Source organism: Oncorhynchus masou, chromosome 30, assembly GCF_036934945.1.
Source record: "Oncorhynchus masou masou isolate Uvic2021 chromosome 30, UVic_Omas_1.1, whole genome shotgun sequence".
In the NCBI taxonomy this organism is placed as follows: Eukaryota; Metazoa; Chordata; class Actinopteri; order Salmoniformes; family Salmonidae; genus Oncorhynchus; species Oncorhynchus masou.
Genome location: NC_088241.1, coordinates 28,367,752 through 28,494,641, shown reverse-complemented (window position 1 = coordinate 28,494,641; position 126,890 = coordinate 28,367,752). Strand labels below are relative to the sequence as shown.

The 126,890-nt window shown below is 42.6% G+C and overlaps 4 protein-coding genes across 5 annotated transcripts; 2 read left to right on the top strand and 2 right to left on the bottom strand.

Annotated features, from left to right (window-relative positions):
* Window positions 1–5,204: 5,204 nt before the first annotated feature.
* On the bottom strand, window positions 5,205–20,190 carry LOC135522477 (dual specificity protein kinase Ttk-like). Of its 2 annotated transcripts, none has more exons than XM_064948771.1 (24): window positions 19,496–20,190; window positions 17,861–18,083; window positions 17,228–17,334; window positions 16,584–16,727; window positions 16,146–16,218; window positions 15,935–16,019; window positions 15,271–15,374; window positions 15,102–15,183; window positions 14,792–14,900; window positions 14,375–14,597; window positions 14,132–14,238; window positions 13,871–14,014; window positions 13,480–13,646; window positions 13,111–13,250; window positions 12,521–12,653; window positions 12,230–12,322; window positions 11,846–12,003; window positions 10,972–11,123; window positions 10,705–10,829; window positions 10,521–10,595; window positions 10,202–10,378; window positions 9,988–10,087; window positions 9,777–9,862; window positions 5,205–9,690 (listed from the first exon to the last, which is right to left on the bottom strand). In XM_064948771.1, exons 1-24 carry the CDS (start codon window positions 19,581–19,583, stop codon window positions 9,604–9,606), a joined length of 2,982 nt encoding a protein of 993 aa, XP_064804843.1. In that variant the 5' UTR covers window positions 19,584–20,190; the 3' UTR covers window positions 5,205–9,603. The 2 variants fall into 2 exon arrangements, with proteins under 2 accessions (XP_064804843.1, XP_064804844.1); XM_064948772.1 differs by having other exon boundaries at window positions 13,504–13,646.
* Window positions 20,191–20,485: 295 nt separating this feature from the next.
* On the top strand, window positions 20,486–35,358 carry LOC135522476 (receptor-binding cancer antigen expressed on SiSo cells-like). The gene is made up of 7 exons (XM_064948770.1): window positions 20,486–20,763; window positions 24,486–24,580; window positions 24,895–24,973; window positions 25,212–25,364; window positions 25,960–26,067; window positions 28,008–28,102; window positions 33,297–35,358. The coding sequence occupies exons 2-7, from the start codon at window positions 24,498–24,500 to the stop codon at window positions 33,412–33,414; spliced, it is 636 nt and encodes a 211-aa protein (XP_064804842.1). The 5' UTR covers window positions 20,486–20,763; window positions 24,486–24,497; the 3' UTR covers window positions 33,415–35,358.
* A 2,517-nt stretch (window positions 35,359–37,875) lies between these two features.
* Window positions 37,876–53,932, bottom strand: LOC135522475 (syntabulin-like). Its single transcript, XM_064948769.1, has 8 exons — window positions 53,801–53,932; window positions 49,765–49,819; window positions 49,282–49,459; window positions 48,744–48,938; window positions 42,030–42,126; window positions 41,524–41,670; window positions 39,742–39,894; window positions 37,876–39,602 (listed from the first exon to the last, which is right to left on the bottom strand). The coding sequence occupies exons 2-8, from the start codon at window positions 49,786–49,788 to the stop codon at window positions 38,480–38,482; spliced, it is 1,917 nt and encodes a 638-aa protein (XP_064804841.1). The 5' UTR covers window positions 49,789–49,819; window positions 53,801–53,932; the 3' UTR covers window positions 37,876–38,479.
* An 11,902-nt stretch (window positions 53,933–65,834) lies between these two features.
* Window positions 65,835–73,728, top strand: LOC135522474 (growth/differentiation factor 6-A-like). The gene is made up of 2 exons (XM_064948768.1): window positions 65,835–66,465; window positions 70,659–73,728. The coding sequence occupies exons 1-2, from the start codon at window positions 66,114–66,116 to the stop codon at window positions 71,549–71,551; spliced, it is 1,245 nt and encodes a 414-aa protein (XP_064804840.1). The 5' UTR covers window positions 65,835–66,113; the 3' UTR covers window positions 71,552–73,728.
* The last annotated feature ends 53,162 nt before the right edge of the window (window positions 73,729–126,890 follow it).

Genomic DNA, 126,890 nt, shown 5'->3' with positions numbered 1-126,890 from the left:
ATATTGATTGCAATTGTTCCCGAATGAGTGAGTGTTCATGTGTAACTTTTGTCTAAAAAGCTGCCATGCCGGTTTAGCCCACTAGGGCTTCTGTGAATTACTGAGTTGGTAATAAATAAATTATTTAAGACAATTGATGTATGGATGACTCATAGTGAAGACTGGGTTTGTGCAGATAACCAACAACTTACAACGTTTGGAATGAGACTAACGTGAGGTAAAGTAAATTATTCATTAATTCGAAGACTAATTGATCAGATAAAATATCTGAAAAGTTATTTTAGGAAATGATAACTTTAATCTGAATATTTTTCCTTGGTGCCCCGACTTCCTAGTAATTACGGTTACATGATTAATCAGTCTACTCGTGTAATACTAATTACAGAGAATATTTGATAAAAACTATAAGTCTTCAGTTATGATAGTAAAAACGACACCACTTACATACATACATATGTACTGTACATACCTACATATCTTCACATACGTGTGGGTGTGCAAGTTTTATGTTATTATTATTTTTCTATTCTTCATCAGATCATCATAATAACAAATTATACAAATATTATGTTACTTTATCTCCAGTAACCCATTATGCATTTGTACTACATCACAAATTCCTCCTCTACACCAGTGTTCTTTTCATTCAGGGGTTTAAATATTTACTAGTTTTCTATTTAAAGCATATTTGGAAATATTACTTTCTCCTTTCATATCTCCAAACAGAATACCTTTATAACGTTATAAATCTTTAGGTTTTCACCTCAACACCGCAGCAACAATCATAGCACAGCAGCCCTAGGGGTACACATATCTTTCAATGGCTTCTTCTGTTAGTGCTCACTACCTGTAGATCGATGGGCAGTGGTGGACAGACCCCTAGATAAGGTTATAGATCTCAAAACAGCTCACACAGAACTGATTGGTGTATCCATTCTTTCACAGAGTCAGTAATCCTCTTTCACACCGGAGCTAGTCCCCTGACAGCTCTCATTCACTCTGTACAGTCAGCTTAATATCCACATTTCAATCTCTTAACGTCTAAGTTTCAATCAATCATTTTATTATCCAAATTTCAATGAGATTGACACCCACATTTAAATCAATCAACTTATTATCCAAATGTCAATCAGCTTAACACGTCCTTTCCACACTCACACAACCATACACAACTTTCACATCCACGTAATACTATTCCAAAACACACTCCGTAATCTCCCTTATTACCATGTGTAATTTCAACGATTCTCTGTTACCTCCTATGCACCATATGTATCTTCACTATATATATATAATAGCACAGAGGGCACCTTATGCTGTTCTATACCAGTGGCTGCGGACCACGTAGACATCTCTCTTATAAATGCCTAAAGACAGCTGTCAGTGTGGTACCGTTACTTGTCCTCGCTCTAGTCTTCTCTCTAAGACTAGCTCAAGCCTTCTTCCACGTCATATGTATCTTCAACGGTTCCTTCAACGGTTCCTGGGAGTCCCATAGGGTGGTGCACAATTGGCCAAGTATCATCTGGGTTTGGCTGTTATTGTAACTAAGAATTTGCCTTGTTAAAAAATAATGGTCCCTACAGCATTCTACAGTCCCACAGCATCAATAGTTTATATAGTCATACATTCTGTAGTCTTGCCGTTTACCATACATGTAAATAACACCCCTATTCAAAAACTCCTTGTGTTATTTTGTAGGCTAGTGGTACCCTCCTTCTACATCTTTGTTTAATTTGATTGGTTATATATAACTTCTTTTTATACAGATTCATTTAAATTGAATCATGGGCAGTTCACAGTAAGGGACTGTTCTGGGCGGATCTCGTCGTCTTTTGGTCAGACGAGAATTTCCCTCACGCTTCCCAAAATGTGCCACCAGTTTTCCATACAGACCGCCACTGGAAAGTTCCCCGGGCAGAATCAATAATGCAGTTTGTGATGTCAAATTGTCATGGAAATTCTTACACATGGACACTCTTAAATTAATCATCCTTTATTTGTCAGCGAGCTGGAGAGGTTCCAACCAACTCAATGCACCATAGTACATATGTCAATCAGGAGCTCTGCCTGGGCAGTCCCAGCTGTTGTCTTATATATGGCTCTACACAGATGTTATGTTTGCATAATTCATTAATAAATTACCATTTTGTTTCATTCAAGTGACCGTCCAATACTGGTTCATAACATGTGACAGACCAATACCTCACGAGGCTTCTTCTCTATAGACAATATAAACAGGCTGAAACGGAGATATCTGTAACGAATGTCATCGGGATAAGGAGAAGAGGACCAAGGTGCAGCGTGGTCAGTATTCATAATACGTTTAATAAATACGAACACTAGCACAAAAACAACAAACGAACAGTTCCGCAAGGTGCAATACACAAAACTACCCACAAACACAGGTGGGAACAGGCTACCGAAGTATGGTTCTCAATCAGAGAACAGCTGCCTCTGATTGGGAACCATACCAGACCAAACACATAGAAATACAACACACAGAACAAAACAGAGAATGAAAAACATAGAATGCCCACCCCAACTCACGCCCTGACCAAACCAAAATAGAGACATAAAAAAGGAACAATATCTTAGGCCCCCATAATTCACACCCTGACCGTAGGTCTATTATGAATAGACTGAGACTAGAACATAGTGCCCTATTTATCAATGATCTTTAAACAGCAATAATCCCAATGAGTTTGGTAACCTCTCACTGGCTCAGGGGCCACAAATGCAACCATTTAACACTAGGAAAGCTTTATATTGATTCAAAGCTAATTACATTTTTGAATTACTCTGCCAATTTAAAGTTATTTGCCCCCATCCTTGGCTTTTCCTAAATAAGTCTATATAACACACTATCATTGTTAAAATATTCATATCTCAAACATAATTTGTGTTATAAGCAGTTTTAAGGGGATATGTGCAGCTGATGATGGCCTATCATAATTACACCTAAACTACATCAAAAGTAATTTCAAACATATAACAATAGTTAGCTGAAAGACAAGATTACATTTACAATAGCCTGATGAGTGAGAATTGTATCAGTTGTTTATATTGTATATGAAGACGTAGCTAGGAATTGACACAGAGGCAGGGGAATGAAACAGAGTGCCAAAAAGTGACTTTTGAAAATTCTCCTACAAAAGCAGTGCCTTCAGAAAGTATTCACACATCTTTACTGTTTTTCACATTTTGTTGTGTTACAGCCTGAATTTAAAATGGATTAATTTGAGATTGTGTGTCACTGGCCTACACAAAATATCCCATAATGTTAAGTTGAAATATGTTTTTAGAAAGCTTTACAAATTAATAAAAAAATTAAAAGCTGAAATGTATTGAGTCAATAAGTATTCAACTCTTTTGCTATGGCAAGCCTAAATAAATTCAGGAGTAAAAACATTCGTAACAAGTCACGTTTCATGGACTCTGTGTGCAATAATATTCTCTGCACTCCATATGTAAGGCCAATCAGTCGAGCAGTGAATTTCAAACACAGATTTAACCCCAAAGTTCAGGGAGTTTTTCCAATGTCTCGCAAAGAAGGGAACCTATTGGTTGATGGATAGAAATAAAAAAATCTGACATTAAATATCCCTTTCAGCATATCTCAGACTGGCCAATAAAAAGAAAAGATTAAGTGCACAGGGGCCTCCCACTCCTCTTTCTATTCTGGTTAGAGACAGTTTGCGCTGTTCTGTGAAGGGAGTAGTACACAGTGTTGTATGAGATCTTCAGATTCTTGGCAATTTCTCTCATGGAATAGCCTTTATTTCTCAGAACAAGAATAGCCTGATGAGTTTCAGAAGAAAGCTATTTGTTTCTGGCCATTTTGAGTCTGTAATCGAACCCAGAAATTCTGATGTTCCAGATACTCAACTACTCTAAAAAGGCCTGTTTTATTGTTTTTTAAATCAGAACAACAGTTGTCAGCTGTGCTAACATAATTGCAATAATATTGAAAGGAGACATTCTGGATGGGTGGGGTTGGGGAAATGGGGTAGCAGGTTGGGGTGAGGCTCTCTTTTCCCCCTCTCTTTACATACTAAAAGTGTGGTTAATGCTTCTGCAGCATTGAAGGTCCCCAAGAACACAGTGGCCTCCATCATTCTGAAATGGAAGAAGTTTGGATCCAGCAAGACTCTTCATAGAGCTGGCCGCCCGGCCAAACTGAGCAATCAGGGGAGAAGGGCCATGGTTAGGGAGGAGACCAAGAACCCAACGTTCACTCTGACAGAGCTCCAGAGTTCCTCTGGGGAGATGGCAGAACCTTCCAGAAGGACCACCATATCTGCAGCACTCCACCAATCAGGCAATTATGGTAGAGTGGCCAGACAGAAGCCACTCCTCAGTAAAAGGCACATGACAGCCCACTTGGGGTTTGCCAAAAGGCACCTAAAGGACTCTCAGACCATGAAAACCTATTTTCTCTGGTCTGATGAAATCAAGATTGAACTCTTTGGCCTGAATGCCAAGTGTCACGTCTGGTGGAAACCTGGCATCATCCCTACGGTGAAGCATGTTGGTGGCAGCATTATGCTGTGGGGATGTTTTTCAGCGGCAGGGACTGGGAGACTAGTCAAGATCAAGGGAAAGATGAACGGAGCGAAGTGCAGAGAGATCCTTGATGAAAACCTGCTCCAGAGTGTTCAGGACCTCAGGCTGGGGTGAAGGTTCACCTTCCAACAGGACAACAACCCTAAGCACACAGCCAAGACAAAGCATGTGTGGCTTGAATGCCCTTGAGTGGCCCAGTCAGAGCCGGGACTTGAACCTGTTCGAACATCTCTGGAGAGACCTGAAAATAGCTGTGCAGCGACGCTCCCAATCAAACCTGACAGAGCTTGAGAGGATCTGCAGAGAAGAATGGGAGAAACTCCCTAAATACAGGTGTGCCAAGCTTGTAGCGTCATACCCAAGAAACTCAAGGTTGTAATTGCTGCCAAAGGTTCTTCAACAAAGTACTGAGTTAAGGGTCTGAATACTTATGTAAATGTTATATAAATACATATATATATATATATATATATATATATATATTTTTTTTTTTTCAAAAATGTCTAAAAACCTGTTTTTGCTTTGTCATTATGGAGTATTGTGTGTAGATTGATGAGGGGGAAAAATATTTAATACACTTTAGAATAAGGCTGTAACATAACAACATTTTTGAAAAAGTCAAGGGGTCTGAATACATCCCGAATGCACTGTGTTTATTAGACTGCTAGCATGTTGAAAAGACACATCATTAGCCCGAAAGGTGGGTCCAGAGAGGGCAGGCTTTTCTAGTGTTAATCACTGGCAAGAAGGCCAATCAAATTAGATCAGCTTTGTGTTAGGTTACATGCTGCATATTAAAACACCATTAAAGGAAACTTAGATAATAACCTAAGAGTATGCTAATACACTTAAGCAATAAGGCACGAGGGGGTGTGGTATATTGCCAATATACCACGGCTAAGGACTGTTCTTGGCATGACACAACGCAGAGTACCTGGATACCGACTTTAGCCATGGTATATTGGCCATATACCACAAAGCCCCGAGATGCCTTATTGCTATTATAATCTGGCTACCAACCTAAGTAGAGCAGTAAAAATAAATGCTTTGTCATACCCGTGGTATACGGTCTGATATACCACGGCTGTCAGCCAGTCAGCATTCAGGGCTCAAACCACCCAGCTTATAAATAATAATAGGCCATAGCCTTTATAGACTAGAACAGTGGTCCACGACCTTTTCTTAGTCGAGATCACCTTATGAATCAAAATGCAAGCCGAGTGCAATTGTCTGCTGGGCGCAAGAGATCAAGTGCACCGACGATGTATTGTGTGATATCAATTAAATTATCAATAGCCTATAGGGCCTAACTATAGTGCATCGGTGGAAAAGCACAGGGCAAAGATATTTCCAATTAAATTACATTACAAATGAGCTATTTACACTGACTGGAAATATTGTTTCATGCACTTTCCTATTTTCAATTGCAATAAGAGGTCTGACTTTCTTAATGTAGGCCTTCCCCTTAATATAATGTAGAGTCCCTCATATTTCGAAACTTGAGTCTCAAACTAGGCAATATGAAAACACTGGTAATAGGCCAGTTGTTGTAGCCTATTACCTGTGAGGCAAATCAGAGTAATTTTTCTGCCGAGGGAGGGAGTGCAAGTCGAAGTGGAGAAGAGTGTTTCATGATTTCTAAAAGTGCTGAAGAAAAACAGCATTGTAGTGCTGATCATTGCCTCTGAATGTACTGAAACTGTCTTTAAGGCCCTCGATTAGATCAATGCAATCAGTGATTGATATAGAGGGACTGGAGGTCCTTCATGGCAAAATCACTGATATCAAATGACTTGACACATGCTCCAACATCATCTTCTATACACTGCCTCTTGAAAACATTGAACAGTGAGCTTTGTTTGGCCACTTGTTTTTGCTAGCCTTGTGAGTCTAGCTAACGATGTGTAGCCTACACAGCAATAGCTACTGTTCACTGCACATGGTACAAGTGTGAAGTGACACGTGTCAGAACCTGGCCATTATTCTAAAAATAAGCTGATAATTTTAAAAACTATGTTTTTGTATTTTCCCTGTAAATAATAAAGCAAAATTCTAAGTCATTACATAGACCTAAATTAAATAGATTTAATGTACAGTACCAGATTTTTATGTAAGATGTCCTTGAGTGTCCTGAAAGGCATCTGCCAAATAAAATTTATTATTGTCAATATATACCATATATCCCTTTTGTTTTCCTACCCCCTCCCCACTGCTTGCTATGAAATTTACCTGACTATAAAGGCCAGTGCTTGACTTGGCCTGAAATACTGTACGTGCCGGTACTCATTTATATTTAGGTGCAGGAACTCAATAATTTTGAGATAATATTCTATAGGAGGCTCAGGGACTCTAGCAGAATAAAATCCTTTACTCATTTCCAGTGAGCTCCTGCCCAAGTTAAGGACTGTGCTTAGGTAAAAAGTCTACTAATTAAATACACTGCTGACCTTAAAGTCCAAAAAGCACATTTTTGTTTTTCATGAATTTTTACAAAAGCTAATTTTGACTTTGTTGCTGTGCTATCTAGTGAAAACCATTCCTGGGTGCAAAAGGTGGAAAAAAAGAGAGTAATATGTCTGGTGTCATGAAGAGCATGGAACAGTCATGCTGGTGGAGGTATTAGAAAATGGTGCATGCAGTATTCAAAGCTCTCGCTGATCTGGTGCTGAAATCCTTTGGCTGGTTTTGATATCAATTTGAGACAGCATTATTACCATACACTGAAATCAGCCCATCTTATATTGTCAGAGCAGGTTATCACCCCCACATAACATTCCTCCTCTCAGCAGCTTCACTTATAATTCATTCAAGACTTCCAGTTATTTGTATCCTACCAGTGCAAGTATTATATATATATATATATATATATATATACATACATACATACACACATACACAGTTGAAGTCAGAAGTTTACATTCAATTTGGTTGGAGTCATTAAAACTCATTTTTCAACCACTCCACAATTTTTTTGTTAACAAACTAGTTTTGGCAAGTCAGTTCGGACATCTACTTTGTGCATGACAAGTTATTTTTCCAACAACTGTTTACAGACTGTATCACAATTGCAGTGGGTCAGAAGTTTACACACACTAAGTTGACTGTGCCTTTAAACAGCTTGGAAAATTCCAGAAAATTAATTTAGAAGCTTCTGATAGGCTAATTGACATCATTTGAGTCAATTGGAGGTGTACCTGTGGATGTATTTCAAGGCCTACCTTCAAACTCAGTGCTTCTTTGCTTGACATTATGGGAAAATCAAAAGAAAAAAGCCAAACAAAAATTGTAGACATCCACCAGTCTTGTTCATCCTTGGGAGCAATTTCCAAATGCCTGAAGGTACCACAGTCATATGTACAAACAATAGTATGCAAGTATAAACACCATGGGACCATGCAGCCGTCATACCGCTCAGGAAGGAGACATGCTCTGTCGTACTTTGGTGCAAAAAGTGCAAATCAATCCCAGAACAGCAAAGGACCTTGTGAAGATGGAGGAAACGGGTACAAAAGTATCTATATCCAATGTGAGAAACGAGTCCTATATCAACATAACCTGAAAGGCCACTCAGCAAGGAAAAAGCCACTGCTCCAAAACCGCCATAAAAAAGCCAGACTACGGTTTGCAACTGCACATGGGGACAAAGATTGTACTTCTTGGAGAAATGTCCTCTGGTCGGTCTGATGAAACAAAAATATAACTGTTTGGCCATAATGACCATCCTTATGTTTGGAAGAAAAAGAGGGAAGCATGCAAGTCGAAGAACACCATCCCAACCGTGAAGCACGGTTGCATCATGTTGTAGTGGTGCTTTGCTGCAGGAGGGACTGGTGCACTTCACAAAATAGATGGCAAGGAAAATGATGTGGATATATTGAAGCAACATCTCAAGACATCAGTCAGGAAGTTAAAGTTTGGTCACAAATGGGTCTTCCAAATGGACAATGACCACAAGCATACTTCCAAAGTTGTGGCAAAATGGCTTAAGGACAACAAAGTCAAGGTATTGGAGTGGCCACCACAAAGCTCTGACTGCAATCCTACAGAAAATTTGTGGGCAGAACTGAAAAAGCATGTGTGATTAAGGAGGCCTACAAACCTGACTCAGTTACACCAGCTCTGTCAGGAGGAATGGGCCAAAATTCACCCAACTTATTGTGGGAAGCTTGTGGAAGGCTACCCAAAACATTTGACCCAAGTTAAACAATTTAAAGGCAATGCTACCAAATACTAATTGTGTGTATGTAAACTTCTGTGTGATGAAAAATAAAAGCTGAAATAAAAGCTGAAATAAATAAATCGCTCTTTTTGACATTTCACATTCTTAAAATAAAGTGGTGATCCTAACTGACCTAAGACAGGGAATTTTTACTAGGATTAAACGTCAGGAATTGTGAAAAACTGAGTGTAAATGTATTTGGCTAACATGTTTGTAAACTTCCGACTTCAACTGTATATACACACAGCTATAAATAACTACAGATGAAATTGACAGCTGAAAGAAATAAACATTAATAATACAGTTAGCTAGTTCATTTGTTGAGCATTTGTTTTGTAGTTACATATTTGAGAGTACAGTAAAATGTGCAAAGTAAAGAAACACAAAAAAAGTGTCCATCTTAAAAAGAAAAGTATAGATCCGTATCCTTCAAGATGCGAGCAAGGGGAAGTCATGAAGACATGAGAGAATAAAACATGGAGATGGTAGAGCTCTTTAGGGCATTTATGGACCCTGCTTGAAAACAGTTCAAATGCTTCCTTCTTTCCTCCCATCCTCTGTGTTATCACTGATCTAACATACTTGGATAGAATAAAAGCAAAGGTTCCACATCATAGCTTTCACCATTCCAGACATGACAGATCAGTGATGACTTTAAAAGGGGGAAGGAAACATTTTCAAAGTATTCAAACAGGGCCAGTGTACTGCCAAACAGCATGTCTTTTTCAGGTTGTGCTGAAGTTGTGCTCGACTTAGGCTAGGAATTAAGTCCCATCTGCTGACCCCTTTGGATTTTTTTAGGCCATCAGTGGAGCCATCTACATCTTCCAGTTGAGATGGCTGGATGACTTTACACACCCTGCAGCGTCCAGTTTCCGACCACTGTTGCACATTTTCGCCAAATTCTGTCGATTGCAGAGAAGACGCCAGTCAGTTAAAGCAAACGACGATAAGACAATTATTATTGGAAATTCCACATTGTCATGCTTACATTAGCAGCCCTGGCAATGCTGTTGGGAGACTGTAAGGCAGCGAGCTCGTTGAGGATCCTCTTCAGATCATTATTGTCAGGAGGTGCTGAAAGGAGGCAGACAAAATGAAAGTTGGTGCAATCATTTTTCTTATTTAAAAATACATAAAAACACTTGGTATTATGGCAGGTATGAGGTATAAATATGCATAATGTGTGCGCGTTTATGTACCTGGCACAGGTGACTGTTGCTGAGACTGAAGCTTTAGGTATGGATGCTCCAGCAGCTCCGCGATGGAAATCCGCTCTCTTGGGTTTCGTACCAAGCACCTCTGGTGGTAGGAAAAAAAACATAACCCACCAGATCCCATTTATCCATGTAATTCACACTAAATCAAAACTCAACCAAAAAGCCAATACATTGCAGAATGAATGGAATCGCTCACCTTCAACACATCCAGCAGATCCTTCTCTGCAATGTCAGGGAACTCCATCTCATGGGTCGGGTCAATGATGGCGTGTAGCTTGGTGATCTGGTTGGTGATGGTCTGGAATGGAGTCTTCCCATAGGTCATGCAATACATGATGCAACCAAGGGACCACACATCACCTTTAGTACTAATCTATGAATCAAATCAACAGAGATTCATTATACATCATTAAACATGCATAATCTTCCAACATTGATATACTTGAGTCCATATGGAATATGCATGTATTAAAAATACATTGTTTTGGATAAGAAGGAAGGGACATCAGCGCAACCTTAGAGCTTGCCTTCCCTGGCTGGGATGAAGTGTCTTTGATGGCTTCAGGGGGCATGTAGTTCAAGGTCCCAACCTGTGTTTAGGATTTTTTTCTTGAAGATCAATATCCTTATTCTGGAAAGCTTCTGGTTATGTATACATACATTATTAACTACAGTTGAAGATGGGGGTTGTGCTCTTACCTGAGAATCTTTCATAATGCTTGTCACATCAGGCTGGATGCGGCTTGCAATGCCAAAGTCGATCAATTTCAGCGAGGCATTCACAATCACAAAATTGGCTGGCTTCAAGTCACTATGGACAATACCTACACACAAAAAAAAAATTACAGAAAAAAGTTAAAAGGCTTGTCATAGAGACTGCAATGCTTGGGTATGAGGAACTTAGAAAACATAAGGGATACTGATGAAGAGAGATACAGAGTTCAAGATAGATGGAGAGATAATAACCCTGTTTGTGGATGGTCTGGACTGCCTCCAGCATATTCTTCCAGTATAACTTCCTCTCCAGCGGGTTGACAGTTTTACGGTTGCGTAGCCAAGTGCTGAGGTCCAGGTTACCACATTCCATCAGCATGTAGATGTAGCTGTTGGTTATTTCACTGGAATAAAAGAGATAAAAGGCACTGCTCACTGGGAATCACATGACATGTATAGTGGGATGGAACAGAGGACCACAATCAAAATACGTTGTGTCGGGGCCTCCCGAGTGGCACAGTGGTCTAAGGCACTGCATCGCAGTGTTCAGGCGTTACTACAGCCTGGGGATCGATCCCAGGCTGTGTCACAGCCAGACGTGACCGGGAGTCCCATAGGGCGGCGCACAATTGGCCCAGCGTCTTCCGGGTTAGGGGAGGGTTTTTGCCGGGGGGCTTTCCTTGGCTCATCGCGCTCTAGCGACTCCTTGTGGTGGGCGCCTGCAAGCTGACTTCACTCGTCAGTAGAACTGTTTCCTCTGACACATTGGTGCAGCTGGCTTCAAGGTTAAACGAGCAGGTGTTAAGAAGCAGTGCAGCTTTGCGGGTCATGTTTCGGGGTCGCATGACTCAACCTTCGCCTCTCCCGTTGGGGAGTTGATACAAGATTGATGAGACAAGATCTTAACTACCAATTGGACATCACGAAAATGGGGTAAAAAAACAAACACATTTGAAATACGTTGTGTTATTCTTAATTTTATTTAGGCCATGTGTATTTTATTTTTATGTACGTACCAATACCACAAGTTTTTCTTATGTTTTGGATGTATACGTATGTGTATCCATTTATCAAAAAATATAATAAATGTACCCTAGCTGAATAAGTCAGAGTAGTGAACACTCACTAATCATACAGCTTGATGATCTGATCACTGTACTGCTGCAGGCGATTGAGATGCTCTATCTCGTTCTTGTAGCTCTCCACTGTCTGGGCATCGGCCTCCTCCAGGTTCACATACTTCACAGCAAACAGCTGATTACGTTGGTCCAGAACCTGGTACACCTGAAAAGACAGAGACCCTACCATCAAACCAGCTGAAAAAACATCCAATTAGCCCACAAAACACCTGTAGTACTTCCCTGGTATCTTCAGTTTTCAAACCAATTGAAACAGGGAAGTACCATCTTAAATTGTCCAGCAAGTAAGTCTGTTTTTTGTTTTCCGTTGCACAATGTTATGAGAGCTTTTGTTACATTGTGCCCTAATGAAGAAGACAACTAACCCCTACCTTACTGGATCCACCTCGGCCAATCATCTTCAGGACGAGGAACCGTTTGCCCTTTATCACAATGGACTCGTTTGAGAGAGCAGCGGCAGAACTCTGAAGTAACAGACAAGTGCAGAGTCATTCAACCATAAAGTCCACATTTCATTTGACAATAGGCCTATAATTTAAACAGAAAACTCACAAAAAGAGAACATAACTAGGGCCATGACTTAGTTCCTCCTGACCTGACTGCGTTTTGCCTGTTCAGGTCAAGTGATCAGGGAAATCCCATGGATGGCATTTGTGGTTTACCTGGTGGGTCTGTTGGGCATAGGACACCTGGCTGAGGGGGGTGCACGGCTGCTGCTGGGCAGGGCCGGCTTTATGGGCTGCTGAAAGAGGACCCGCATTTGGGGAGTTCCTCTTGACCCCGGGGGTAAAGTAACTGTGAGGAGAGGGGAATTCAAATGCAAAAAAAGAGGACTTTCTTTGACATCACTGCTTCCCATCTTTCCTCTGGATTCCAAGACTAAATGCACTCACAGATCTCACTACACTGTCTGCCGCGAATGTTACTTACGCCATGTCACAGTATGGATGACAGTCTTAAATTTGCATTATGACAGTTCAGATTTAAATATGATAATTTTTCCACAAGGTAGTTCTCAAAGTAACTTTAGTTCAACTATATTTTTCTTGAGGGCAGCTTTAATGTAGCTCAACTTCTTGCAATGGGAAGTAATTGGTAGCGTGATAAACCATCTTTTCAGATTAGCTTCCCCAACACTGACAATACCATTTCCTAATATCTCAAGAGCTGAAATAGAATCATTCGATTATGGTGATTAGGATCATTGTACAAGAGCTGTTATGTTATATACATGTCCTATCCAGCCCCTCACCTGTTGGCCCTGGTGTCTTTGTAGTTGGGCATCTGGCAGGCGACGGGTGGGTTGAGTCTGGACGGGAGAGGAAGTGACAGGGTGGGTAGAGAGTCCACCAGACGTGGAATGGGCGTGCAATCAGGAGGGGTGATCTTCTCCTGATGACGACCAAACACACACACACACACAACGTTAAACTCAGGAGGTTAAAATAGAAGAACCCAAAAGAAAACAAAAATATAAGTGTTAAGAGTGTCAAAACAGAGGCAAAAAGAGAGAGGTTTTAACTCAGTCATAAGAATGAACAAACTAAAATGGAATTTGATGCCAGCAACTTCCATGTTGATAAAATAGTTGTTACCCCAAAAATAAAATGGAAAGCCAAACCTCTGGAGACACGACTCTGCTTACATGGGCTGGTATTTTCCACCCTGAAGACAACTCCATGCTAGAGGGTTTGGGCTGGGTCTGGCTCAGAGGTAAACGGGTGGGAATCTCCGGCTCCCTCTCTCTACCATAGTTTGACAGACTCAATGACCCATGAGACAGTGGCTCTAAAAAAAGAAACACACATAAGGAATCTATTCAACTAAAACTTACATCAGGTTTGCAAGCTTTAAGCTTGAATCCGTTATCCCTTTGTAGTCAGGATGAACAGGGTCATGTTCATTAGGTACCAAACAGGAAAAAACAGAGAGGGACTCCGTTTTCCATTCCATGCCCTAATGAACACCACCAAGACATACAGCATAATTGACTAAATTTAAATGAAACCTACCTGGGAGACTCTCTCTGTCTTCTGCGGGGAGAAACTGGTAATTCCCAGCTTTTAGTTTCTGCATTGCAGTCTCAATTAGTTCAGTGGGCTTTGCGTTCACCTGGAGGGCTTTCTGTAGTATTGACGTGCCTTTCGTGACCTGACCTTTTGGAAGAATATGAACAAAAATCTCTTTAGCACTAAAATATAAATGTTCAGTGTCTAAACCATATATTATGCACAATCATTTATGTAAAATAAAAATAAAAAAGAGCAATCTACCTTGAGCAACCTCAAACTGAGCATGTGCTATGTGCACAAAGGCAAAGCTTTTGCAGTTGGATCTCGCAACGATGAAGTTGTCCCGAGCATCATCTGGATCATCAATGCTACGGAGGACATTTAAAAAAAAAAAAAAAAAAAATTTTTTATACAGTCATAAAACCAATTCTAGAACACTGGATAACGTATGTGAATATATGCAGGGTTTTTTTTATACCCCAAAACATCCTGAAGTACACTCACCCTTTGAGTTCAGCATATCGGACCAGCATCTTGGCATAGCTCTCACTGTTGCTGTACATTCCCAATGGCAGTCTGGAAAAGACTCTGGAATAGCTGTCCTTCAGCTTCAGGAGAAGGTTGGTGTCTGTCTGAGGATTGCCCCTCTTCTCCAGCTTGGTCAGATACATCCGGCAAGCCTCAGGGGAGTTGGAACCAATTATCTGGTTTATATTGTCAGTGGTATCTACAATTGAAACAGCAGAGAACATAAACTCGATATGCGTGAGAATAAATTTTTTCCCCAAGTTTACCATTTCGTTAGTGCGCACCTCTATGAATATGTTGGTGTGCGCCAACTAATGCTTCTCACTAAACAAGCTTTTTTGCACCGTCAACAACTAGGCCAAAATGGTTTCACTTCAATGTAAAGGTACATACCTTCCATCCTGGTGTCATCTCTCCTATCTTGCCTGTGCAGCAGTGTAGTGGTGGAGTCCACAGTTCCCATGTCCTTCCATGGGCGTGGCTCAGGGGTAATGATAGGTGTCTGAGAGAGCAAATCAACAATGATATATATGACTGTCCCAATCAACTCCAGTCTTTAAAATAAGATTATGTAAGATGTCACTTTACTATGCTCTGCTCTTCATGTTATTGTATATAATTGTAAACAGTTGGACCAGGCATTAGAAAATTCTTAAACAATCTATAATTACAACTGAAAAGGTGGGGATTTTCATTCACAAACCTTTAGATTGAGGAAATCCCCATCTTCAACACGCTTTTTGGCCGAGGACAAGGATAACATCGCACTTGAACCAGAAGTTTGCCTAAAACAAAGTTCCATTCATCAGTTTAGGCTTTGTAATCCTGTGTGTTCTGATAGTGTTCCCTTGACATTGGTAAAGAATGCTTACCTGGACAAGCTACTTGAGATGAGAGCCTCCATCTTCACTTGTCTTCCATCACTGTCATCATCCATTTCTGAGATTGCCTGTAGTCTACTGCTCTCTCTCCCTGCCTAGAGGCAGGATAATAAGGAACAGAATATTATTTAAAACCAGAGAAGTGATAGACAAACTACTTTATTTAAAACTAGGGGTGGTAATTGCCAAGCACCTCACAATATGATATTATGATATTATGATATTCTCACGATACTTAGGTACCGATACGGTATGTATTGCGATTCTCACAATTCTATATGCATTCTGATTCGATACTGTGATTTAATTGCGATTTGATGTTCCAAACATAACCCTCACTATATGTCTGCTGCAGAGACAAGAGAGAGCCATAATAAAAAAATACTAGTTTTGATCAGTCATGAAAAAAAGGGCTGACAAGATGAGACAAGATGTTGGCTCACTATTAAAAAATAATATGGAGAACAAGCTATAGGATGAAAAGTATCCGTAGGTACAGCCAACTAGCACTAGCAAATGCTACCTAACAAAAAACAATCGATACTTGTCAAAGTATTGATACAATATTGTGCCAAAAAATATTGCGATATGTAACTGTATCAATTACCACCACCCCCACCCCCCCACCCCAACACTACTACTAATAAAAACTAACCATGCCAACGGCTCTCTTTCGTTGAGAACCAGACCTCCAAGCTGGAACCTTGTCCTCTTGGGGTCCATTCCGTGGTTCCATTGTTCTAAGAGAATGAGAAGACATGTGTCAATTGTTTTTCATGAGAAAGAATAGAAGAATGTAAAGCAAAACAAAAAGAGAAGCTTGGTGTGAGAACTTGGAACTGTAAAAAACAAAACACTTCTTTTACCCCGAAGAAAAAATACTGGAAAGCTGCAAGTCGCCGAACCATGTCGCAGAACCATGTGTATTATAAGTTGAGACTGAAGAAACAATAGTTTTGACAAAACATTAAGACAATTAATATACAGTACTAGTACACTAAAGTAGCATAAAAGCTGTGATTGCATTTAAAAAAATCTCGGCTGAAGAAACATGGTCATGTATTTATTTATTATATAAATCAAGATTTTTTTACCTTTATTTAACTAGGCAAATCAGTTAAGAACATATTTTCAATGACAGCCTAGGAACTGTGGGTTAACTGCCTTGTTCAAGGGCAGAACGACAGATTTTTACCTTGTCAGCTCAGGGATTCAATCTTGCAACCTTTTGGTTACTAGTCCAATGCTCTAACCACTAGGCTACCTGCCGCTCCAATGGTCTTCAGGTTAATAAAAAAACAAACCTGGTACATTTTCCTTATCCTCAGAGAAAAGAAGTTCTGCTTTGCCCAAAGTCAAGTTCTGCATAGCAGCCTCCAGCAGGTCGTTGGGTTTGGCACTCAGTTCAATGGCCCTCTGAAGTATCCAAGTACTTTTCTTTGTGTTGCCTTTTGAGATGGGGGAGTAAAAATATATACATAATAAAAAATAAACTTACTGACTAGACGTTTTAATTTATTTAACTAGGCAAGTAATTTAAGAACAAATTCTTATTTACAATGACAGCTCACCGGGAAAGAGTGGGTTAACTGCCTTGTTCAGGGGCAGAATGACAGATGTTTACCTTGTCAGCTCAGGTATTCAATCTAGCAACCTTTCGGTTACTGGCCCAACGCTCTAACCACTAGGCTACCTACCAATAGTACTTTACTGCAGCATTATGGAGTTTCTGAATGTGAGCTTCACAGATTGGACTGATGCATGTATCGTCAGTAAATAAATAAGATGTTAGAGATACAATAGTTGCTATGGGTGTCTGAGTATTTATCAATATGAGAAAGCTGGTAAATCCATGCAGCGAAAGTTGAGTAAATAACCCAAATTGTGTCATCTGTGTGTAGAAATCATCTACGACAGTCAAACCTAAGATTGTTGTGCATCTCTCTACCTTGAGACAGTTCAAACTGAGCGTGTGCAATGTGGACAAAAGCAAAATCCTGGCAGTGTGTAGTCGCAACATTGAAGTTGTCCTCTGCCCCATTGGTGTCTTGGATTCTGAAAGATATTAAAGGACTCATTTGACAGACCTAAACTAAATACTAAAAAGAGCTCTTTTCAAATGGGCAATCTGGGATTGGTACATTCATTTTTTGGATTTAAACTAGGAAATTAGCCATTGATTTTTGGAAGAAAATACATTTACTATGAGCTTAGTTCAACTGTCGTAATCCATCAGAACCCAACATCTAAACTTATTTGTAAACCATGTAATTGTAAACAAAGACTGAATAGCTTCAAAACATGGATAAAACTATCATTTTGAACTCATGGATGGTCAGTCCTTGCATCCATGAATTTGAGTGGTTAAATTTCTCTAACCTTATCCCTCAGCTGCTAACCAAAGAGTGTCAGGGCGCCAACTTTGTTGTTTTCCCGAATCCCAGATTGCCACTTTAAATATTATTAATACACCATACACATTGTATTTTTAACTTATGTAGCTAAAGTACAATCACAGAGGAAGATGTTGCAAAACAAGGCTCAACCCTCTCATGGAAAAGTATGATCACGGATCACTCACACATTCAGCTCTGCAAATCTGACCAGCATTCTGGCATAGCTCTCATTTTTGCAGTGTTTTCCCAGTGGCATAGTTGAGAATACACGGGTATAGAAGTCTGTAAGCTTTGTGAGATGACTAGGATCCAAGTGAGGGTCTCCTTTCTTCTCCAAGTCCATCAGATATGCGAGACACGTTTCAGGGGAATTTGAGCCAATGGCCTGGTTGATATTATCAGTTTCATCTGCATGAAAATGCAAGGAAAAAGACAGTGGGTGACCATTTACAGTACCAATCAAAAGTTGACACACCTAGTCATTCACTGGTTTCTCTTTATTGTTTACTATATTGTAGAATAATAGTCAAGACATCAAAACTATGAATTAACACATACGGAATCATGTAGTAACCAAATGTTTTAGCAATAAAAATACTTAATATTCTTCAAAGTAGCCACCCTTTGCCTTGTTGACAGCTTTGCACACTCTTGGCATTCTCTCAACCGGCTTCATGAGTAATGCTTTTCTAACAGTCTTGAAGGAGTTGCCACATATGCTGAGCACTTGTTGGCTGCTTTTCCTTCACTCAGCGGTCCAACTCATCCCAAACCATTGAATTGGGTTGAGGTCAGGTGATTGTGGATGCAGCACTCCATCACTCTCCTTCTTGGTCAAATAGCCCTCACACAGCCTGTAGGTGTGTTGGGTCATTGTCCTGTTGAAAAACAAATGATAGTCCCACTAAGCGCAAACCAGATGGGATTGCATATCGAAATTCACGCAATTCATGTGTGGTTCCCACACATGCAAAGAAAATTTGTTCACCTACTCTGTCGCACAAAGACACAGCAGCTGGAACCAAAAATCTCAAATTTGGACTCATCAGACCAAAGGACAGATTTCCAGCACTCGTGTTTCTTGGCCCTAGCAAGTCTCTTCTTCTTATTGGTGTCCTTTAGTAGTGGTTTCTATGCAGCAATTCGACCATGAAGGCCTGATTCACGCAGTCTCCTCTGAACAGTTGATGTTGAGATGTGTCTGTTACTTGAACGCTGTAAAGTATTTATTTGGGCTGCAATCTGAGGTGCAGTTAACTCTAATGAACTTATCCTTTGCAGCAGAGGTAACTCGGGGTCTTCCTTTCCTGTGGTGGTCCTCATGAGAGACAGTTTCATCATAGAGCTTGATGTTTTTTGCTACTACACTTGAAGAAACTTTTAGTTCTTGAAATGTTCCGTATTGACTTGTCACAACACAACTGATTGGCTCAAATGCATTAAGGAATGAAATTCAATAAATTAACTTAACAATGAACACCTGAATTGAATTCCAGGTGACTCCCTCATAAAGCTGGTTGAGATAATGCCAAAAATGTACAAAGCTGTCATCAAGGCAAAGGGTGGCTACTTCAAAGAATCTCACATTTTACAGTTTTGGTTACTACATGATTCCATGTGTGATGTCATAGTTTGTCTTCACTATTATTCTACAATGTAGAAAATAGTGATACAAAGACAACGCTGGAATGAGTAGGTGTTCAAACTTTTGACTGATACTGTATTTGCAAACGTAGTGGTCTGATATACGGGCATATCATTATTTACAATATATGACGCATTTTGTCTTCGCCATGGAACGTATGAAAACGTGTTATTACCTTCGATTAGATATCTTGTTTTAATTCGGTCGAGCTTCTGACATAACATGGCAAGTTGGTGCTGTCTGTCTGTATGCTCCTCCAACATCTCTGCAGAATGTAGCTAATATGTTGAGGCAGCTAACGTTACTGACTGTGAGCCTAGCTATCTATACACACAAATATGACATCTAAGCTATAGTGCGATATATACTTCTGATGTGTGAATTAACACGCAGAAAACGGACCCTGGTGTAAATAACCAGCTGGTTGGGATATGTGTAGCTAAGTTAACGCCCTTAGGTATCTAACCATCTGCATATTGTCTGGCCAAAGCAAAGCTAGCTTAGCTAATAAAGTTAGCTCTATCAAGTTAGCTACGGGTCGTTGCGGAGCACAAAGAAGTGCAAAGCTAAAAAGCAATCCAAATCACTTTTTGTTTTACACCGTACATTAGATTAAAACGAATCTCACATTTTCTACAAATGTACTTTCACGTGAAAGAATTATACTTCATTACAAAAAAACGTCTGTCTGTTCATAACACACTGAGTTTAAAAATCACCACTTCCAATTACTTCGTCAGTTTGTATGGTTGACTACGCCCCCAAATATTCGAAAAACTCTTCCCATTTCGATGAAAATTATTTGAAATTATGCTCCGGGACTCCGGCCATCTGACCATCCGTTCCAAGGGTTCAATTAGAAATCGTGCGGACCTGAATATAGTTGATGATCCCTGCAATATTGCAATGTGTTAGTGGGCTACGGGGTGCCCTAATTAGTTGGCCTTAATAAATCCAGTTTGCCTGGATGACATTTATGCTTTTATTAACCAAATACTGTTTTGTTTTAGCTTATTACATTTCACATAACAGCTCGTTCAGGGAAGACAAATAAAGCCAAAGTCCTATGATGTGTTCTACCATTGGGGGGCAGAAGACAAATGCATACCAAAGCACAGCAATGCTGAGGGTGTCTCTTGCCCCGGCTTTAGTTCCACATCATCTCCTCTGTTTCAAGATGGCAGCCATGAGGCTATGAAGAAGCGATAAATGTTTCTGGAATAAATTATGAAAACAGATACTAGGTAGCAGCTTTAGACACATACGCCTATGATATGACTGGTATCATTATTGCAAGTGTGTTGTTTCTAGAGTGAGATTTATAAGGAAAAATACGTTGCATACCGGTATGCTCATTTGCTAAGCTAGCCAAATAAATGAATTCTGGGGACGGCCACATCTGATTCGCCAGCTGTCAGCTAAACAAGCATATTGATCTGTGCGGTGAGTGTCTGTATTTTAGCTATGAAGACAATGAACTGTGGCGACCTTCCAATATCCGTTTCAGACAAAAATCTAGCTACCTGGACTTGATAAGAATGTCCCGTTCAAGACAACTCGGAACTCAGGGGAAAAAACGATATACTAAAGAAAAAATAGATCTGAACGGTCATCTAACTCGGGAACTCGGACCTCTTTCCAGAGCACCGAGCTGAAGATCACTGACCTAGTATATTTTTGAGTTCACAGTTGTTTTGAATGGGGCATAAGACGATAGAGCACCACAGTGGTGGTGTCACAATACCCATAAAACCCAGAGGTCAAACAGGGAAATGGTTCCAATCGTTTTTCAAACATACATTTTTCCCATATGGGACTTTAGAAACACAAAATAAGGGCTGTGTTTTGTGTATGCTTACCCTGGCGTGATATTTTGATAACCATGGATATCTCTGACAATGTGACTTACCAATACATTAAACTATTTACTCTCAGATTCAAATGCTAAGTAGCATCAAAGAAGACAAAACTACAAATAAAAATTTAAATGCCACATGTGCAAAATACAACAAGTGTAGACTTTACTGTGAAATGCTTACTTACAATCCCTAAACCAACAGTGCAGTTTGAGAAGAAGAAAATATTTAAAAAGGAAGCTAAAATAAAAAGTAACACAATAAGAATAACAATAACGAGGCTATATACAGGGGGCACCGGTACTGAGTTAGTGTGCAGGGGTACAGGCCAGTTGAGGTAATCTGTACATGTAGGTGGGGGCGAAGTGACTATGCATAGGTAACAAACAGTGAGTAGCAGTAGTGTACAAGAGAGGGGGTAGAAGGTGAATTGTTAAGCAGTCTAATGGCTTGCGGGTAGAAGCTGTTGAGGAGCCTTTTGGTTCTAGACGTGGCACTCCGGTACTTCTTGCCATGCGGTAGCAGAGAAAACAGTCTATAACTTGGGTGACTGGACCCTATGACAAATTTCTGGGCTTTCCTCTGACACTGCCTATTATATAGGTCCTGGATGGCAGGAAGCTTGGCCCCTGTGATGTACTGGGCCGTTTGCACTACCCTCTGTAGCGCCTTACGGTCAGATGCCGAGCAGTTGCCATACCAGGTGGTGATGGAACCGATCAGGATGCTCTCGATGGTGCAGCTGTAGAACCTTTTGAGGATCTGGGGAAACATGCCCAATCTTTTCAGTCTCCTGAGGGGGAAAAGGATTTGTCGTGCCCTCTTCACGGCTGTCTTGGTATGTTTTGACCATGATATTTTGTTGGTGATGTGGACACCAAGGCACTTGAAACTCTCGACCCGCTCCACTTCAGCCCCATCAATGTTGGAGGTCTGTTCAGACCGCCTTTTCCTGTAGTCCACGATCAGCTCCTTTGTCTTGCTCACATTGAGGGAGAGGTTGTTGTCGGTGATCAGGCTCACCACTGTTGCGTCCTCACCAAACTTAAGGATGGTGTTGGAGTCGTGTTTGGCCACACAGTCATGGGGTGAACAGGGAATACAGGAGGGGACTAAGGGCACGCCCCTGAGGGGCCCCTGTGTTAAGGATCAGCATGGCAGAGGTGCTGTTGCCTACTCTTACCACCTGGGGTCGGCCCGTCAGGAAGTCCAGGATCCAGTTGCAGGGGGAGGTGTTTAGTCCCCGTCCTTAGCTTAGTCTAGTCATGAGCTTCGTGGGCATTATGGTGTTGAACACTGAGCTGTAGTTAACATTTGCAACATAGGTGTTCCTTTTGTCCAGGTGATAAATGGCAGTGTGGTGTGTGATTGAGATTGCGTCATCTGTGAATCTGTTGATGCAGTATGCACATTGGTTTCCAGGATGCTGTTGATGTGAGCCATGACCAGCCTTTCAAAGCACTTCATGGCTACCGACGTGAGTGCCACGGGGCGGTAATCATTTAGGCAGGTTACCTTCGCTTCCTTGGGCACAGAGACTATGGTGGTCTGCTTGAAAAATGTAGGTATTACAGGCTCGGTCAGGGAGAGGTTGAAAATGTCAGTTGGGTGAAGACACTTGATAGTTGGCCCGCTCATGCTTTGTTTACACATCCGAGGATTTCCGAATGTTGTGAATGTTGACCTGTTTAAAGGTTTTGTTCACATCGGCTACCGAGAGCGTTATCACACAGTCATCCAAAACAGCTGGTGCTCTTGTGCATGCTTCAGTGTTGCGAGCATAAAAGGCATTTCCCTCGTCTGGTAGGCTTGCGTCACTGGGCATCTCACATCTAGGTTTCCCTTTGTAGTCCGTAATAATTTAAGCCCTGCCACATCCGACGAGCGTCAGAGCCGGTGTAGTAAGATTCAATCTTAATCCTGTATTGATGCTATGTTTGTTTGATGGTTCGTCTGAGTGCATAGCGGGATTTCTTATGAGCATTCAGATTAGTTACCCTCTCCTTGAAAGCGGCAGCTCTAACCTTTTAGCTCGATGAGGATGTTGCATGTAATACATGGCTTCTGGTTGGGATATGTACGTACAGTCACTGAGGGGACGACGTCCGCGATGCACTTATTGATGAAGCCGTATTCCTCAATGCCATTGGATGAAACCCGGAACATATTCCAGGCTGTGCTAGCAAAACAGTCCTGTAGTGTAGCATCTGCGTCATCTGACCACTTCCGTATTGAGCGAGACACTGGTACTTCCTGCTTTAGTTTTTGCTTGTTAGCAGGAATCAGGAGGAAACAATTATGGTCAGATTTGCCAAATGGAGAGCTTTGAATGCATCTCTGTGTGTGGAGTAAAGATGGTATTGGATACCCCCCTGGTTGAACATGTGACATGCTGGTAAAACTGATTTAAGTTTGCCTGCATTAACGTCCCCGGTCACTAGGAACGCTGCTTCTGGGTGAGAATTTTCTTGTTTGCTTATAGCCTTGTAGAGTTGGTTGAGAGCGGTCTTAGTGCCAGCTTTATTTTGTGGTTGGTAAATAGACTGCTACGACTAATACAGATAGTGCGGTCGACAGCTTATCATAAGGTACTCTTCCTCAGGAGAGCAATACCTCGAGACTTCTTTAATCCCTGCAAGCTCCTGCATGTCATCTCCAGCTGACACATTTGCTGACAGGCATGGTCAATTTTTTAAACTTGCACAAGACCGTTGACAAAATTTCTCATTTAAAGAAATGTAGCCAATTTGTTCATTAATACATTTAGCTAACATTAGATAGTTAATCCAGAGATTGCTTACCTTTGCCCCGATTTAACAGTCATCCAGATCATCATGACACTTGTAGTTCTTTATGATAGCGACATTGGCAGCTATTTAGCGTTTCATTTTTTGGTGGGTAAATACAGGCGGATATATTGATAAAAGTCACCTTGTCCTAGAGAGATTTACATGGTTATGAAAACATCATACCAGGGTAAGTCTACACTAAATACAGTCCTTATTTTAAGTGTTTCTAAAATCCTCTATAGCAAAAATGTATTAATGGTGGAAGAACAATTGGAACCGTTTCCCTATTGGACCACTAGGTTTTATGGGTATTATGACACACACTGTGTATTCTTTAACTTGCCAGGTAGAAGAAGTAACCTGGAAGAAAATATCTAGCTAACTTTCTAGCTATGCTAATGACAAAAGCTATAACAGCTAGCAAGCTTACTCATTATTAGATAGACTGGTGACAGTCTTGCTGGAAAATTCTGATTGTAAATGCAATGGATTTGCTAACAATGGTATGTCCTCCTTTTAGCTCAACTTCACCATGGCCATCTCTCAGTTTCGCCTTTTCAAGATTTGCACATGGCTTGCAACCTTCCTTTCATTCTTCAGAAGGTTAATGTGCAGGTAAGGAACAACCATTATGTTGAATTGAAAGAAGCAAAACTTATCTAGAACCCTTTGCGTTGTCAGACTATGTCTGCATAGATTTTGCCACATCATAAAGCCACAGTGAGTAAGATTTCCAGTCATTTTACCTGGTTGAAATGGATGTTAATCTCCTGGAACGTTATTCATTGAGGACAACAAACACATTAGCATAGAAATGAAATCCTATTTGCATTTGAAAATTGCATCCCATGGAATGCCTTTGCTCTAAAATGTATGTTTTTGTGGTGGCCCACAGTTTGATGGTAAGCACATTGTGTTTTTCAACATAGATCTGGGAGGTTGCGTAAGCTAAGCGGCGATCAGATATCTCTTCCAATTACGGTTGATTTTTCATCGGTGCCCAAACAGGTCAGTGATATACAAGTTTATAAGCTACAGCCCATTATTGCTAACATGAGGCAAGTGCTTCGTCGATTCCCTTTACATCCCTAACAAACCTGTTGTCATTAATTACATCATCAAACATTTATTGTGCAACCAACAGTCAGTGTTTATATTGTGGCACACTTAAATGCTTTCTCTTTATTTTTGTCATATTATTTTTGACAATAAACTTAATTTACACCTTTGACCAAACCCTGTGCAGCCAGAGGTTGAAGAATGGAGCTCGTGGGATGAAGAAGGTCCCACGAGTATCAAGATCGAGGGCGGTAACGGCAACGTGCCACCTCAGCCCGGCGAGGAAGAGGAACCAGACTACTTCAAAGACATGGCTCCCACCATCAGGAAAACACAGAAAGTAGGCTGGGTCTTCATTTAAAGCTGAAATCTGTGTAAAGTGCCACTGTTCGCCCCAGCATCTTTTGTTGTTGTGTTTGTTTTGTTTAGTTGAAACTCAGGAGAGGAGTGTCCTGCAGCGTGGTGTTATGAGCATGCAATGATGTCTCAGGGGGGGAAAACGTGTTTGTTGTTTGACTTAACTTTTTTGTTGTTGAAGTATCCCAAATGGAAGAGGCATTTTCACTAAGTACAGATTCCAGCTTTAAGTGCACTTCTCAACACTAATTGAAGGTAGACTTAGCAATATACATTTACCAAAAGGGAGGAGCAGGGTAATTCCCAACACAAACAAAAATAGTCCAATGGGCGAGGCTGCACTGTTCAACATTTTGTTTTCACCCAGCTATCACATGGTATGAGAGAGTGAAGAAAACTCCCGTGCACATGCGCTGATGCTTAACAGTATCTGTATTGGTGATGATGAGTGCAGCCTCTTGCCTCACACTCTGTCGACAATATCGCTGGCCACGCTGCTGCTTGTAGTCATGCCATATCATATGGTTGATTCTTAGTAGTTTTAACTTGTCTCCTTTCTCGCTCTGTCCCCACCCCAGATTGTGCTGAAGAAGAGGGAGCCACTCAACTACTTGGTACCCGATGGCAGTGCGGGCTTCTCCAGCAGACTGGCAGCCACTCAGGACACCTCCTTCATCCAGCCATCTGTGAGTTCGTGTACCACCGACCAATGTACAGTGTCTAGACAGTTTACAATCCCTTGAACTTTGTTTCACATTTTGCTCCCATAAAATTAAATCTAAAAAGAGATTTAGATTTTGTTCTTCCTACAGAGCTACACAACCCACACCTCATTTTCAAAGTGAAAGAAAGTTATAGAAAATGTTCTAAATTAAGAAATATCATAAGTCTCCACTCCCCTGTGTTAATACTTGGTGGAAGCACCTTTGGCAGCCATTGCAGCTGTTAATAATTTGGAATAAGATTATACCAATTTTGCACAACTCTTAGGGCAACATATCCATTGTTTTTGTCAAAGTTGCTCAAACTCATAACATTTAGCTGGGGATCATTGAGAGACAGCGATATTTAAACTTTGTCTTAGATTCTTTTGTAGCAGGTTAAAGTCAGGACTGAGACTAGACCACACTGGAACACTCAACACCTCTTGGAAAGCCATTCTGGCATGTCTTTGGCGTTAAAATGTGTGTAATTGTCTCCCTGATAAAGGTTAAGTATATCTCCGGTTTAGGGTTACAGAAGACTGAGTCAGGTTTTCCTCTAACTTTTTGATCCTGACAAAATTCGCAGTCCCTGCCGATGACAAGCATACCCATAACATGATGCTGCCACCACAATACTTGGAAATAGAGAGGGTTTCACTTTGTGTTGTATTGGATTTGACCCAACCCTGTCATTTTTAATATTACTTAACAGCCTTGTTACAAACAGCGTGGATCATTTGCAGTGATTTTTTTTTTTTTGAAAACCTAACTCTGGGATAGACACACTAGAACGGCTTTCCAAGAGGTGTTGAGTGTTACTGAGTGGTCTAGTCTCAGTCCTGACTTAAATCTGCTTAAAAAAAATCAGAGACAAGGTTTGAATATGGCTGTCCATAAAATATTTCCAACCAAATGTAAAGAGCTTGAGCAATTTTGACAAAAACAATGGATATATGTTGCCCTAAGAGTTGTGCGAAGTTGGAAGAATCTTATTCCAAGTTATTCACAGCTGTAATGGCTGCCAAAGGTGCTTCCACTAAGTATTGACACATGGGGGTGGAGACTTATCCAATTATGATACTTCAGTTTAGCTATTTTTTCTTAATTTGGAAAATGTTCTATAACTTTCACTTTAAAACTGTGGAGTAGGTTGTGTCTAATTGAATCCTGTCTTACATTTAAGGCAGCAAACTGGAAAAAAGTTCAAGGGGGTGTTGACTTTCTATAGGCACTGTACCACTAGTCTCTTGTGATAGACTGTTAACATTTATATTATCATCTGTTGGCCTCTGCTGATTCTAAGATGGGGGTGAGGTGAGCTCCTTGTACGGTGGATTACTGTCACTAATTATTTTTTGATGAATACTGATTTTGCAGAGGTGGTATTTGAAGTTGGGTGGGTTTTAAAAAAAATACTTGAATGGTCACTGATAACATCCTAAATTTGTTGTACAGCCTGGATTGTAAACATAGGTGGACTTTTGAAAGGGGACGTGCTGGGGAGGGGCTTTGGCAGAGGCTTGGAGAGGGGTTGCACTGCTCCATCCACTGTTTCCAGATTTCAAAACCTTAGCCACCAAAAGATGAGAAGCTAGCCAGCGCCTGTCCATTTTCTTGTTCCAAGGATTACAGACCAGCTCACAACTGCACTATGATGAAGTCTGGGTTTCTTTTTAGTTCACCATCTCAAAAGTAGTTTGCTTTAGTTGGACTAGTGCTGTGACATTTGTTCATTCCCAGAAGTGCACATTTCCAGGAGTGCACAAATCCTCCAGGGCCACAGTTCTCTGTATTCAGGTTGAATTAAGGTTTATAGCAGTGTGAAGAATAGTTTCTAATGGAGATTAGATCACCACTGCCATCCTATACTGTGTCAGTGAGTGTGTCCTGACTGCATTCCTGTCCTCCTCTCTGTGCCACAGTCTGAGCTTGGAGACATGGATACCTGGCACGAGGATACCAACGCCTGGGAGGATGAGTCGTCAGATGCTGCCTGGGAGGCCGATTTAGTGCTCAGGTGATAGCACTTTCTATTATTATTATCATTAATATATTGTCTAAAGCAGGGGTATTCAAATATTACCCTACAATGTCCGAAGCCTGCTGGTTTTTTGTTTTGCCTGATAATGAATTGCATCTACCCTGGTGTCCCAGTCCCTGATTGGAGGGGAAGAATGTGGGGAGGGAAAGCAGTGTTGGAGAGACTTGCACTTTCTCTTGAGCTCTTGAGCTATTTTTATAGCTTAATCTTCCCACTCATAAAAAAGTTTTCAGACTAAGACAAATATTGGTTATAAATATTTATTTCTAGGCAATGTAGTAAACTATAGCTTCATATTCAGGTCGTACATTTCCTTGGAAAGATAACTGCCAGTGATTCTTCACCCATGCGTTTGCAGCCTACTCTATTTCAATGAGACCAAACATATACACTATATGACCAAAAGTATATGGACACCTGCTCATCGAACATCTCATTCCAATCTCATGGGCATTAATATGGAGTTGTTCCCCCTTTTTCGGCTATAACAGCCTCTACTCTTCTTGGGAGGCTTTCCACTAGATGTTGGAACATTGCTGAGGGGACTTGCTTCCATTCAGCCACAAGCATTAGTGTGGTTGGGCATTGATGTTGGGCGATTAGGCTTGGCTCACAGTCGGCGTTCCAATTCATCCCAAAGGTGTTCAATGGGATTGAGGTCAGGGTTCTGTGCAGACAGTCAAGTTCTTCCACACCGATCTCGACAAACCATTTCTGTATGGACCTCGCTTTGTGCATGGAGGCATCCTCTCTAGGTTTCTTCCTAGGTTTTGGCCTTTCTAGGGAGTTCTTCATAGCCACCGTGCTTCTGCACCTGCATTGGTTGCTGTTTGGGGTTTTAGGCTGGGTTTCTGTACAGCACTTTGATATATCGCGTGATGTAAGAAGGGCTATATAAATAAATTGGATTTGATTGTCATGCTGAAACAGGAAAGGGCCTTCCCCAAACTGTTGAAACAAAGTTGGAACCACAAAATCACCTAGAATTAAAATATATATGGTTATATTACGTAAGAACAATGGTGCAACATTAATAAAAATTATATTATTTTCTAACAAATGTGCTTTCTCCCGTTGGACAGCAATCACTCTCTGCGGTTTTGGAACACATATGTGCAATGTTGAATTGGTGCCTTTTCCTAGACCTTGTTGCTATGTGAGTAATATCAAAGTTAACCAGCATATTGCCGTTGAGAATAGAGGTCGACCCGATTAATCGGAATGGCCGATTTTAATTTGGGCCGATTTCAAGTTTTCATAACAATTGGTAATCGGCATTTTTGGACACCGATCATGGCCGATTACATTGCACTCCACGAGGAGACTGCGTGGCAGGCTTGACTACCTGTTATGCGAGTGCAGCAAGGAGCCAAGGCAAGGTGCTAGCTAGCATTAAACGTATCTTTATGAAAAACAATCATAACATAATCACTAGTTAACTACACATAGTTGATGATATTACTAGTTTATCTGGCTTGTCCTGTGTTGCATACAATCAATGCGGTGCCTGTTAATTTATCATTGAATCACAGCCTACTTTGCCAAACGGGTGATTTAACCAGCGCATTCGTGAAAAAAAGCACTGTCGTTGTACCAATGTGTACCAAACCATAAACAATGCCTTTCTTAAAATCAATACACAAGTATATATTTTTTAACCTGCATATTTAGTTAATATTGCCTGCTAACATGAATTTCTTTTAACAAGGGAAATTGTCACTTCTCTTAGCGTTCTGTGCTACAGAGTCAGGGTATATGCATCAGTTTGGGCCGCCTGGCTCGTTGCAAACTGCGTGAAGACTATTTATTCCTAACAAAGACAACCAACTTCGCCGAACGGGTGATGATTTAACAAAAGCGCATTTGCACGAATGTACCTAACCATTAACATCAATGCCCTTCTTAAAATCAATACACAGAAGTATTTTTTATTAAACCTGCATATTTCGTTAAAATAAATCCAGGTTAGCAGGCAATATTAAACTAGGGAAATTGTGTCACTTCTCTTGTGTTCATTGCACGCAGAGTCAGGGTATATGCAACAGTTTAGGCTGCCTGGCTCGTTGCGAACTAATTTGCCAGAATTTTACGTAATTATGACATAACATTGAAGGTTGTGCAATGTAACAGGAATATTTAGACTTATGGATGCCACCCGTTAGATAAAATACGGAACGGTTCCGTATTTCACTGAAAGAGTAAACGTTTTGTTTTCTACATTATAGTTTCCGGATTTGACCATATTAATGACCTAAGGCTCGTATTTCTGTGTGTTATTATGTTATAATTAAGTATATGATTTGATAGAGCAGTCTGACTGAGCGGTGTTAGGCAGCAGCAGCCTTGTAAGCATTCATTCAAACAGCACTTCGCATTTCAATCGGTGACGTCACTCCCTCCGTGACCTTGAAGTAGTTGTTCCCCTTGCTCTGCAAGGGCCGCAGCTTTTATGGCGCCATGGGTAACGATGCTTCGTGGGTAACTTTTGTCGATGTGTTCCTGGTTCGAGCCCAGGTAGGGGCGAGGAGAAGGACGGAAGCTTTACTGTTACACTGTCAATGCTAAAGTGCCTATAAGAACATCCAATAGTCAAAGGTATATGAAATACAAATGGTATAGAGAGAAATAGTCCTATAATAACTACAATCTAAAACTTCTTACCTGGGAATATTGAAGACTCATGTGAAAAGGAACCACCAGCTTTCATATGTTCTTATGTTCTGAGCAAGGAACTTTTTTACATGGCACATATTGCATTTTTACTTTCTTCTCCAACACTTTGTTTTTGCATTATTTAAACCAAATTGAACACGTTTCATTATATATTTGAGGCTAAATTGATTGAAATGATATATTATATTAAGTTAAACTAAAAGTGTTCATTCAGTATTGTTGTAATTGTCATTATTACAAATAAATACATTTTAAAAATCGACCGATTTTAATTGGTATCGGCTTTTTTTTTGGTTCTCCAATAATCGGCATCTGCATTGAAAAATCGTAATCGGTCGACCTCTAGTTGAGAACCAATGGTGAAAAAGGTAACCAATTGTAAAATATACCTTTAATGGCACCGTTTTTGTTGTATTTGTTTTATAAATGTTTTAAAAAATGTAGGATAGCCAGGGCACACTCAGACATAATTTACAAACATAGCGTGTGTTTAGTGAGTCCGCCAGATCAGAGGCAGTGGGATGACCAGGGATGTTCTCTTAAATAAGTGCGTGAATTGCTCTATTTCCTGTCCTGCAAGCATTCAAAACGTAGCAAGTACTTTTGGGTGTCAGGGAAGTTGTATGGAGTAAAAAGTACATCTATTTTCTTTACGAAGGTGGTGAATTTAAAGTTGTCAAAAATATAAATAGTAAAGTACAGATACCCCCCAAAAACGACTTAAGTTGTACTTTAAAGTATTTTTACTTAAGTACTTTACACTGCTGTTGAGAACAATGGGCGGAGGCAGCAACGGCATTAGGAGATGAGAAAACAGCCCTTGTCTTAATTTTCAAAGAAATGTGAGGAGATGGGAATCCCCAACTTAATTAGATCTATAATCAATAGCCTAACTGTTAAGTGCACCAAAGCCTCGTCCAACCAAAACATGTCGGATTTTTAATATTTGCTATGCTGTAATAAAAGCTTTTCACTTTTTTTCTGTTAGAACGGTGCTTCTGGTATGTATTATTTATTTAGTGTTTGTTTACACTGTTCCAAATTGTCAGGAAAAATAATATTTATAATAATGACCCTCCTTTTTCTTGATCTCCGTATTGTTTTTATTATGATCGTCATTATAATAATAAGTAAAGTCATTGTCATTAGGAAACTTGTATAACAGCCTTGAATAACCACCATCGAGCTGTAGGCCTAAGAGCTCATCCTGTTTAGGCTTTATACCGTAACTTACTTAGGCCTGTATTTCAATACTTTATATAGGCTACTGTATCAATCATTAATTTGTTCATGTCATCACACAGCATACGAATCATTCATGATTTGAAATGCAATCAAGCATTTTCGTTTTTAATTTATTGCTGTAAACAATAAATAAACCGTTCCATTTCGGAAATTGCATTCACAAATGAATGCGACTGTTTTTAGTCTTTGCTGTGATAAAGGCTTTACAAATCAAACATTTTTGTTGATCTCCAATATTTTCCACAAAAAGTAACATTTATTCCACACGTCTGACTTCCCCTTTACCTCCTGAGCAACCATTAAAACATTCCCCTCGTTTCGAGTTTACTTGTCCCGTCCTCTGCATCCATTTTGCTGTCACGTGTTCAGAGTTTGTTATAACCAATTTGTTTGATGTGATTATGATATGCTATAGGTCAGGCCCCATTGGTCACGTGCATGTGATGCATACATTTGTCACGTAACTAGAGCAAGGGTTGAGGGAATAGGGCATGTTTCTCCTAAACAAGTTAGGGATGTCAGTAACAGAACTTTTCAGTCAGAAATGGCTGTAATTATGTTGCAGCTTCATCAGCAACATGGACAGCGCAATAAACACTTGCTGTTCTGTGGTGTTCACTGCAGCAGGGAGGAGAGGGAGACAATGGTTGCAAGTCACACAGTCACTCGCTGTCATTTTTTTTTTTTACCAAGTCTGAGCTCAGCAAGTCTGAGCCCTGTCCTACACAATCAAATCAAATGCGGTCGTACTCCCTCTAGTCATTTGTATCTTTTAATTATTTCATCAAACGGTGCGCTTAAAGCATCAGACAAGCTCAGTGCGTATAGTTGATTTGGTTAAAACACATAGGATGTGTCATTTTATGGAAGAATACACGTTTAGAACTAGACTAGACAACTCAAGTTCGACCAATATTTGTTTTAGTTGGGGACAGCCCTCGTTCAATGTGAAACTCCTGTCATGTTCAGTGTCATATTGCTGTCATATAGTTGATCTAAAAGTTTAATTGTTATCCAGCAGATGGCAGTATATTAAGAATGTTCAACAAAGCTTCAACACGAAAGAACGGCATTATTTTCACAAAGAAAATTCTGGCTTTAGGGAAACTTGTCTGGCAGTACTTTTTGTGAGGTTTTTTGCTCTCTCTCCCTCTGTGAACCATCACCTTTGCTCTCTCAAAAAGCTTAGTAATGAGGTTTGTTGCAATCCTTTTAAACTCATACCTTTTTCTGTCGTTTCAATGTCTTCCAGACAACAGAAGATGGCAGAGAGAGAAAAGCGTTCCATGGAACAGCAGAGGAAGAAGATGGAGAAGGAGGTTCAGAGGATGATGAAGAAGGACCAGAAGATTGCTGTCAAGCTCTCGTAACATTTTTTAGGACACTCATCCCTTGAGCCAGAAGGCAAAAAAAGAAACACTGAGACAAACTTCATCATGCCATCCTCTAGTCATCTACACACAAAGATCATCTCTACTCCACAAAGCGGTCATTTAAAAGAAATCTCTGTCCACCAGCCATCATTCGAGGCATGGCTTGGCCAGTGTGATGTTTGTTCAGTGACTGTTGCATTCAGCTATCGGAAGGCACTTCATTCCTGGGATGTGTTCATTAGGGCACGCAACGGAAAACGGAAATGAGCATTTCTTATCTGACAAGTCCAGGAAGTCACTCCCTGTATCAGTCCATTTTTTTCTGTTTTGCGCTGAATGAACACTACCCTGACTTAATTGCAGTTCGCGCGACCATACTCTGCGCAATGCCCTTTGGTATTGCCCTATGTCAGAGACTTGGTATCAAATGTCACTCTGGCTAAGTATGACACTGGGTTCAGGTAGATAGTTTTGAGTTGTCCATTTGTATTTCCCAGGAATATGTGTAAATATACTGGTACCTATAGTACAAGTGGAGTCTCAAAAGAGACATATTTCTATGACATTGTCTTATTTATAACATGAAGGACAAAGGTGTGTAATTAAATGCAAGTCTCACTGTGTATCAGTTACATACATCCCTTTGTTGGCTTGGTTATTGTGCTTTTTAATTACGTTTCTCGTCGTCATTGTTCGAAAACACATTCTCTCATTGACGTTGCTTGATATTCCTGATGTACTTTTGCTGTACAGCCTTCAATATGCTGAATTGCACATTTTGAATTGAAGGCTTTAAAAGAAGAGTTTCAAACTGAGGGTGTGGACACTGTCAAGGGGATTTGGGAATTTAATTGAGCCTTACTCAAGAGTTGGCTGTGGATTCCTATGGTAATCCTATGGTTACTGATCGGCCAGGCTCAACCTTTTTGACGTCTTGAATAATCTAAACATTTTCCTGTTTGTTCTTATCCCTGCTTTTTAATACACCAACATAGAAGCGGCGACTCTAACGACTTTTGTCTTTATCATTATGTTGAATGTGTTTTTATTTTTTTTATTTTACACGTTCAATGTAGCATAACGCATACAAACTCTGTCTCTGTGTTATCTGAGAAAGTTTGGTTATCAGACATGGCCAACTCACATCCTTGATCAGTGATCATAGCAAGTAAAAAGATGCAAAGCTCTGTGCTCCCCTCCTCAGTAATTTGCGGATGGTTAATAACAGAATCAGTCAAAAGATTTCATAAGTTAAAGCCTTTTCCATTGCCTGCACCAATAACCTGTTACGTATCAATATGATTTTGGTACGGTCAATCGGTGTCGAATCAAGTGGATCTTTTTGTGATGGAAGTGTGTGTTGTGTGCGAGTGCCCAGCAACTGGTGTATGAGACTGGAATGTCAAGCAGAAGGGTCTAGTTGCCATGGAAACATATTTGCAGAGATGGCCCTGTAGAACTGACATAAGGCATTTGCAATTAAACAGACCTGTTGGATTAGAATAACAATTGATAGTCCCTTTTCCACATTTGTGTTTTCCTTATACCATCAGTGGGGTATCCTGTATATAATATGGGGATTCTGGCAAAAGTAGTTTTTATATTGAATGTCTAAGTGAACGATGCCCTTTAAACATTGTGGTGTTTTCATGGTTATTTTAGGTGAGGCTTTGTGGTAAATGAGGGATTCATTTATTTTTTTCAGAGAATATTGATATCGATGATATTGATAATAAAGAATATTGATAGTATTATATTGCCCATTGCATGGAACATTGGATCAGGAAGAAAGAGGTTAGCCACAGACAATTATGAAAATACTGCTGACCTTTGTCCTTTTGCTTTCTTTGCAAATTCTTCTTCCAATTGTTATCAAAGTCAGCATGATGGGGATACATGAAAATGTTCTTCTTTGTCAATAAAGATCTCTTTTTTTCCATATTCCTTATTTTTCTATTGTAAATCTCTGGATCCCTTTTCAATTGTGTCTAAATGTTAACCAATATTAGAGTCATGACAGAAACAAAGATACAAAACCAATGAAGCAAGTGAATTTCAAGATTAAATCACTTTTGCTCTTTTCGTGCTTGTGTGAATTTTTAGTATTGAAATCAAATGTCCTCCCAAGATTCACTCAAGCCATATTATTTCTCTGAACCACCCATGATTTATTGCATTAGGAAAAACTCCCATTATGAATAAACCTTTTACGTGCCTGTAGCCCAGTGTCATTAGATATGCTTGTTCTCTAAGTAGATTAATAGGGCATTTTAATCTCGTGCAAGGCAAATTCCTTTCAAATCCAAGGTCAGACATGAAACAACATCATCACAAATTCAATGTCTCTCAAAAACACCCCTGCTTGACCAAACCACTCAAAGACTGATCATGACCTACTTTTAGGAACGAAATGTCTCACTCATCAGTTTTTCGGGAAGAGTTGGGGTAGACATCACTGAGGGATAATCTGCTCGGTTCCTGCAGAATTATAATTATTTTTCCATTGTAAAAATGAAATTGTCTCATCTGTGTCAGTAATAGCCATTCTAAGTAAACTATCCATATTTTATCCTGCTGGTATGTAAACCACTACAAGCTCTCTCTGGCACTATTTCAATCTATCTTTCCTGGATTCCTCACATCCGATCACCTCCCCCCCTCAAAATGCATTGGACAAGGTCAGAGAGGAAGGACCTTGGTCCTTGTCTCCAATACAATTGAGAAGCATGCAGGGAGATAGGATGCATGGATTTGAAGAAAGACAAATTGAGACAGCCCTGAACTCAGCTAATGCTGCATTCGTAACCAAGTGGGAGGTGGGAATTTACCAGTTGTGAAGTCCTAAATAACAGTTGAATGCATTCACATGCTATGAACTCGTTGAGAAACGCTAATTCGCTAATGGCCAACAAGCTGAGTAAACCATAAACTAAAAGTTCGGCTATCATGCCTGTAAACAAATTATGTTCAAAAACCATGTTAATAGATTGCATTTTATAAATAAAGTTTTATTGCATTTAACTGCCGAAAATGCTGGTAGTAGTTTATGTCAGAGGTCAACAGGTGAGAGAAATGAGAGCTCAGGATGATAAATGAGTTCCCCACTAGTAATTACCTGTTGGAGGGCCATTCGTATGTGGTAAATTCCCACTGGTAATGAACGCAGCATGACTCCACCCTCCCCATATGGATTATTCCTTCTCTTTGCTACCAGGCCTGGTTGCAGAGAGAGATAACAGCAGATGGAATGATTCATCAGTCTGCTTGCACTCTAATGAACAGAGGGTCATGGTTATGTAACGGAACATCCCCATATGGCAGTAGGGGAAATGGGTTATTTAGCATCGCATGGGACTTCTCATTCCAACTCCAGTCTCAATGCATCAGTCTGCCGGGTGATTAGATTTACTTTAATCCTCACACACATAGATGTATTGTGACATGTGAAAACATAGTCTGTGTGTGTAAACAGTCTCTGCTGATCTGTGGCATGACCTTTCTTCAAAGATTGTCGGACTCAGAACCACCATCTTGAAGTTCCACTCTGGAAAGTCTAATGCACTTCCATTGTAAACTGCCCAGAGGACATTCAACACAGCCTGAGAAAGCCATTGCATTTGTTTGATAAACACTGAAAATGTACATGCAACACCTTCAAAGATTCTGAGTTACAGTTCATATTAGGAAATCAGTCAATTGAATAACTAAATTAGTCCCTATTCTATGGATTTCAGCATGACAATTGCACGATCCCTCAAAACATTACACATTTGAGTGGCCTTTTGTCCCCAGCACAAGGTGCACCTGCATAATGATCATGCCGTTTAATCAGTTTGATATGCCACACCGGTCAGGTGGATTGATTATTTTGGCAATGGAGAAATGCTCACTAACAGGGATGCAAACTCATTTGTGCTCAAAAATAAGCTTGTGCACATGGAAAATATCTGGGATCTTATTTCAGCTCATGAAACCAACACTTTACATAGTGTTTATTTTTGGTTCAGCATAATATGCATTGGCTCAGACAGAGCTCTGTTTAATTCATGTGAACTTGTTCCGTAGTTAAGAGCTGTTGTGCGGATGCAGAAACATGTGCCCTCGTGTTCAGGACCGAGAACATTGGTCTGCTGTTTTCAGAGCTGGCCTCAGACATGTGGCTTTGCAAGTAAGGATCCCCTTCTAAACCGGAGATTAAACAGTACATCCAAGAAGTCTTTCATTTAATTTGCTCACTCAAATATCCTTCTGGTTGGCATTTAAAGAGAAACTGAAAATCACCAATTGAAATTGGCACCCATGAGAACACCACATCTCAATTGGTTGTAGAACAATGAAACAGAACATAACAGTTGTGGATATATGCCATTTAGAATGTATGTTCACTATAGAATGCTTGAAATTAAAATCTGCTAAACCCTTGGCACCAGAACATGCCCAAGAGGAATCAAACATGGATGGGATTATCATGCTTTAATAGTAAATATATTAGGACATTTGATGTTAAGAGTATTACACACAGTAGCTCAGGCACAAACAAGTATGAGTTGTTTTGAAGCGTTGGTCTCAGACACCTATCAACAATTTGTTACACATGTACACTCTACTCCCAGGTAGAAAAATAAAGAGTGAACGTCCATTAAAGCTTTGGCTGCAGGTTTAAGATTATTCTGGAACATAAACCACTACAAACACTCAATTTCATCCCCACCCTCAGAAATCCTAATACTTTCAGAAAAAAAACATGGTTGCTTTAAGTAGGGGTAACTAGTGCCAGCCCAGGACATCAATGATGCATAACCACCTACTCAGATTACACACAAGAGAACAGAGGGAAAATAAATAAATACAATTAACAAAATCCCTTCACCATAAACAATGACTTAACTCACCGCAACAACTGTACACAGTGCAAAGTAACCGCGTGGGAACCTAAAGTAATAACTGTAGCATTAATATTCACAAGTGTAGAAAAACTAAATATTCAAATACTCTTTGATTAACAGATGTTGAAGTGCTTTAAGTTGAGGGGACTGGCTGTGCACGCAGGGGTCGTAGACCGTTACACATCTGCCCCATGATGAGTGACGTGACGGAGAGAGTGCAATCCCATGATGCAACAGCCGCGGATCAATGCTGCGATGTTGTAGACTGGCGCCGCCCCATCCACGCCATGCCGGGAATACAGCCAGGCCACTGTGGGCAACACTGGTACGGCCACAGCAACAAGATCAACAAGGAAGCTGCTGCTCCAATAGCTTTTGTTGACCACAGCCATCCCGAGGGCCTTGCAGGGCTCCTCACTGCTCACCTCAAAATCCAGCTCCTCCATGAAGCGTATGGAGACCACCTCAGGGTCTGAGCAACACAGCCCTGAATTACTTAACATATAAGGGCTCACTGGCAGAACTGGAATGGGCTGACAGGAGCTAGGCAGGCTTAAGGTAGACGGGATAGGGGCCAAGTCTGGGCCCTGCTGTGCTGGGATTTCTAGGAGGCTGGTAGAAGCTGGAAGGAGAGCATCTCCAACTGCACCACCATGGAACTTCAGCAGCTGCAACAGGAGGGCGTGCAGGTCAGGAGGGAAGGACACCATCTCGGTCTGAACGGCCTTCTCCTCTGGAGCAGGGAAGGGTAGTGTGCTGCAGCAGAACGTGTTGGAGGGTGGTGGAGGCAGTGGTGCGATCTTCTCCTCCAGACTGTGGAGTAGAGTGGACACCCCAGGACCAGCCTCTGGGTGGCAGCGTAGCTTACCGCTAGAGTCCACTTCTGTGGACATGAGCATGTGTGCCAGGTTGTCGTTGACCAACAGCCCACAGTCTGCCATCTCCTCCACCGCCTGGTCACCCACCTCCCCCTGCTTATCATTGACAGGGGAGTCACCACAGATGAAGTCCATGGTTGGCTCATCTTGCAGCGTGGAACCGCTCTGGGCCATCTCCATGCTGTGCAGCAGGCTCTCCAGCTTGCGGTTCTGGATGTTGATGTCGACAAAGTACTTCTGGATGCCCTTGTCCTTCTCCATCAGACTGCTCTTCATGGTCTCCACAACCTGCCGGAGCTGCTTGATCTCCTTACGTGCCTCCTTCAGGGCCAGCTGCGCTTCTACACGGTGGCACTCCTCCTCAATCCAGTCCTCCCTCATCCTGCCCAGCTGGGACTTGAGCTCCTCGATCTCAGACTCCCTGAGGGAGAAAATAGTGTTAAGCTAGTAGTTACAGCTGTACAGAATTGCAATGTTTTTTTTACACTGTAGGTGGAATGTATTCTATGGGATGCATTTAGGAAACAAGCTAAACATGAGCTGTTTACTGAGAAGGTAACCTGTCATGGACGGTGTTCTCAGCTTCCCTCAGCTTGCTTCTCAGATGGCGAATGGCCACCTCCTTCTGCTGCAGGGGGGTGAGATACTGCTCTGGATTGGGGGGTCTGAGCCCATGGTTGTCCCCACAGGAGTGGTAACGTCTGGGGGTCATCCTTATGGAGAGAGGAGACAGGAAATTACACTTTTTCCCTGAATCACATACTGTATGTTCTGCTGGTGAGACACCATCTTTTTCTCAACATGGATACTGAGGAAGAGGACACCCCATGTATTGTACACACCATCCTGTACGGTGTTCAGTACAACGAGCAGTGCTGAGCCCCATCTACAGGAGGCTCCATCAGTGATTTGGGGAAGGAACTAGGCCATGGATAAAAAAATAAAGGGATTGGTGCAACGTGCATGATGCAAAACAGCTCGTTTTAGGGAGGAAAAAAAGAGCTGCTGGGCAATGTTATTACTTAGTCGATTGTGTCTGACTGGGGATAGCACTGTCAGGACATAAGCTAACCAGCCAGCCGAGTTCATGCTGCAAAAAGCTAAAATGGCAGGTTGGTCAAAAGTGGTCAGGGATGGATAGGGAAGCAATGAGGGAAAGCCCAATTTACATTTGCTTGGCTGTAGTCTACAAGTTAACCGTGTTTTCGCTTGAGAATTCTCTGAAATACCTTAAACTGTTTAAATTGACTACATGTACATTGAACTACAATTATACATGAGCAGTTCTGAAATATCCTTGTGATCAGGCCTATAGGAGGAATGATGAAACGTGTCAGCGGATGGATTTGGCTAATATGCAGAGCAGCCCCTCTTACAAACAGGCTTAAAAGCTAGCACTATATCCTAGCAACAACCTGGGACTTGTGCTTTGATGGAGTCTCTGCATCCCCGACAGAAATAGAACAGGCTAGCAGAAAGTAGCAAAAGAACAAGCACATCACACAAAACCCAGCCAGGCAGAAGAGAGCTGAGGGGAACAAACTACCTGTAGCAACAGAAATGCAGTCATGGACGTTCTCACGCCCGCATAAGATACATAAGTAGGGATTGTGTTGCATAGGGACTGACTCACATTAAGCCTGTGGGCTGAATTCAAGAGGGCTCTGGTCAGTCATTTTACAGTCCGAGCAGAAAGGCAAGCTTGAGCTTGTTCGTGCAGTGCTGCCATCACCCTCGATTGAACATTCTGCCACATAGCAACACAAGATCCCAGAAGCACTACCACCAAATGTGAGACAGTTAGTGGGGAAAAAAAGGCAGGATGCAGCTAGGCAAGCCAGTCTGGCTATTGACTGAGTAATGAAATATTCATGACCTCTTCCACTCCTATAAACCCAAGGTTGACACCCATGCACACAGACACAATAACAAAATCCAGACTGTTTATAAAATTATATAATCTTGGCATGCCCAATCCTGACCGATATAATCCCTGTCTCAGAAAAGGAGATGACAGTCCCGGCATTGAGCCTAATCTACCCACCATTTCCCCACCTAGTGAACGCCCACCCCTCCCAGAGCAGATGCACAATTACAAAATGGACCCCTAGCCCCCCTTCTTCCTAGGGCATTTCATGTTGAAATAATAGGAACATGGTAGTTGCTCTTGTACTTTGATAGGCTAGGCGGAATTATTGCCATACCGCTTTGAGCTATACAATCATTTCAGATCTAGGCCCTGTCCACATAAGCAATATGGCAACAACAAAAATACCAGAAGGGGTAACACTGGAGGTTGTCTCTGGAACTGGCCAGTGTATGGGTGTGACATGGCTGTTTACCTGGGGGGTATTTTGGGGCTGGAGTTGCTGCTGCTGTTGGTGGATGAGGGGACTGTCCTGTATGGGGTATAGAGCTCTGCATCATGGGATGCTGAGGGGCTCCCTGCCAGCTTGAACATTGGGAGGCTCCTGATGTGGGCACCACGACTGTGGGAAAATACATGCAGTAGTTAGGCAAAGCTAAGGAGATTACATTTTCCACAACAGTCTTGTAATGTTGTCCATTTATCATTGGGGAAGGATTTATTATTTTTCATAAATAAAACATACCAGCAGGAAAAGATACAGCAATAAAGAAATAGTAGAGCTATACATTTTGAAACAGTTTCCCAGAACCAATTACATTTTTTGTTGAAAGTGCATTTTAGTTTAGGATAAGGCTGAATATGGGTCTGGGAAACTGGCCCTTTAAATGTAAACACCCACTGGTGGGGTAAGATATTGGTAATGGAGCTTCTGCTTTTAGAATGGAGGCAGTAGAGAAACAGAGCCACCCCATATATCACCTGCGTGAGGAGATCTTCCCTGTGGAGTTGTGGGCCAGGCTCTCCCCTTTCTTTGGGCTGCCCGTGCTGCTGGAGGAGCTGAAGTCTGCTTCGCTACCTGCAGTCAGACACACTGAATTGCACCTCTTTCCATTCGATAGAACCATAGTAAAGTGCTCACTGTGAATTTGTGATGAACTAACAACAAAACGGAACCTTCAACGCTGAGTGAGTCAATTGCAGGTACAATGTGCTGCCAACCAATACGTGAAGTCTGACTGTTAACTACTACTAATCAGCCAAATTGAAAAACCCCAGGTCCAACATTAATTATCCAATCAGCAGCCTCTCTGGATTGGAACCTTGTTCAAGCCGTTGGGCGGATTCAATTATGCTGAGCCTCGGGGCACCAGTACATGGCCCGTGACCTGGACGGGCAAAAGGAGTGAGGAGTGCCTTCTTAAATCAAACTAATATGCGCTGCTCGGTCATGTCGTCAACAAGGCAGCATGGCGCATTGTCCAGAAACAATCTCCTTTCCATATAGTATATGTTTGAATTTTCAAACTATTTTTAATTTGGAAGGCAGATAAAGTATTTCTATCAATAGCAATAACTTTTGCATGTGAAAACACAGAATCCTACTCATTACTCCACGTGCTTATTTACGTCACTTTTGTTTTGAGCCAACATCAATGTGGGTTCAAACGGGGTGCCCGGGCCAGATTAATCGAATCCCCTCAATGTTGGCGTTCCCCTGCACAGACGTTGCTGACTCATGCCAGATTTTTACAAGGCCTGGATAACTATTTTACATATCAGCTAACCACATCATATGACATATGTTATAGCAATCTGGTGCCCAAAGGCACAGTTGATGAAGTGTCATGCAACAATTGATTAATGCATACAATGTCTGAGCAGGGGAACACAACCATTGAATGCGTCCCAATAATATCTCCTTCTTCCTGCACTCGTTCAGTATTCCCCAGAAATGTAAAAGCATTGGATTGGTGTAGGCACGGGCTAGAGGAAGTTTCTACCATATTTCTTATACCAGTCAGTTCCTTTCAAATCCATGAAGGGAAGTGAACAAGTGTACACTGTGAGAGATATTTAGGATGTTGTCATAGGTGGGCACCAGATTGCTATAACATATGTCATATGATGTGGTTAGCTGATATGTAAAATAGTTATCCAGGCCTTGTAAAAATCTGGCATGAGTCAGCAACGTCTGTGCAGGGGAACGCCAACATTGAGGGGATTCGATTAATCTCAATTGCATTCTCATAAAAAAACAAAATGGTTTTAGCGTCTCGCCTCCTTCACAAACACCATTGGATGAGAAAGCAAGAGGTCCTGCCACTCTGACTGTCTCCTCCAATCGGTGTTGTGCAATTGAGATTCTCCCATTCTCTCACCAAGCAAATCATTGTTGCTTACTTTCTACTGCTCAAATGACATGAAAACAATACTTTGCAGATTGTGTATACACACAAAGCATGTAGAAATCAGGGTTGGGCTCAATTTGAATTAAAGGCAGTCAATCAATACATTATTTTAATTTATAATGCAGACATTTAAAAAACTTTTGAAATAAATAGCTTCTACTTTTGAGTTTATTGAGAAGTAATTGAAAATAAATGCCCTTTTTTCTATTATTGGATTGTGATTTTAGTTTACTTCCTGAATTGACTGCCTTCAATTTGAATTGAGCCCAACCCTGGTCTACAAGAAACCATTTCACATGGTTATTTCCTATATATTTTAATCTGACGTAGATCTATTTTCTAGATCTATTTCAATTGATAGTTAGACAAGTTCTTCAATCAAACAAATAAATATAAACAGAATCAGAATTGAGAGGAAAGCCTAAGATCTACTAGGACAACATATGTGTCACGCCCTGATCTGTTTCACCTGTCTTTGTGATGGTATCCATCCACCTCCAGGTGTCACTCGTTTCCCCATTAGTCCCTGGGTATTTATTCCTGTGTTCCCTGTTTGTCTTGTCAAGTCAACCAGTGTGGTTTTCAATGTGCCTGCTTTTTCTTATCTCGCTTTTGCTAGTCCCCTGCATGCCTTAACGCTGAACTCACCTGCCTGACCATACTGCCTGCCTGCCACTTGTTTATGATCTTTTACCTGTCCACAACCATTCTTTTGCCTGCCCCTTGGATTATAGTAAATATCAGAGACTCGAACCATCTGCCTCCCGTGTCTCCCCCCCACCACCACCCAGTAACCTTTTTACTATTAGTCGTGGGTTTGTACAGCCTACCCCGGCTCCCAGAGAACCTTGCTTACCACCTCCGGGGCGGTATTCTGGGGATTGTGGAACCTGTCAGGGTTTTCTTTCTCAGTGAGTTGCAGCCATGTTTGGCTCGGTCGACAATGGTGTATATTAATACGCTAATGTCGGGAAGGGCGCTCTCCTGGGCTACGGCAGTTTGGGAGCAACAATCCGCTATTTGTCATGATCTGGAAGACTTCGTGGCAGAGGTTGTTATGGGTAATCCCGTCATTTAACATTCAAACAGAGGTGAGGAAGTTTTTTTGATTCTTCGGTATCTGGGAGAGAGGTGGCCCAAAAACATCTTGAATTATTTATTTTTTAAATGTAACCTTTATTTAACTAGGAAATTCAGTTAAGAACAAATTCTTATTTTCAATGATGGCCTAGGGTTAACTGCCTGTTCAGGGGTAGAACGACAGATTTGTACCTTGTCAGCTCAGGGATTTGAACTTGCAACCTTCCGGTTACTAGTCCAACGCTCTAACCACTAGGCTACCCTGCCGACTCCTGTAGTTTGGCAGGCTACACTGTTGACTTTCGTAAATTGGCCGCTGAGAGTGCCTGGAATCCGGAGTCCCTATTTGATACCTACCTTCACGGATTATCAGAGGTGATAAAAGATTAACTAGCTGCTTGGGTGTTAACAGGGGATCTCGATGCCCTCATCATTAGGATTGATGGACATCTACAGGAACGCAGGTGTGAGAGGTCTGACCTATGTCACACTCGTCCAGCCGCAGCGGCTCGTTCACTTCTGAAGGAATCCGGAAGTCCCAGAAGGCTGATTTTCCGAGATGATTTGAGGCCACCCGAGCTCCCTCACGAATCATCGACGACGGGTGAGTTGGATACACCGGAACCTATGCAACTGGGAATAGCTAGATTATCGCCTAGGGAACGTTCACGCAGGCTGCACTCTAATAGTTGTCTATATTGTGCTGCTGTAGGACATTACATAGCCACCTGCCCAGTGAAGAGACCTGAATCCTTAGTAGGTACAAGTACATTGGTGAGGCTGACTGGGAACCCTCTAATTCCCATTACCCAAACTTTTTATGTGATCTTGCTGTGCGGAGGCCAGTCTAAGTCTCTCCGGATGCTCATTGACTCTGGGGCAGATGAGAGTTCCATGGTTGCTACCCTGGTATCGGAACTAAGTATCCCTACTCAAATCTTTTCCATTCACATGGATGCCAGGGCACTGAACGGCCGGTACATTGGAAGCGTCATGCACAATTCCCATTAATATGCAGGTATCTGTAAACTGCAGTGAGTCAATACAGCTTTTCCTCATTGAGTCTCCCCACATCCGTATTGTTTTGGTATTTTCTTGGCTCCAGAAGCACAACCCTGACATTGACTGGACCACGGGTTCAGTCCTGGGTTGGGGCATGTTCTGCCATTCACATTGCCTGAAGGTGGCGCAGCCTTCCCCGGAATGTCTGCCTCCAGGGTTGAGTACAGCCTTGGATCTCTCTGCCATTCCCGCAGAGTACCATGACCTCCTGGAAGTTTTCAGCAAGGCTCGTGCTACCTCTCTTCCTCCACATCGTCTTTACGAATGTGCTATTGACCTCCTCCTGGGCACCACACCGCCTCGAGGCTGGCTATATTCCCTGTCTGGTCCTGAGACCAAGGCAATGGAGGAGTACATCGAGAACTCTGTTGGGAGCATTCCCTGCATCCATGCATTGATTACCGGGGCCTCAATGACATTACGATCAAAAATCGGTACACTCTATCACTCCTCTCCTCAGCTTTCAAACCTCTCCAGGGGGCTACCATTTTTTTCCAAACTAGCCCTTCGGAATGCCAACCACCTTGTGCGGATACGTGAAGGAGATGAGTGGAAGATGGCTTTCAACACTGTTGGTTGACACTGAGTACCTGGTCATGCCGTTTGGACTCAGCAACGTGGCCGCTGTCTTCCAGGCCCTGGTCAACGATGTGCTCCGGGACATGTTGAATCGTGTTTTTTCTACCCCTACGACATCCTGGTTCTCTCGTTCTGCCCAGGGAGCAGCTACAACGGTTTCTGGGGTTTGCTCATTTCTACCGCAGTTTCATTCAGGGCTACAGCAACCTGGCTGCCCCCCTCTCTGCACTCACCTCTCCCAAAGTACCGTTCACATGGTCTCTAGCAGAGCACAAGGCTTTTGGGGATCTAAAGCAGCGATTCACTACTGCCCCATCTTCATCCATCCAGACCCGACTCGTCAGTTTGTGGTTGAGGTTGACGCTGCCGATGTGGGAGTAGGGGCTGTCCTTTCCCAGCGATCTGTCCAGGACCATAAGCTTCATCCCTGTGCCTTCATGTCTCAACCCTGCGGAGAGGAACTATGACGTTGGGAACTGGGAACTCCTAGTGGTTAAGATGGCCTTGGAGGAGTGGAGGCACTGGCTGACAGGGGTGGAACATCCATTTTTGGTATGGATGGACCTTTAGAATTTATAATGCCAAGCGCTTCAACCCAAGGCAAGCTCGTTGGGCCCTGTTATTTACCAGGTTCAATTTCACCATCTCCTACCACCCAGGGTCCAAAAACATGAAGCTGGACACTCTCTCCCATCTGTACAATTCCACTGCCATGCCCTCTGAATCTGAGACATCCTCTCTGCCTAATATTTGGTGGCTTCGGTTATTTGGGGTATTGAGGCTCTGGTCCGCCAGGCACAATGTTCCCATTGGGGGGGCCTGGCTAACCGGATGTTTGTTCTTGATTCAACATGGCCTCAAGTTCTGGAATGGGCTCACTCCTCAGGGCTTACCTGTCATCCTGGGGCTCGTCGTACCCTGGCTTTCCTCTGACAACCGTTCTGGTGGCCCACCATGGCTCCTGATGTCTCAGCCTTCATTGTCGCATGCATGGTGTGCGCTCAAAGCAAGACTCCGCGACAAGCGCAGTCTGGCCTCCTTCAGCCACTCCCTGTCCCTCATTGCTCCTGGTCCCATTATTCCCCTGGATTTTGTCACTGCCCCCCCCCCAATCAGATGGTAACCCCACCCTGACAGTGATGGATAGGTTTTCCAAAGCCGCCCATTTCATCCCTCTTCACAAGTTACGAGGAGATGTGCTGCACCATGAGCTGGGCCATCTTTTGAATCCATGGTCGCCCGGTCGACATGATCTCGGATCGGGGTCCTCAGTTCTCATCCCGATTCTTGAAGGCGCTTTGCATCCTTATCAGGTCATCGGCCAGTCTGTCCTCTGGATTTCATCCCCAATCCAATGGCTAATCGCCGCAAGCCAATCAAGACATGGAGACAACACTTTGGCGTCTCGCTGCTAGTAACCCCACCACCTGGAGCCAGTAACTGGTCTGGGTGGAACATGCTATGAACACTGTTCCCTGCTCGGCTACTGGACTCTCCCCATGGAGCATTCGAAGGGTGAATCAGTCCCCGCTCTTCCCAAAGCAAGAAGGTCAACACCCTCAGCCCAGATGTTCGTTCGCCGCTGTTGACGTACCTGGAGAAGAGCCGCCCAAGCTCTTTTTCAAGACCACCTTCAGGTATCGTCGACAAGCGGACCACCTCCGGATTCTTGCTCCCCGCTATCGGGTCAGGCAGAGGGTATGGTTGTCCACACGGGACCTGCCCCTCTGGATGGAATCCCGCAAACTTTCCCCATCTACTAGAGTCCTTAGTCCCACTGCTGTTACCCAGTACCCTCCGTGTTCACCCTACTTTTCATGTGTTCAAGATTTAAACCCTTGTCTCACAGCCCTTCTGCTTCTAGGCCCATCCCTCCCCCTGTGTGTCATCGAAGGTCAGCCAGTGTATACGGTGAGACACCTCTTGAGGGTTCAACCACGGGGCAGGCGTTTCCAGTACCTGGTTGAGGGAGGGTTATGGCCCAGGGCAGAGGTGCTGGGTTCCCCTAAAGACATCCTGGACCCGGCCCTCCTCACCGACTTTCACCGCCGTCAGCCAGGTATGTGCCCAGGTAGCACACCAGGTGGCACCCCTGGGGGGGTAGTGTTTCACCTGCCTTTGTGATTTGTCTCCACCCACCTCTGGGTATCACCTGTCTTCCCCATTAGTGCCTGGGTATTTATTCTGGTGTTCCCTGTTTGTCTGTTGCTAGTTCGTCTTGTCAAGTCAACCAGCATAGTTTTCCGTGCTCCTGCTTTTCTAGTCCTCCCGATTTTGACCCTTGCCTGCCTTGACTCTGAACCTGCCTGCCTGACCATGCTGCCTGCCCTGACCTCGAGCCTGCCTGCCACTTTGTACCTCCTGAACTCTGATCTGATTTTGACTTTTTTGCCTGTACACGACAATTCTCTTGCCTGCCCCTTGGATTATAATAAATATCAGAGACTCAAACAATCTTCCTCCCGTGTCTACATCTGGGTCTCGCCCTGTGTCCTTATAGTATGTACGTGCCTCCTAACCCCAACTACAAAAAAAAACGAAGCCAATCCCTGCAGTGGCCTACCTCTGGGCAATGTGGACAATCGCTGCTCCCTCTTGTGCCTCGGCGGTGGTGCGTGCCACTCTGCCATCACCCTCACCCTCTTCACCTTGGTCTTGCACCCGGTAGTGGGCATGGGGGAGCCATATGGACTGTTGTCTGACCCTGACAGGGTTTTGGAGGGGGACACAGACTGACTACTGGGGCAGCCAGTGTCATCTATGTAGACAGATATAGCCAAGAATATGCATGGAACACACAGCAGTCAATCATTAAGAGGGACTGAACCTTGTGATCAGAAATCGTCCTGGGCATTTCTAGCACACTGGCGGCCATTAATTCTGCACACACAAATTAGATTTAGGAAGGCCACCTGGGTTAAAGATAGACCAGCCCATTTGCCATCGCCAGTACTGCCCTGGCTGCTAGTGACAATACTGACAAGTGAAAGCAAATTCCTATTCATTTTATGTTTTCAGATAAATTTAGTGAGATTAGAATAACTATTTTTAGACTTTTATGATGCACCCTAACCTTGATCTGAAACATGGGAACAACGTACCTGAGCAAAAGCTGATGGTCCGTTTGGAGTTGTCCGAGCTAATGTCACAGTCCTTACCCTCGTCCTCTGAAATGGGTGATTCGGACAAGGGTGACCCTTTCTCTTTAGGGTGGAAAGGATGAAGGATCAAGCGTGGGATGCGGCTGCGGGGGCTTTCCTTCCCTGCTGACTTCTTTTCCTGAGAACCATACAGGTATCACAACTATCACAACTCACCACTTGAATTTTTGCCACAAGAACAAATCAAAATCATACGAGATTCGGTGTGCGTTATTACAACTTTGCGCATTTTGTTTTGGTCTTGCTACATTAGCTCTGTCACAGCAGCACAATCATTAAATAATTATGGGCTATGTATGTGACAGTCTAGATTAGATTATCATGCTATCACTATTATCAATCTCATGAAATTTGAACAAAAATATTAGTGGAATTGTTAAGATTACAAAAGATCAACTTTCAAAGTGTTGCAATGACACCCACCTCATATTCCTGGAATGGTCCCATTGTGCTTAACGCTGCGATTTCCCCTTTGGATCTGCGAGAAAAGTAACGGTGAGGTGTATTTCTGTCCAAGGCATCCTGATGTGGCACACTGGCACTGAACCATTTACGAACAAGGCCGACTCTCCGAAATAGGTTATGTAAATAATGTCACCTCCGCCTACGTCCACCCCTGCCTGGCACAGACACTGACCGGACCATGGTCATTAAACCAGTGAGCCCCACATCAAATATAGGCTACCAGATTTGAAAACATTTTTGTTTTACTTGAAAATATTTTGCATGTATTTCCTCAAACATGGAACAAAGGCATGAGACCGTTTTTTAAATCCAATAAAACCCAGGCTTACAGTCCCTTCACATGCAAGTGCCAGAGAAAATACAACCTAAAATCTATTATCTGTTTATGAATCGATATAATGGAATGATGATTGAAATCTAGTCGCGAATGATGCTGCAGAGAGGATCTGGGTGTGTTTCTAACTCTTCATTTAGAAATGAATGAATAAATGATGTCCCACTAGGTGGAAAGCACACAGCAGCATATTCAAACATCTCAAATCAAATTGTATTTGTCACATGTGCCGAATACAACTGGTTTAGACATTTACAGTGAAATGCTTACTTGCAAGCCCTTAACCAGCAATGCAGTTTTAAGAAAAATAAGTGTTAAGTAAAAAAAAGAGGCTATGTACAGAGTCAAAGTCCGGGGGCACATCTATTAGAGAGGGGCTGACTAAGGTTTTCCTCAGCGCCATGATTCATTCTGCCAAAAAACATAATAGAATTATGACATTTCTTCCATCTGGGATCCTGTGCCAAATAGCCTTTTTGCTGTCAACAAGATGACACCATAGAGTAGCACCGGCAAACCGCTCACTGAATATTGAGATAAGAATGACAGAATAATAGTGTACGGTGTTTTGTGTTTATATTGATTTTCACAGACCCTATACACGTAGTTGAATTCACCCTCTCCATTTTGACATAGGCATCCAGGCTCCAGTACCTGCACCAAATTGTATGTTTTATTAACGTTTGATCGCTGAATAAATCATGGTTCACATAATGCCTGACTGCACATTATGACATCACTCAATTCCTTATCCATTCCCCCTCTCCTGTTGACTGTTGTGCCTCTCTTAGCACCATCGCTTTAAGGAGTTGGTTATGTAAGTGTGTACGTGATCTTCTCTTTTTTTTATATAAAAAAATGACGGAATTGACCCCTAAGCTCTGATTCGTTATCTCTTTACTGAATCCGGACTTTTTCCCCCTTAGCATCTGGACTGTATCTCTTTATTTTGACTGCATGGTACCTAGGATGTTGGTAAATGTAGCTCAGGACATCTGCTGTCCCTGTCCCCAAGCAAACACCCATCTTGAAAAACACTGTGTACCCTGACTATCATGTCTTACACTACAGGTATGTTTTCAGTACGTAAGAGTGAAGAAATAAGGTCAACAGCTAAACCACAAAGAAATCATACTTGAAGGCAGGTTTTTATATCAGATTGTATGCACTTTTAGTCTTCTAGGTCCTACAGCCCTGATATGAGAACACCCCAAAAGTTCACCTGAAATGAGCTCAGCTTTTTGTACCTCTTAAGGCAACTGAGAAGTGTGTCATGAGCATCACAATAAAACAGCAGTATGTCAGGATTTTATGCCTCGATATGTTTTCCTTTTGTTTCTACCCGCCTTTGGATAGCTGGCACACAGCTTCAAAGTGGAATCAGATTAGGCAGCAGGCACAGTCTCAGAGCTACCAACCAAACCATGCCCTAGCAACATACTTAGCAACAGAGGAAAATTACTGCAAGAAAGACCGGCTAAATGGGGCCAATGAAATTTGCAGACAGTTCTGCATCTAACAAGCGCGCAATAAGAGGGTTTTCCTCCTGCAACATAACAAAGGTCAATGGGGTTTACTTCGGGTGTGGCCTAGGGCAGTGTGGGGGGAGTATTACAACAAGGTCAGGTGTGCTCCCATATGAGCCAGCGCACGTGAGCCATTGTCTCTGTGCACATCAGCAGCAATTAATGTCAGGAAAATGGAATCAGGTTTGTGCATTACTATACTCAATAGTTGTTATCATATAATGTCCATACAGTGTCTCAATGCTGATTGAATCTCAGCTGGGCTTGTAAATATCCTTCTCCTGGAAAATGAGGAATGACACAGGTAGAAGAAAAGATCAAAGAAAACAGACTGAAACGGTGAGAGACTACCTGGACTTGTCAAATAAGAAGCGCATATTTTCACTCCGTTTCAAAATATTTTAAAACATTTAATTTCCCTTGCAGATAAAGGTGGTCCCTTAGCAGATAGAATCCTGGGTGGAGGGTTGACAGCCTCAGATTCACAGAGAGATGTTTTCATCTAAGCCTGCCCATGCATGCTCTCAGTAGATAAGATGCAAAACAACGTGACCCTCTGCAACAAGCTGTCACAGTCTCACGTCAGAATTCGTCCATGTTTCCCAAGCATTGAAATCTTAAGGTTAGGAATTCATTTTGAATGGTTGAGGTAAGAGAGAAAAAATCTCAAAAACAACTTTCTATAGCTGGATTGAACATGCAATCTTTGGCATTGGAGGTAGATGCTTACACCCATCCCCATCCCCCTGTCCACTTTCAAAAACATAAACCAATTTGAGACTAACAGCACTCACAGTTGCCCCTAGTGGCTGGTTTCCACATCATCTCCTGACGTCCTCAGACATGGATGGACATCTAATACTGACTTGTATCACGGGTGACCTGGCTGTGTTGTTCACAATGTTCCTACGGCTGGAACTTACGCAATCAACTGGGTGTCAAATCCGGGTGTTCTGCATAACTCAAGACTGTGTTAGCCCACCGGGCAAAAGTCTTTGGGAGTTAACATAATGTTTGTGTGTGTGTGTACATGCAAACATGTGTGAGCATTCAGGATGATGATAGAAGCTACGTGTTTCAAGGTGTCTAATTATCTGTCTTTTGATCATGTTCACAAAGGAATACATTACAGTTTCTCCAATAAAACCACATCTGAAAATGTCCAGTTCTATATAGTGTTTTGATAGATTTTCCCCAAATCCAACATAGATTATCCTTATCAACCTGAACCTTATGGTGTGGGTAAATACCCATAAAAGACCCATAACATTGGCAAAGTGTAAAAGCTTTCACTTGCTGTTGGTGGTCAATAACATCCAATTCACTGCGTTCTAAATACACTCTAAATACACATTATTTACAGAGAGAATACAGACAGCTCACATCAGCCAATTTATGATGGCAAAACGTTCCTTAATATCCTTATAATATCTGTTTCTGCAAATGCTGACCATGTTTGTCAATGTATAAGTTACAGTATGTGATGTGCTTCATGGTGACTTGAATGAATGTTATTGTAGTTGTTTGTTTTTTTCTTACCTGCTCTGCCCAAATTGAATATTAAAGGCAGGCCTAAAATCAAAAGTTTCCGCCACATGCATGAATTCTTAATGGTTTGTCAATGATTTTAGACCATTCTCACAAAATCCAGCAACGAATGCAAAACATATAGTCTAGCCCATGAACTTACTGAAATATAGCTACCAAAATATGTTTTGTCGCTCTTGTAATCCCAGAAGAAAGATATCAATGCATAGGGGGATGGTCGCCCATGGGATTAATTTAACACGCAGTTGAAATCATTTGCGCAGTCCACCGTCTCGTGGTGCTGAATATGATCAAGCGATGTATGAGTTCAAACTTAACCTGACCATTTTTTCAACCAGACCCACCTTTAACATTTGGTAAGTGCGCAATAGCTTAACTAAATTACATGTATTTTACAATCATAATTTCGAATTTAACTAAATAGGACAATATGCCAATGGATAGCAAATTGTGATAAGAAATGGGAAAGTAAACAACATCATAGGCTAGTTTGAAATCAGAATTACATGCGTCTCGTTTTTACCTTTCCTATCTTTTCCTAAATGTTTTCATCAAGCTATTTACATAAACATATAATTGTACTAGCCTGGATGTTTGGTGATGATTCCCCCAGTCGCAAAGGATGCGGGTGTAGCCTAAATCACGGACACCACAACGAGTCGCTCGTTACTCCAGTGTTCATCACGAGTCTGACTGTCGAGCCCATCCCACTCTGTGTTTTGATATGTGGAAATTACACTGTGCACACAGGATTGGACGAGGATGAAGCTGCTAAACACGCACCAACAGTGACAACGCGCTCTCGAAGTCAAATATGACCAATGTTCGAACAGTCTTGGGTTACATAACGCATGCATGATTGTTCCGTCCTGGAATCGCCTAATAGCCTATGTAGAATGACACAGACAATAATATCAGGGTGTGTGACAACAACAAATGCATGAAATAACAACAAGGGACCACCTTTATCTGCAAGGGAAATTAAATGTTTTAAAATATTTTGAAACGGAGTGAAAATATGCGCTTCTTATTTGACAAGTCCAGGTAGTCTCTCACCGTTTCAGTCTGTTTTCTTTGATCTTTTCTTCTACCTGGGTCATTCCTCATTTTCCAGGAGAAGGATATTTACAAGCCCAGCTGAGATTCAATCAGCATTGAGACACTGTATGGACATCATATGATAACAACTATTGAGTATAGTAATGCACAAACCTGATTCCATTTTCCTGACATTGATTGCTGCTGATGTGCACAGAGACAATGGCTCATGTGCGCTGGCTCATATGGGAGCACACCTGACCTTGTTGTAATACTCCCCCCACACTGCCCTAGGCCACACCCGAAGTAAACCCCATTGACCTTTGTTATGTTGCAGGAGGAAAACCCTCTTATTGCACGCTTGTTAGATGCAGAACTGTCTGCAAATTTGAAACAATATAGTTGCATCTCAGGCAATGTCAGTATGATTGGGGCGCGGCTTAGAGTTTCCTGTCCATGGTGCTGAAGTCACTGGGCGAGTCCAGGAATTGAGCAGTGGCATCATGAGGCCTTTTTTTTGCTCCAGCCGTCAACCTTATTACATTTCAGGCTGATATGAGTTTGCATAACCACACATCACTTGCACTATGCAGAATTTCTAAGAAAACGTTTTACTGACTTATTTTTGTGATATAAATAAACAATACAATATAATGCGCAAGGCAGAAGGCACTGAAAGAAGCCCCTAGAATGACACAGTGCCTGCTGTGATTGATCGAGATCTCACATCGCAGGGGACCACTCACATCCCTAAACCCCTCGCCCACCCTTGCAGCAACGGTTAAATGTCAACCTCATCACTCAGCAAAATGCCTGTCACTCAGTCAGAGTCTGGATATTCAGAAACCTCTTCCCGAAAGAGTGCAAGCAGGTTGGACAGGTTGAGGCAGCAGTGAATGAGGTGTAGATGGCAGGACAGCCAAAAAATTGCAGCAGAGTTACAGGTTTGTGCAGGGTTTGTGGTAGCTAACTGACTTGTCTCCCTCAGTATAAGGGTTGACTACTGCTAATAAACTAGAATTAGCGCTACGCATCCTTAAGCTATTCGGTGTCAGTCAGAGTTATTTAGCAGTATATTTAGTGAATGGGCAAGCAAAGGATGTTGGTGTAAGTCATGATAAAAAGTGTCCCCCCCCCCCCCCCCCCCACACACACACAATACCACATCATGACAAAGCAAATACAGTTTTTTAGATATTTTTGCAAGTATATAAAAAATTCTCACATTCTTCTCTGCAGATCCTCTCAAGCTCTGTCAGGTTGGATGGGGAGTCTGGCCACTGTACGATAACGGTCTGATTGGTGGAGTACTGAAGAGATGGTTGTCCTTCTGGAAGTTTCTCCCATCTCCACTGATGAACTCTGGAGCTCTGTCAGAGTGACCATCAGGTTCTTGGTCACCTCCCTGACCAAGGCCCTTCTCCCCCGATTGCTCAGTTTGTTCAGACGGCCAGCTCATTTAAGAATGATGGAGGCCACTGTGTTCTTGGGGACCTTCAATACTGCAGACATTTTTTGGTACCCTGTGCATCGAAACAATCCTGTCTTGAATCTCTATGGACAATTCCTTAAACCTCATGGCTTGGTTTTTGCTCTGACATGCACTGTCAACTGTGAGACCTTATATATAGACAGGTGTGTGCCTTTTCAAATCATGTTCAGTCAATTGAATTTACCACAGTTGGACTCCAATCAAGTTGTAGAAACAAGTTGTAGAAACACAGAAATAACTGAATTACACATTTTCCAGACCCTGAGCTCAAATATCGAGTCTCATAGCAAAGGGTCTGGATAATATGTAATTAAGTTATTTCTGTTTGTATTTTCTATACTACATTTGCAAAAATTTTGAAAAAACGGTTTTCGCTTTATCCTTATGGGGTATTGTGTGCAGATTGATGAGGACTTTTCTGTATTTAATCGATTTTAGAGTAAGACTGCAACGTAACACAATTTGGAAAAAGGGAAGGGGTCTGAATACTTTCGAATGCACTGCCTAGGGCAGGGATGGGCAACTCCAGTACTCTGGTGGCCTGATTGTTGTCACACTTTTGCCTCAGGCCCAGTTCACAAACCCGACTCCAATAATCAACTAATCATGATCTCCAGTTCAGAATGCATTTGGTTTAATCAGCTGTGTTTTCTAGGAATGGGAGGAAATTGTGACACCACTCCGGCCCCTGAAGACTGGCGTTGCCCATCCCTGGCCAAGGGGCTATGTAGCTTCTTATCTGTCATGTTTGGAGTTGTGTTGCGCTATTATGCAGATACTTCAATTTTTCTTTACAGCTGAGTTGCCCTGGTCGAAACTTTAAACAGCAATTGCCCCAAAGAAAAGTCAGAAACTATTTATTATCTTGTCAAAATTGACTACAAAGTGTAAATAGGATAATTTAAGGTTATAAAGTAATTCTTGTCCAAATCTGAGTTTTGTGAGACTTGTGGTTGTGACTGCATCACACCGTAAATGAAGGTTGGGTTTCTTTTAATCCTGCCCACATGCCCACAGCTGGCAGTAATCATCAATTCAGAATGCAGCTGCACGTGACCCAATCATAATGCCTGTTGTAATTTTGGGTTGACGAAGGATATCCATATGGGGCTAGTTAGGGACCATTGGTTAATTACACAATGTACATGGGACAATATTTTTAAATTCCAATAGCTCCGAATGTCAATGACTTAAAAACCTCATACCAACTATAAATTCTAGTAATGCATATACAAATATTGAAAGCATTTAATGAGAAAACTTAAAGGTGTGCAACATGAAAATATTGTCTCATTTACATTGTGTAATTTAATGTCTGTCAAAGTCAGGCTGCACACCAGCCGGCTGAAGATAATTGGCTAAATAATTTGGCTTTACTCTTCCCATCTGTGAACACACACACCAGACACCCACGTCAAACTACACCCCAAAACCAACTCACGTTTGAAATTATTCATGGCCTCTAGCATTTCTTAATGAACCAAATCTAAAAATGAAGCCAAATCAGGAAGTGCAGTCTCGCTTTAAAACTAACTAATGACATGCTGCACCTCTACCTTGCTACCTTTCAGATGAGCCAAGAAGGAGGACAGATGAGAACAGGAGGCCAGTGGAGCACTTAGAACAGCAGCAGCTAGGGCCAAATGGTAGGGAAGAGGATGATGTGTGACCAAGACACAGGCACAAAACAAGTTAAGCTACTCAAGTATCCCCTTGACCGTTTTGGATTGCAAAACTAAAAAGACACACCAGACAAGACACAGAGACAGCAACAGAAGAATAGGTGATGGAGAGAGACACCAGATGAGACACAGAGACAGCAACAGAAGAATAGTATATGATTGAGAGAGACACCAGAAGAACAGAACAGGCTATAACTGAAGAGGATAGACAAAGAAGACAGTAACAAACAAGAACCTGAGACAGCAACAGAGAAAGTGACAGAAGATGACAGATGGGGAGAGAACAGAGGAGGATTGAGAACACAGCTGTATCACTTCAAGCTGCTCTATAGATTCTAATTAGTTTATTTATTTGTACAAATTACAAGAAGTGATATACAGAAAGTGAAAAAGTAGAACATGATTTACAAAGAACTTGCAGATGAGGTGAAAAAGCCTGAAATTACAATTAAAACAATTGTTTACTTCTATACTTTTTACAACTAGGGCAGAGGGGGATAAACAATAGACAGCAACATATAGTACTGGGACAGCAATAGAATAGGGTAGAAGAGAGAAATCAACTAAGAGAGGCAGAGGAGGGGTGAGCACAGTAGATTGTATCACTTAAAGCTGCTCTATGGATTCTAGTTACTGCACTGTGTGTGTGTGTGGGGGGGGGCATTCTTTCAGCAGTTTTGCCTGATTGGTAAGGTCGAGGACTATGTTTGAAGTTGTTTAATGGTTTTTGGAAATAAACTGTAGATTTATGTGTTCCAGAGTAAAGATTGTTCTAGAGTAGAGAGACCCACAGCATCAATTGTAATTGAGTACTGGCAGCGTCTGCTGTGACAGGTGGGAAGGTACAAGTTGCCTGAAAAATATAAAATCTCTAAATGTTCTAATCTCTCAATATTCATCTCAAAATGCACCAAATTCACACATATAGCTGTTGCTACATGTAGCTTATTTTTATGTGCTGGGGGAGAATGCCTTTAGACCCCCCTATCGGTTTTGGGCTAAGCCCTGAATGCCTTCAAATCAGTCTACACACAATGCCACATCATGACAAAGAAAAAACAGTTTTTTAGACTTTTTTTGCAAATATATAAAAAATGTGGTGCTCTGGTACCGCTTGCCGTGTGGTAGCAGAGAGAACAGTCTATGTGACTGGAGTCTTTGACAATTCTTTAGGCCTTCCTCTGACATTGCCTAGTATAGAGGTCCTGGATTGCAGGAATCTTGGCCCCAGTGATGTACTGGGCCATGCGCACTACCCTCTGAGGAGCCTTACGGTCAGATGCCGAGCATTTGCCATACCAGGCGGTGATGCAACAGGTCAGGATGCTCTCGATGGTGCAGTTGTAGAACTTTTTGAGAATCTGGGGACCCATGCCACATCTTTTCAGTCTCCTGAAGGGGAAAATGTGTTGTCGTGCCCTCTTCATGACTGTCTTGGTGTGTTGAGACCATGATAGTTTGTTGTTGATTTGGACACCTAGGAACTTGAAACTCTCGACCCGCTCCACTACAGCTCTGTTGATGTGAATGGGGGTGTGTTCTGCCCTCCTTTTCTTGTATTCCTCGATCAGCTCCTTTGTCTTGCTCACGTTGAGGGAGAGGTTGTTGTCCTAGCACCATACTGCCAGCTGTCTGACCGCCTCCCTATAGGCTGTCTCATCGGTGTTGGTGATCAGGCCTACCACTGTTGGGTCGTCAGCAAACTTAATGATGGTGTTGGAGTCGTGGGTGAACAGGGAGTACAGGAGGGGACTAAGCACGCACCCCTGAGTGGCCCCTGTGTTGAGGATTAGCGTGGCAGATGTGTTGTTGCCTACCCTTACCACCTGGGTTCAGCCTGTCAGGAAGTCCAGGATCCAGTTGCAGAAGGGGGTGTTGAGTCCCGGGTCCTTAGCTTAGTGATGAGTTTGTGAGCACTATGGTGTTGAACGCTGAGTGAAGACCGCATAAAGAACTTCTGTGAGTAACGGCAGATCTCCTCTTCGTCTGAAGAGGAGTAAGGACCGGACCAAGATGCAGCGTGGTAAGTGTCCATACTGATTTATTACGAAAACAACTGAACACTCAAACAAAACAAAAATAACGTGCATCAACGAAACAGTTCCGTGTGGTGACAAACACTGACTCGGAAAACATACACCCACAAACCAACAGTGAAACCCAGGCTACCTAAGTATGATTCTCAATCAGAGACAACTAATGACACCTGCCTCTGATTGAGAACCATACTAGGCCGAAACAGAACGTAAACATAGAAAAACAAACATGGACTGCCCACCCCAACTCACGCCCTGACCATACTAAATAAAGACAAAACAAAGGAAATAAAGGTCAGAACGTGACAGTCCCCCCCCAAAGGTGCAGACTCCGGCTGCAAAACCTGAACCTATAGGGGAGGGTCTGGGTGGGCGTCTGTCCGCGGTGGCAGCTCTGGTGCGGGACATGAACCCCACTTCACCACAGTTTTTGTCCGCCTCCTCAACCGCCCCCGTGGCCTCTTATGAGTGGCGACCCTCGCCGCCGACCTCCGACTGGGGACCCTAGCCATGGATCCCAAATTGACGGGAGATTCTGGCAGTGCCGGACGGACGGGAGACTCCGGCAGTGCCGGACAGGCGGGAGACTCCGGCAGCTCCGGAGTGAAGGGCGATTCTGGCATCGCCTGGCTGACTGACGGCTCTGGCAGCTCCTGGCTGGCTGTTGGCTCTGGCAGCTCCTGGCTGACTGGCGGCTCTGGCAGCTCCTGGCTGGCTGGCGGCTCTGGCAGCTCCTGGCTGGCTGGCGGCTCTGGCAGCTCCTGGCTGCCTGACGGCTCTGCCAGCTCCTGGCTGCCTGACGGCTCTGCCAGCTCCTGGCTGACTGGCGGCTCTGACAGCTCCTGGCTGACTGGTGGCTCAGGACAGACTGGCGGCTCTGACGGCTCAGGACAGACTGGAGACTCTAGCAGCTCAGGACAGACGGGAGACTCTAGCAGCTCAGGACAGATGGGAGACTCTAGCGGCTCAGGACAGACGGGAGAATCTAGCGGCTCAGGACAGACGGGAGAATCTAGCGGCTCAGGACAGACGGGAGACTCTGGCGGCTCAGGACAGACGGGAGACTCTGGCGGCTCAGGACAGACGGGAGACTCTGGCGGCTCAGGACAGACGGGAGACTCTGGCGGCTCAGGACAGACGGGAGACTCTGGCGGCTCAGTACAGACAGGAGACTCTGGCGGCTCAGTACAGACGGAAGACTCTGGTGGCGCTGGACAGGCGGGAGCACCTGTAGGCAGAAGACGGAGAGACAGCCTGGTGCGGGGGGCTGCCACCAGAGGGCTGGTACGTGGAGGTGGCACTGGGTAGACCGGACCGTGCAGGCGCACTGGAGCTCTTGAGCACCGAGCCTGCCCAACCTCACCTGGTTGAATGCTCCCAGTAGCCAGGCCAGTGTGGCGAGGTGGAATAGCCCGCACTGGGCTGTGCTGGCGAACCGGGGACACCACGCGTAAGGCTGGTGCCATGTACGCCGGCTCAAGGAGACGCACTGGAGACCAGATGTATAGAGCCGGCTTCATGGCACCTGGCTCGATGCCCACTCTAGCCCGGCCGATACGAGGAGCTGGAATGTACCGCACCGGGCTATGCACACGCACCGGGGAAACTGTGCGGTCCACCGCATACATCGGTCCCTCTCTCTCTCCGGTAAGTACGGGAAGTTGGCGCAGGTCTCCTACCTGGCTTCACCACACTCCCCGTGTGTCGTCCCCCCCCCAATACATTTTTGGGGCTGCCTCTCGGGCTTCCAGCCGCCCTGCCGCGCTGCCTCCTCACACCAGTGCCTCTCTGCCTTTGCTGCCTCCAGCTCTGCCTTGGGACGGCGATATTCCCCTGGCTGAGTCCAGGGTCCTTTGCCGTCCAGAATCTCCTCCCATGTCCAGGAGTCCTGTGTACTTTGCCACTGCTGCTGCTGTCCTTTACCACGCTGCTTGGTCCTTGGTTGGTGGGTGTTTCTGTAACGGCATTCCTCCTCTTCTGAAGAGGAGTAAGGATCGGACCAAGATGCAGCGTGGTAAGTGTCCATAATGATTTATTATGAAAACAACTGAACACTCGAACAAAACAAAAATAACGTGCATCAACAAAACAGTTCCCTGTGGTGACAAACACTGACTCGGAAAACAAACACCCACAAATTAATAGTGAAACTCAGGCTACCTAAGTATGATTCTTAATCAGAGACAACTAACGACACCTGCCTCTGATTGAGAACCATACTAGGCCGAAACAGAAACCAAACATAGCAAAACAAACATAGACTGCCCACCCCAACTCATGCCCTGACCATACTAAATAAAGACAAAACAAAGGAAATAAAGGTCAGAACGTGACACTGTGGTTGTTTTTATCAAATCATGTTTTGCCTAAGCAGATTTAAAATGAAAATATTGTTTGTTCTGAAAATTATATTGAATTCATGTAACTGTTTTAAATAAAGTAATACAAATAGTCTTATTATCAGTTACAGGTGGGGGGGGTTGTATGTGCTCTTCCAAAATGTATGGTAAAGCATAAAAACATTAACATTATTTTATTTCTTACAACATGCTAGTCACAGACATTCCATCCTCTTACAAAGACAAATAGCTGACCTTAAGACATTTTCTGTACTTCGACTTTGTATGAAAAAAATATCAAATTTTAGGGTAATTTGAGACAGTTTTGAAGCCGAGTTTATAGAAACCGGTCTTTCGTTCTTCTCTTGAAATGACGTCACAGATTACCCCTTTTATCAATTTTACCTTCAGCTACATTTTTCTCCTGACACAGTGGCTCGTCCCTGTAATCCAAGTCCCTGGGAGGCTGAAGTTGGTGAATCGAGTTAGTTGATGAGCTCTGGGCTGTAGTACGCTATGCAGAACGGCTGTCCGCACCAAGTTTGCTCGTGATATGGTGCTCCTGCCCGAGACCACCAGGTCGTCTAAAGAGGGATACACCCGCCCAGGTCGGAAACAAACCAGGTCAAATCCCCGGTTCCGTCTAGTAGTGAGTAGACACTGCAGTGCAGCCTTGGCAAGACATCGAACCCAGTCTACTTTATCATTTTTTTTGTTTTGTTTAAAAAACCTGCTTCACGGATGAAAATTCCCTCTACAAAAGATTTAACATACCATGATTTTTTTTAACAGTAACCAGTCGACCAAACTCGTCATCAGTTTACCTTCTGTTGTTCTTCTGAGAGTTATAGGGCCTACTGACTCCTGAACCAGAATCTGGTTTTAGGGGAGACGGTTGAATAGAATCGCCATATTCAACGTATCCTATAAACACAGATTATGGTTCAACTGACTCCCGACTGATGAATGAAGTGTATAATGCAGCAGGGCCCGTTGAGAGCAAAATTAATTTGAGGTCAAGGGACTGTCAAAACTCTCCAAATTGAATGTTCAGATTGCAGATCATCAGAGAGGGGCTGTCAAAAAAAAAAATCCCGAGGTGGGGATACTGAACTGCTTCGCAGCAGTGACCAGAACATTCGAATGCACTACTGTGATCAATGCCTACTTTTCGCATTTGAAACAGTTGAAATAAAGAACTCACCCTGTCCACGTGTCTTACAATATTGCCAATACAGAAATTCAGTTGTCTTTGACTATAATGTGAAAATAATTCTAAAGTAATAGTAAGGGTGAATAATTGGCAACATTAATGAATGTATTTAAAGCAAAATATGGGTAATGTGAATGATAGGTCTACGTTTGGTTTTTATTTTCTGTCCATTATGAATGAAATCCGCATAGAGAAATTCTGTGGTTGTGTTTATCAAATCTTGTTTTTGCCTTAGCAAAAGTAAAAATAAATGATGGCTTTTTCAAAAAATATATATTGCATTTATGTAACTGTTTTACATTTAAAAAAATACAAATACAATACTACAATCTCATTGTGGTTCAAGGTGTTTTTTTTGTTTGTTACTGTACTCTTCCACAATGTTTGGTAAAGCATAAATGCATTAACCTTACTTTATTTCTTACAACCTTCAGCAGCACAGATAACCTTCCATCATCTTACATTTTCTGTACCCCGACTTTCTATTAAAATATTGTCAAATCTGAGGGCAATTTGAAGCGCTTGAAGCCTAGTTTATAGAAAACTATATAGTCTTTAGTTCTACTCGGCGACTTTGAAAAGGGTTGTAAAGCGTTCCTTTGAAATGGCGTCACACACTACTCCCGGTATCACCTCTACTTGCAGCTGGGGATGGCGCCGGGCACGGTGGCGCGTGCCTTGAACCCAAGTCCCCCGGAAGCTGAGGTTGGCACTCGATGTCGAACGGGTATCCGCACTAAATTCAGTGTCGATATAGTACTCATGGGGTAGCCCGGGCCCACCAGATCGTCTACGGTGGGCTGCACTGGCCCAGGTCGGAAAAGAAGCAGCTCAAATCCCAGGGTCCGTCCTGTAGTGGGATAGCGCCTGTGAGTAGACTCTGCAGTGCATCCTTCGCAAGACATCATAATCCAATTTGTATTATTTTTTTTTAAATCTGCTTTTGTAACGGATGTGAAATGGCTAGCTAGTTAGCGGTGGTGCGCGCTAATAGCGTTTCAATCGGAGACTTCACTTGCTCTGAGACCTTGAAGTAGTGGTTCCCCTTGCTCTGCAAGTGCCACGGCTTTTGTGGAGCGATGGGTAACGATGCTTCGTGGGTGACTGTTGTCTGTGTGCAGAGGGTCCCTGGTTCGCGCGAGGGGACGGACTAAAGTTAAACTGTTACATTGCAGCTGGGGATGGCGCCGGGCACGGTGGCGCGTGCCTTGAACCCAAGGCTCATACTGTCGAAAGAAGTGAATAACATAACGCAGCGGGGCTGTTGAGAGAAACATTTATTTGAGGACAAGCTCTCCAAACTCAATGTTCAGATTGCAGAGATGAAAAACATAATGCAGCGGAGGGAGGCTGTCAAAAAGCCCAGGTCAAAGAGGTGGGGGATACTGAGTAGTGGCCAGAACATTCAAGTAGCCTACCCCTGTGACCAACGGCTACTTAATTGTGTGAGACATCTAAGGCATTCTCATTTGAAACATTTGGAATAAAATACTGACCCTGTCCATGTGTTTTAAGAGTAAATCTAAAGAGTGAAAGCTCGATGGTGGGCAAATGCTGCCCTCTGCTGGAGTGTACTCCAGGAATACCAAATAATGCTATTTCAACCACATGCTATTCTATGGACTGATTTAATCACGTTTATTCCTCCACATACCAATTTATAGAAATGCAAATAGACAATGAGTAGGTGTTCTAAAACTGTTGACTGGTAATGTAGATAAAAGTGAAAACTTTACATACTACAAAAAAAATCAGCATCAGAAATTGATTTTGTGGAGTTTTTCAAAAATAGGTATGGTATTCGGTAGGTGGATCCCCTGGATCCAATCTTACCCAACTGTCATTAGAAATAGGGTCTGCATAGAAATAGGCTATAGTCCTAAACATACACAGAGTAAAAGCTATGGCAGACACACAATTAGTGCATGCATCAACACCTGCATGCATTATCAATCACTGTGAAGGTGTTTCCTGTCTCAAACAATTTGACATCTTATCACTGTGAAGGACCTTGTCTGTTTGTTGACCTACTAACACCACAGTTAGTCAATATGTTACTGACAAGGCCTATGTACACATCTTAACACTAACTCGTTCAAGAGTGGAGATTTCCACAAGGGATTTTCATTAAGTCCTTTATCTGGAGACATGGTGGCCTTATCATGATCTGAATGACACATTTTTGAGGATAAATTATTATCATGTTTTCATCAAGTGGGCCTAGATATTAAGAGAAGTATGGTTCGTATGATTTTGAAGCCACTTGCAGTTCACGGAAATACCATTGGAGGTCGGTAGAGTACAGCAAAAAGAGAGGCTGAATAGCGTAATGAATAGTGTTCTTCTTGCCATATATTTTATTGAAGGGAACATATTCTCTTCAGTACTTTCATAATCTATTGATGCCATCGGGGACATTGCCAGTTTGGTTTACGGCCATAAATACAATATATATATATAACCGAGGCCCTTTGTCTTGAAAAGTCAAAATTGCATCTGTGACCTTCGTTAGGGATGTAGAACATCGCCCCAAATAGCTGAACTATTGCTAAGGTGTAAAACAAAATGTCCCCAAAACATTTGCATGTTTGAAATAAATCACTGATCTTCATGTTTTCGTGCATAAATGTTTATAGGGGGTCTTAGATAATTGGGTACATTCATCAATATAGGCCAATAGGCTACTCTGTCAGCTGGGTTGGAACGTTCCATGACCTCTGCTCTGTTGAAATCTTTGTCCACCTCTTGACCTTTGTCAACGTGTTATTGTACCTTTAAACTTGGCATCCTGTGGCGTAACTTATGGCGGTGAGACACGACTCCTCGGCCGTCGGAGATGTCTCCTCCGTCTCAACGTCCATAGAAAGACTGGGAAAAGTTCTCCAATAAGTAGCCTACATGAGCGTCTGCAAGTGGGCGTGTTTCTCTGTTTATTCAACAGTCTCGGCTCTTGTGCGATGTCGAGAGCGCGAACGCACTTTTCTGGTGAGAAGGGAACGCAGAAGTCTAGCTCTGACGCGCAGTCTATCTTCAGCTCTTGCTGTCTAAAATCGCTTCATTGTGGAGAGGGCTTTGAAACATATTTGGGACACTACCACCATGGACGCATTTCAAGTACTATCGTTATATATGTTACTGATCTTCATTTGGAATATACCATGTTTTCAGTCAGCTGCCATCATATCTCCCTCTGTGCCAAGGAGAAACAAGGGAGCCAAGATCCTTCATGATGGACAAAGGTCAACCAAATTTCCCAAAGAGATCTTCGCATCTTCTCCTATTTTAAGCCATCACGGAGAAGACTTTAATAAGGACGCAATTGTGCCCCACGATTACATGCTCTCCATATACAGGACGTATTCGGCTGCAGAGAGACTCGGACTAAACGCAAGTTTTTTCCGCTCCTCAAAGTCTGCAAACACCATAACAAGTTTTGTGGACAGAGGAACAGGTTGGTCACAACTAAAATGACTTAGCTATGTAGTCTACTACCGTTGCATACGACCAAGTGAGAATCTTGCTACATTTGTTCTAGATTTGCACATATCGCTGCAGCCATGGTATGCATTTTTTAATCTGGAAAATAAAGCCCCTTTCACAATAACATAAACGATTAATTTTACAATGTCTCTCTTATTGAACGACATGCTGGAGTTGCAAGTTGAAATGTGGAACAATTGTGTTCCTGTTCTACTCTTGACCCACAAAGACTGCCATAAAATAGCATAAAATAACCACATCAAAATAGTGCGCTGGCCTATCACTCGATGATGCAGATTTAGATGTGATCCAATCTAAATATGTAACAGCTTGAATTGTAAAATGTACCATTAATTAATGCATAAAACGATATTTCACAAGCTAAAGTGCAATTATCTTGTCAGCCTCAAAGTTATTTTAGTTGCACTGGAGCTTTAGGACCGTTTATGAGGGACGCATTACGTTTTGTTGTCGCATTCAGTTCCATTTGAGCCCTTGGGACACAGTTTAAAGAGCCATAGGAGTACGTCAGTTTTGCAAAGTATAAAGTTATATTAGACTTACATTGACCCCCAGGTTACACGACAATAAAACACTAATTGAGGCCCTATCTAAATGAAGGTAGTAAATCATTCTCTATGAGTCCCCGCTTGCACCAAACCCATCCTGTTCAAACCTTGCCTTGTCGTCAGACTAGACTCAAAACAGGGCCAATTGAGGTAATCATAGAAAAAGTTATATTTCCACAGAACTTGTGCATTAATTTACACATTGGTGTAGGACTCAGTAAACACGTCAAACAGGAAAATACAGTTGGCTTGCATCAGGATAGGAATGAACATTTTGTGTTACAGATCGTCATTCCATCAGTGCAATCTGTATGGCCAACTCTGCAGTTAATAAACGGTTATATTTGAATGGTTTAGGGTGGGCTGCGGGTGGTGGGCTGCAGGTGATTAGGGACAGTTAACTCTGTAACCAAGTGATTTGACGGATTTGATTAGACAAACAACGGCAGATAAACACCAACAAACCGAACACATGTAAGTCAGCTTTATCTTTAGAGGAGAAATGCAATCAGTTAACGTTATTATTGGCATTATTTCCCATCTGTAACATGTGAAAAAGCCTCACTTTCCCCCTGATTTTGATTTGATGTGTCACTGGCTCTGACCCTTCTCTGGACTCTCTGAGGGTTGCTTAGCATCGAACCGCTGATTGGAGTATTTGAACTCGTGATCTAATTGAGTGTTCATGTCATAACATATCAAATACTGTCTATTCTCCCATAATGACCCAGCTCAGCCAATGGCACATCACTAAAAACAAATGAAAAAAATGTAAGACCATGTCCTTCGCTACGAAGTGGTTATTATTTTACTGTGTACCTCGCTGTGCGACCGCCACTTTAATTGCTAAAAATATGTTTTTATTCCGTTCTCTCAGCACACTGGTGGTTTCTGTTAAGATTCTACCAGGCCCTCAAGTGTTGAGTTGTATTGTATAATAGACTACAACATACTATTTTTTGCACTTTAAAAAGTCCGAACAGTAAGCGACAACGTTTGTGCGTAATATTTGAATTTTGCGTTTTTCAGCTATTACGCACAGCTGTTTTTTGGAAACACTTGTACGATAGACGATATTTTTGTATAAAACTGAAATATTTTATATTGTGTAGCTTTTCCCCTCTGCAGGTAAAATGAAAACAATTTATGCAAAACAGAATAGGAGACGTCCCTATGTTCGTTGTGGTCGCAAGGTCAGACAAGAATAAACCAAATGTATGAAAATGACTTTTGGCACTTGAAGTAACTCATTAAAACGCAGATGGTGCTCGCTGGCCTCGGAAGCCACAGCACTAGAAGTCTCTCTCTCTCTTTCGCTCCTCTCTTCGCTCTCTTTCTCAGCCTTTAGAAAGTCGTAGCCTAATACTTAGAGGAAAGCGTAACATCAATGTTATATGTTGTCCACAACCTCAGATAATACAACAATAGGACTAACATAAGTGGTTGACGCCGTATCGTTCCTACTTTGGTCAGATATATATGTAAATTACGCACAGGCTCCGTTATGTCCAAATGTTTATATTTTCCAAGCAAATGAGGTGAATCGAAATGTTGTATCTTAATTTGTCGAATCATATCTCAAAATCAACAAACTGCATTGTCAGGTTATTTAAAACAGATTCGCGCTGTAACTTAAAGTCAGCATAATCAGGCCAAGCACTTTTGAACCGGGAATGTTGTCGTTGGCAAGAGGAGATGAAATATAAGCGGGGAAGTATTTTAATGAGGAAGAGGGGAATTCAGAACTGTTAATTATTTGGTGACCTTGTATACGATTTGTTTGAGGTCTTATAAAAAACCTTAATGCAGACCATACGCGCAAAGTTACTGAAACAAACACAAGGTTTCACTCTACGTTTACTATTAAACTATGCAGGGTTCACAGAGGGGGGAAAGTATTGGCAACCAAATTCAAATATCTATTTCGAATAAACTCATATTATTTTGAAATATGGCATCTATGTTGGATTTATAGATTAATAGCCTATACACAGGGAGCAATTGTTTAGGCCTAGAACAGGCTACCCACAAATGTTGTTTTTATTTAAGAACACATTTTCCAGTGCATTTAATTTGATGGACGGAATCACATTTGATTGATATTTCCCAAGACCACAGGTTGATCTGTCTTATGTATGCCTAGTATATTCCTGTTATCGTGAATGCTGAAGAAAATCGCACTGTGTTTGGGCAACACATTTTTTCATGGTAGCCTTCAAAGTAAAACAGATTCGTTTTTACTTCAGCCTTTTTGAGCATTTACCCTATTATGCCTATGTATAATTATATTTGACTGATAAAATATGACAAAAATCTAAATGTCGCGTAAGTAATCGAAAAATCTTTAGAAAACTGTGTTTTAAAAGCTCTAATGTATTTTCTGAAACCTTGGGTTTTAGATATATAAAAAAAACACTGCATACCGCCAGTAAATATTTTACAGCAGAAATTAATAATATTATAACTTATATGAGAGCACATTGCTTCGCTGGGATCAAATATGTGTAGCCTGGGCCTCGTGGGTCTCGAGCAGGGAATAATATATTAATTGTGTATTGTTCAGTTGAGTGTACAGTAACCTATGTCGCCTTCGGTCGGTTGAGTCTGGAAGAAACCCCTCCCGTCATATCACTTGGCCCCTCGTTTCTATGCTCCACAACTTTGATAGTCGTTTCAGAAGTAATATTTCCCAAGCAAATAATAATTCATAAACTGGTTTGATAAAATAGTCACTAATTTAATCAGGCTCTTCGTTTAGTGATGATAGACCTACATTGAAAAAGCAAAGTATTCTCTGAAGTGATTAATTTGGGGTGTTATTAGAAAACAATAGCCTACATTAACATACAAAAATGATGATAAGATTCAATTGACAATTCAATTGAAGTTTGCTTCCGAATTTCACATTTCTCCCCATAGGAATTAAAATACATAGGCTATATTTCGAGTCTTATCTAATAGTAAAAATTTACAACATTTAAAGTACAGGGCAAAATTATAGTATTATAGGCTACTGAACGGTATTTTGCACATCGAAAGTGTATAAAATCCAAAAGGACAGTGTGTGTGTGTGAGAGAGAGAGAGAGAGAGAGAGAGAGAGAGAGAGAGAGAGAGAGAGAGGGAGAGAGGGAGAGACCGAAAGAGGTAATTGCCAGCTGTTGTATTATGATCATAGGCTTAGCCTACAATATTCAGGCTACTGTCTCAACAATTATATCTTACTAACATGGAAATAAATTGATTCAAACAGGCGACACCTTATCATATTAGGCATAATGGGCAAATCTAAATAATTAATTATTATGGAAGTTGTTATGGTAGTTATTCTGCTAAATTTGCATCTGTTGATTATTGATGTTAAGAGTGAAGATGGTTATTATACAGTAAATTATAATGCACCCTTTCTGCTCAGAAATGAAGTGTCAGTCGTAGTTTGACTCAGCTCGACTTTTGAATGGGCACTGAAAAACAAGAGAGAAGGCCAGTGGATCTGGCCTCTTTGTGAGAATGTGAACCCTCCTCCTCCCACTCCCTCTCCTGAACACTGTACACCCTAAGTGAATCTGACTGCAATTATTTCTTTTTATCTTGCAGACGATCTCTTGCACTCTCCTTTGCGAAGACAAAAGTATCTGTTTGATGTCTCAACCCTTTCAGACAAAGAGGAGTTGGTTGGAGCTGAATTAAGGATATTTAGAAAAGTACCCGGGGATTTGCAAACGTCCCCGACAGGTCTCTATGACATTCAATTACTCTCCTGTCGATCAGAACGGCTACTGGATGCAAGATCCCTTGATCCTCTGGATTCCCAAAAACCACGATGGGAGGTTTTGAACGTGTGGGAAATGTTTAAAAACCGGCATCACTCTGCCCAGGGGAGCCAGCTTTGTCTCCAGCTCAAGGGCACTCTTGGTAAATCAGAAATGGAAATCGATTTAAAACAGATGGGATTTGACAGAACCGGTCGAACTCAGCAAGAGAAGGCCATCTTGGTGGTTTACACCAGGTCCAAGAAAAGGGAGAACCTGTTCAACGAAATGAAAGAGAAGATCAGGTCTCGTGGATCGGGGAGCAGGTCGGAGGAGGAGAGGGGCCTGCGGTTCAAAGCCAGGCGCCGACGGAGGACTGCATTGAACAATCGGCATGGGAAAAGACATGGAAAAAAGTCCAAATCTAGATGCAGCAAAAAGGCTCTGCACGTTAATTTCAAAGAGCTAGGGTGGGATGACTGGATCATTGCGCCATTGGATTACGAGGCGTACCACTGCGAGGGCGTGTGCGACTTCCCTTTGAGATCGCATTTAGAGCCAACAAACCATGCCATCATTCAAACTCTCATGAATTCAATGGATCCCAATAGCACACCTCCTAGCTGTTGTGTTCCCACCAAACTCAGTCCCATCAGCATTCTTTACATAGACTCCGGCAATAACGTTGTGTACAAACAGTATGAGGACATGGTGGTAGAGCAGTGTGGCTGCAGGTAGCGTCATTTTCTTCTGCGTATTTAAATCCCGCAAAATCAAAGATAAGTCACTCGGTCCAGGTCAGGATATGAAAGCTGTGGCATATCTTAAGCATATATACCCATGCGTTCTTGCCATATCATGGTGCGCCTAAACTTCACTCAAAAGGGATCCGCGAGAGACATCATTTGTAGCGTAGGCCTATGCAAGCATATTTATTTTTGATCAAATTTAAACTCCGTACAATCTCACATAGCCTTAGATGTCCAATTGTTGTGTTAAACTAATACCTACTCCTGGCCTACATTTGCGTCCATCTGATATGTTTTTCAAGAGCGTAGTCTATTGTTTTGCGAGGCCCGGACATGGTAGGGAGGGCGTCATAAACCATTAGTCCGCAGTAGAGGAGTGGGTATCAACATACTAGTGATGTGCTATTATTTGTAATTTTTCTGAGCAGACTTTGAATTCTTGATGTTCCATCATTGGATTCTGTCCGAAATGGGCACAGTGGAATGCACCTGTTCAAACTAGGCCGCAGTCACGGGATAGCCCTTGTGCATTGTTGCAGCTCCCTGCAACGATCTTGTAAAGAGGACTCATTTGTAGCGGGTGTTTCCAGGCTCACTGCCAGTGTCCAGCTGAAACTATCGAGCTCTTCTGATGCGTTATCAATCGGCCCTAGCACCCCCCCCTCTCTCAAATCTCTCTCTTTCAAATCTATTTCTTTCTCTCTCGCTCTCTCTCTCTCTCTCTCTCTCTCTCTCTCTAAAAAGTGAATGTAATCTACCAAACACACAATGGGCGCTGAGGAAAAGAGATAGCGCAGATATGCCTACAAGAGATTTCCCCGTGCGTCCTGTTTCATCAGAATGGAGTGCGAGCTCGAGTCATCACAGCCCTCGGGCAACGAATGCAAGACTAAACAGACGATTCTTAACATGGACATGGACATAGGCATTCGTATTGTGCCTGCCATTGACAGCTGACTGTATTTCGATGACTTGCTGAAGGCACACTGAAAAGCAGTTGGACCCGTTTGCGCACAGGAGCACGTGGGGACACCAAAGGCCACGTTAAATAATCAAGACAAACATTTGCATCTTCAACGTCTGCATCTTTACTAAAGGCACTTCCACAACTGACTGCGCCAATGTCATGTAGTCAGGAAGAACACCTTTTTTCATGATAATCGACTGACCAGAAAAGACTCGCAAACGAGATATTTAAATGCACATTAGCTTTGAATGCACTGCTGTTCGTTATTTGAGCTGTAAATATTTGTATAGTTAAAACTTTACAAGTGCAACTTATGGAGAAATGACAAAAGGCATTTCTTTGTAAATGTACATACTTTAAATGCACTCAAATCGTTATAATAATTATTCTATAATAATTTTATTAATTGTGATGTACAGAGTTTCATGATAATCATATATTTCTTACATTGACGAGAGTAATTTAAGCTGTATAAAAAAAATGTTGAGGGTGAAAATACCATTATTGATGTCTACCTCATAATTACCTAGGTTCTGAGTTCTGAGGTGCATTCAACTGTGTTAAATTCTTTTTAAATGATATATGAAATTATACATTTATATAGGCCAATATATATATATAATATCCAATAATGGATATTATTCCACACTATTACTGTCCTAATAAAGTGAAGAAAAAAACATCCAACACTCTTGTGCTTCGGATGACTTAACTCCCCCCTATAATTAATTTCCCAGAAATCTGTGAGTTGATCCTCTGTGACAGAGAGAAAACATCGTTTTTAGGTGATTTATAACTCTGCTTGTTTCTAATGAAGTTACAGATATGAATCACACTAATTACAGTACCTAACGTTATTGTACATATCATGCTAAATCAAGTGGTCTACATGGATTTGTTTTGAATAATGGGGAAAATTCACACCTCAATCAGGCCTTTGTGCATTTTTTCATGTTGACCAAAATAAGAAGTGAGAAGAATGTCTCCTTTGATCATTGGATTATATTAACTATGGAAAAATAATCACTTGTTTTACCCTTTCTTTCAAAGCCTGTATATAAGCAGATATGCTGTTTGTTTGTATAGTGTTCTGTTGCTCAACCCTATCTATGCATATTTCATTCATATCAGTCTTATCGGATCACAATGAATCCATGATGTACTTCCAAATTTTAACCATTAAATGTGCTTGAATTACAAAACTAGCTTTTAGCAAAGCATGGTGTTTTATTTCTAGCAGGGGATACAGATCATTCTACCCATATGTAGGATTATAGTTAGTGCTGCTGGTTACAGCACCGAAAGCGCTTGACATTGAGAGTTATAGTTGTTGTAGAACTCATGCAGTAGAACTCAGTGGTGGTGGCAATGGAGTTCAGCTTCCTTTAAAAATGTATGCAATGTAAACAAAGCATACATCTTTTTTGGTAGGTGTTGATATACGGTGCCTTCGGGAAGTATTCAGACCCATTGACTTTTTACACATTTTGTTACTATACAGTCTTATTCTAACATCGATAACATTGTTGTTTTCCCTCATCAATCTACTACACACAATACCCCATAATGACAAAGCAAAAACAGGTTTTTAGAAATGTTTGCTAATTTATAAAAAATAAAATATCGCATTTGCATAAGTATTTAGACCCTTTACTCAGTACTTTGTTGAAGCACCTTTGGCAGTGATTACAGCCTGGAGTCTTCTTGGGTATGACGCTACAAGCTTGGCACACCTGTATTTGGGTAGTTTCTCCCATTCTTCTCTGCAGATCCTAACAAGCTCTGTCAGGTTGGATGGGGAGCGTTACTGCACAGCTATTTTCTGGTTCCTCCAGAGATGTTTGATCGGGTTCAAGTCCAGGCTCTGGATGGGCCACTCAAGGACATTCATAGACTTGTCCCAAAGCCACTCCAGTGTTGTCTTGGCTGTGTCATTGTCCTGCTGGAAGATGAACCTTCGCCCCATTCAGAGGTCCTGAACACTCTGGAGTAGGTTTTCATCAAGGATCTCTCTGTACTTTTCTCCATTCAACTTTGCCTTGATCCTGACTTGTCTCCCAGTCCCGCTACTGAAAAACATCCCCACAGCATGATGCTGCCACCACCATGCTTCACCATAGGGATCGTGCCAGGTTTACTTCAGATGTGACGCTTGGCATTCAGGCCAAAGAGTTCAATCTTGGTTTCATCAGACCAGAGAATCTTGTTTCTCATGGTCTGAAAGTCCTTAGGTGCCTTTGCCAAACTCCAAGCAGGCTTTCATGTGCCTTTTACTGAATGAGTGGCTTCCATCTGGCCACTCTACCATAAAGACATGTTTGGTAGAGTGCTGCAGAGATAGTTGTCCTTCTGTATTTTTCTCCCATCTCCACAGAGGAACTCTGGAGCTCTGTTAGAGTGACCATCGGGTTCTTGGTCACCTCCCTGAAAAAAGGCCCTTCCTCCCCTGATTGCTCAGTTTGGCCTGGCGGCCAACACTGGAAGAGTCTTGGTGGTTTCAAACTTCTTCCATTTAAGAATGATGGAGGCCACTGTGTTCTTGGGGACCTTCAATGCTGGTTCCCTTCCCCAGATCTGTGCCTTGACACAAGCCTGTCTCAGAGCTCTATGGACAATTTATTTTATTTCACAGCTTGTTTTTTTCTCTGACATGCACTGTTAACTGTGGGACCTTATATAGACAGGTGTGTGCTTTCCAAATCATGTCCAATCAATGGAAATCATCACAGGTGGACTCCAATCAGTTGTTGAAACATCTGAAGGATGATCAATGGAAACAGGATGCACCTGAGCTCAATTTCGAGTCTCATACAAATAGTCTGAATACATATGTAAATAAGGTATTGCTGTTAGTGTTTTGAATACATTTGCAAACATTTCTAAAAACCTGTTTTCACTTCGTTATTATGGGCTATTGTGTGTAGATTGCTGAGATTTTTTATTTATTTAATCAATTTTAGAATAAGGCTGTAAGGTCACAAAATGTGGAAAAAGTCAAGGGGTCTGAATACTTTCTGAAGGCACTTTAGGCTATGATTGATCTAATGGTACTGTGTAGGTCATGAACTTATTGGAAGTCATAGGGCTCTCTAATTCAAGCCACAGGATAATTTAGTGTTTTCACTAACATGTAAACAGACAATGAGTGTCATTGTTCAGTGTTTTGCCGGCTCAGCGCGATGCTAAAACTATGTTAACATGTGGTGGCCATTCAAGTAGAAGGAAATGCATTGACTGTCACTGATATGGTACTGAATGGATGAACTGCAGCTATTTCCCAATGAATTAGCCACCCCCCTGGGTCATGTTTACTTAACACTTTAATGTTTCCCAATCTGAAGATGAAAAAAGTTTGAAAGCAGGGATTGCTTCCATATAGGCTATGGACCTTGGCCTGGAAACGATTAGGAAATGATTTTGAAATGTTATACGTTGTCCAGGTTCTTGTACAGTATCATGTCACTCCCAACATGGTCGCTGGGGGAAAGAGAGGACACTTAAGTGCACTCTTTAGTTGCCCCTGCAAATGACTGACACAGCAACCACTTCCCTGAGCAAAAACCAAATGGCCCTTCAGGCTATGTCTGTGTGTCAGCATTGAATAGCATCAGGATGCTATGTGGCTAATGCTAGGTCCACTAGGTCCATAGCATGTTGATACCTTACTAGCAGACGTGCAGTACAAGTTTAAACACAGACACAGGTCTGAAAGGAAAGACATAATGTGTGTGACAAGTTGACTGCCATTAGTCAAATGTCCTCTATGCTCTTACCTTACCTGTGAGATTGCGTACGCTGCTTCTGTGAAAAATGAGGGCATGGAATTTCAATTTCCCTTACATTTTAGGTCCTGTTATTGTATTGGACACAGGCATTATATCCCTGGCTTGGACGCTGGGTTGATGGAGGAAGTTTTGAGAATGGTTGCATGCCGATGAAAAGGAAGGAATGCTTTAGTTTAGTCGTCTCAATCACTCACTCGTTAGCTTTAATGGTTTCATAAAGAATAACAGGTTCGTCCTCATAGTTGCATAATTGTCTTAGTCACCAGTATGGCGAAGCCATTCCGAGAGAGTGCCTTGTTTAACATTTCTATCTAATATATTTATTTAACCAGTGTTGTATTGGCAAAGGCACAGCTCCTTTTTCATCAGAATATGCGGAGAATGTTTAACACAAATAGCCTTGACACCCCACATCTGTGGACCGCCTCTTCATGGTCCATGATGATGCATGATAACAAAGTCAAGATCTACAATGTGTTTCTCCAAACCGTCCGGGAGTCTCTCCAATGTCTAAAAACACAAGTTGGCTCCAATAGAGATAGACATTTCCCCCATACCTAACCCCACTGTTATCAGTGATGTCCTCATAAACTGTGCAGTGAGGAGATAAATCAAACTTAACATTTAGGCTGCAAGCAACTTTTCAGTGAGTATATAGGGAAATGGGCATAGTGAAATATGATATAATTTTTGTTAAAGTACGAGAACTCTCATTGTGATTTGTTGAATGGCTGCATTTGGGATGCAGGAAAAGGGAATGCTTGGACAGTGCAAAGGCCTGAACTCAAACTGTTCATGACACTATTGATGACATCAAATTGGAATTTCTTTATCATGGATTTTCAGTGTCTGTTCCTCCTCTCAGAGATTTCTGTTTATCTCTGGAAAGAGATTCCTCCTTATTCCTTTTTTAATTCCTTGCATCTAATAGAGCCTGGCTGGGTTGTGGCTCATTCCCCCAACCTCCCCTTTACCTCACAGGCCAGTGCAAGGTGGTTTCTTTCCCTATGAAAGAAAATAAACACTCAGAACCACATTGTGTTGGTTTAGAGTGTACAAGTATATTTAAATGTGAGAGTGAACATGCATGTATATTGTGTGTGTGTGTGTGTGTGTGTGTGTGTGTGTGTGTGTGCTGGAGGACAGAAGGACAGCAGCATACACAGATGGGCAGATGAGTGCTGCAGAGTAGCGGCAGATGCCTGGACTGACCCCCACTGACACCCTGCATTGAACCACTGGCCTGCACACAAAGGCAGGGGCAGATCCAAACATTAAATATACTTGCTTGTGCCTTAATGCCAGAGGTCCCATTTTGTCTATATACTTCTTTTCTTCTGAGGCAGACAGTCGAGCGTGTTGAGCGGGGCATCCAAGAGGGAATGAGAGAGAAGAGAAGAAATGATTGAACCCTTTTCTATCTATCATGATTTTAACCTTTATATTTCCTGCGATTGACTCACAAGAGACAGTGATGCTGTAAAGAGAGGTGGTTGCCCTTGGCAGCTGCTCACTAAGTAAGAAAAAAAAGGAAAGCACAGGAGTAGCAAAACAAAGGACTATGGTGTTCCCTCTGATGGGGCATCTGCTGGGCTTCTTTTTCTCCAGCCCTGCGGAGGTTAGCCAGGACCCTCTGTGGCCCTATGGTAGCCCACCCTACCCCACCATCAGGGGTACCATCAGGCCATACGGGGGACAGACTGGTGGACACCTCCACTTCCCTGCAGATCACCTGCTAATTGTATTACATCACACCCTTTGAGGCCCTCTTTACTTTACTATCTATCCTATCTCAATATCCAAATCAGATTGGAGCATGGATAGATTTCTGCGAGGGGTGCTGTAAATTGGGGTGAGGGAGGGGCGTTTGGAAGACTTGATCCCGAGGGAAAGGTTTTAAAATAAAAGCACTGACTGAAGACTCCACCAGAAACAGAATGTCAATTGGGTGATGTTGATTGATCTATATGGGGGCACCTTTCAAGCGCCTGTTTATTTTCTCAAGGAATGTCCCAGAGTGCCCTTTCATCTCTCTTCATCTTGTTGCTTGTTGTTACTAACCAGGAGTATGTCTCTGATGGTGAACTGTCTTATTGCCAGGAAAGCAACATTTCCTCAAATTGACAGTGTACCACAGGCGTTACCGTAGACATATAAGCATATGCAAATAGATGCACCTCACTGAGAGCTTGTCCTGTGTGTGCGTATAGATAGTTTTTTTGTGAGGGCATGTGTCTGAGTATCTCTGTTTGAGACTGACTAGTGTCGGTGTGTGTTTGTATGTGAATCTGAATGTGCTGAAGACCAGAGTAAATTTTCTCAGTAACTTTCACAATGCTTATGTTTGACAATGCTTATGCAAAGCCAGCACACAACCTCCCTGTCAAATCACATTTGTGATGGCCATGGGAGTGGTGGTGGCAGGAGGATGATGATTGGCCAGGGGGCTGGGCATGCCTTTCATTGGTCAAGACCTCAAGCCCACACCATAAGGGGAGCTTGTCCAACCCAACAGAGTGATTTGGAAACCATACATCAGGTAGCCATATCAAATCATTTCAACATAGAACATTAACCTGGTTTGATTCGTATTTAGTGAGAACATAGCCCCTGATTAAACCAATGGACCAGATGGGAGAAACAGACAGAGGTCTTTGTTCTGTACTGTAAAACGAGACAGGGAGAAAAACGAACATGGGTCAGGGGCAATGATTCAGGAAGACTAGGATCTCACTGAGTAGGAGATGGAGGGGCAGGGTGGTGGGGTGTTAAGAATACTTGATGGGCAACTCCACAGCTCTGCGAAGGCAAAGCTTTCACGTAAAAATGGTGCCTGGGGTATCTCAAAAGGTCAGAGCCCAGAACACTAACACACTACATTAATCATGAGCCGTTGCGGCTTACCTGTCTAGCGTTTCAGCCACGCCGTACAGTTAACCTCAATTACGCTTGATTACGAGGTGTGGAAGACACAGCGCCCAGACCCAGCCTCCAGAAAAGATCAGACATCAATAATGCAGCTTCAGATTGGATGAGCCTGTCTGTTACCAAAGCAACAGGGCAAGGGGAACATACACCAGGTCTTTGACAGTTTTCTAAGGTCCCCCCCCCCCTCACACACACACAGTCTTTCTAGGCAAAGCTCAATAAGCATTTGGATTTGGAGTCTTTGGATTCTCCGATACTGTCTGTTTTATAGCTCTTGTGTCATGTGGTGGTGGGTTGGGTAGCAGGAGAGCACGTACACACACTGCATGGTGTACAAAAGAGAGTAAAAGGCTTCACGCTGTCCCAGCCCCCTCACAGCAATTACCCCATTACGCGTTGGTGGCGGATGGAACTGTTACAGATGTTTTATGACGGGGGCCCTTTTCATTTTGTCTTCCCGATGAGAGACAGATTTATGGTGCAACTCAGTCCTCTATTCAGGAATGCCATCCCCTTCCCACCCCTTTTCCCTTTTACACACACACAAGGATGAGAAGTTCCGGAGTTTTTGTAGGCTTCTCCCCTAAAGTGGATGAAACATGAAATAAAAGTGCATATTCAAATTAGGAGTAAGTCAAAATGTTTCAAGAGCAGTTTTCTCCTCCTACCGGGCTGGCCTATATGGTCACCGAGGTTGTTGGCAGCAGTGTAAAAGAAAAATACATGTTTGATGGCCCCTCCAATAGGTAGGCTTCCAGGCTGGCCGACAGCCTCTTTTCACGGGAGGGAGTAAACTGTGGAGACCTCCTCGGAGAGGCCCTGGTCTGTGGACAGATATCAGGCAGAGAATCAAACCAACTATGACACATTCACACCAAATGTTATCCTGCTGAAAGTAACCATCATAAAAAAGCAAACAGTAAAGACCAGTTAACTTTTTTTCAACAGTAATCTCTTTGGGTTCTCAGTGACGTGTTTGATGTGCCGAGGTCTCTTGCTGTGGTTTCTTTTCAGAGGCTGTTTTGGTGCGGTTCCCCTAAAGTTGGACTGTGAATCAAATCTACAGTTCGGTAGCTTTTATGCCTTAGCAAAATATTGGCCATAAATTGATGGATGAGCAGCAGTCTAATTACAGGGCTACATACTAAAAAGTCCCCCTCCGAGTCATGGCTACAATTATTAAGGTTTACAAAAGAGACTATATGGCAGGCAGTGGGGACCCAAAGAGCTTTAAAGTGCTGAACTTATTTGACAAGTCATAACCAACACAAGGAGACATTTTGAAACAGGAGAAGGCTTGTGCGTGTAACCTACAGTTTCTCTTCAGAGAACAAAATGTGGAAAGTTGTCAGGTACAAGTCTTTTAACAAACAAGGTCAGCAGAGGAACAGTTGATATGAATCATTTACCAGACGGAGACAAAGAGGTCTGGCGAGACTAGATAGCCCAGAGGACCCAGAGGCCTTTGTGACCTAAGCACAGGCTTGTCGTGCTACACACAGAGAGACCACGGTGACATTTTTGATGCCGCTCTCCAATCAATCCTGGGGGAACAAATGTCAGATTGCTGATTGATTTTTCCATTGTGACATGATATTTGAGATGTCAGGCCTTCGTCAGTCACTGAAAATGTCACCATATGACATTACTTACACAGAAAGACTGTAGCCACTGTTGTTCTCAGATCTTCTTTCTAGACGGCGTAATACCGGCGTAATACCGGCGTAATACCTGCGTAATACCTCAGGACCATTTTTGCTTTATGTTATGACATCCAACATGGTTCAAATTGGGCATTTATTCAAAGTTGAATTATACGATATGTAGTTGCCATAACTTTAGATTTTTATTTGGATTAATTCCTTAAAATACCACTTTCTACTTAGAGCGACATAAATTATTGTGGTCTTTTCTGGCATGAGGAATGTAGTGAGTTTTGTTTGAGCAGATGTAACCTTATCAGGTATTCACTCTTTTTTTCTATTCTTGTGTCTCTCACATCTCTTAGCTTAAGCAAAACAAAAAAGAGCTCTCACACAATATTTCGGTGTGCTCTAGTTTGACCTCTTTGTGAACTGCGGTTAAGTGAAAGGCACTTTCAGCCGGTGGAATCAAATGGCAGTAACCATATGCCTTTCAACTGATACAAAGGTGGGAGAAATGGGTTGGGGGCCGGGGCTTGCATGCTAGGGTGAAAAGGAAAGTGCCGTGCCGTATCTTTTTGTGCTGGTAAAGTGGTGGTGGTGTTTCTGGAGCGGGGTGAGGGGGGTGGTAAGGGGCAGTGGTAGCTGGACATGCTGCGGAACAGAAGGAGAGAACAGAAGAGAATGTCTAACTGAGATGGACATTTTTTTCATGGACGAGTGCAGTGAGAAAACAGTGAGCAAACAGTGAGCAAACAGTGAGCAAACAGCATTCCTTTCTCTCTCTCTGTGCAAGTGTGTGTGTCTGTATGTGTGAGTCTGTGTGTATATCTATGTGTGTGTGTGTGCGTGTGTGTGTACATGCGTGCATCAGTGCTTGTGTGTATGTGTGTGTGTATTGTGCTTGGTTTCAGTGAAGATGTTCAGAGCTCCAGGTCGGTCTGGATCTGATGTCTGATTTGCTCCACTTGACCCTGTGCTCACTGAGTCCTGACTGACAAATCTCATCCTGCTCTTGAAGACTATGTCCGTGTCAGACTGGGCCAATGACTCACCAACCAGCTCGGCATGAAATGGATGCTAGCTACCCAGTCACAATGCTGCTGTGATACAGAGCAGAGTCTTAAAGTTATCTTTAGAGTTTATTTATGGTAAAACACATTGGTGTATGAAGTGCACCACTTGGTGAAGGCTTCTTGCATGGCAGGATAGCTACTTTTGATGTGTATGTGACAAATACAAGTTCTATGGTGTAGTTGTATTTAGAATGAACTGGCATTTGTTTCTCTGATACAATATAATATTTGGATGGCAAAGAGCCTCACGAAACCCTAATGTGATTCAAGCTCAAGAGTTGGGCTTGAATCACACAGGGTTGATAAACGTGCCAAATGAAAAATGATTTGCTACCCCATTACAATACAGCCCTATAATCTGTCTTTCAGTTCCATTATGAAAGGGGGATCAGACATTCTTTGTAGCAGGGGATGTGGAGGACAGGAAGTATGTTTGTACAGAAGCAACATTAATTCATTCCTCTCTGCACTCTTTGAAGAGCACCAGCAGGAATGACAGACTAAATGTTTCCAGAGATGTCACATTTCCCCAAAACCTAAAAAGGCTCTCGTGAGCACTCATCCTTTCATGTTTGATCCTGTGTTGGAGATTGTATGATAAACAGACTGGGGGTGGTTGCTGGGATGTTAGTGGGAGGAGGGGGGCGGGTGTTGGATGGGAATGTACACCATGGTATGGCCCTGCCTGGTCTGCCACAGGATCCAGATGCCTTCACCAATTAGCTCTTTGTCTATTTCAGAGGGGGCTTGAAATGCAAGTCTGAATTAAGATCTGGAGTTTCTCTTCAACCTTCTAGGATTGCAAGAATATTGCACTGAATCAGATTAATTTGGGACTACTTCCACATCAACCCACCTTCCCTGCTCTCCCTGGCCTTAATCATGCACGCACCCCCCCTTAACAGATGGTGCAGAGTTGCTCTACATTAAACCATTAGTTGTGTTAATAAACTGTCACAAGCTGATGTAGAAATGAACATGTTAGTAGCTAGGTTTCCATCCAATTGGTGGACATTTTTAATGCGAATATTCTAAAATCCACATGAAGAAAACATGCAAATTCTTCCACAAGTGGTGTGTTTTCACCAAATGGACTTGTTGCAGATAAAAATCAGTGCTTTATGACGTAGTGGACACTAAGTTTTCATATACCGAATTAAAATCTAAAGTTCAATGTGTTTCTATTGCATTTTCAACTATACCTATAGTTTTGTCACAAAAACTGTTAAATAGCAAATGTGCCTACTCTGGTTTTGGCACGTGTTGTCACGAATTACTAAAGTGGGTGGAATCAGGCGCAGAGAGCAGGTTTCAGTTATTAGACAGTTTATTCTCCGGCGTACAAAACGACGGTCAACCCAACACACAGGGTGAATAAATTATCTTGCCCAAACACAAGACCAAAATAGTCCGGAGAATAAAACACATGAACACCACCAAATAACAGGAATACAAAAAAAAACAATACCGCACAAAACAAGGGCAACCTACTAAATATAAGGACGCTAATTAAACTAAAATACACACAGGTGAAACTAATAAGACAAAGCCAAAAGACAAACGAAAAAGGGATCGGTAGTGGCTCGTAGGACGGTGACGACGACCGCCGAGCACCGCCCGAACAGGCAGGGGAGCCAACTTCGGCGGAAATCGTGACACGTGTGCTCTTGTCAACAGCTCACAGATGAGTAGGCTGTGCGGGTAGGCTAGCCTACATTAGGAGATTATTATGGATAAGAACGAGAATATTTGTATGTGTCAAATGGCAGTCAAGCATCAATCATCATGTCACCAGAATAAGACCCTCAACATGTATTGGAAAGGAGCATCAAATTCATCACTGTGCACTTTCACCTCTGATATTCATAATAACTAATTTGATCTGTAACCTAATAAACTGCATGTTTTCACAAGTCATAGTGGGTGGACCACACACCATTTCTTTGTGTGAATCCAAGTTTACTTCGATATGATGGTTATTGTATCAGTATTTGCGCATAAAGCGTTTCCAACGCCATTTGTCGCATACTTAATTTAACCTGCACGAAAAGATCCCACCATGGTGAACAAACAGGCATTTATAAATTTGGACCGAAACTTGCGGTTTCCGTCACAGCTGTACCATTAAAAAAAAATACAGTATGCCTTTACACACATAAAAATTGTGGATGGAAATGTGTTTAGTGATATGAAAACATCCAGTGGCGGTCAGTGCCGTTTAAGATGAGGGAGGACGATAACTTTTTTAAATGAAAATGGCCATATTTCTAAAACAGCATATTGGATGACTGTCATTCATATTCCATTCACCTAGTTCAATGTAGCATAGATAGGTGTAGGCTACTACATGATACACAAATTTCCCCTATAATCATCATGACGTTGCTACAACCTAACCTATGAATGAAAGTGTAGGTGCAAGAAATTTGTCCAACGGTTGCAAACTAGAGTTTCCATTTGACAAATTCTGATATATTTATCCCAAGTTTTGTTCCTTTTGCTTCCATTTAAGAACAGTTTTTTTCAACAGAATTGAATACAACCTTGATCACACGTAAAAACAGATCACTTTCATAGCAACCACATTGTATTGCTTCTCGCATCTACACGCTCTCCTCCTCTCACCTGGACTTAAATGCACAATACATCAGCTGTACTACATGATTCCATACCTGTTATTTCATAGATTTGATGTCTTCACTATTATTCTACAATGTAGAAAATAGAAAAATATAGAAAACCCTTGAATGAGTAGGTGTTCTAAAACTTTTGACCGGTACTGTATATCTCTCTATCTTGCTTTGGTCTTCATTTTTGAGGAACTTAATTTGTTCAAAATTGTTCGACGATGATCATTCTCTTGCTTTGAGTCAACTACTCACTTGCAGTGCTAGCTAGCTATAGCTTAATCTTTCAGTACTAGATTTATTCTCTGATCCTTTGATTGGGTGGACAACACGTCAGTTCATGCTGCAAGAGCTCTAATAGGTTGGAGGACATCCTCCGGAAGTTGTCATATTTACTGTTTTAGTCTATAGCAGGGGGTGTGAACCATGATCCTCCTGGGTTTTGTATTGAAGTCAGTGTACACAGAGAAGGACGGAAGCTAACTGTCCTCCGGCTACACCATGGTGCTACACGATAGAGTGCTGTTAAGGCTACTGTAGACCTTCATTGCAAAACAGTGTGTTTTAATAAATTATTTGCTAACGTGAACATATTTAGCATAGTTTTATCTAAAAAGTTTCAATATATTTATTTGTATGAAATTCACTGAGTATGGTCCTTCACTTCCTCCTCTGAGGAGTCTCCACTGCTTACGTTGGTATGTAGATATATTTACATTTAACAGTACGTTTTAAAAAGCGACTGAACACACCGATTCCGCATGTGTTTTTCTGCTGATCATCATAAAAAAATTGATTTCAGTCTTCGGGGTATGGTTTGATATGGGTGTGTTATCATACCCTGGCAGTCACTGATATTTGTGCCTCTTGAGGCACCGTAGCAACAACATAGCCAGTGCCACTTCCTGAAAATAGTCAGAATGAATCTAATATAAATCAAGAAATCAGTCATTCATGTTGACGTTTTTACCGAGGAGATTTTAGTCGTGCAATTTTACATCGAGCTAAGATGTTTGGTGCAGTATTTCTCAAGTAAAAACAATGTGTGACGTGTTGTCTTATGTGAACAAGTCCGAGGCACAGTGCACTGACCATGAGACAGACCTGTCCACAATACTCAGTGCCTCAGAAGATAGAGAGCAATCACTGCAGCTGTTTCTCTGTGCATGACAATTTCTCCCTAGGCGTTGCCAACATGTGTTACTGGGCAAAAGGGGGCATGATTGTTGACATACTTGTATCCAACCCAACATTCAAGTGGACCCTTATTTCCTGACTAAGCCTTTTTTCCCTAACCATCTTGCACATCTCAGTTTTGGACTATACTGACTTTATGACCACAATTATCCTACTTACACTTTGTAGTCAATTTTGACACTAGAATAAATGTTCCTAACTCATATCAATGCCACATTAGCCGTTTTCAACCTGAGAAGTTGGTTCTTTGGTTCAGTTCCGCAACGTCTCAGTCAAGTCGTTAAACCAATAACAGCTATGCTTAGCTGTTCCATTTCATTGTAAAAACAATCTGCTTGTAACAAATTGGGCCAAATGGATTGCATCACAATCATAACATTGAAAACAATGAAAATGTCAAATAAAACTGATCCATATCCAGCATCTTGATGGAAGAACTTGGCTCTCTGCAGAGAGATGCTAACCGATCTACCAAGTTCAGCAGCAACACCCAAGTGAAAGCAACAAGGTATAATGTTTTTATGACTTACTCTCTTGCAAGCACTCACTCCAGCAGGTGTATCTCACTGATCATCCCTAAAGCCAACACCTCATTTGGCCGCCTTTCATTCCAGTTCTCGGCTGCCTGTGACTGGAACGAATTGCAAAAATCGCTGAAGTTGGAGACTTTTATCTCCCTCACCAACTTCAAACATCTGCTATCTGAGCAGCTAACCGATCGCTGCAGCTGTACATAGTCTATCGGTAAATAGCCCACCCAATTTTACCTACCTCATCCCCATACTGTTTTTATTTATTTACTTTTCTGCTCTTTTGCACACCAATATCTCTACCTGTACATGACCATCTGATCATTTATCACTCCAGTGTTAATCTGCTAAATTGTAATTATTCGCCCACCTCCTCATGACTTTTGCACACAATGTATATAGACTCTTTTTTTTCTACTGTGTTATTGACTTGTTTATTGTTTACTCCATGTGTAACTCTGTGTTGTCTGTTTACACTGCTATGCTTTATCTTGGCCAGGTCGCAGTTGCAAATGAGAACTTGTTCTCAACTAGCCTACCTGGTTAAATAAAGGTGAAATAAAATAAAATAAAATAAAAAAGATGATCCCAACCATCATTTAACAGCAATACATGAAATACGTTTCTGAATACGCCTCTAATGGTGCAATAACGTCCCCTATGAAACAAATATATTTTGAATGCCGAAATTAGAAAAAATATGAAATTCCCTTAAATTGATGGCTTTTTGCAAATCCAATCAGTTTTCCACATTGATTGCATTTTTCTGATTGAAATGATGTGGAAACAATGTTGATTCCACCAGTTTTTTCCCAGTGCAAAGCGAGTTGAGTATTCTGTGTCCAAACACGCCGTTGGTGAACAATAAAGGGCTCTCAGAGAGAACTCCGGAACAGAGGCAGTAAAGTGAATGTTAACTGAATCAAGAAAGAAAAGAGAGAGAGAGAGAGACAGAAACAAATCTAGCTCTCGTAAAAATAGAACATAAAAATATCAGAACGGTAGTGAAACACCTTTTCACTTTTCTTAATAAAACCCTTAAACAAGCCTGCATTAATGGGTATGATTTCATAACACAGGTCCATTTAAATGTCTATGAGTCCTATTAAATTGCTCTGGTCATATTTAGGATGCTTAACCGCTCACCTCACAGACCTGATCAATGGAAGTATTGGGTTTCCCTATAAGTAAATACCCCTGAATTTGTAGTGTGAGATATGAATGGAGTTCTTATGGGTGACACATTTTGTCACCACAAGAAACTACAACAAATCTATTCAGAAGCAGTATAATTGGTCAAATGGATGGTAGATCACTGGATCACATTTTTTTTCCATTGGTCTCTCCTAGGAGGAGCAAGTGCACTGTGACAGAGAGACTGTGGGTGTGTGGAGGAATGGATCTGTCAAAGTAAGGAGGATTGCCTCACTAGTTCACAAGCAGCCCAGCAAGAAAACCAAAAAGAACTTGTATCAACATAACCAAAGAATGCCCATGGAAGTTCACATACTACATCCAATTAGCACAGTTTATCTGTGCCTGGGTGGGAAGGCTTCCCATTGGACAATACCTATACACACGCATGCACACACACACAGATGCCAAAAGAACACATGCCTCCATCCATCTTGGAGAAAGTAGTGGTGGCTGTATTTTCCCAGGGGCTAGCTAGCCATGATGATGGCATAGGCTAAGAGCTCCTGGTGGGTTTGGTATGAGCCGTCAGGGCATTCCAGAGTTCCCGCCAGGCTGACCGGCAGTGGCTACTCCTCTCATCCCTCCAAGGCGATGCACCACTACTGCCAGCAGGGTGCCCTCTGACGGGCACATCTCTTTAACATGGGGGGAGGTGGGGGAAAGATGGATGAAGAGAGGGATGGAGAGAGAGATAAAATATGGGATAGAGAAAGAGAGAGAGAGAGAGAGAGAGAGAGAGAGAGAGAGAGAGAGAGAGAACGGTAGTATGGCCCTCCAATAGCAGTACACTGAGGCACTTTTACACGTATGATGAGAGGTCTAATGACGAGACAGAATAATGTGACAGCATATTGCGAAATGTCATTCTAATTGTCAATGATTGATGCAGTTGTTAAGTGTGGTGTCTTGCAGCAAACTGAAGCATGATATCTGAACCATCATCGCTATTACACAATACCAGGTCACATCCTGAAGAGGATAGACCAGAGGGCCTGTGAGGACTTAGCCATGTCTATTTGGCTTGACTCCCTGACCCCTGGGTGACCCATTTACTCAGAGCTTGGGATTTCTATTCAGTGTTTAGTCTTCTCTCCACTTCTGCTGGAAGATGTTGCAATTTGCTACCTCAAACAAAACACAGCAAGCCAAAGAACCATTGCCAAAATGCGACAAGCATTTCAGAATTCTTAGAAAATAACAGTAAACGAACTGACAAAAGCATTGGAGCCATTCAGTTGTGTCAATAAAAGTGTGGATTTATAGACATGTCGATTTTACAACTCTTCAGTCCGAGGACCAACACTATCCACTTGCTGCTGGTTGGCCACGTAAAATGGCTCAAGTGTTTATGTTATGCAGCCAGTGGCTTGTACTGCTCTCGGTCACAACAGCTAAGGCATGACATTTTTGCCTGGACATTTTGCTATGTCGGGTAAAGAAACCATTAACATCAACTTGTGGGAAGTATGGCAAGCAGTGCAGGGTATAAGAGATGCTGCATGTGTGTGTGTGTGTTTGTGTGTGTGTGCGTGAGTGAGTGCATGTGTGTTTGTGCAGGTTACAATTGTCACATTAGAGCCCTGCTCAGATTGACAGCAAAGGATTTGTTTGGGTATTTACAACATTACGCTTTGTGTGTGTGTGTGTGTGTGTGCGTGCGTGTGCGTGCGTGTGTGCAGGAGTGTGTGTATACTGTATGGGAGTGAGTTTGCGAGCTACGAGAGGTGCATTAAATCAAATCAAATCAAGGTCATTGGTCGCATATACACTTCAGTGTGTTCAGTGAAATGCTTGTGTTACTTGCCCCTAACAGTTTAGCAGAAACGTCAGACAGTACGCAAATAATAATCAAAACTAGACACAAGAAATCAGGATCGAGAGCTTTGCTCAGTGCTCAGTGACGGCAATGGATGTTTTTTTATTTTATTTATTTTTTACAACATTCAGATTAGATATGAAATGTGAAACAGACGCATGCAGATGTTCAGGTATTATCTTATATAATTTAGATTTCTTTATTCTCCTTCAAAATGAGGTCACATAATTTTTCCCTTTCTTCATCTGACTGCATATAAAAATACAACTACACAAGTAAAGGAGTAATCAATTGTAAAGTGACTCTCCAATATGGCAAATGTTTTTCTTACTGAGGCAGATTCATAGCTCTTATATACTGTACAATATACTCTTTATTTCCCTTGACAAAAACCCCACTTCACTGTGAAGAGGGATAACTGCATGTTTTTTCCTACATAAACCATATTTTGCTCTTAGCCAATCAGATTATGGGGTGTCTATTCGAGTTTGTGATGTCATGGGAGGGTTTGCAAGAGGTGGGAGAACAGTGAGACTGCAAAGGGGCCGTGGTTGTACTCGGGTGCGTGGGGGTGTGTGTGGGGGTTTTCATCTTAGCCAGGCACTGGGTTGGATAAATAAACCCGGAAACATTAAAAGCCCTTTTTCCCTTGTGCATTAGATTGTGTAAACATACATTTAGAAACTGCTTGTCCTGACACTGTGCTACACACTGATGATCGTCTTCCTCTTCGCCATTCACAAGTCACCCTTTATGTTGAGAGTGCCATGGGTCATTCACACACACAGTTCTATTTGACTTCTCGTAGAGATCTTGTTAAATTAGGATCGCAAACTGCAATTTTAAACTCTGTTTGATTTGCATTTAGATTGCGATTAATCAAAGGCATTTCCAAAGTGCCATATTTGAGTACACAGAAGACGAAGTTACCACTGTGTACTTTTGAAGAACTACCTGGGTGGGCAGAGAAAACCCTGCACATGGCAGTAGACAACACACAAAGGGATAATGTAATAGAGACAGGTACTAGATTAGGAAAGTTGTTCTGAGATTCTGCATTAGTACTTAAGTTTTACGGATGGCTTAAAGCATTACACTCACACACGCACGCCCGCACGCGCACACACACACACACACACACACACACACACACACACACACACACACACACACACACACACACACACACACACACACACACACACACACACACACACACACACACACACACACACACACACTGAACAAATCAATAAATGATCTGTACTAGACCAAGATATTATCCCTCTCCAGTAGGCATGGGCTGTCATTAGCAAACATTTCCCTAACAACATATCCAAGGCGTAAAAAAACAAACAACTGTTGTGTGGTGTGGTCTCCCAGTTAAATAGGTTTACTGGAAACTCCATGTTATTGAAACCCAAAGGTCATAAATCCCATAGACTATGTACTTACTACCTGGATGAGTACGGTCCATAGAATGTTGACAAACACAACACTCTTTCTATACTTTTGTATTTGTTGGAGACTGTGTGCATCTACATGTGTGTGTAAACACACGTATGTGTGTGTGCGTGTTTGTGTGTGTGAGAGTGTGTGTGTCCATGTGTGTGTATCCGTGGGTGTGTATCCGTGGGTGTGTTTCCGTGGGTGTGTGTCCTTGTGTGTGTATCCGTGGGTGCATATGACCTGCATTATCCCCTTTTCTGTGGTTGCAGAGTCTTCCACGTTTTTGACTCACGATTGGAGCCCTGAGGCAGACAGCAGGGGTTCCAAACTTAGTTTCCTGTAAAAAATACCTCCGCACTCCACATCCTAATTAATCTGAAGGGCATGCCCAAGATCCCTATAAAATCATACAAGACTATACCAATTTCCTGGTAGCTTGCTCGCTACATGTGCTTCTTGTTCTTCAACATAACAGTTTCCTTCCCTGCAACCCATACCAGGGAAGATTTATGCCCCCTCTTTTTCCCCATTATCCTTCAGAGTGATTTCGACATTATAACATGATACCAAGAAATGGTATTTTCTGTCCCCTTTACTCTGAAATAAAACATGGAGAATTCACGAAGAGCGACCATCAGACAAACATTGAAAACATGTGGCTCCCGCTGGTTTAATTAAGCAATAAGGCACAAGGGGGTGTGGTATATGGCCAATATACTATGGCTAAGGGCTGTTCTTAGGCACGATGCATCGCCGAGTGCCTGGACACAGCCCTTAGTCGTGGTATACTGGCCACATACCACAAATCCCAGAGGTGCCTTATTGCTATTATAAACCGGTGACCAACGTAATTAGAGCAGTACATTTATACCACAGCTGTCAGCCAATCAGCATTCAGGGCTCAAACCACCCAGTTTATAATATCAAGTACATATCGAATAAGATTAAATCATGGGATCAAATTGGCAGAGGCATTTCTGTGTGTGTTATTTGACTGCAAGAATGTGTGTATCTCTGTATGTATGTGTGTGTCTGTGATAGTGTCTATCTGTGTGTATGTATTGAGTTACGGGGGGCCAACAACAGCCTGGCTCTAAAATGTAAAGAAACATACACTGATTGCCCGCATTGCTCCAACCTAACACTCAAAATCAGTCACAAAGCCATCTGTCTGAGACACAACAGATCCCTTATTACAGACACACACACACACACATGTATGAACATGCGCACGCGCACACACACACGCACACGCACACGCACACACACACACACACACACACACACACACACACACACACACACACACACACACACACACACACACACACACACACAGCCCACTGGGAACACCACATCATTTCAACGTGGAGAATAGGGTAATATTTGGTTGATACGTTGATCAATGGAAAGGGAAAGGGGGGATACCTAGTCAGTTGTCCAGCTGAATGTATTCAACTGAAGTGTGACATTACAACCTATTTTCACAAACTCAAAAAAGACAGCCAAAAGCTTGTTTAATTCCCAATGTGTAATCACTATGATTCCAACAATTTAAAAACACATCAAATTTAAAATGGGAATACAACATCAGATATTGTGTTTATTTATACAACAACTTAATGTGTAATCACTGTGCTTCATCTAATAGCACAACCAAATGACCTGGATTGCAGTAGAGATTACATTAAAGTACATGGTGCAAGTGACCAATGCCGTTGCAGATTATTATAGCATCTGTGAATATTTCCACCGACCTGCGACCTTTGCATGCTATATTGAATATGCACACCTTCTATGATTACGTGAGAAGACATTTGTTGTTACAGTAACCTCAAAACGTGGCCATGATGTGTTACACAATATAAGGTTGAATAAATACTGTTATATTAGTTTGTAAGATAGCCTTAACTGTAGGCTACTTACTGTAATATTACAAAGGTAATATTGTGTTTGGCTGTATTTGGTTGACAATGCAATCAAATATCAACATTTAAAGGAAATGTATTTATTGCCTAGATAGTTCTATCTGAGCGACTGGCTTAATTCTATTCGTTAACTGTAATTTTTGGTTGAGATGGAGAAGTGAGTCCAACATATAATTTGTCAACTTTTCGACGAGTTAATAGGCTATTTACTGTAATGCAAAAGTGATATTGAATATTGTTTGGTTGTCAATGCTACCAAATATCAACATTTGAAGGAGATGTATCTTCTGTTCGGATAGTTCCATCTGTGCCACTGAGTCTGGCTTTAATTCCCGTTTGTCTACAAATGAATCATTCACGTGTTGGATTCACATGCACTTTAAATACAGTTTGATTTGATTTAGTCCTATTTTTTAACTTAGATTTTTGGTTGAGATGAAGACTTGAATCCAATACGTGTATTATTAACTTGTAAATTCCATTTGATATCAACCAAAGCTTCAAACCCTAGGCCTTTATGTATGGTCTATTTTTGTTTAATCCTGGGCTGAATTGAAACAATAGCTGTTGATGACTTCGCAAAGGCTATAAAGGTCTAAATAGCATTATTGATGATACTGTATATGGTTGAACCAATATGGTTACATTTAATTTGCTCTGTTACACCTAGCCTTTGGAATGACTTTGACAGTAATGGTACATCTATTAAGTGGAGATTTCTCAACAATCATTCTCACGATAGCAGACAGGTAATAGTCAGTGAAAAATATCAAAGCTAAGCAGGGCTTAGTTAAAACCTTGGATGGGATAGCTGTAGATATCTCAACTCTCCAGTAGGAGGTGCTGCCCAAACTATTTTTGAAATGTTGATATATACTATACTATACTATACAAAAAATTCAGCATATTTTATACATGGTTTGTCTATGTTGAAAGTTGCTTTCCAATATGACAATAATCCTGTGGTCGAAATTTCACAAAACAACAGTTTATGGTGACGACTTTTTTTCAAATCCTATCTATTTTCCACGTAGATTCCACGTCACAATACATTGACAAATGATGGTGAATTTTGGGGGGATTTAACCAGTTTGTGCCCAGTGGGAATATACTATATCATGATCACAATGTTTTCCTATGGATTCTCATTATAACAGGAACACCTATTCATTCCAGTGATTCATTCAAGCCTGGTGATCAAAGGAATTTGTGGTGAACAACCCAACCAAGCAAGGGAACGTGACACAAACATATGGTACAGGAACAAAATCCAATCCAATGCATTTTCAGAACACAGAAATATACATGAACCTTGACTCATTAGAGTGTGAAAACCAATTGTCTGCAGAACATTGCAGTAATATGTCCAAAATGTTCATCGGGGCCACTGTGGATAAGTGACCAACAGCCGCCCTTTGGTTTGGTTTTATGAAGCCCCAGAATGAATCATCCACACTCAACTGGCCTTTACACAGACCAGGTCCCCTTCCTGGGAATGTGTGTGAGTCACTGCCGGCCAGGACCGCTCACGGACAACTGTCTATGGCTGGCCTGCGCCTCCTCTCCGTGATCACCCCCCTGAGACCCATTCAATCAAACCCCCATATATTTTCTAATTAACTTTAGCTGATGACTTAATGCAATAGTTGTGTTTTACTGTCTCCTTTATATGTTATTTATCATTCTCTGGGAGTTTGGAGGTCTAGTTACAACAGGACCTTCCCACTCCCTTCCCCTCATACCAGTGGTGTCCAGGCTGTCCTAATCTGTGACCCTGCACCTTCCCACCTCACTGGGTGTCTCCTGAATGACCAGGACATTTTTATTAGCCTTCTGGCAAGCAGGCAGGAAAGGGAGAGCAGTTGCCGGACCTTAGCAACAGACTAGCCTGCGAGGAAACCACTGTTGCTCAGGAGAAGTAAAGAGTTTTTACTGTGTGATTGATGAGGGGGCTGAAAGAGTATTGATAAGCAACTATTTGCTGGTGAAGGGGAGAGGGGACCCATAGAACAATGTCTGGGTTGGGCTCAAGGAGAGGAAGTGGACATTTTCAGCAGTAAACTTGTTTTGGTGTGAAATAAGTGTTTGTAAACACCTCAGTTAGTTCAGAGGGTCGGCATTATTTCTGACTGAGTAAGCATGGTTGCACATTTGCACATTTATTTGTAGTAGTTTCTCATATAAACTTACCCATATGTGCATTATATGCTAGTATTTGATTTGTAGGCCAATCTATACCCGAAATTAACAAGCATAACCTACAAGCAAATGCACCCCTACCCAGGCAGGTCACCCGTGATACAAGTCAGTATTCGACGTCCATCCACGTCTGAGGACGTCAGGAGATGACATGAAAACCTGCTGCTAGGGGCAACAGTGAGAGCTGTTACCTTCAAGTGGGCTTTGGTTTTACTATGACATGGTGGATGGGGATAGCGGATGTGTGTGATTATCTGCCTCAGGTTGCATGTTTGAATGCAGCAATAGGAAGTTGCTTTTGATATTTTTGTTTTAAGCCTAAACCTAACCCAAACTTTAACTCTTACCTTAACCATTCAGAGTTAATGTCTAACCTTGAGAATATCGGAGTTAATGCCCAACCTTAAGAATTCAGAGGTAGTGCCTAATCTTAACCTTGGAACGATACAGAATAGTAACCAAACACTTAGAAATGTAAAAAAGAAATACAGTATTTGCATGTACTTACGGAAACATAAGTTGTTTTGATTAGCATCTCAAATCTCAATCTGGGTGGCATGGTAGCCTAGCAATTCAGAGTGCTGGTCCAATAACCAAAAGGTCGCTGGTTCAACTCCCTGAGCCAACTAGGTGAAAAATCTGTGGCTGTGCCTGTGAGCAAGGCACTTAACCCTAATTTATCCTGTAAGTCACTCTGGATAAGAGTATCTAGTAAATGTAATATCAAATTAACAAGGGGAAAATAGGCAGTCACGTGGCCGGAAGTCCTCTCTGCATGTACTGTAGGAATGTATATGCTGCTACTCAGACAACTAAACATTTTACGCTCTTGTGTTAGTTAAAAAATGTATGATTCTTTGCTTCCAACTGGTAAAAAGCGCTTTTTTTCAAGTGAACATCAAGACAGATATTGGCCATGTTTAAGGATGCCTAGTGAAGGAGACATTTTAGTCTAAACTGAATAGGTGGGTATTGTTTGTAGTAGCCCTACTATTTGTTTACTAAAAGGGATACTTTGGGATTACAAACAGTAAATATGTTTCAGAAACAATTAACGTACCCCTGATATTTATCGGACTTTTATACAAGTATTCCCTCCCATCTCAGCCAAATGCCCACCCCATCTCCTACACACACAAACACACATGTACGCGCAAACGCACACACACACCAGCCACAAAGTGTATGCAATTCTAATGATGGATAGAATATTAAAGGGCTGTTATGTTCTGAGTTACAGTACATCGGTAAGCTTGAGGTGAGGGTGAGAGGTGAGGGAGAGGAACACAGAGGGAGGAAATTGAGAACACTGCTTGATTAATGAGCCCTGGAATATCTAACTTTTGACTGGAAAAAGAGTCACTTTAACACAGTGCTGCCCAGACCTCATATGCCATGCTATTCATGTGTATGGAGGGTACACTGGGGAATGAGAGGTGTAGGGTGGGTGACGGGTCCTCAAATTTGAACTAGAAGTCCTCTATTTCATATCCCTGACACAGATATCTGGGAACGCTGCAGTAAAACCATAAAACCATATTACTCTGCAGAACGCCAGGGCAGCGAAGGCAACAGGCTACACCTATACTGTGCTATAAAGGTAGACAATTTGCACATGGGCTGAGACATGGGAGAAACTCGTGGATACCATTTTTCTGTATCTGTGTACAGTTTGGAGGAAGTCGCTAGCTAACGCTAGCGCAATTGCTAACTAGTTAGCATTGGCTCACGAAACTACATCTGACTTCCATCATACTGGACACAGATATATAAAAATGATATCTACAAGTTTATCTGACCATGGGAAAGTAAATAAAGAGCATCATTTCCAAAACCCTGAAGTATCCCTTGAAGTTTTATACATTACTCTATGCAAAACAAACCTTTTAATCCTCAGTCCACATTTTCATGTCGTATTTTCATAGAAAGAACTACCAAAGACAAAGTGCGTTCAGGTAAGCCCAATTCTCCCGATGTGCAAATTGTCTACCTTCATAGCACAGTGTAGGTGTAGTATGTTGCCTTCTCTGTCGGTCCACAGAGTAATATTATACACAGAATAATTACCGCCAGTTTCCTTCAGTGGTTTTACTGCAGCATTCCCACATGTCTGAGAGGGATATTCTGAAGTAGAGGACTTCCAGGTCAAATTTGAGGACCCGTCACTCACCCTACACCTCTCATTCCCCAGTGTACCCTCCATACACATGAATAGCATGGCATATGAGGTCTGGGCAGCACTGTGTTAAAATGACTCTTAGTGCAGTCAAAGGTTAGATATTCCAGAGCTCTTTAATCAAGCAGCGTCCTCAACCTCCTCCCTCTGTGTTCCTCTCCCTCACCTCTCACAACCACACTAAGCTTACCCATGTACTGTAACGCAGAACATAACAGCCCTTTAATCTTCTGTCCCTCATTAGAATTGCAAATATCTTGTGGCCAGTGTGTGTGTGTGCATGTGAATGATCATGTGTGTGTGTGTGTGTGTGTGTTTGTGTAGGAGATGGGGGGGGGGGATTTTGCTGAGAAGGGAGGGAATACCTGTATTACAGCCCAATAAATATCAGGGGTACGTTTATTGGTACTGAAGCATATTTGCCGTTTCTTGGGAAACACTAAACCAAGCAAGGTTCCTGGCGAAGTGGTAGGGTGGTGCTCTTTTCTGGGTTACAGAGAACGCAGAGGAAATTCATTCTGACATTAACAGGCTGCTATAGGAAGTGTTGTTGGATTAAATTAACATGGTGCGGCCCCTGCGGGTGGTTGGTGAGGGGGCAGATTTGTTTTTTTTTGGGGGGGGGGGGGGTATCAGATTCAGGATGAATATGATTTGCCAGTGGTACTGCTGGTGCCAGTCCACAAGCAAGAGAATCCGAGCGAGAGCCAATTGGTGAACAGGAGATGGCTCAGAGCAAGAGAGGTGCGTTCCATGAGGATGCAGCTGCAATCTCATTCACTATTTGAAAACGTTATTTAATTATGCCCTGGGCACAGGGTGTGCCATTGAATGGAGATGACAGAATCGAAGGATGAATCACTGACCGACTGACTCCGAGACTTGTTGTCTTGGAGTGGAGGAGAAGAAGGGTATAGGAAGGTGTGGCGGAATCTGTAGATATGACACGGGTTTCGCTGTGACTCCCTTAAAAATATCCTCATTATGTAAGGATGTGCCCAAGGCAGGGGAGATGAGTATGGGCACCTAGCTATTCCCTGCTGTTGGAGAAAACCCAATTCTGAAATAACGTGCGCCTTGTGAGAACCCTGTGGTGTGATACATCTCTATGGTGCCGAATGCCGACCCTGTCCCCTGTCAGTTGGTTTCCCCCGAAAATAATTCAGTGCAGTTGGCGCCCGTTGTCTCCATGCCACCTCCCCCACGTCCACATGTACAGTTGACTCCACTGTCATTTTGTTTCAAATCGATTGTCAAACACTTTGAAAACAACAGGTGTAGACTAACAGTGAAATGCTTACTTCTGGGTCCTTTCCCAACAATGCAGAATTAAAGAAAAAATATATATATATATATATTGAAATTGTGACACAGGGAATAAATACACGGTCAATGACAAATCACAACGAGACGAGGCTAATAAAGCGAGCATGCTAGTTCCTCAGACTCAGCATCACTTCATACAGATCAATATTAGCCTGCAGTTGACAGCATCCCCAGAGGATAGAGGGTCAGTAAATCTCTTTCTCACACACACACACGCAAGCACACACACACACACACACACACACACACACACACACACACACACACACACACACACACACACACACACACACACACACACACACACACGCATGCACACACACACATTCTCTCTAACTCTCTCTCTCTCAATCTCTCTCTCTCTCTCTCTCTCTCTCTCTCTCTGTGTGTGTGTCTCTCTGTACAAACTGTAACTGAAATAGATGAGAGACCAATGTGATCCAAGTAGAAAAATACTGAGCTCCTTTGTACAGTACCTTCTGCTTAATCATTTTACAGATCAATTTCATCTATTGAAATATTTTCAGTCTTTCGTTATTTTTCTTTGCTCTGCAGCTGAAAGTGACGTAGCTAAAGGTCATTAGGGGGTGCAATCTGTGGGATTTGTTTGTCCAATTAGTAACAACATATAGACATTCTCCATCACTTAGTGAAATCTCGAAAACTCGCCTAATTTTCCAGCTGAAACATCTTGAATGAAACATCTTTAAGCCACAGCTCTTCAAATATTGCCTGACAACATGTGACATTTCATTCCAGACTTACTGTTATTATTTTGTTATTTTATTTCAGACTCACTGCTATGATATTTTGATATGGGGGGGCCACTGACCCCTATGATTTATGTGGTCTCCCTTACAGCCTGTGACTAGGGGAGAAACTCTAGTTTTTTCCTTGTCCTTCTGAATCTTGAGGAAATAAGAAAGTGTTTCAGCTCTTTGTCCTTGAAGTAGGGTCACAAAACCTGGAATGTTCAGGAAGGAAGTCACGGATGCAAGGCTATCTGAAAGAGCCCCACTCATCCCCCCTCTCCTCCTCTCCCTGATAAAGGAGAGAGGAGGGGAGCACAGGCACATGAGGTACCCCATATGAGTGGGGCCATGGGGTGGGGGTTAGGAGGTTGGGTGGAGGGCAGGCGGGTGGGGGTAAGCGCTTCTGAGGCAGCCGTCTCCTCATGGCTGTCTCTCATCACGCCATTGACCCCCCAGGAAGCTTTAGATGCTCGGCTGGGTTTAAAATTCTCTTATCGACGCTAATCTCAGAGATAAGGAAGGGGGAGTTGAAAGTGTAAATGGAGCACTGTGGCCCTGGAATCCTGTTGCAGGCCCATTCTTTCTTTACCTGCCTCCTGTTAACTGTTTGTGCCTACAGTCCAGCTACCTCTGCTCAGTGAAGTGTGTCCCAGCAGTTTCTTTGTGTGTGTGTGTGTGTGTGTGTGTGTGTGTGTGTGTGTGTGTGTGTGTGTGTGTGTGTGTGTGTGTGTGTGTGTGTGTGTGTGTGTGTGTGTGTGTGTGTGAGAGAGAGAGAAAAAGAGAGTAAGACAGATAGTGTGTTGTAGTGTGTGTGTGTGTGTGTGTGTGTGTGTGTGTGTGTGTGTGTGTGTGTGTGTGTGTGTGTGTGTGTGTGTGTGTGTGTGTGTGTGCGTGTGTGTGTGTTTGTGTGTGTGTGTGTGTTTGTGTGTGTGTTTGTGTGTGTGTGTGTGTGTGTGTGTGTGTATCTGTGTGTGAGAAATAGTTTTTAGTGGTTTGTGTGTGCGCATGCATGTGTGTGTGTGGGCGCGCCTGCGTGTGTGCCTGTGTGTGCGCCTGTGCATGCGCCTGTGTGTGCGCCTGTGTGTCTGTTTAGTGGATGGGGATGTTTCTCAGGGGGTTCTGTACTGTCAGACACTTCCTGTGTCTGACAGTACAGGGCTGTTGGAGTTTGATTGATGTGGAAAGAGGGAGAGAGAGAAGAGTCCCCTCAGTCAGCTGGTTCTGAGGCTCAGTTCACTAATCCAAACCCAACCCATAGAGGGTCTGAACCCCGGCCTGTGCAACTGGGTCCTGGAATCCCTGACGGGCCGCCCCCAGGTGGTGAAGGTAGGAAACAACACCTCCACTTCGCTGATCCTCAACACAGGGGCCTCACAAGGGTGCGTGCTCAGCCCCTTCCTGTTCTTCGTGTTCACCCATGACTGTGTGGCCACGCATGCCTCCAACATCAAGTTTGCAGACAACACAACAGTAGTAGGCCTGATTACCAACAATGACGAGACAGCCTACAGGGAGGAGCTGAGGGCCCTGGGAATGTGGTGCCAGAAAAATAACCTCTCACTCAAAAAAACAAAAAACAAAGGACCTGATTGGGAAACAGCAGAGGGAGCATTTGCTACAACGCCTCTTCAACCTCAGGAGGCTGAATAAATTTGGTTTGAAACCTAAAACCCACACAAACTTTTACAGATGCACAATTGAGAGCATCCTGTTGGGTTGTATCACCGCCTGGTAAGGCAACTGCACTGTCCACAACCGCAGGGCTCTCCAGAGGGTGGTGCGGTCTGACCAACGCTTCACTGGGGGCAAACTACCTGCCCTCCAGGACACCTACATCACCCGATGTCACAGGAAGGCCAAAAAGATCTTCAAGGACAACAACCACCCGAGACACTGCCCGTTCAACCTGTTATCATTCAGTAGGCGAGGTCAGTACAGGTGCATCAAAGCTGAGACTGAGAGACTGAAAAACAGGCCATCAGACTCTTAAATAGCCTTCACTGGCACCTTTGAGGCTGCTGCCCTATTTACATAGACTTGAAATCACTGGCCACTTTAATAATGGAACACTAGTCACTTTAATAATGTTTACATATTTTGCATTACTTATCTCATATGTACAGTTGAAGTCGGAAGTTTACATGCACCTTAGCCAAATACATATAAACTCAGTTTTTCACAATTCCTGACATTTGATCCTAGTAAAAATTCCCTGTCTTAGGTCAGTTAGGATCACCACTTTATTTTAAGAATGTGAAATGTCAGAATAATAGTAGAGATAATTATTTCTTTCTTTCATCACATTCCCAGTGGGTCAGAAGTTTACATACACTCATTTAGTATTTGGTAGCAATGCCTTTAAATTGTTTAACTTGGGTCAAATGTTTCGGGTAGCCTTCCACAAGCTTCCCACAATAAGTTGGGTGAATTTTGGCCCATTCCTCCTGACAGAGCTGGTGTAACTGAGACAGGTTTGTAGGCCTCCTTGCTCGCACACGCTTTTTCAGTTCTGCCCACCAATTTTCTATAGCATTGAGGTCAGGTCTTTGTGATGGCCACTGCAATACCTTGACTTTATTGCCCTGAAGCCATTTTGACACAACTTTGGAAGTATGCTTGGGCTCATTGTCCATTTGGAAGACCCATTTGCGACCAAGACCCATGTTGCTTCAATATACCCGCTTAATTTTCTGCCCTCATGAGCCATCTATTTTGTGAAGTGCACCAGTCCCTCCTGCAGCAAAGCACCCCCACAACATGATGCTGCCGCCCTCGTGCTTCACGGTTGGGATGGTGTTCTTCGGCTTGCAAGCCTTCCCCTTTTTCCTCCAAACATAACAATGATCATTATGGCCAAACAGTTGTATTTTTGTTTCATCAGACCAGAGGACATTTCTCCAAAAAGTACGATCTTTGTCCCCATATGCAGTTGCAAACCGTAGTCTGTTTTTTCTTATGGCGGTTTTGGAGCAGTAGCTTCTTCCTTGTTAAGTGGCCTTTCAGGTTATGTCAATATAGGACACGTTTTACTGTGGATATAGATACTTTGGAACCTGCTTCCTACTGCATCTTCACAAGGTCCTTTGCTGTTGTTCTGGGACTTGCACTTTTTCGCACCAAAGTACATTCATCTCTAGGAGACAGAACGCATCTCCTTCCTGAGCGGTATGACGGCTGCCTGGTCCCATGGTGTTTATAGTTGCACACTATTGTTTATACAGATGAACGTGGTACCTTCAGGCGTTTGGAAAATACCCCTAAGGATGAACCATACTTGTGGAGGCCTACAATAGAGGCGCTGTGTTTGAAGGTAGGCCTTGAAATACATCCACAGGTACACATCCAATTGACTCAAAAAATGTCAGAAGCTTCTAAAGGCAGGACATAATTTTCTGGAATATTCCACGCTCTTTAAAGGCACAGTCAACTTAGTATATGTAAACTTCTGTCCCACTGCATTTGTGAAGCGTTGAATTATAAGTGAAATAATCTGTCTGTAAACAATTGTTGGAAAGATTACTTGTGTCATGCACAAAGTAGATGTCCTAACCGACTTGCCAAAACTATAGTTTGTTAACAAGAAATTTGTGGAGTGGTTGAAAAACGGGTTTTAATGACTCCAACCTAAGTGTATGTAAACTTCCGACTTCAACTCTATGTACTGTATTCTATTCTATTCTAAAGTATTGTATTCTATGCCGCTCCGACATTGCTCGTCCAACATATTTATATATTCTTAATTCCATTCCTTTACTTTAGATTTGTGTGTATTGTGTGTATTGTTGTGAAATTGTTAGATATTACTTATTAGATATTACTGCACAGTTGGAGCTAGAAACACAAGCATTTCGCTACACCTGCAATAACATCTGCGAAACATTTGTATGTGACCAATAAGATTATATTTGATTTGATTGAGTGCCTCAGGACAGCACTGAGAAAATCTGGCCCAACCAAAGGATCACTAAGCAAAAAACGCCACAAAACATCTAAGCAATCTTCAATGTTCTAAACAGACAGTACATGGTGGCATACTATCTGACCACTGTGATTGATAGAAAACTGAGGAAAACACCGACTAGGTACAGACTCAGTGAGTACAGTCTGGCTATAGTGACCAGTCGTCACAGGTAAACCTGGCTGCCCAGAGAGGACAGGCTGTGCTCACTCTGCTCCAGGGGACAGGTAGAGACAGAGGCGCATTTCCTATTACACCGTGACAAATACTCAGACTTAAGAGAATCCTTCTTTCCTAAAAGTATTACGTACAAAGAATTTGAAACTATACAAGAAAATGTTTTATATTTATTGGTTGAAAAGCCAAATATGTGTCCTCCTGCCACAACCTGAGGGACAGCCAGGGAAAAGTGCAATTTAATGTCAATAATATTTCCCATTTTGGTTTTGTTTCGGGTTTCATACCATGTCATGTGGCTTCTCAGTCGTGTTGAGCCTGGTCGACTACTATTGCTTTAATGCAGTATTGTTATTCTCATTAATATTGTTGTATTTCACAGGAACAGAAGCATTTCGGTACACCCGCAATAAATATAATTTGCCATGTCAACAAAGTCTAATGAATTGAATTGAATTGAGAGAGAGCAATCGCGCAATCGAGCGAGAGAGCGAGCGACACTGGTGTTTATCATAGGTTCAGTGTTGTTCTGTTTAACCTGTCTTTGTGATTGTCTCCACCCACCTCCAGGTTTTCCCATTAGTCCCCGGTGTATTTATTCCTGTGTTTCCTGGCTTTTTGTGCCAGTTTGTCTTGTTTTGCCAAGTGAACCAGAGGTTTTCCAAGCTCCTATTTTTCCTGGCCCTCCTGGTTTTTGACCCTTGCCTGTCCTGACGTCGAATCCGCCTACCTGACCACTCTGCCTGTTCTGACCTCGAGCCTGCCTTTCCCCTTGTACTGTTTGGATTCAGACCTGTTCACTGAACCTCTTGCCTGTCCTGACCTCGAGCCTGCCTATCGCCTGGTACTGTTTGGACTCTGATCTGGTTTATGAACTCTCGCCTGTCCCCGACCTGCCTTTTGCCTACCCCTTTTTTTATAATAAATATCGGCGCTCAACCATTTGCCTCCTGTGTCTGCATTTGGGTCTCGCCTTTTGCCCTTTCAAGTGTCATGTTTGTATATTTTCAGAGATCACTGCTAAAAAGGAGGGTGGTCAGAGGGTTTTGGAGGAGCGATTCAACTTGAGAGTAAGGGGGGAGAGAGGAAGAAATGGCTGAAGTTACAGTACCCTCTCCCAGGCATAAATCTTTGTCAGACGAAGCGGATGCAGCTACTGAGGGAAAGTGCTAATTGATCCACAGAAGTCAAGCGGGTCTGAATCAAACCAACCGATGTGTATAGGATTCTGTCACCGACAGCGGACCCATTTTGGTGTAGTGTTCTCTCTCTTTACCGCAAGCACAATTCTCATGTTTCCTCCCATGTCTGTGTGATGGGGCTTTTGAACATCATTAAACATGTCATTCTGCAATTGCAATTTTTCGTGCAAAATCAATAACTTGCTGCATATTACTTTGTTTACAAATTGGACCAATCACCACAGTATTTCTGCATAAAACAGTTAAATCATCGCAATATTATTGCATAAAACTGACAGATCCCTGACCCATTACTGCATAATATGTTTCAATCAAGCCACACTCTAAACTTCTTCCCTCGTCAGTGCATGACAAATTGGAGAAATCATTACAAATCTCAGAATTGCATCAGCAAAATCACGAATTTATGCCTGCAAATATCACATACAATTCTGGAGGGACTGGTTAAGCTTCCTGCCCTGGTGTGATTTGTCAGTGCAACCTGTTTGCCATGGCACATTTTTTATTTATTTTACCTTTATTTAACTCGGTAAGTCAGGTAAAAACAAATTCTTATTTTTAATGACGGCCTCGGAACAGTGGGTCGACAGATTTGTACCTTGTCGGCTTGGGGGTTTGAGTCCACCGCTCTAACCACTAGGCTACCCTGCCGCCCCACGTGGTTCTGAATCACTGAATGAGCCAGTCCATCACCGGACGACATGGATACTAAATTGGTGGGTTACCCTTTGGTCATTCATATTTAAAGATGTAACTTAGATGTTCCCGCTTTACGAGGCTTTAATAAGGTTCGATCCTCCCAGAGGCTGCATGAGTCACTCTCAAAATGGATATTTTATTCTTAACCTGATCTGACTGTTATAATAACCTTTGTTTACGTTTTACTAGTGAGTTTCGATTTTTTTAATAGTGTGTGTGTAACTGATGCTGTCATCTCTGTATTTTAAGGCTCTTCGTTGTTTTGGTTCTCAACTGATTTTATCACTCACAAGCTCTGTATGAGGGGTTAGATGTGTGAGTGTCAGGGGGTGGGGAAACGGTGTCACTGGAGCCTCCCATGTTCCCTTTTGGGCAATTATATCATGTGTACACTACTTACAAAACTCTCTTGCTGTTGTGGTATGCTAGTGTGTTCTAGTGTGTACCACTAACACACCGCTCTCACTGAGTTACATCTACTCACGCAACTCTCTCAATCTATCATAATAGTATGTACTCCTGACAGTGTGAACTCTCTCAATCTATCATAATAGTATGTACTCCTGACAGTGTGAACTCTCTCAATCTATCATAATAGTATGTACTCCTGACAGTGTGAACTCTCTCAATCTATCATAATAGTATGTACTCCTGACAGTGTGAACTCTCTCAATCTATCATAATAGTATGTACTCCTGACAGTGTGAACTCTCTCAATCTATCATAATAGTATGTACTCTTGACAGTGTGAACTCTCTCAATCTATCATAATAGTATGTACTCCTGACAGTGTGAACTCTCTCAATCTATCATAATTGTATGTACTCCTGACAGTGTGAACTCTCTGAATCTATCATAATAGTATGTACTCCTGACAGTGTGAACTCTCTCATTGTACTGGTTTTGTTTGTCCCTTAGCTCTCCTCTTTCCGACCAGCGTTTAGCCTGGCCAGATTAAAGACCTGACCTGACTGTGGCATTTCTTAGTTATCACAGGAATAGAGTAATCGCGTGGCATGAGAGGATTCTCCCCTGTAATTATCTCCTGACAATTTTGCCCCACCCCTCCCTTTTCTGTTCTCTCTCTCTCTGCGGTTGCTGTCTCACTCCTTTCATCTCCGTTCCCACCTTATTCTGGGCCGGTGTGAATTTGAGGGTACGGCACGCTCAATGACCAATGACCAAATGACATGTCGTGAGAGCTGGGCTTTGACACGCCACTCTCATTATGTAATGAGACTTTCGAACCCTCCTGTTTAGTCCTCACGGGGATAGATGGGGATGAACGATCCTCAATTCATCTCCAGTGATTCATATCTGGCATGTCAAAGCAGACGCCTAACGTGATCTCTCCTCTGAGTAGATCGTAGGTAACAGTAAAAGTGAACTTGGGAATGTATTATTGATGTACTGTCTACATCTAGAATTAACTTGCAATCGGTGCCCTCTGATGGATTCCCATGAAGTTTAGTTTGGAGGAATAAGCAGTATTTTGGGAGTAGAGACACTATGTGTTGTGAGGAAAGGGATTTCAGGATGGAAAAGTGGAAGCGTGTTTCATATTAAGATGGCTTTATTGGTCATTTGCAAGCGAGGTCCAACCAACATTTGACTTCCCATTTTAACCCAACCCCTACAAAAGACACACATGCATGTATTTGGAGAGGTGCGGGGGACTGCCACACAGGGTGCCTGGGGAGCTGTTCTTTTGAGGGGTCAAGTTCCGTACATAAGGGGGCAACTGTTGCTGGCCCATCTCTCTAACCGCTAGGCTACCTGCTGCTCATATTAGTGACGCTCCCCACCCTGCTTAACTACAGATGGTCTTCCTCTGACCAGTTTTCCCCCTGTCATATACTGTACCTCCAGACTGATTGTTAGCTCACTAGCTGTATGGAGTGTGTGTGTGTGTGTGTGTGTGTGTGTGTGTGTGTGTGTGTGTGTGTGTGTGTGTGTGTGTGTGTGTGTGTGTGTGTGTGTGTGTGTGTGTGTGTGTGTGTGTGTGTGTGTGTGTGTGTGTGTGTGTGTGTGTGTGTGTGTGCATACACGCATATGTGTTCTTGGCGTCTATATGGTCAAGTATCTACATGTTTCCCAGGCTTTCAGGCCAAGCCTAGTCCCCATAGCGAGACCCTTGGGGCCCCAACCCATTTTGAGCTCATACAGTATATGATGATGCAATGCAGGACCAGGGGAGGCTTGCAGAAGCAGACGCTCTTAGTCATAGTGAGTATGACTCTCTCACACACACAGACACAGAGTGGGGAAATGCCCCAGACTTACTGGCAGACTTTGGACTGGAATCTTCCTGTCCTTTTCTACCATCCATTCCAGCCAGATGTAGTAAACTCTTTAGACCACACAGAGAGACGTGATCATTATGCGACCATGCCTGACACACGCCTCGACTCATAGCCAGGGCCTTTACCAGCCCTGTCTGTGCATTGCATTGAGGCCACTTCTGCTAAAGAAGTCCCATTATACTGATGCATGAACTATAATGCTTTCCCCATTCTCCTGCTGATCAGTATGGATAGCCTGAGCTTGAGAGAGGGAGAGGAAAGGTGTGAAGAGGATAGGAGAGGAGAGGAGAGGAGAGGAGAGGAGAGGAGAGGAGAGGAGAGGAGAGGAGAGGAGAGGAGAGGAGAGGAGAGGAGAGGAGAGGAGAGGAGAGGAGAGGAGAGGAGAGGAGAGGAGAGGAGAGGAAATCTCTGCTGTGGTCTGTCCTCTGACAGGCGGCTTGAGGGACGTGTATCCCTCTCATTAGCTCAACGAGTCCCACGGGGGGCAGACTTAAATCAGATCTTTCCCCCTTCGGTCGGTCTGCAGCAGAGGGGCCTCTGCCCCGCCTCACAGCACAGACACATTCCAGCATAGCCCAGCCCAGCTCAAAGCAGTGTAGAGCAGGGCCTGACTCTAACAGCCACGACCACCAGACTGCCTCTCTACATGTGACTGAAGCCAGACTCAGTCCCTGCTCCCAGGAGGCAAGGGGTGGGGGAGAGAGGGGAGAGAGAGGGGATAAGGGAGAGTGGGTGTGGGGGGGACCAGGCTTCTCAGATGATCCCTGGGAGCCACTGCCCTCCAACAAAATGCCACAATTAAGGAAGTGCGTCCTGGATTACATCACAGTTGCCATTTGTAATTCTTGAGGAGTAAAACGGTCTGGGTTTCTAGACAGACGCAGGAAGAAAAAGGAGGTGTTTCTCAGTGGTCCAATTGAATTCTGTGACCCCTGTGTGCATGCATTGTTTTTCAATGTCTGGGCTGATTACATGCCTAGATAAATACTGTTGCTGCAGCTTATTGTACAGTGTAGAGAGACACAGTCTTTCTCTGTTATGTATTGTACTCTCCCACGAGGGCCTGTGCAGTGCACTGGGCGGTGTCTGACTACATGTCTTCCTAATATCCAAGGTCTTTTACCTTTGAGACCTTTGTACATCTGGTGCACAGGGACTTTGTTAGTCTCTCTCTCCGCGGTGACCTAGGCAGATGATCTGCTCTGCTCTTAATCACCTGTCTGTCTTTATAAGCTCCCTGTCTCATTACAGACATTTCACCGCTGTATTTAGGGGCTATAAATCATCTTTTGTAATATAGGCTCTGTTGGCTCAGAGTGGAGGGGCGCTGATATGAGGCTTCTCAGTTACATCCCAGGGGAGAGGGCAAACACAGCCCTGTCTTCTCTCTGGCCAGGGAAGGCATGGAGCGAGATAGAGGGGGAGGTCGATGGAGAGGGAAGGAGAGAGACAGAGAGTGCTAGAATGAGAGCGAGACAGTCCTGTCTGTTTGTGACCAGAGGACAAGAGATGGGATCCTATACGATCAAAGAGCAGGTGGGGGTATTGAGTTATAGTTTACTATGTCATAATTTATTATGGGATAAACATTTTCATGTGGACTTTTCATATAGTCAGTGCATGTGCTTAAGGGGTAAGTGCAGGGGGCCTCAGGCCAACAAATGCTAGAAGATAGATAGCTCCACTTCCTGTGAACCTGCTCATGTACATGTACGTAGCTGTAGGTTTTGCTAGGGGGAAAGAAGGGTTTCAGTTCGGAGAGCTGGGGGCGGTAACTGGAAGAGTTGTCGTATGGTCAGCTTAGTTCTCCTCCTTATTACTCAAATAACTATTCGCTCTGGTGATATAGCCTTTTCTGTTTGCTTTGTGGAGTGGTTCCATATGGAGGCTCAGTCACACTGGGATATAGCGTCTGTCTCTTGAGACAAGAAGGACAAACAGAGGACCACAGCTATCTCCGCCGCTCTCCATACATACCCACACCCTGCATGTTCTCACATGTGCATAAGAACACCACATCTGGATGTGAATAGCTGCTTTGAGGATTGTATTGAACCAGCTGAACTGCCAGATTGGAGAGGCTTGCACTTTTGGGAGTATTCCATTGATTCCATGATGCCAGACAAACTCAATCAAGCACGGCAACAACGTTTGAAAGTAAAACAAAGACTATTTGAACCCAGGTTTGAAGCTCACACCCTTTGACCAGTTCCACTCTAATCATTGAGGTGGACTACATTCTGGTTCCATGTTGCTCTCCCCCTGTCTATGACGGCACTATGCCGTCCCGAAGAACACAGAACACAGATTTCACTCATGGCTATAATTTCCATAGCAGAAGTAAACGCTTAAAAATAACAAAGGCTACACCAGAAAGGGTTAACTAGTAACGCAGGCTGGTTCTGGCGAATGCTTCACAACTGCCTTGCATCACCTGGGAAATGCACTGCACCCGTATTAAAGAGAGCTTATTAACACTTCTTAAGATGAGGGGAATGTTCCCCGCAGTATGGAAAAGGGCTTTTAATAACCTTCCCCACTCCACACATGAAGGGCTCTCTGGGGGGAAAAAAAAACAGATTTAAACAATTATCAGGCTACTGTACGTCCACAGCACACAAAGATGCTCCCTAAATTACAGTGCTTAAACTGTCCGAGGAAATGAGGCGATACCTCAAGGAAGGAACATATTGTGCATGTTTGCGTCCCAAATGGCACCTTATTCCCAACATAGTGCACTACCTTTGAACAAAGTCGTATGGACCCTTGCCAAAACTAGTGCACTATATAGGGAATAGGGTGCCATTTCAGATGCAGGTCATGACATAAGTAATGTCTCTCAGCTCCTCTCTCCTCCTTGCGGTGTAGTGCTGCTTGAGTCAACAGGAACACAGTTTCCTTTCCACCATGTTGGTTCCCACTGGGCACAGACGTCAGTTCAACGTCTAATTTTGATTTACATTTGGTTGAGTTATAAACTAATGGAAATGTAACTTGAAATAAACAAAACATTTCACCGTCATTGGATTTAGGTTCAAAATCCTTATGTTGAGGACTTTTTGCAAGTTCATTCAGTTTTTTTATGTTGATTCAACATCTTCACATTGCAATTTCTGGTTGAAATGATGTGGAAACAACGTTGATTAAACTAGGATTTGCCCAGGAGGTTCTCTGTCTCACTAGGATGTTGCTGTATATGTGCTAAAGAACAAAATATGTGGTACTGAGTGTACAAAACACTAGGAACACCTTCCTAATATTGAGTTGCACCCACTTTGCCCTCAGAACAGCCTAATTTCATCGAGGCATGGACTTTACAAGGTATCGAAAATGTTCCACAGAGATGCTGGCCCATGTTGACTCCAATGCTTAGCACAGTTGTGTCAAGTTGCTGGATGTCCTTTCGGTGGTGGACCGAAAGGACATCTGTCCGAGTACTGTCGGAGTGCTGTCGGAGTGCTGCATCAGATGACCTTGCCTCCACAAGCACTAGCATTAGGATGAGTTGGACCGCAGAGTGAAGGAAACGCAGCCAACAAGTTCTCAACATCTGTGGGAACTCCTTCAAGACAGTTGGAAAAGCCTTCCAGGTGAAGCTGGTTGAGAGAATGCCAAGAGTGTGCAAAGCTGTCATCAAGGCAAAGGGTGACTACTTTGAAGAATCTCAAATATAAAATATATTTTGATTCGTTTAACAATTTTTAAGTTACTAAATGATTCCATATGTGTTATTTCATACTTTGATGAATTTACTATTATATACTATACATTCAGTGTATCTTGCTCTATGTTCACAATTAGCCATTGAATACCAGCTCATTACTAGGCCAACTGATATATCAGTTGAAAAAAGGGAATCTCATGCTTATCTGAACCCTAGCAGCCATTCTCACGATGTGTCATTATTTTCACAATGTATGAAATCAATGTTGAATCATAGTTACTGGACAACGGCTCTATTGGATAACAATTTATGATAATTAAGTGTGGATAAACAGTATGTAAGCAGACATATTGGTAGTGGTATGTTTCCCCCCCCCCACCCCACCCCCCAAAAATTGGAATCGATATCCCACCCCAAAAACTATATTGGTTGTGCTCTAATAATTACCCCCGCACAGACAATACAGTAGGTCTGTGACTTGCTCTGTTCAGTAAATGCCATAATAATGAAAACACTCGACCGACATTGGTTCAATTGCTTGAATTCCATTTAGTTCAGGTTTTTGTGAGCCCAACGCACCATTTCTCTAGAGAGGAATCAAAATTTTCACGATAAATCAAGTCAAGAACTAAACTCAGCAAAAAAAGAAATGTCCTCTCACTGTCAAATGTAAATATTTGTATGAACATAACAAGATTCAGCAACTGAGACATAAAGTGAAAGAGTTCCACAGACATGTAACTAACAGAAATTGAATAATGTGTCCCTGAACAAAAATCAAAAGTAACAGTCAGTATCTGGTGTGGCCACCAACTGCATTAAGTACCGCAGTGCATCTCCTCCTTATGGACTGCACCAGATCTGCCAGTTCTTGCTGTGAGATGTTACCCCACTCTTCCACCAAGGCACCTGCAAGTTCCCGAACATTTCTGGGGTGAATGGCCCTAGCCCTCACCCTCCGATCCAACAGGTCCCAGACGTGCTCAATGGGATTGAGATCCGGGCTCTTCGCTGGCCATGGCAGAACACAGACATTGCTGTCTTGCAGGAAATCACGCCCAGAACGAGCAGTATGGCTGGTGGCATTGTCATGCTGGAGAGTCATGTCAGGATGAGCCTGTAGGAAGGGTACCACATGAGGGAGGAGGATGTCTTCCCTGTAACGCACAGCGTTGAGTTTGCCTGCAATGACAACAAGCTCAGTCCAATGATGCTGTGACACACCGCACCAGACCATGACGGACTTTCCACCTCCAACTCGATCCCCTCCAGAGTACAGGCCTCAGTGTAATGCTCATTCCTTCGACGATAAAGGTGAATCCGACCATCACCCCTGGTGAGACAAAACCGCGACTCATCAGTGAAGACCACTTTTTGCCAGTCCTGTCTGGTCCAGCGACGGAGGGTTTGTGCCCATTGGCGACATTGTTGCCGGTGATGTCTGGTGAGGACCTGCCTTACTACAGGCCTACAAGCCCTCAGTTCAGCCTCTCTCAGCCTATTGAAGACAGTCTGAGCACTGATGGAGTTCCTGTGCGTTCCTGGTGTAACTCGGGCAGTTTTTGTTGCCATCCTGTACCTGTCCTGCAGGTGTGATGTTCAGATGTACTGATCATGTGCAGGTGTTGTTACACGTGGTCTGTCACTGAGAGGACGATCAGCTGTCCGGCCTGTCTCCCTGTAGCACTGTCTTAGGCGGCTCACAGTACCGGCATTGCAATTTATTGCCCTGGCCACATCTGCCTGGCCACACCTCATGCCTCCTTGCAGCATGCCTAAGGCACATTCACACAGATGAGCAGGGACCCTGGACATCTCTCTCTTGGTGTTTTTCAGTCAGTAGAAAGGACTCTTTAGTGTCCTAAGTTTTCATAACTGTGACCTCAATTGCCTACCATCTGTTAGCATTTATCTTAACGACTGTTCCTCAGGTACATGTTCATTAATTGTTTGTGGTTCATTAAACAAGCATGGGAAAAAGTGTTTAAACCCTTTACAATGAAGATCAGTGAAGTTATTTGGAATTTTATGAATTATCTTTGAAAGACAGGGTCCTGAAAAAGGGACTGAGTTTATGGGGGACATTGGGCCTGTTTTTTCCATCTTGGTTCGAGATACACATTTTACGCCTGCTCCGTTAGGTTAGGTACACACAGACAGCATATACCGAATGAGAGAGGATTATACACAACACAACAATGAGAGAGAGGGATAGAGTCAGCTCGTGAAAGTATGCCTTCTCTACTTTGAAGTAAAATTATTTAGTCAGAAAGCTCGCCAAGCTAAGTAGAATGACTAAAGACAGTACAGTATGGGGATCATGGAGATAACGCTGTCTGTCTGTTTGGCTCCTACTGCCTGACTGGAGATGAGATGATGACTTTAAGGAATGAAAAATAATAAGTAACATACAAAACTGAAATATTGAATGTTTAAAAAAATTTACGAAAACGAAAACCGTGATTATTTTTAATAATCAAACCGAAACCGAACCGACCTCAAAAAACATTAATTCGCTCATCACTAGCAAATGAGGAACACGGAAGTACACTGAACAAAGTGTAAACACAACATATAACAATTTAAAAGACTTTACTGAGTTACAGTTCATATAAGAAAATCAGACTATTGAAATAAATGAATTAGGCCCTATTCTATGGATTTCACATGACTGGAAAAACAGATATGCATCTGTTGGTCACAGGTGTCATAAAAATAGGTAGGGATGTGGATCAGAAAACCAGTCAGTATCTGGTGTGATCACCGTTTGCCTCATACAGCGCGTTCGCATAGAGTTGATTAGGCTGTTGATTGTTGCCTGTGGAATGTTGTCCCACTCCCCTTCAATGGCTTTGCGAATTAGGTGGATATTGGCGGGAACTGGAACACGCTGTCGTACACGTCGATCCAGAGGATCCCAAACATGCTCAATGGGTGACATGTCTGGTGAGTTTGCAGGCCATGGAAGAACTGGGACATTTTCTGCTTCCAGGATTTGTGTACAGATCCTTGCGACATGGGGCCGTGCATGATCATGCTGAAACATGAGGTGATGGTGGCGGATGAATACCACGACAATTGGCCTCAGGATCTCACCATGGTATCTCTGTGCATTCATATTGCCATCAATAAAATGCAATTGTGTTTGTTGTCCATAGCTTGTGCCTGCCCATACCATAACCCCACCTCCACCAGGGGGTGCTCTGTTCACAATGTTGACGTCAGCAAACCGCTCGCCCACTGAAGTTGGTTAGACACCAAACTGCAGTCAGGTCAAGACACTTTTGAGAACAACGAGCATGCAGATGAGCTTCCCTGAGATGGTTTCTGACAGTTTGTGCAGAAATTCTTTGGTTGTGCAAACCCACAGTTTCATCAGCTGTCCCTGTGGCTGGTCTCAGACAATCCCGCAAGTGAAGAAGCCAGATCTGGAGGTCCTGGGCTGGTGTGGTTACACTTGGTCTGCGGTTGTGAGGGCGGTTGGACGTACTGCCTAATTCTCTAAAATGACGTTGGAGGCGGCTTATGGTAGAGAAATTACCATTAAATTATCGATCAACAGCTCTGGTGGACATTCCTGCAGTCAGCATGCCAATTGCACGCTCCCTCAAAATTTGAGACATCTGTGGCATTATGCTATATGACAAAACTGCACATTTTAGTGGCCTTTTATTGTTCTCAGCACAAGGTGCACCTGTGCTTCTTCATATGCCACAACTGTCAGGTGGATGGATTATCATGGCAAAGGAGAAATGCTCACAAACAGGGATGTAAACAAATTTGTGCACACATTTTGAGAGAAATACGTTCTTTGTGTGTATGGAACATTTCTGTGCATTGTATATTGAAAGCAGTTGCATCCACATAGTTATGGTTCCTTAGTTAATTAACCATTTAACATCCCGTCATGCTTAGAGTCATGTACTGCATAAAATAATGGACAGGCCAATCATTTTCGACATTGTTTTGGCTACCATGGCTATGCCCCGATAGGATGGCAATGCCCCCATCCACTGGGCATGAATGGTCACAATGGTTTGATGACCATGAAAACAATGTAAACCATTGAAGCTGATCTGGAGGCTCGTTGTGGTCGAACACCCTATTAAGACACTTTATGTTGGTGTTTCCTTTATTTTGGCAGTTACCTGTCTGTTGCCTTCGAGGTTGGGTGAAGGAAAAAATAATCACACACTACGCTGATGGACAAGAGCAAAATGACATATCAAGTCACAAGACTATACCCGAGCTCAAGCACTTTGCTTATTGTAGGATGTCACATCCAATCCACTCGCCTTGGTAGCCCTGTAATGTGTGTCAATGAAACATTGTTTCCCTTCCTCATTCTGTTCTATTCACCTCATGTAGGCCACAGCCCTCTTTTTGGGCGTGAAGACTAGGGTTTTTGTGGGGGAACTGGGGGGGGGGGGGTACTGTTGTTAACCCTTGTTTCACACCAGCTGCTCAATGTGGGAGGGTCATAGTTCAGCCTGTTGCAAACTTAATTTTTCTCAGGTGTTCTTCATTTCCACACACACACGCACGCGCACCGGGCTGTGACCATGTTCCTGTAATGTAAAGGTCAAATAGGCGTACATTACTATTTTGTTTCAGCAGTGAGGGAATGCCGTGAGTCGTTATACATTTTACACTTAAAAAGTAGGCATTCATATATAATCGAAGCTGGGATTTTACAACTTTATTTATTGGGCAAAACACCAATAGAGAAGAATTAGGTTAGATGTATTTTAAACTGTCTTAGGGTTTATGGTTGTTTTCCTTGCTTTTGTTTTAAACACCAGTACCTTCCTTACCTCTTCTATTGAATTATACATGTTTCAACACAACCAAAGGCCATGTATGGTATATGGTAGACTTTCTTTCAACTGTAGGATTGAATTGTCAATCGAAACATTCATTGTGTTTTTTTTAATGCTTTTACTCAGATTTGAAACCCACTGTGCCTCGTTCATTCACACTTACATCAGTATGATGAGGCAAGGGGAGCACTTGGCTCACAGGTTTCTGTCTGTCGTTCAAACAGAAAATAGGAGTTTCGCTTTTGTTATGTCAAACCGCACACGTACATCTTTAACGTCCTTCATGGTCATTATTTTGTCGGTGGTGATAGAGAGGGAGCAGTAACGTAGAAGGGGAAGAGAGAGAGGAGGCTGTGTCTAGACTTGACAGTTCATGCAGCTTTAGTATTCTGAGTTCTGATCATGGAATTCCGATCTACACCTACATTTAAATGTGTCTTCCGTGTCCACAGTGTGTCCGGGTTCCCTTTTCCCACGCTATATTCAAATGCAAGTATGCATTCTACAAACAGTGGAATAGGTCAAATATGAAAATAACACAACACTAACTGATGGCAGTAGCTAACTACTGTACCTAACTAGCCAGCTAACTAGTCAGCAAGCTAGCAAGCAACACCAAAGGGATTGCAAACTGTTAGTATAACTCTAGCCAAACAAAAAATAAATGGTCTGAATATTAGCTAGCTGGCTAGCATTTAGAAGCCAGCAAACACATTCCCCACACACTAGGATTGTAATTCCTGCAACATTATAAGGAAAAGGTGCCTCTCGGGCCCAAAATGCACGTTTTCGGGAAGACTTGTGGGAGGAGTGCTGATGACGTTGCCACACACAACGCATCCCTGATCACCTCCTGAAGTGGTCAGCCAGATCTGAACATAGTCAGACCAGAAAGTGGATCTTTGCCTGTCTTTTCAATGCGATCTTTGTATTCTGACAGCAGAAGTTGCACGTATTGTAGAAACGACCAGAGAGAGAGAGAGAAAGAGAGAGAGAGAGGAGTAAAGAGAGAGGTAAAGAGAGAGGTAGAGAGAGGGAGAGAGCTTGTAAGAGAGCAAGAGAGTGCCTGTAAGAGCAAAGGCGTTTGTGGTACAAAATAGAGAGAGAGAGGGGAGAGAGAGACTGAACGAAAGAGAAAAAGAGATAAAGAGTAGAGTTGAATCATTGAAGATAGGGGTTCCATTATCTCCCCTCTAATTGGTGATTGATCTAAGGGGGCCCTGGCAGGATCCAGGGGCTTTTTCCCATGAAGATTAAAACAAACTGTTTAAAGTTGTTTCAAACAACGCGCTCGCAGGGGGTCAGAGGGCAACCACATAGTATTGGCTAATGGTAGCAAATAATGTCAATCAAGCCAAATGACCCAGTGGTGAGACTTGCGCCTGCCTCTCGCTGGAATGCAAGGAATGAACTCGCCGGGTGAGTGCCTGATTGAGGAACCACAGCACTCAGACAACCTTCTTCTCTCTCTTTCTTTCTTTCTTTTTCTTTCTTTCTTTCTTTCTCTGTGTCTGACCTTTCTCTCTGCCTGTACCTTTCTCTCTGTGTCTGTACCTTTCTCTCTGTGTCTGTACCTTTCTCTCTGTGTCTGTACCTTTCTCTCTGCCTGTACCTTTCTCTCTGTGTCTGTACCTTTCTCTCTGTGTCTGTACCTTTCTCTCTGCCTGTACCTTTCTCTCTGTGTCTGTACCTTTCTCTCTGTGTCTGTACCTTTCTCTCTGCCTGTACCTTTCTCTCTGTGTCTGTACCTTTCTCTCTGCCTGTACCTTTCTCTCTGTGTCTGTACCTTTCTCTCTGTGTCTGTACCTTTCTCTCTGTGCCTGTACCTTTCTCTCTCTGCCTGTACCTTTCTCTCTGTGTCTGTACCTTTCTCTCTGTGTCTGTACCTTTCTCTCTGCCTGTACCTTTCTCTCTGTGTCTGTACCTTTCTCTTTGTGTCTGTACCTTTCTCTCTGCCTGTACCTTTCTCTCTGTGCCTGTACCTTTCTCTCTGTGTCTGTACCTTTCTCTCTGTGTCTATACCTTTCTCTCTGTGTCTGTACCTTTCTCTCTGCCTGTACCGTTCTCTCTGTGTCTGTACCTTTCTCTTTGTGTCTGTACCTTTCTCTCTGCCTGTACCTTTCTCTCTGTGCCTGTACCTTTCTCTCTGTGTCTGTACCTTTCTCTTTGTGTCTGTACCTTTCTCTCTGTGCCTGTACCTTTCTCTCTGTGCCTGTACCTTTCTCTCTGTGCCTGTACCTTTCTCTCTGTGTCTGTACCTTTCTCTTTGTGTCTGTACCTTTCTCTCTGTGCCTGTACCTTTCTCTTTGTGTCTGTACCTTTCTCTCTGTGCCTGTACCGTTCTCTCTGTGCCTGTACCTTTCTCTCTGTGTCTGTACCTTTCTCTCTGTGTCTGTACCTTTCTCTCTGTGTCTGTACCTTTCTCTCTTTCTTTTTACTTGCTGGATCAGAGGGTCACAGCCTGTGAGCCAAATTTGAGCATTTCCATTTATCTACCCTCTTCTTTCTCAAGTGCTTTCTTGTTGCTGTCACTCTGTCCTTTTTCCTTTACTTCGGGTTTCTCTGTGTTTCCTTTCCTTCCCCCTCCTTCCATTTGCCGGGATTGTGAGACAGACAGAACAGAGCTGGAGCGAGTCACAGTTTCACAGCCCTGCCTGTCCCGAGACTGGTCTGTGATTATATGCTTTTTCATGAGACTTAGTGGATGACGAGCATTAGCTGTAATGGCCATGACTAACCCACACCACCACAGCAGTGGACACTTTTCACCTGATATCATTGCTGAGGCCATGTCTACTGCGCTGTACTGTACTGTAACTCATCCAAGGTCAAGTCAGTTCAACAGAACACTCCTTTTAAATAAGCGTACATGCCTTCTCTCAAACAAACAACTATAACCATGATAGCTTAGACTTACTGTGCCTTGTGTGTGTGTGTGTGTGTATGATGAATTACAGTTTTTCTCAGTCGCTTTGGTGCATTTCTTAGATCAAAAGTGCAATTCTTGATACTACTTGTAGAAATTCCAAATCATCTAGTCACTTGTGCACATCATTAAAGCAATTTCTTATTCCTTTGAACAAATTGCAATTGATAATGTACAAGTGTCAGCTTTTTCCACATTATCAATTGCTCATGTCATGTTGATCAAAATATAGTAAATGGTTCTCTGTTGAATAGTCTTACCTCTCAAAACATCTAGGCATTAGTTCCTTGTGAGCCAAATATCAGGTGGCTTATGAGCCATTACATGCAAAATTGTTGAACTGTTTGTCATAAACTGTCAAGCATAGTTTTACACATTTCTATTAGACCTTTTGTACAAAAACGTGAATTGATGAATTGTGCAGGTGAAATTGACCCTCACTCATGAAGGAATGTAAAGTTTTAGTTCAACCAACAATCAACCAGTTGTCTAAATTGCTCAAAGGTGCATCTCATGAAGAATCAATTGGCAAGCATATATAGACAGACCACAACACAGAGTTGCAATTTTCCAATAATGGATGGACCAGGAAACGAACAGGGTCAACAGCCAAGAGGAGCAAGTATGCGTGGTGGAAGGCCAAACAGAGGAAGAGGCAGAAGAGGACATAGGTGCATATTTTTTTTATTTTACCAGGCAAGGCAGTTAAGAACAAATTCTTATTTTCAATGACGGCCTGGGAACAGTGGGTTAACTGCCTGTTCAGGGGCAGAACGACAGATTTGTACCTTGTCAGCTCGGGGGTTTGAACTCGCAACCTTCACGGTTACTAGTCCAATGCTCTAACCACTAGGCTACTCTGCCGCCCCATCTGATGACATAGGGGCCACTATTGTAGACCATGTTGTCAATCATGGCCTTACAATGGCTGAGGCGGGTCGAAGGGTGCAGCCGAATATTGGGAGATCAACCGTGTCCTCAATAGTTCAAACGTTTCGAAGAGAGAACAGGTATGTCCACCAATGTACAGTGCACTGTTACTGTATATAAGCAGTATACTGTATACGTCCTACAATGCTTCATATTACAGTAGTCCACTTGTATTTCACAGCATACAGAAATATACTCTATACAGATACATACTGCACCTTACATGTACTTACCTGTATGTTTTACAGTAAAATGTGTGTTCGCATAGTTTTTGTCTATGTGAAAGTGTGCGATGCATCACTGCATTTTTCCCCACATAGGACTGCAAGATTACATCAAACCGGTGGCAGAGGATGCCTTTTCACACCTCAACAGGAGGAGGCTATTTGCACCATGGTCCGAGCAAACAATGCCATGAGACTCAAATACAAAGGACATAGAAGACAACGATGTCTTTGAAAACATCCATACGGTTAGCATCTCAACTATCGACAGGGTGCTGCATAGAAACCAGATGAGTATAAAACTGAAGCTGTACCGTGTACCATTCCAAAGGAATGAGGACAGAGTTAAAGAGCTACGGTACCAGTATGTACAGGTAAAACATATATCTATGTAACTACTTTACAGCAACATTTTATAGTGATACATAGTACAGTAAGCATAAACTGCACACATTTCCATTGCTGTGGAAGGAACATGCAATATATGTACATTTTATGTCACACTTCCTTACCAAAACAAGTTCAACTGTGTGTTCTGGGATATAGAGTATAATGGAGTTGGAATCAAGTGAACCCTCTCACAACTTTGTATACGTGGATGAGGCTGGCTTCAACCTGACCAAATGCAGAAGGCGGGGTCGGAATATCATCGGTCACAGAGCTACTGTGGATTTTCCAGGCCAACGGGGAGGAAATATCACCATGTGTGCTGCTATTTCGGAGCATGGTGTCCTAACCCATATCCCCCTTATAGGGCCATACAACACCCAGCATCTACTCAACTTTTTAGAGACTCTCTACAGGGCTCTCATCCCTGATGATGAGAGGGGTCTGTTTAGAGAGGATTTGCCAAAGCATGTGGTCATTTGTGATAATGTGAGTTTCCATCGATCAAACATCATAAGGCGATGGTTTGTGACCCACCCGAGGATGCTCATAGAATTCCTCCCACCTTATTCAGCATTCCTTAACCCAATTGAGGAGTTATTTTCAGCATGGAGGTGGAAGGTGTACGATAGTCAGCCACACACACAGATGACCCTGCTGGCTGCAATGGATGCAGCATGTGAGGACATCACAGTAGACGCCTGCAGAGGATGGATAAGGCATTCCAAAAGATTCTTTCCACGCATTGGAAAGGAAAATATCCGGTGTGATGTGGATGAGAATATGTGGGCCGACAGACAGGAACGTCTGGATGTGCGGGCAAAGTTGTGCCTGTGGTTTCCTGTGTTTCTTTCTAATTTCGTTTTTTTCCCTTTGTGCCCCTTGGGTTGTCCAGTCTCTTTCAATCAATAACCCACATACAGTAATATGTAAATAGTACTGTTGAAATTGATATATGCCATAGAAGTGCAGCCTTGTGCATTTTCAATACAGTAACTGTCATCCAAACTGTAGCCTAAGTTTACACCAGGTAATACTGTCAAAGTACATAGTTACATTGACAACATGCCTAAACATTTTGACTTCCTTGTTCGTGAACAATGACTCAATGACTTATCATTCTGATGACACTGACATGATCATTGGCATTAATATTTACTTTTGAGAGATATACTAAGGATTTTTAGTGACTGACTAGCTTCAGAAACATATCTATTGTATATTGCAGTTTGTACAAATTGTTCTGAGAAATGCACTTATTATTTTGCACATGTTAAGGATGATGTGAAAAATGCACCAAAGCGACTGAGAAAAACTGTAATGTGGAACATTAAATTTATAATTTATATAGCATGTCCGTCTCCCTATTCCCCTGCAAAGCCAGAGAAGCATGTCCACCATACAGTATATTGCTCACAAAACAAATGACATCACCCCAAATGGCCAAATTCCATCTAAAGGTCTTTCTATTTATTTGATTTCCCTCAGTTTTCTTATGCATTAGCTCCTTGGAAGGATTCATGGGAGGTAAATCGGAGCAAGACAGATTTTCTTGGCCCAAATTCTGTCTATAGCCCCCCCCCTCTCCCCTCTTCTCCTACCACTCCTCTGTGCAGCGCACTCAGATACCCCGTGTTGTTACAGAACCTGCCTCACCCACCCATCTGACCACCCTCCCCTCCCCTTGCTCCAGTCTTGTAGGGGGCTCAGGGTTTGAGCTGAGGGGCTGAGGAACCCAGGCCGGGCCCAGGCCTACTGCTCCCTGATGGCCTGGGTGGAGGGTGATGTAGAGCCCGGCCGATTGGGAGCGACGGCTCGTGAGCCGTAATCCACACAGAGATGTCAGGGAGCATATCCCACATTCCCACAGTTCAGCAGCAATCACCCCTTGGGCTTGCCACTGCCCCCTCCTGCCCCACCAGCTCTCAGTCATGCCCCACCCCCTCTGCATAGAACACTCCCACTGGTGCCCCCCAGGCCGCATGACTGCAGGGGTGAAACAGCAGGAGGTGGGGGGTTGAGAGTTGAATATTCTCCTCTCTGAGTTGATCCCCATGATATGGGTATTAACGAATGTTAGCTGATAGATAGATATATCAGCCTAAAAGCCTAAAGAATGGCTAGAATTGAGCTTATTTTACACACATTACTTTATTACCTTATCTCGAAATGTCTGGAAAATACCTCAGACAAAAATAACAATGCATTTCTGTCAGGTGACACGTGTGTTAGTAAAATGGGCTTTGTGTGTTTAGGATGGGCAAGAGAAGGAAGGTAGGTTGACGATTCTCAAAAACAAACCCCAGTAAAAATTCCTCTGTGACAAACACACACCAGTCATGTTTGAGCAGTTTAACGGCGGCCTTTAGCGCCCTGCTACATGGGAGAGATTTATGTTCTTCTCTGTTAGGACAACCTGCTATGACCATGTGGGTCAGGGGCGGTCCAGCACGCTCAGCACACAAATAAACCTGCTTCTCTGCCTGCGTGTATGTGCCAGTGAGTGTGTATGCACGTGTGTGAGCACACACCTGCGTAAATGTGCATGTGCATACAATCATAAGTCCCTTTCCCGATGCTTTTAAATGGAAACCTCTGTATAGCAAGGCATTTTGATTCAGTCATATTAAGATGTTTAGCTGTTTGTGTAGCAAATCATATAAAGCCAGAATTATTATGCAACAAATACTGGAATGAATTGGTTACAAAATAGTTTGTTTGATGGGATAAGTATAATGTATATACACTGAACAAAAATCTAAACCTGTTGGTCCCGTGTTTCATGAGTTGAAATAAAAGATCCCAGAAATGTTCCATACACAAAAAAGGCTTATTTCTCAAAAATGTTGTGCACAAATTTGTATACATCCCTGTTAGTGAGCATTTCTCCTTTGCCAAGATAATCCATCCCCCTGACAGGTGTGGCTTATCAAGAAGCTGATTAAACAGTATGAATATTATACAGGTGCACCTTATGCTGGGAAAAATAAAAGGCCACTCTAAAATGTGCAGATTTGTTACACGACACAATGCCAGAGATGTCTCAAGTTTTAAAGGGAGCGTGCAAATGGCATGCTGACTGCAGGAATGTCCACCAGAGCTATTGCCAAAGAATGAAATGTTAATTTCTCTACCATAAGCTGCCTTCAACATCGTTTTACAGAATTTGGCTGTACGTCCAACCAGCCTCACAACTGCAGACCACATGTATGGCGTTGTGTGGGCAAGAGGTTTGCTGATGTCAACCTTGTAAACAGAGTGCCCCATGGTGGCGGTGGGGTTATGGTATGGGCAGGCATATGACAATTTGAATGCACAGAGATACTGTGAAGAGTTCCTGAGGCCAATTGTTGTGCAATTCATCCACCGCCATCACCTCATGTTTCAGCATGATAATGCACGGCCCCATGTAGCAAGGCCTGCATACCCACCAAACATGTCACCCATTGAGCATTTTTGGGATCCTCTGGATCGACAGGTACAACAGCGTATTCCAGTTCCCGCCAATATCCAGCAACTTCGCCAAGCCATTGAAGAGGAGTGGGACAACATTCCACAGGCCACAATCAACAGCCTGATCAACTCTATGTGAAGGAGATGTGTCCTATTCATGAGGCAAATGGTGGTCACACCAGATACTGACTGGTTTTCCGATCCACGTCCCTACCTTTTTGTTCTGGTATATGTGACCAACAGATGCATATCTGTATTCCCAGTCATGTGAAATCCATAGATTAGGGCCTAATCAATGTATTTCAATTGTCTGATTTCCTTATATGAACTGTAAACTAATTAAAACCGTTGTCACGTGTTGACCTTAGAGAGCTGTTTATTTCTCTATTTGGTTCGGTCAGGGTGGGATGTGGGGTGGGCATTCTATGTTTTGTGTTCTATGTTTCTTTATTTCTATGTTTTGGCCGGGTATAGTTCTCAATCAGGGACAGCTGTCTATTGTTGTCTCTGATTGGGAATCATACTTCGGTAGTCCTTTTCCCCCTCCTTCAGCGTGGGTAGTTATGTTTGTTAGTGGCACTATAGCCCTGTAAGCGTCATGGTTGTTGTTTCGTTTGTTGTGTTGTTGGCGACATTTTAAATAAAAAGGAAAATGTATGCTCATGGCCATGACAACCGTTTAAAATTTTTGCATGTTTTTTTTCAATATATATACCGGAATGTATAATATTATGATATGTGGGTGGTCGCCCCGACAAAACTGTATAGTAATGCAAGTTTTAGCAACAAAAATACTTAGAAAAGATATAGAGAAAAAATGATATTTTTTTCCCTTGAGGAGGCTACACTGGCTACATCTTGGCTTTTATATCTGTGACAGGCCTTCACATCATCGCCAGTGATTGAAAGTGTTCCCTGTAAGATTTACATAGCATGATATCTCCCTTGCCGTCATGCCACTAAACCCTCTGATGTTTGCCCTTGTCCTTAACTTTCTCGAAATATCCCTCATTGTTCCAAATGACAAGACGGCTATTATATCACAGTAAGTCACAATGACACTCAAAAAGCAAGTATTTTTACAACCTGCAAGCATCAGTGACCAAATCTAAAAGATTGGTTAATTCCGCTGTTGACCTGATTATCTGCCAGTGAATGTGTCTACGAGAGGCAGCCAAGCCTTTTCAACTCAGCAAGGTGCCGGAGAGAGAGGTTAATGAGCTTTAAGCTGCAGCGCTATGTATGCTATTCTCTGTCCACCTTTCAAGTCCTAGGTTATTTGGAAGTGGAGAACTCAGACTCTAACTCTTGATATTAGCCTGAATCCTCCCGAAAGCTGGCTCTAGTGTTTAGCTCAGTGTTTCAGCTCCACCAGATGACTCGGAGTGAACTTGTATGCTTTTTTGAACCACACTGTTTAACTATGAAGTGATGTTGACGTGATGGTGAGTTTGGGGCTGTTGCTTTTTTAGTGTAAGGAAGAAAAATCTGCATTGGTTTTCCGCTAAATCCAGCCGATCATTAAGAAGCCAGCAGTGGGATAGCAGTGGCGAGGCGGGGGGGGGAGTGCTTTCTAAAATCATAAACAGAATTTGTCAATCTAAATTGACCCTGAAAACAATTAAGTCGTAGGGACCATTAAGTATTCATAACCATCATAAAACATGTCCCTGCACCAGAAAAGAAAGGGGGTAAAATCCTGGTCACAGGAAATGAGGTAATAAGGACTACACAGCGAGTCAACCTTTCTTGCTGTTGCGCTGTTGCGCTGACCTGAGGCGAGCCAGATGAACTTTATGGGGGGGGGGTGTAGAAGGCAGGCGGGTGAAGCACGCTCTCTAATCTTGCGCTCAGCCAAGTGAGCTCATGATGCAGGAGGCTTAGCCACTGCAGTGAAAGCAATCTAATGGCCAATGAGTAATCAACACTATTGCCTGTCCCGTCTAATATGCCTGTGACCCACGCTTAGCACTGAGCCAGTGCATTGCTCTCGGGTTCAGCTGTGGCTGACATGGCAGCTTATGAGAACAAAGAGAGGCAAAAACAGACACTTAGTAATAACACAAACTAGTAAAACATAATTCTTTTCCGTTTAAGATTTGTTATATTTTTTAGTCTAGCAAAGTAAAATCAAGACTATCACTTATATTTGTATCCTTTCCCCCATTTTGTTAAGTATTTAGCTGCTTAAGACTAAAGTTTACAAAACGTTAGGAATGCCCTGACAAATTTAGGTTGTTCAAAATCAAATCAAATCAAATTCGATTTGTCACATGCGCCGAATACAACAGGTGTAGACCGTACCGTGAAATGCTTACTTACTAGCCATTAACCAACATTGCAGTTTTAAGAACATAAAGTTGGGAAAATATTTACTCAATAAACTAAAGTAAAAAATAATAAAATCAAAAGTAATACAATAAAACTGATGACAATAGGGGGTGCAACCCAATATTATATTAACCTATGCTTTACTTAGACTAGCTATGCTTTACTAGAACTTTAAATAAACCTACATAAAGATAGTAACACTTAACACTCATAGAAGCGTGCTCTCAGCAAAGTATACTGTATCTGACACTATTTTCAAAAGTCCAGGGATTGTCTTTGGTTCCAGTTCCTGATTTTTCAGCTGTCCTGGCATTGGTCACAATGCATGGCATAAGGGAGCACTGGTGAATCATATGAAATAATAAGAGAGAAGGCCTTGTTTGATTAGATTTATGTAAGTGCATAAAATTGCATTTATTTAGCTGGAAGGGTTAGGTGGCCAGGGAGCTGTGAAAGAGCGCTTTGCCCAAGCCCTAATTTAAGTGCCCGCCCCACCCCTTCCACTGTGATGGTTAGGTCCACCTGCCAGGGAACTGGCTGTGCCAAGGCCGAAGAATAGGGGGACACAGGGGAAGGGGTTGGACTTCAAGGTTACCTGCTTTTCACAAACTAGCTAACTAATGCACGCACACACACATACACAAGCATACACACGCAC

What these genes read in the sequence shown, in the direction of transcription:
- LOC135522477 (XM_064948771.1), bottom strand. Translation starts at nt 19,583, where the DNA reads ATGTTGGAGGAGCATACAGACAGACAGCACCAACTTGCCATGTTATGT. An exon ending in CGATATGCTGAACTCAAAGG is followed by an intron (nt 14,239 to 14,374) that starts GTGAGTGTACTT and finishes TGTCCTCCGTAG; the next exon opens with CATTGATGATCCAGATGATG. An exon ending in ATCTGCTGGATGTGTTGAAG is followed by an intron (nt 10,088 to 10,201) that starts GTGAGCGATTCC and finishes TCCTACCACCAG; the next exon opens with AGGTGCTTGGTACGAAACCC.
- LOC135522476 (XM_064948770.1), top strand. Translation starts at nt 24,498, where the DNA reads ATGGCCATCTCTCAGTTTCGCCTTTTCAAGATTTGCACATGGCTTGCA. An exon ending in TTTCATCGGTGCCCAAACAG is followed by an intron (nt 24,974 to 25,211) that starts GTCAGTGATATA and finishes AACCCTGTGCAG; the next exon opens with CCAGAGGTTGAAGAATGGAG. An exon ending in CCTCCTTCATCCAGCCATCT is followed by an intron (nt 26,068 to 28,007) that starts GTGAGTTCGTGT and finishes TCTGTGCCACAG; the next exon opens with TCTGAGCTTGGAGACATGGA.
- LOC135522475 (XM_064948769.1), bottom strand. Translation starts at nt 49,788, where the DNA reads ATGGGACCATTCCAGGAATATGAG. An exon ending in ATTGTCCACATTGCCCAGAG is followed by an intron (nt 42,127 to 48,743) that starts GTAGGCCACTGC and finishes GTCTGACTGCAG; the next exon opens with GTAGCGAAGCAGACTTCAGC. An exon ending in AGCCCCAAAATACCCCCCAG is followed by an intron (nt 39,895 to 41,523) that starts GTAAACAGCCAT and finishes TCTCTCCATAAG; the next exon opens with GATGACCCCCAGACGTTACC.
- LOC135522474 (XM_064948768.1), top strand. Translation starts at nt 66,114, where the DNA reads ATGGACGCATTTCAAGTACTATCGTTATATATGTTACTGATCTTCATT. An exon ending in TTTTGTGGACAGAGGAACAG is followed by an intron (nt 66,466 to 70,658) that starts GTTGGTCACAAC and finishes TTTATCTTGCAG; the next exon opens with ACGATCTCTTGCACTCTCCT.